Source organism: Elephas maximus, chromosome 12, assembly GCF_024166365.1.
Source record: "Elephas maximus indicus isolate mEleMax1 chromosome 12, mEleMax1 primary haplotype, whole genome shotgun sequence".
Lineage (NCBI taxonomy): Eukaryota > Metazoa > Chordata > Mammalia > Proboscidea > Elephantidae > Elephas > Elephas maximus.
The window spans coordinates 7,269,855-7,414,033 of NC_064830.1; the positions used below are offsets into that span (position 1 = coordinate 7,269,855).

The window sequence follows — 144,179 nt, forward strand, 5'->3', positions numbered from 1 at the left end:
AGCACTTTTTTATTATGTAACTCACAGCCCCCGAAGAGTGGCAGGGTGAGGTGGACACTCCAGGTGGAGAGCAGGCTAACTTCTTCCCAGGAAGCCTTGAAACCATCCAGTGCAACTTGCATTTTTGTCTCAGTTTTTAGTACCAGTTAGCTATTAAGGAGCCCTGCTGGTGTAGTGATTAAGAGGTGTGGCTGCTAACCAAAAGGTTGGCAGTTCGAATCCACCATTTGCTCCCTGGACACCTGATAGGGCAGGTCTGCTCTGTCCTGTAGGGTCCGTATGAATTGGAATTGACGGCAGCGGGTTTTTTTGTTGTGTTTCATTTTGTTTTTTAGTTAGCTACTGAGAGAAGTTGTAAGTTCAGCAAGTTGAATGCAGAGATTTTAAGTTTTAACACGAAGTATTGCTTTGTTACCTAAATGCCTTTTGATTTACACTGTGGAGTAAGAAATCATGTGGAATGAAAAATAACTTCAGCTAACAACCGAAAGGTGATGAACCTAGCTTTTGCCAGTTGGAAAATATAAAATTTCTACTGAAAAAGACTTCTTATTTTGAAAACATTGGAGCTGTGTTATTTAGTAAACAGAACGAAGAGATCCAGCTTGCTAGTGCTCAGAGCATGCGGTCAAACTTGGTAATTAGCGAGCATCCATTGATGGCTCACTGCTTTCCTTCAGCTCAACTTTGCCTTATTGAAGAAATGCCTATGAATATTAATTTCTAATGTCTGTGAGTGCAGTAAGGATAGCAGTGAATTGTGGAAGAGCGCCAGGCCTAGCGCCCCAGCACTGCCAGTTACGTTGTAATCTCTCTGCGCTTTAGTTGTCTTATTTATAAGATGATATATCCTGAGGGTCGTGAGGATGAGATCGGTTAAAGCTGAAGGCTGTCGGTAAAGCTGTAAAACACCGAATACATGCAAGGTGTGGATCCTGTGGCCTTTCCCTCAGCTTAAATTAGTCTTGAATAACTCCAGCTACAAGTCATATGGAAAGAACGCTGCAGTCACTCTTGTATATTTAAAACACTTTAAATAGAGAAAACTAAAACAAGACAGCCGCTGGATTAGGGTGGGCCAAGTGGATTGAGCTGTGTAAAGTTGGCGGGTGTTAACCTTTCATATTAGAATTAAATAGTTTAGTTTTGTTTTAAAGGGATGTAAAAGAAGTTACTGCCATTGCATGCCCCTTTAAGCTGCCAGAGAAGACAGAGCTGTAAGCTTTCCATGGCTGGTATAGTGACTGGTCTCCTTTAGCCGGAAATTGGCTAACATTTTTGACTAGCTTTAGGGAAGGAAACTTATAATGCTATGAATGCAAACTGTACAGTTCTGTCCAAAATGTTCAGTAGTGGTAGCTGGGCACCATCCAGTTCTTCTGGTCTCATTGCAAAGAAGGCAGGAGTTTATAAGCAGCTAGACCTGAGGTCCAGCTCTTTGTCCAATTCCTAGTTCTCCTTTTTCCTCTGCTGCTCCGGGCAGATGGAGACCATAGTTGTACCTTGGATGGCTACTCGCAAGCTTTGAAGACCCCAGGCACTACTCACCAAACCGCGGGGTAGAACAGAAACTCTAAAAACAGTATTAGGCCAGTTGGCTGGATAGTCCCTCAAAGCCATGACCCTGAACCCCTAATCCAAGAGAATTTATCTCATGAGGTGTTTGGTTGTACCTAAGTAATATCAGCAACTGCGTCCTCTTTGTTTTTGATTGATGCTGTTGTTGTGAGATAATACACAACACACAATTTGCCGTTTCGCCCTTTTTCTGGTGTACATCTTAGTGATATCAGTTACACTGGTCAAGTTGTGTAGCTGTTACCCTCATCGATGCCAGTTTTCCCATCACCATCAACGTAAACTCACTACTTCCTAAAGGCTGATTCCCTCCCTCCCTCCCCCCACCCCAGGTAACCATTAATAACCATTGGTGTCTCTAGATTTACCTGTTCCTGTCATTTCGTAGAACCAAGGTCATACGGTATTTGACCTTTTGTGATTGACCTGTTTCACTCAGCGTAATGTCTTCGAGGTTCACCTTTGTTGTAGCATGCATCGATACTTCATTTCTCTCTATGGCGGACTAGTATTCCATTGGATGTATGTACCATATTTTGTTTATCTCTTCGTCTGTTGATGGACACTTAGGTTGTTTCCACTTTTTTGCCGCTGTGAATAATGCAGTGAACATAGGCGTGCATATGTCTGTTTGCACTGCTACTTTCAGGTACTTAGGGTATTTACCTGGGAGTGGAACTGTTGGGTCAGATGGTAGTTCTGGAGCCCTGGTGGAGCAGCGGTTAAGTGTTTGGCCAAAAGGTCGACAGTTCAAATCCATCAGCTGCTCCTTGGAAACCCTGTGGGGCAATTCTGCTCTGTCCTGTAGGGTTAGTATGAGTAGGAATCGACTCAACGGCAGCGGGGGGGGGCTTTTTTTTTTTTTTTTGGCTTTATGATAGATTCCGTTTTTCAATTTTTTGAGGATTCACCGTATTTTTCACAATAGTTGTACCATTTTACATTCCCACTAGCAATGAATAAGAATTCCAATCCCTGACACCCTCACCAACATTTGCTGCTTTCTGTTTTTTGATCATTGTCATTCTAGTAGTGGTGAAGTGGTGTCTCATTGTAGTTTTGATTTGCATCTTTCTAATGGCCAGTGACAGTGAGCATCTTTTTATGTGTTTGTTGGCCACTTGAATTTCATATTCCTTTGGCGAAGTGTCTGATCATGTCCTTTGCCTGTTTTTGATTGGGTTGTCTTTTTGTTGTTAAATTTTAGTTGGAGTACATATATTTTGGATATCCAACTCTTACCGGTTATATGGTTCCCCTCAGTTTTTTTCCAGTCTGTATGTTGCCTCATTACTCTTTAGTTAGAGTCTTTTGATTAACATGAGTAATTTTTATGAGGACCCTATTATCTATTCTCACTTCTTCTGCTCTAGCATTTGTTGTCATATTTGATAATCTCGTTTAAAAAACCTAGGTCCCATAGCTTTGCCCCTATATTTTTTCTTCCGAGAACTTTAGGGATTTAACATTTAGGTCCTTGATCTATTTTGAATTAGTGGTTTATTTTGGGGGGAGGGATAAGTTGTGAGGTTTGGATCTTGCTTTGTTTTTCTGTGTGTGGAATTCCAGTTTTGCCAGCACTATTTGGTGAAGAGACTGTTCCCTCCCATTGAATGGACTTCACTCTTGGAAAAATCAGTTGACTATGTATATATGGATTTATTTCTGAGTTCTCAATTTCCATTGAGTTTGTCTATGTGTCTGTCATTAAAGCAGTCCCAGGCTGTTTGGATTACTGTAGCTGTACAGTATGGTTTGATATTGAGGAGTGTGAGGTCTCCTACTTTGTTCTTCAAAATTGCTTTGGCTATTTGGGGCCTTTTGCCTTTCCATATAAACTTGAGGATTGGTTTTTCCATTTTTATAAAAAAATACTGTTGGAATTTTGGTCGGGATTGTGTTAAATCCATAGATAGCTTTGGATAGTATTGACGTTTTTGCAATATTAAGCCCTCCAAGAACATGAAATATCTTTCCATTTATTTGGGTCCGTTTTAGTCTTTCTCAGGAGTGTTTTATAGATGTCATTGTATAAGTCTTTTACATTGCTGGTTAAGTTTATTCCTAGGTATTTTATTCTTTTAGATGCTATTGCACCTCATTGCTGGTGTAAAGAAGCCAACTAATTTTTGAGTGTTGATCATGTATCCTGTAATTATGCTGAATTCTTTTACTATAGAAGCTTTCTTGTGGGTTGTTTGGGATTTTCTATATATAGGATCATGTCATCTGCATGTAGAGATAGTTTTGCTTCCCCCCCCACCCCCAACATGGACTTTATTTCTTTTTCTTGCCTTATTGCTTTGGCTAGGACCTGTAGTACAATACTGAATAAAAGTGAAAGTGGCCATCCTTGTCTCATTCCCAGTCTCAAGGGGAAAGTTCTCAGCCTGTTCTTCACTGAGTGTGAGATTGGCTGTGGGTTTTCCCTAGTGAACCCTCTAGTCCAGGGTTTTTGTTGTTGTTGAGAGGTTTTTGATTACTGATTCAGTCTCTTCATAACATACAAGTGTTTGTTTACTGTTTCCTCTGCTAGACTAACTGATCCAAGAGGGCAGAGACACTGTATGTCTTATCTACCACTGGACCCCTCGTACCTAGTGAGAACTTCACACGTAGAAGGCACACAGTAAACTTTTGTTGGATGAATGAGTAATGAATGAATGCACTCAAATCAAAGGAGGTCTTGGATTAGTGTCTGTAGAGTGCTTAGAGCATTTGACCCTGGAAAGTGATTATCTCGTGTCTTTCTCATCCTTGCCTGTTGGAGGCAGGATGTCATGGTTTGTGTTCACAGACTGTGGAGCCACACACCTGGATTTGAAGCCCAGTCCTACCACTTGTTCCTGACTTTGTGACCTTTTGCAGTTTCAATTAAGGAGACTCAGTTTCTTCATGCAAAAGGGGAATAATAATACAATTTACAGAGTTGCTGTAAGGAGAACTGAGACAATCATTTAAAAGTGTGTGCAGTGTGTGCCTGGTGCTGGTTGATCATATTGTTGTTATTAATAGGAGTTCTTAACATGTGCGTAGGGCCTGAGTAATCTAAAAACGTTCACTTTTACAAACGGGCGGAAGTCACTTCTGTTTATAACTATTGGTGCCTTTTTAAAAAAATAGCTCATCAGCATTGCTCAGGTACTGAACAAAGAACGTGGTAGCAGAATGAAGTGGGACTCGGCAGCAGGATGCCTGTTTTCCTCATTTAAGAGCATAATAGTTATGATATTTACCTGTAGGGCAGATGTGATTTTAATAAGTTGCTTTTTCTCTTAACTTTTTTCTTCTGATTATATTCTTTATATTGTGAAATAGAGGATAAAGAAGGAAAAGATATTATTTACCTGGTCAGTAATGGAGGCTTACTCTTAATTTTCAGGGCTCAGATATTTTTAAATCTTTATATTTTTAAATGTCAATATTTATGTTCTCCTTGGGCAATAACCCGTTTTCTTTTTGTCCTCCAGCCCAGTTAACCATTGATTTACCCTAGCTGTCTTGGGCCTTTGTCTTCACGAAAACAGCAGATTGTGTTATTGTCCAGTGAGTATTTTTTGTCCTTTATTCATTAAAAGTGAGGAAGGAAGCCAATCGGTAGTGAGCTTTTCCTAGACTAAGTTTGTTCCTGGGCATTTTTGCTTGACTGGGAAAAGATAAGACCAGAAATGTGAATGGTGAAGAGGTGCTTTATGGTGAAAAAGATTGTTTATTTTAAGGTCATAAATCCTGTGTTAGTTGGTGTGAGTTTTTTGTCCCCCCCCCACCCCGTTCCCTGAACTTAACTCTAAAAACTGTTTACTGCAGTGTTTGCTGTTGAGTGGTTTCCTCAGGTTTCACTGAGAGCTTTTTCGGTTTTAATGACAGTGAGATTTATTTATTTATGTTCAGTTACTTCTCAAGTTTATGAGTGCTTTCATGCCCTTTTTCCCGGTACTACAGGAAAGGGGGAAAAAAGACAAGATTACTGTCAGGAGTGATTATGGTGCAAATTTAATAAAACACCCTTTGAATGAGTCTTGATTCTGATATCAAATATACTGTTAAATAGTCATAGTATTTAGGCGACAGTTTTTAACTCTAGCTCAGTTGCGGAAATAATGCATGAGGTACTGGAAAATTCCTCCTAAAGGCTAAAATCTTAAGTCCGTACCCCTCATGCATTATCCAATCATAATAATCGTCTTCGAAGGTTAGGATTTTAATGTGACCTTACGGTATGGGATAGAGGAGCCTCAACAAGGGGGAGAGAAAACAGTGCCCCCAGTGGCCACGGGACTGGGACGACTTGCCATTTGAAGATATTAATAGAACAAGATACAGGCCCTGTGCTTTGTTATATCATGCTTACAAGTGGTTACTGGTTCGCATGAGCGTGCCCAGACGACTCAGGTCCCAGTCACCTCAGGGGGCTTCATGAAAGTTTAGATTAGTGAGGTCTAGATCACCTACCCTGAGTCAGCATCTCTGAGGAAGGGATCTTGGAAATGGGCGTTATCCGTCTGTCTCTTGTTCATCTACTGTACTTTCATTTTCCCATTACGTTGACAGCTCAGAACATAAGATGTATCAGTGTACTTAGGATTAAAAGGCAGATTATTTTCTTGGCAATCTGTAGTTTAAAAAATATAGAGTAATCCCATTCAGCTAATTGACGTACTGATGCTTGGAAACCACTCATTGTATGACCCTTGATTGGGCAAGTTTTGCCTTTTGCTGCAAGGTCATTCATGATAGTGAGTAGTGAGCCCCCAACAAGGGAGACCTCCCCCCAGCAGGGAGGTGGTGGAAGGTGCGTTCCTTCCCGACTTGTCTCTCTGTAATGAATGAAGCACACACAGCCGTATGGTAAAATGGTAATATTTTTTAACTTAAAGGTGGTGTTAAGATGAAGGGACTTTTTACCTCTATTTTTCAATCTCTCTGTAATACATTGAAGAAATAAATTTAGAAAAGGGTACAGACAAGATTAACGGTGTTTATAACTTTGGATTTTCTCTGAATGTGTAATTTATTATGTGGCAGTTCTACATTACAGTCTCATAAGCCAGTGGTTAGCTACAAAGGCTGGAAGGATTCTATGAGTTGTTTCTGATGCTGGTCCTGGAGCCGCGTTGGGACAGGTTAGCACACAGGCTCCACTCTTTACCGCGTCTTCTAGTTTCATGCGTAGGTATCACCTTTGTGTGTCATATTCATGCATTCTTCAGAAGGCATGGCATATTATTTATATCAGTGTTAGCATCGCATCGGAGAAAAACAGTAATTTACCCAAATCATAAAACAAATAGAACCATGCTAAGCCCTTGCCTAAAGTTACAGTCAGCTCAGAAGGATTCAATCATCACGAAATAACTTCTAAGACAAGCATTTTTGATCAGGCATGTCTGGCTTGGCACACAGATTCATTTTCCATATTATCCTTTAACTGCATAGATTTTGGAAAAGATGTGTTGTCATTTCTAAGCCTGTAGGGATCTAAAAAGATGGTGAGTTATGGACTGAAGCCATTTTACTTGTTGGAAAGCCTTACAAAAGATTTGAAATTGGTTTCCTTTGAGTTTCAATTTTAGAATGTGTTTATATAAAACTTGTCCCCTTGCTTACTTCCTCTCATCTTCCAGTGACTGTCCCTCCAGGTTCCTGCGTCCTTCTTCAGGGTTAAGGCCACTTGCCTCTAGAACTTGTTTGCCTGTTTTAAATTTAGACAATGACTTGGCACAGTGAAGTGGTGTTGTGTGTTTTGGGGGTAGGGTGGGGGTAAAGAAACAAAACAGTTTACTTCCCACGAGGAAGTAAACTATTTTTTGATTGAGTTAATATATTTCAGTTCCCCGAAGTGGGAAATTCCAGCCAAAATCGCTGGCTATTTGAGGATTCAACTGGATTTTCTGCAAAAAAAAATCTCAGCCCAACCAAAGACAAAACCAGAAATGAGCGAAACAAAACAAACAAAAACTTCAAGTACTTGTTTTTAAGTTGAGTAAAACCATTAAAAAATGCCTTAATATAGTTAAACAAAATGTCAAATAAAATGGCTGGCTTAAATTTTGGCCCCAGTGTTTTTGGCTGTAACGTGTCTGTGTCGATTGGAAAGAGACTTTTGGAGAAGAAACCTGGAAGGCTAAACAGAGGCTTCTGCAGGCCTGTCCCTGGAGCTGAGTCTGGTCTGTCTTGGGAGGTCAGCTGGGTCCTCCCACTTGCTCTGCTGTCCCCCACACAAGGGGCTTTTATTCGCTCACCTGGTCTTTTGAGTAGCCTTGAAACCCAAGCTTTGAGCTGTATCGGAAAGACCTTTGACAGCCTCACTTAACTGTTTTAGTGAGAGGACAGATGGCAGGAGTTGGAAGCGCAGCAGACGCCTGGCTTCTAGTTCCTGCTGTGCTTGTCCATCCCTGTCGGTCTCTGAAGGAGCCAGTGTGGACTGTCCACCTCCAGGTCCTGCCTGCTGTGCCGTGCACTCTTGTTTGTGCCTTGTTTCCTGTGGACATGGTCATCCTGTCCAGATGATAAGCCTCATGAGGGCAGAGATGACCGTCTTTGTTTTTGTGTCCCCTTAGTTCAGTCCAGCATATCCTCTGGATGGCACTGACAAGCTTCCCTGCCTATGTGACGGCTTCCCGGTGATGAGGGGAGGGAGAGAGGCGAAGGGAAGGATGATGGCGTTGACGGTATTGTCACCCGTCACGTGTCAGCTCCTGGGTGCAGGGAACTTCCACTTCTGGCCTCATGGAACCCCGGCACACTTTTATGCAGTTGGTGTTACTCTTGGCATCGTTGCGTCTTCTCCTTCCTCTGGTCACTGTGGAGGCCTCCAGGTAATGCGCAGAAGCTTGTGAGTCGGTGCCCATCAAGGATACACCAAACCCAACTAGAGGAACACACAAACCCTGAGGCTCCGAGAATTAACTCTGAAAACCTAGAGTGAATCTTCAATTAGAATACATTGCAAGTTGTAATAATACCATAGGGTGATCTGGAAGTTCACGGTGGGTTTAGGTGGGGGGAAAAACAGGTGGTGACTTCTGGCGACTTTTCATTTAGTCACTTGCATTTATGCTGTTTGTTTCCAGCGAATGACATAGTGCATTCCAGGACAGAAAAGGCTGCCCTGGTGGAGTATCTGTAAGACCTTTTATTGTTGATTTGCTTGGATTTTCCAGATACCTTGTCGTGGCCGCTGTTGTGTGCCGTGGAGTCGATCCCGACTCAGCAACCCTCCAGGACAGAGTAGAACTGCCCTATGGGGTTTCCTAGGCTGTAATTGTTACAAGAACAGACAACTAGGTCTTTTCTCCTCCAGAGCCGCTGGTGGGTCTTAGCAGCTGAGCACTTAACCATTGCGCTTGACGCAGGGATGATGATGTTTTATGTTGCGTTTCCAGTGAGGATTAAATGAGGTTATGTAAGCCTTACGCAACGGCAGCGGGTTTGAAGGCTTCCTGGCATAGCTCCTGCCGTCATCAGCCTCGTAACTCAGATTCGGCTTTTCCCTCCAGGAGGCGGTGGCCACGGCGTGCTCCTAGGGACACAGGGCCTGCTGGGGAGCAACGGCCACCTGCAGGGTACCTGCTCCTGGCTTTCAGTGCCGCTGCCCATCAGCTTCCCTTGATTGGGCTCCGGAGGGATTGTATAATATTTGCAGGTATTTTCATAAAACAGAAATACGTACCATTTTGTTCCTTTGCAGGAATGTGGGATTAGACAGAAGAAGGACAAGGAGTTTAACCAGTGGACTTGGGAACAAAATCAGCCGGCTGGGTGGGAAGATTATAGTGAATTAGGAGGTTTTCTGGAGACATTTCTACAGCCACAGTAGTATCCTGAGGAGCTTAGTCTAGGCCTATGTAAAACGTGTGCAAAGTTAAGAAAATGACAGTGGAATGTTAATTAAACAACACCCTCAATTAACCAGCCTTAAAAAAAAAAAAAAAAGCCTTAAGGCAGATGTTTAAAAAATGAGGGGAGGAAGGTCTTGTGCCTGGAATTTAGTTTTTAAAAAGTCTTTAATCTGTCCAGGGCTGTGTATGCATTCATCCAGCTATAATTTTATCCCAAGAGAGCTTTTGGTGAACAAGGACTCCTGAGGTCACGGGATACCTTAGTCCTCTGCTTTGCCTGCATTGCTACAGTGCAGCGCTAACCTAGGCTTTTATAGTTGCAAGGAAGTGAATGATAAGCGCTGCCTTCCAGATTCCTTGGCTTGGCTTTTGTGCCTTTCCTCTCTCTGCCTCTCCCGAAGCTTGGAAAAGCCCTGCAGGCACAGTCTTGGAGCTTCTAGGATTTGATACCAGCTTCTTCTAGGAATGAATGCACCCTGAGCAAAACAGTTACTCTAATTTTAACAATAAACACCTGTGGCCATCAAGTCAATTCCAACTCATAATGATCCTGTAGGACAGAGTAGAACCACCCCGTAGGGTTTCCAGGGAGTGCCTGGTGGATTTGAGCTGCTGACCTTTTCGTTAGCAGCCTTAACGCTTAACCGTTGCACCACCAGGGCCCCAATTTTAACAATAGGAAATGTTAACCTCAGTTGTGAACAAAAACCTTGATCTCCCAACAAAAGCCTATTGTATCTTGTAAACTTGTAAACAGTTTAAATGGCTACTTCTGCCCTCAGTGGCTCTGAGTGAGAAATCCTCTGGAGTCTGTCCTCGGGCGACGCAGGCACAACGCCGTGTGTGTGGGGGCCCGTGGTGGCAGGTCTACACTTCCCCCCAGGTATCCTCCATCCCCGAGGGAAGCAGCAGATGGAGTGACTTGGAAGAGAGGAGCAGTAGCAGTGGGCGTGTTAGCTGCTGAGGGACAAATTGCACTTAAACCTCAAAATGGTGGTTAATTTGCGTAATTAATCGGGCATATCTCAATTTGGCTCATTTTTGGGGGAACGCTATTTTTAAAACATAAAAAAATCAAGTCTGTGCAAGAGTAGAGAGAATAGTGCAATAAAAAGAGATACCCATAAACTCAGCCAACAAATTCAAGTTACGGAGTTTGTTTGCTTTATAATGTGTATGTGTGTGCATATCGATATGTTTGATGTATCAGTTGATGAACCATTTCACTGTGAATTACAGACCTCATGACATGTCACCCCTAAATGCTTTATCATGCATTTCCAAAAAATGAGGACACTCAACCTATGTAACCGTAATACCAATTCGGATTATTCCAATTGTTTGGAACATATCTTTTTAGCTGCTTTTATTTTTTATCCTCAAACCATGGTCCATCGTATGTGGTGGTTGTGTCTCGTAAATCATTTCAGCAATGACAACAGGAGCCCCCTGCCTCCCTCCCTTTCCCTCCCAGCTTTCTACTCCTGTGCCGCCATCTCCTAGAGACCAGGCCAGCCGCTCTCTCACTTCATTCTGTGTCTTTCCGACAAACCAGAGGCTGGGTCTAAAAGCTTTATTAGACTCAAGTTAAATATTTTTGGCATGAATAATTCTTTGGTACTTCTGTGTACTTCGTACTGCCTACCATCAGAATCCACATAACGTCTGATTGTCCGACTGTCAGTGCTGCTAAAAGTAGGCTAAGACGATGACGGTGAGATCATTAATCTGGTTTTTTTAAGTTTTGAGAAGCATCCATCTTCCAGTTGTCCTCTCGACTCTGGTCTTTAGGATTCTGTCCTGGTATTCTCTGGCAGCAGAATTCCCGCTGGAGGCTGCAGAACATCAGAGCCCCAGGCAGGTGCCAGCTGCACACTTTCTAGACAAATCCTTCTAATTAAATTCCAGCGAAGAGGTAGCAGCGATTTAAAATGCAGGTCAGAACAGTTCATTTCTGCTTAAAAGTAACCAGTTTTATGGTGGGCTGTTGCAAATGGTTAAGCGCTCAGCTAGGAACTGAAAGGTTGGCAGTTCAAATTCACCAAGAGGCAGCTTGGAAGAAAGGCCTCAAGATCTACTTCCAAAAAAGGAGCCGTTGAAAAACCTGTGGAACACGGTTTTACTTTGTCCCAATCAAGTCACCTTAAGTCAAAGTTGACTCAGCGCCAACTGGTTTGGTTTTAGTTTTATTGTGTATTAGGCATAAAAAAATCTCAGTGGGAAATGACACACATGATAATCTCCTTGGGACCAGAAGACATAGAAAAGTTGGCTTGCCGCCCGTTCTTTCCTCGTTACGTTTACCTGCTGTAGTGTGTTGTATCGTGTGTGTAACACCGTATGGATTCTGGCATCACACCCTTGCCTTCTTACTCTGACTGTAGCCTGGGTTAAGGAGGAAGGAGAGGAGAACTTGAAATAAGGACGTGTGTATGTAGAAGTCACCCACATGAAAACAGCCGAGTGATCACAGAACCCTCCCTCCTGCATTTCTCTCTACTGAAATTTGATTTTGTGACATTTGATTAGAAATGTAATAAGATACCCAGAGATAAAACCACAGGTTATATAACCTTTATTAAGAGGTAATGGAGCCAGCTCAGGGCGGCAGGGTGCAGGGGCGTGATGACGTTGTCCTGGCTTTGGAAAATCGTCAGATTACTCGTCTGGCATTGGTGCTCACATGTCACGTGGCGGTGGGAACACCCGTAGAGAGATGCCTGTTCTGGATTAAGCCTGGAAAAACTAATTGAATTAAAAAGGTTAGTGTTTCATAATGTGATGTTTTGAGTTTTTATAGGAAGGATATGGTAATTTTGTGGAAATATCACAATACCTTGTGATTCTTTGGTATTTGATATTGTTGGTAAAAACCAAAACCAACTCCCTTGCTGTCAAGTTGATTTCAACTCATAGAGACCCTATAGGGCAGAGTAGAATTGCCCCATAGGGTTTCTGAGGAGTGGCTGGTGGATTCAAACTGCCGACTCTTTGGTTAGCAGCTGAGTTCTTAAGCACTGTGCCAGCAGGGCTCCGTATCTCCAAGGTAAAAAAACCCAAAACGCACTGCTGTGGAGTCTGTTCTGACTCACAGCAACCCTGTAGGGCAGAGCAGAACTGCCCCATAGAGTTTAAAAGGAGCGCCTGGTAGATTGGAGCTGCAGACCTTTTGGTTAGCAGCTGGAGCTCTTAAGCACTACACCACCAGGGTTTCCTGTCTTGGATGAAGGATAGGAAAATAGAGACCAAGCTTACGTTAGACTTTAGCCTCTTTGTGGGTGTGGCATTGCACAGGAGAGATTTTTCTCTCTAGTTACGAGTCCTTTGAGGCTGTTTGGCAGAGATCTTGGGAACGGGTTTGGGGAAGAAGTGGATAACCGAGGTGGTCTGTGAATTGTGCCTGGCCTGTTGTAAGGGCTCAGTAAATACTAAATGAATGTTGACTGTGGAAAGTTGGGGTCAGTGAGTTTGCAGCTTCCTTCTTACACACCCGTAGATGAAGTGCTGAAGGACGGACCGGTGGTGTTAGCGGGTTCTCTTTTTGTGGAGTATGCCTTGAGGAAATACATGCTGCTTCCCTTCTCTCCCTTTCTCATAACTAACGTTGGTGCCGTAACCACCGAGGTGCGGGTCATCTATGCAAGGCACGTCACAAACTTCCACACTTGTTTACCATCCATCACTTTATACAGGGTTCTGGCACGCAAAGACCATTCCCTGGGTGCTGGTTAGTATGTCTCCAAGACCTGCCCTTTCTGGTACATCTCCACTAAGTCTCTGATTCTTTCAGGGCTGTTATAACCATGCTGGTGTCTGTCTTTCTGTTACCACTTTCTCATCACTGCCTATCAGTAATCTAATCTCTTTCAGCTATGTCACTCTCAGCTAGTAATAGTGGCCCTGAAATATAAGGCTGCCCATTTGGATGGTAAATTTATATAGTTAGAAGTTAATGTCCCAGCATGGTTTTTCAGAATTGCAGGGGAGATATTTTCATTTAGTGATAAAGGGGTAGAATTTTAGCTTTCAAAACAAGTGATTATATATTGATCCCTTAGAAATTATTTGTGTTTAACATAAACTAATTTTCTCTTTAAGTCAAAATTCCTGTTGGATTATTAGGGGAATATTTATGTGATTTTCAAATCGCAGCCAAAAGCAGAAAACCAAACCTGTTGCTGCTGAGTCGATTCCAACTCATGGTGACCCTGTAGCACAGAGTAGCACTGCCTCATAGGGTTTATGAAGGAGCAGTTGGTAGATTCGAACTGCTGAACTTTGGTTAGATGTTGAGCCAGTCATGGCCTAGCCAAGTTGACACACATTTTGGGGAGGACACAATTCAAGCACTGTGCCATCAGGGTTCCTAACGTTATGAAGTTTAGGTAATTTAACTGTATTTTCAAAAAAGCTGAACAAACCTGGCAGGGGTGGTGGCAGTGGGAAATGACACTTCGCTTTGGGTTTTCTTTTGAGAAGAGATTTTTTTTTTTTTCCTTTAGAGACTAGGATTTCAAAGTTCTCATCTCCCTGGAGGCTTCTTTAGAACTGGCACGTAAGCCGGTAGGAGGAGATGCCAAGAATTCTTTTCTGTAGGAAATCTTCAAAGCCCAACATGTGGAAGCACACAGAAAATCAGCTTCCCTTGAGAATCAAGGTTCTACCTAGGCTTTGAAAATCAGATCGAGTTGGCTCCTTTCTGGAGTCCCCATTCTTTGGGCGTCACACCCAACTCCAGATTCTTTGGGTCTCTGAGTTGGAGATGAGAGGAAGGCATTGTAACTGTGGTACTTAACTGTTTCTCTCACTTTATACTTGGGAGCATGTTAGAGATCTTCAAGAAGCAACATGAGAAAATATTTGAAGGGCATATCAAAATATGAATAATTTTTTAAAAGAATCGTGGGTACCAAACTAAAAGAATAATAGTATTTCACGACGTGAAAAGTATATGAAATTCACATTTCAGTAAATCGCAGACATGCTATATCATCTTCATGTTATTTAAATAAAAACCGTTTTGGTGTATCTTCTGTCTGACCTCGATCTTACCTTTTCCTGTACTGTATTTTTTCCCGATACCATAAATATATATTAGAACACAGACACACTTACCTACGTGTTACCTGTGGCTGCTTTCGCTCTACAGTGGCAGAGTTTAGTAGTTTTAAGAAAGACACTGTGGTCCACAAAGGTGTAAAAAAAAACAAAACTGTTCCTTTAAAACACCCCCTCGAGTAAACACCTATGTGTACCACCATCCAGCTTCAACAAGTATCAACTGGCCAATCTTGTTTCATCTATATGTGTCCCCCACCCGCACCCCTGCTCCCACCCTAATGGGTTATGTTGAAGTAAATCCCAGATATTCTGTATCATCTTCATGTTATTTAAATAAAAAACTGTTCTGGTATCTCTTCTGTCTGACATAGATCTTATATAAACAGGAGTAGCAGCCCTTGTTTTAAGGAGTCCACTCCCCCAGTGATATCTGATACTTGGTGTCACAGTTATAACAGAAATACCGCAAGTGGATGGTTTTAACAAACGAATTTATTCTCTCATAGTCTAGGAGGCTAGAAGTCTGAATTCAGGGCACCAGCACCTGGGGAAGGCTTTCTCTCTCTGTTGGTTCTGGGAGATCCTTGTCATCAGTCTTCTCCTCGTCTAGGAATGTCTCAGCTCCAGGACCCCGAGTCCAAAGGATGTGCTCCTTTCTTGGTGGTATGAGGTCCCTCTCTCTGCTCGCTTTTTTTTATATCTCAAAAGAGATTCACTCAAGACACAACCTAATCCTGTAGACTGTGTCCTGCCTCATTAACATCATAGGGGTAGATTTATAACACATAGGATAATATCACAAAATGGAGGACAATCACACAATACCAGGAATCAGAGCCTCACCAATTTGACACACATTTGCGGGGGGGTACACAACTCAATCTGTAACACTTGGTTATGGTGTGGGGAGCTAACAAGAGGCAGAGGAGGTGGAATTAAGGATGTGTACCATTAGTGGCATAAGAAAGCCTTTTTCTTTCCTCCTCCCCCGTGGCCGGAGCTCCAGGCATCTCTCGTGTTCTCTGCTCTCCATTACTTTCGCCATGGATTTGAGTCATTGATGGTGGGTAGGCAAGAGGACAGTTGAAAAGACAATTAGAAAGGTGAGAATAGGCATGAAAAGAGATAGCCCGGGCTGTGAGACACAGATCAAGGTGCTCTGTGGGATAACTACATAGTGAGGAACCCCCGTTACATGGACACCGAAGCAGGGGGAGGCAGCAGTACTGCCCTGGAGTTTCAGTGAGAGCTGCAGTGTTGTACCCGTGTTCACTGTGAATGAATCCCAGTTGTCACGACATCAGAGGAGCACTCTTTCCTAACGTGAGCTAGCTCTTCACTTAGGTACCTCTTGGCATCATACCTTACTAGAATCCTGACAGACCCAGGCTACATCCATGAGAGGCTTCCTACCTCCTACATGGTTGTGGCTAAGCCACCTGTCTCTCGGTTTCGGGTTGGGTTCAGTTCAGATGCAGATGGCTCTCTGGTGTTTGTCATGTGGAGCCGGTGCTGCTTTCCAAAAGCTGAGAGTCGGCTTCCTCTACACAGAAGCAATAGAAAGGGACAAGAAGTGGGGCTTGTTTTGAGTGAAGACAGAGGCAGCAGTTATACTCAGGCCAGCAGGTGAGGGAACAGTGTGGGAAGTGGGACTTGCAGCCACAAGAGGGTTAGCAGGTAGAGGTAAGGGAATGTCTGATGCTGGTCAGTCCAGTGTTGGGCTTCTGGGTCCTTTATGCTTTTCCGTCTCACTTTCTCAGATCTCTTGGCTGCCTCACTGGCTAGACAGTGTGGACTGTTCGTTTGATAGGGAATAAAGGGGAGTGGGTGGGTGAAGCATGTACGTGTGCGTATATAGTGAATTAAAGTTACATTTCATATACCATTGTATCCTCTCTTTTAAAATAGTGATTTTCACAGGGCAATGCCCCTTACTTTGAATAATTACGTAAATAAGCAGGTCAAGTTAAGTTTCACAGTCCCTTTATCTGCTCGGCGAGGCCTTCACAATGAAAAAGAAGAGCTTTTAACCAAGACATTCCCAGATGAAATAGCCTTATCCTGTTAAAGGGTGACATTCCCTAGGTGAAACAGCCTTATCCTGTTAGAGATTAACAAGACAAAGGAATTTCCAAAAAGGAAGATTTGACTCAATTGAAAATTGAAACTTCCCTTCAGTGACTTCAGATGTTATGGGGAGTTCTACCAAGTGTTTCAAGAAAAATTAACATCAATCTTTCACAAACTCTTCCAAAAAACAGGAGGGAACATTTCCCAGCTTGCTCCACGAGGCCATTTTTACCTGTCGCTTAAGGCCTAAAATGTCACGTGGGTCTGAGCCTCAACTGGGTCCCAAAAGCCTATCCCTGAGTTTGCCTGCTCTTGCCAGGTATGGCGCCCCACCCAACAGGAGAGGCTTCCCCACCTGGCCTGTTCCCCTGTTAGCCAGATCACCTGCACCTTAACTGGCTTTACTCGCTGTCTTGTTACTGAAAACCTGCTCCCATGGCCTCTGCGGGTTCCTTTGTTCCTGGCGCAACCCCACGTGGTCCTGCGTGGTGTGCAGTGTCCTCCTCCCCGGGATGTGAGTGTATGTGACTAATAAATTGCTGCCAGTCTCATCTGTTCAGTGTCAGGTGTGTGTTTGGCCATCTCCAGAACCCTAGGACAGGACTCTCTCTACTATCAATGCGGTGAAGAGCCAGTGGACAAAATATTACCCTGATACTAGGAACAGAGAGGCATAAGAAAACTACAGACCAGTATCCCTCATGAGTATACGGGCAAAAACCCTCAACAAAATACTAGCAAATAAAGCGCAACAGACTATTAGAGGGATTACCCACCATGGCCAAGTGGGAGTCAGCCTGGGAGTGGAAGAGTTGGTCAGCATACAAAAATCAGTCTACAAACTAATTAAGGACAAAAACCACATGATCGCCTCCGTAGATACAGAAGAAGCATTTGACAAAAGCCTAACACTCTTTCATGATGAAAACATTTATTCAACCAACTTGGAATAGAAGGGAACTTCTTCAACCTGATCAAGGGGCATCCGTAAGAAACCCACAGGTATCATCATAACCCCCCCAAAAAAAAAAAAAAAAAACACTGCCATCCAGTCGATTCCGACTCATAGCGACCCTATAGGACGTAGTAGAACTGCCCCATAGCGTTTCCAAGGGCACCTGGAAGATTTGAACTGCCGACCTCTTGGTTAGCAGCTGTAGTAGTTAACCACAGTATCATCATACTTAATGGTAAAGGGCAGAAAGCTTTCCCCCTAAGCCCAGAAACAAGATAAGGATGCATGTCTGCCCTTGCTGCTGTTCACGTTACTGGAGGACTTATCCGGGGCAATTAGGCAGGAAACAGAAAAGGCAGGCAGGTTGGAAAAGAAGTAAAACTCTTTGCAGATGACATGAGCTTGCCTGTAGAAAACCCTAGGGAGTCCACAAAGTATGAGAGCTAATCAGTGCGTTCAGCCAGCTTGCAGGATACAAGGTCAGTACACAGAAGTCTGATGTGGGTTGTGATTCTACACGCAGCATTGAAGGCAGAAATTGTACATAGTTGAATCCTTTGGAAAATTTCAGAATTGTCCTTCAAGTTTCTGTCTACAACCCTGTACGGTAAGAATGCATACAGTGTAACGTGTGTGCCAATACAGATTATAAAATTGTGTAACTGATTTTATTAAAGAGGTGGCACCTTGATCTGCTACAGAAATAATGCTGCTTTGTTCTTTCTGACTTGTACGTATTCATGGATTAGGTGAGAAATGTCTTTTTATATCTCAGAGCAGTCAAGAGGAAAGTTAACGCTGGATGTCGAGAGGCAGCCAAGCCCTGGCCCCGGCAGTTCGTCCTGGGTGGGCTTTGGGCAGACCTCCCCCGCCTGTGGCCTGCTTCCCAGTCACTGAGTAAGCAGTACTCTGTGGCACGTGGACTATTGAATGACCAGAGAGAGTCCAGTTTCATACATTTTGAGGGTGTCTGACACTGCCTTTGTTAGGGAATAAAGGATGAGTGAAACTGATTGACTGGTCTCTGTCTCTTGGTGTCTTGAAATCTCCATTTCATTGCACATCAGGGTATAGGTTAATGAAAGTGTAATTTAATCCAGGAGGAGTAGATCCCTACTTCTGGCAGGCCCTCCAACAGAACAGAATTAAAATACTCAGATGTGTAAATTTATGATTTCATTTGTCATCTGCTTGGTGTCACCTGATCTTCTGTAAATAATTTATGAGTGCCTAAAAATGCTCTTTATTCTGTATCTGTCTATATCCTCAATTAATTCCACGCCTGCTGACCGGCTGCCCGCTGTTGTCAGAGGCTGGGAAACGCTTACTCACTCCTCAGGCGCACCTTGAATAGGCCTTGCCTGCAGGCACGTAGTGTTTCCAGCAGGACTGCATCCACTGCCTGAGAAATAAGCTAATGCAGTGACATGGCTGGAATCCTCTCCCTACACTTGTAAAACTAATTTTTTTTCTGAGGAAGTATTGCTCAATCGGTACAAGTTAAAAGCACGCAGGTGTGATTCTCCAGCACAGCAGAGTGGTATCATAAACAGAATTAAAATACAAAGGACAGATTGGGAAAGAAGACCTGCAACTTCAAGAGGTTAGTCTCCTTCAAAGCAGAAATATATTAAAAAAAAACAAAACCCAGAAGAAATATTGGCAAAGAACACACAGGAGGCAATTTATAAAAACAAATGGGCCACAAATGTACAGAAGAAGTGTTCGACCTCACGCCCCATTCTTCACTCAGTAAAATAGCACAGACAGAAAACAAATGATAATCTCCAGCGACATTTATGCTTCCAGCGTAAGGGGAGGGCACCTATACTCCCTCACTCAGAAAGATGATGATTTCTCATGAGAAATCTGGAACCATTAAAAAAGCTTTAAAAATGTTTGACTCGTTATCTTGGACTCCGCTTCCAGGAGTTTCCATAAGGAGGTAACCGTATGCACAAAGATGACGTACAGTGATGCTTACCACAGAGTCACTCACTCGGTAACAAAAATCAGCTGTTCCGTGGGGTGAAGCAATACTATGCCTCAATAAAAACTGTTTTCAAAGAGTACTTACGGATATAATCAGTGTTTTCTGAAAAAGCAGGTAGGTTAGAAAACGAAAATGGCATATAGGATGTTTATGATTTTATGAAAAACTCTTACTCCAACGTATATACACAGAGGCACTGGGTATCTATATCACATCTGGAAAAGAAGGAAGCTATAATTGGGCAATTAAGAAGCAGATTCTTGGCCAGTTCAGCACGGAATATGACTCTGAAAACCCCAAATCTTTTATGAACCATATTTGATGAGTGAAACTGTTTGACAAATTGGTAAACATGCAAAATTACAAATTTTAATATGCTTAGAAGAAAAAAGTTGCTTTAAAGAAGGTGGTAAAAATGATTTAGCCTGGGTTCCCCGACCCTATTCAAAGATGAAAATACACACTTCTACCCCAGAGCTGCCAGGGAACAATTTTCACATTCTTTCTAGCAAGTACAGTTAGCTTTGGGTGGCGGGATTATGGGTGATACATTGTCTTTTACACTGTATACTTTTCAAAATATTCCAAAATGGACATGGATTATTTTTTAAAAGAAAACAGTTGTTTAAAAGGTTAATTAAGTACATGGTATAAAATCACTAACACCACTGTTGTCAGTAAGATGCAAAACCAAGTTAACTCAGTAGATAAACGCCATTTATTTGTCTATAAAAGTAGTTCCGTACAAGTGAAGGCGAGGATACGCCTGGGCTGGTCGAGACTGGGGCTTGGCACAGGCTGGGCAGCCGCACTCCCTCGGTGCTGGGCGCGCCCTCTGCACGGTTCAGCTGTAAGCTGGCAGCGCCACCCGCGGAAGCAGCAGTGCCTTGGCTGTCGGTCCTTGAGTGCCCAGGGGCACAGCACAGTCACGCACACCTCTGTCAGGCTAAAAACGCTCCGCACAATTCACAACCCAGTCGATGAACACCAACACAGAATATGGCTCCTGCTTCCCTATGCTCGTGTTGTATTCGGAAAGAACTAATTTGGACACAACCAACGCAGTTGTTAAAATACATTTTAAGAAAAATAAATATTCTGCATGATGTATTTACAAGGATCAATTGTTTTTGTCCTCCACCCCTAATGAGTATAAAATTGGGAAACTGTAATTTGACAATTAAGCATATTCTTGGCCATTGGTGTCAGTTCAGCACAGAAAGTGATTCTGAGAAGTGATCTTTTTTGAACCGTATTGGTAAATATGCAAAACTGAAAATCTGAATATGCTTAGAAGAAAAAGATTTGCATGGATCCCTGACCCTATTCAAAGATTCAAATATCCAACAGTACCTTCCTACCCTATAGTTGCTATTTCTAGCATGCAGGCCTCACAGGATGCCTCCCTGTCACCCATCCAGTCGTTACTTTTAATCACAGAGAACATTTACTACCAGCTATTGCACAAAAAAGCACAGGTACGACCTTTCGTGGAGACAGCGATGAGGGCAGTGAGGGCCGCATTAGAATTTGAAGAGATCGATAAAGTGCTGAGGAGACACAGGCGTGAAGCAGCTGTCCGGGTCCGTAGCTGTGCAGGGGTGTCCTGAGTCCTGCAATGGGGAGAGACGGGGTGAGGTGAGATCCACAGGTCAGGCACCACGGTGCCGTCAACAGCCACTGGCTGTTTAAATGGACGCCGGACCCCATCTCTTAAAGGTATTTGAGAAATAACTTTGATTAGAATTATTAAACCAAATGCAGTGCTGGTTTATCAGTACAGAGAGATTTCCTTCAGGAATTTCTACCCAAGTAGATCAAAAGACTGATGACCTCGGAGTATGTCCTTGAAAATAACATCCTCTAAGTTTAAAGGAACATGACTGCCAGTCATTGCACCATGCTGCACCAGAACCTACAAACGTAGCAAAAAGTGTGAAACCACTGAATCTGTTTGACACGCTAGTCCTGGCCATGCTTTCCCTTGGAAAATACTCTGACATTCTGTGTATTTCTTCCCAACCGTGCGTTTCTTTCTTCCCCCATTCTTATTTTACACTTTTACGCAGATTTCCCTCCCTCCATCATTTATCCCTTAAATTCATGCTTGGCTGCACACTGCCTCTATCCTAGAAGCCGTGCAAAGGCTCCTTAAGCAGGCAGGGAGGAAGGAAGGCCTTGGCCTGGTTTCTTGGGCCAGGAATGGGAAATCCTAGATCTAAGAGAGTTGCCCAGAGGAAGCCTCAGCTGGACCCTGAAGCTCCCAGATTGCACAGTATGCAAGTGTTTTCTGTTACAGATGGGAGGGAGCCAAGCAGAGCAGGGATCCAGGGAGGCTGGGAGGCCTCACTCAACTAAAGATCCTTAACTACACTTAGTAGGAAAAATGACGTAAGAAACAAAATATGTTGTGGAAGAAAACTGATTAAACCTTGAGAAGCCTGAAGAATACAGGCAAATGGGAATTAGCGGCTATGTTGTTGTTTTGTAGTTGGGTGCTGTCGAGTTGACTGTGACTCACAGCTACCCCATATGACAGAGTAGAGCTGGCCTGGAGGGTTTTCTAGGCTGTAATCTTTACAGGGGCAGATTGCCCGTTGTTGTCCAGCCGATTCCGACTCATAGCGACCATACAGGGCAGAGTCTAACTGCCCCATAGGGTTTCCAGGAGTGGCTGGTGGATTTGAGCTGCCGACCTTTTGGCTAACAGCCAAACACTTAACTACTGAGCCACCAGGGCTCCGCAGGAGCAATTACCAGGTCTCTGCTCATGTAGAGCTGCTGGTGGGTTGGAACTGTCAACCTTTTGGTTGCCAGCAGAGTGCTTAACCATTGTACCACCAGGCTCCTTCAGAGGTAGATTAACCCATTGCCGTCCAGTTGATTCGGATTCATAGGAGCCCTGCTGGTGTAGCGGTTAAGTGCTCAGCTGCTAACTGAAAGGTTGGCAGTTGGAACCCATCAGCTGCTCCGTGGGAGAAAGATGTCGCAGTCTGCTTCTGGAAAGACTTACAGGCTTGGAAGCCTTATGGGCCAGTTCTACCCTGTGCTGTGGGTCTGAGTATGAGAGGCTACGGAAGGGAAGTAGAATGGTTTCTCTTTCAAAGTGGTCCCTTCCTGGCAGTGTTCTCAGTCCTAAAGCACTGTCTTGTGGTGTCTCTTACCTGAATAAGAAATTTTTATTAAAAAGTCTACATTTTTCCGGTAAGGCTGTGCTTTGTCACTCAAGCATTGTTCTACAAAATAACTTCATTAAATACTTTGATTCTAGATGAAATAATCAAGAGAGTTGTGATTTTCTTTTACTGGTTTCAGTTTGTCATTAACCTCTGCTCACATACATACAATGTGTATTTAGGTGATAATTCTGGGCATCAGAGCTTAAATCGGTGCTAAGCTGTAATTTAAATTTCACTGGTTTACTACGTAATGGCAAGGATCATGTACGTGAGATGTACCATAATTCATTGTTTTTTAGTTCCAAACACAGCATGTGTGGTAAAATATGGAAGTACCTTGAATAATAAAGCAAGATGGTAGTCCTTTGAGATCATGAAGAAAGAATCAGGAAGGAATGCAGTAAAGGGAGAGAAAAAAAAAAAAAAGAAGAAAAGGAAAAGTTAAGATTAGAAAGAGCCAGACTGTATTTAGACATTCAGGTTTAATGCATATTATTTATGAAAATAAAAACAACAAGTAACTAAATTTGTCAACACAGAATATTATTAAAAGCAAACATACAAGAAAATATCAGACATCTCAAAGACCCCTACAACTTGAAGACACTGTCTTAAGACAATGATAAATATTTCCATTTCCTTTGAAAAATTTCAAATCGATAACTAATGAGGTTTCAGGGCTAAATAATCTTCAAAATTGTTCACTGAAAAATATACAAAGTAATGCTGATATTACCATGGATAGTTTATAATTAAAAAGTTATACTAGTTTTTTTGGATATGTCATTTATTCTTTCCTTAACGTTCTGAGGGCCTTAAAAAAAAACCCCTATGCTAATTTTTTTTTTTTTTTATGCTAAATCATACGCGTTGACTAGATTCCTCGTATGCCAAAAAGTCATGCAGCCAAACTCCATCTTCTTTGATGCTTTTGTTTCTACTTATTGTTTCTCAATACAAGACTAGTGTCAATCTGCTACTTTCATGGCCTGGGCAGCAGACGCCTCCCCACCACCGATCTGTCAGCAGATCCATCAACTGTTCCTTCAACCCAACCACTTCTCACTGCCTCCACTGCTGCACTGCCTGGGCCAGGCCATCACCATTTCTTGCCTGGACCATGACAGTCGCCTGTCTGTCCCTCCTGCTGTCCTAGTTATCACACAGGGAACTGGTCAAGAGTTTTCTACCATTCTCTGCTCACTACACTCCTGACACCCGGCCTTTCGCTGATCCTCAAACATGCCAGTGGGTTCCTTCCTCAGGGACTTTGCACTTGCTATTCCCACCTCTGGGGGACTCAGTCCTCGAGCATCTGCATGGCTCACTCTCGCATCCAGATCTGTGCAGGGTCACTGTGTAAATGTCTCTGTGGTCTGTAAATAACACTCTGTTCGTGCAGCCTTTCCTGACCAAACCACGTGTAACAGCTCTCCTCCTCCTCCTCAGCTCGGGGCTCTCCTCCTCCTCAGCTCGGGGTTTTCCTCCTCCTCAGCTCGGGGCTCTCCTCCTCCTCAGCTCGGGGCTCTCCTCCTCCTCAGCTCGGGGCTCTCCTCCTCCTCAGCTCGGGGTTCTCCTCCTCCTCAGCTCGGGGCTCTCCTCCTCCTCAGCTCGGGGCTCTCCATCTCCCTCGTCCTGCTTTTTTCTTCTGCGGCACTTTTTACTATCCAACATGACGCATTTTTTTAATTTTAATTATAAAATTGTCTTCATTTAAGCTTTGTAAGGGCAGGGATTTTTGACTGTTTCACTCACTTATATATTCCCAGAACCTAGAACACTGTCTGCTTGGCACACAGTTCAAAATCAAACCCACTGGCGTCAGTTCCTACTCAGTGACTTCACAGGGTTCCCAAGGCTGTAAATCTCTATGAAAGCAGACGGCCCCATCTTTCTCCTGCGGAGCCGCTGGTGGTTTAGAACCGGTGACCCTTTGGTTAGCAGTCTAGTGCTTTAACCACTTTGTCACCATGGCTCCCTTGGCACATAGTAGGCACTTAGTAAATACTGGTTGAATGAATGAACACCCCATACAATGTTAGCTCTTTGAGGGCACGACTGTGCACTCTGTTTTGTTCAGGCAAATACTAGGAACCCAGTAGTACTCCGTGAAATAACAGAATAAATGTACAGCCCATGTCTCAGTGGAACAGATCTGAGATTGGTGACTGCAACATAACACACATGGGTCTGATGGGAGAACACCCCAAATTGTCCTCTTTGTAGTTATTTTTTATTTCAGTGAGAAGAAAGCTCACTAGTCCTTTATGTGGCCTTAAAAGACAGAAGACAAATAAGCTGCAATTAAAAAAAAAAAAAAAAAAACTTAGCTTCCTACTAATAGGTGAATTAAATGGCTTTTACTCCCCAGGGAGATCTTAGTTTTAAACAATAAAGAAATGCATGTATGGAAAAGGAGTAACTATTTAGCAGGGTAGAAAGTAATGAGGAATAATTCCTTAAATAATTTATAGTATCATTTATTTACAGCATAAATCTTCTGTAGCGGACCAGACAGCCAAAAAGCAGAGGTCTGTAGAAAGAGTGCTTAAGCTCCACTCTGTTGCTGGTGGCCGCACAGTCAGTTCTAGTTCATGGCGACCCTGTGTGTGCAGAGTAGAACTGCTCCACGGGGCTTTCAAAGCTATGACCTTTCAGGAGCAGACTGTTAGGCCTGTCTTCTGAGGCACCTCTGGGTGGATTCGAACCACCAACCCTTCGGCTGCTAGTCGGGTGTTTAATCATTTGCACCACCCCAGGACTCCTGGTCCCACTCTAGATCCCACCAGGATCCTAAACACAGTGCCATCTATCTGGAAGTTGGCAGAAAAAGTCTCTGTTTGGTGTGTGTCTACCTTAGATGTCTGTTTTCTCAAAGCGTCAGCTAGAAAGTCTAAGCCAGCTCTATTTTCGACATTAAACAACAAAAAAAGATTGCTGTTCAAAGAGTTACACACAAAAAAAGACTACGTTGTCAACAGCATCAGCTCTAGCCTAGCTTTGCTAAAATCGTCTCCATGAGTGCATTTTCTTCTCTTGCCTCTTCTTTCCAGAAGGTGACAGGCGGCTAGCACCTTCAGTGGACTTAGTTATTTAGTGAGGGGTGCAGGGCACGGATGACCTACGCATCCTGTCTCGGGCATGTCTTTGTCCTCACTTTCCTGCCCGCCCACTCTAACCCCAGTTGGAAGCATTCTAGTTCGAACACTGCGTTAGTCCACGTTGATGTTACGGTTGGATCTTATACTGTCTGTATTTTCTTGGGATTTCTTTACAAATTAAAAAAATTGAATTATTCCTTACTTTCGGTAAGGATTGTTGTTGCTGGGTGCCATGGAGTCAATTTTCAACTCACAGCAACTCCACATGACAGAGCAGAACTGCCGCACAGGATTTCCTAGGCAGCTCACCAGGTCTGTCTTCTGTGGAGCGGCTAGGTGTGTTCACTCTGCCAGCCTCTCGGTTAGCAGCCAAGCACTTAACCAGTGCACCACCAAGGGTCATGTCAGTAAGGGTAATTGCTAATTAATACAGACCCTCTGGCAAATTATTTTGTATTTTTATTTTCTAAGTACAAAATGCTATTTCAGATTTTCAGTGTTGTTTACTTAGAGCAAGAGAAGCCGGGGTGAGTTTTAAGTTGCTTAGGTTTAACTGTTTGGGTTGAGGTCTAAGTATCTTCTTTGTAAACTAAAAAAGATTCCTTAACATATTCCTCATTATCTTCTCTTTTAGTTCACATTGGTGCTGGATCAAACATTTAACAATTAATTTCGAAGATATTTCTTTCCATACAACTGGTAGTAGTATCAATCATTAAGCTTCGTTAACCTTTAAGTTTACGGTGTAGTTCTTACATGGGTAAATGGGTAAATAATTGTACTCCAATGAAACATCCATTGAATGAAGGATCTGTCATCATGTGCCTGGTCCTAAGACAGAGGATTCAGTATAGATATGAAATTGTTAGTGTAGATATATGTAGACGAGGGAGATACAGCAGACCATGGTAGTCTTGATTTGCAAACCAGCCATGTGAACTGAATTTAGGGAAGAAACCTTCCATCCAGTAGCAGTTTCCTCTGAAGACTGTATCTCAAGATAATGGGAAACAATAATCCTAGGGCCATCAGATGGGCTGTTTCCCAGTCAGAGAGTTGGTTCTCCAGTCCCCATCAACGGGCCCCACTGTTAAGCGTGGTGATGGCAGGAAGCAGCACTGCTACCTACCTGGTCCACAGCCCACCATCTTGCATATAGTAAGCACACAACTTGTAGTTTTTGAATGAATAACTATATGGTTCATCACTGTATCAATACTGATACTGTTTAATTAACAGCGCAGTGGTTAAGAGCTCGGCTGCTAACCAAAAGATCAGCAGTTTGAATCCACCAGGCACTCCTTGGAAAACCTACGGGGCAGTTCTACTTTGTCCTATCGGGTCACTATGAGCCGGAATCGATTGGAGGGCAGCGGGGGTGTTTTTTTGGTTTTATCCCTTTTGTGTGACTGGACGAATTTCTAAATGCTGATCAACAGCCCCACTTTGCTGATACAGTTATAGAAATTACAGTTAATGAAAAATCAATACAATTATTCGCTAAGTCTCTGTCCATTTAACAACTTATTTAATAGCTGCTTGTAGTACAGTATTAACTTATGTAAACTATTTGTGAACATAGGGTCTAACAGTCTTAAAATAGGACATGTTTTCAACGAGTGTTGGTGTTTTCTTACAGAATGCTGCCTGTGGGCCCTGGGAGGTTGTTGCTAAGGGGTGGCTGCTGTGAAAAGGTCCCTCATGTGTGCATTCTGGAGGCGGAATTAGCTTGTCAATGGGTGCAGAGCGGAAACAGGTAAATGTGTAGCTAGAGGCAGGACCGGCCTCCACAGCAGGATCTTGGGGGGATTTGGGCGGGTTAGGAAAAAGTGAGAAGAGCTGGTTTCAGGGTCTCTGGAGCGTTATGGGACCCTTGCAGGGCTGGGAGCAGTTCTGGACTTGTCCCAGTAAAAGCTGAACATTTTATACTGTTAACTCATTTTGAAGAGGTTAGTACTCGGTGGGTTTTATCAGGTGTGACAACAGAACGGCTCCCGGCTCCCGGCTCCAGGCTCCCGGCTCCCTTTTTACAGGCACTCATATTTGTTTAATAAAGTGATGCAGAAGGAACGGTGCTGAGCATGAAAACCAAACGTGTGTAAATTAATTATAAATATGATACAAATCTGAACACAAACATCAAAGATAATTTTTTTCAAGTTTCATAATAATTTTAATATAGAAATTGTGACTTTTAAAAAAAGTTTTTATTCATCAGAGATCAAATTAGTGGATAGTTTTGAGAGCCTTGTACTTAATGACATTTTAGGAACCTGGTTTGTCTAAGTTTGGGGCTTTAAAAAAATATGATATGTCAAAAATTATGGAAACCATCATTTTAAAAGGATATGATTAAAAAGAAACAATTTTCATTATTTGGTTTAAAATTCTGGATTATCTGTATTTAAAATCCCAGGTGAAGGAGAAGAAAAGTAAGATGTGCTTTTTAAAGTCATTATTATTGATGGGGAGAATCAAAAGATATGAAATCTTAGTTTTGCTCTTAGGTAAACATAGATTAAAATTTTTTTTTTAACCTCTTATAATGGAAATTTTCAAATGTACAATCAAGCAGAGTAGGATAACAAATCCCTATTTACGAATGACCTAGTTTCAACACTTAAAACATTCTGCTGTTCTTGTTTTACCTGTGCTCAGCCTCTTTTGTTGTCGTGGTTTCACCTTTTGACCATGATGAACTATGGGCTAAGAGAGTTATGTATCGTTAACAGCCAAACATCATCATGGTGCACATTCAGAACGCCTAGCTAATGCTGGGAGGTTGGGACGGATACAGGTAAGGCTGAGTTGAGACCAGTCAGAAGTACTGTCGACCACCAAGCAGGCAGTGGATGGTATGGACACGGTAACCTGTGTGAGAGAACGTCAGGCGGATCCTTGAGCCTACCATGCACCCATCCTGTACATTCTGTAAATGGGCTGAAGGAGAAACCACCCATGGAAAAGCACAAGTGAGTGGGTGTACCAGTGGGAACGCAGGCACCTGTTAGAGCCTGGGCATCAGGAGGGGCTGACAGGAGGCATACACGATCTGGAGAGAGCTGCCGGTGTCTAGAGCCAGTCTTAACAAAATACTGCAGAACATACGGCAGACTGAAAAATGGAAGTGCTGAGTGACGACAGGACTTGTGGGGTTTGATGGTGCTGACTGCCAAGGACGGCGAAGGAGTGCCTGAGTCAGCGGGGTGGCCAGAGTCCAGGGTGGAAACTGTCAGGAGGAGCAGGTTGCCCTCCTCAGGCAGGGGGCTGGGGACCGAAGGCCAACCTAGGCAGACCTGGATAAGCTCCACACGGGCTAAGAACCAAAAAAATAGAAACCCAAACCCATTGCCATCAAGTTGATTTTGACTTACAGTAACCTTACGGGACAGAGTAGAACTGCCCCATAGGGCTTCCAAGGGGCAGCTGGTAGATTTGAACTGCTGACCTTTTGGTTAGCAGCCAAGCTCTTAACCACTGTACCACCAGGGCTGCAAACAGCAGGTGCCAAAGGCAACTACAAGGTAGTCTGACATCAAATGAACGTCTGGGGTGGAGTTAAGATAGAGGTTCCTGCCAGACCTGGAAATGGGGCTAGGCCCAGGCCACCATTAATCCAGACCAAATTAAATGCCTGTAATAAATGGCCTCCATTCACGTTGTTTTTTTGTTTACCTTATTTTCTTCATAAAACTAAACCTGTAAACCACTAAGCTGCCTGTGGGCTTACAAAGGGAAGAACTGGTGCTCCTACACCTCTGTCAGAAGGATGACCAAGGGCTGATCGTGGCCCCAGGAGGCCAGGTGTAGTGGAAACAGTCAGACAGAACCGCTCCAAATCCAAGAGCAGGGGCATCAAGATGACGATCCGGAAGGACAGACTTCTACCAGTCAAAAAGACGGGAGCTCTTTTCTACAAGATGTGTGTATTTGAGCATGTAAGTCTGTCACTGTTTATTTAAAGAAATTTATGAAAGAAAGGACTCATTTCAGGGCATGATAAGTAGAAAGAGCAGGCTTGTGTAGCCAAATGGATCTGTGTTATCCTGGGCAAGTTATTCAACTTCCCTGAAAATCATTTGCTTCGTTTGTAAAACAGGAACAATACTTACAGATGTTATGAGAAATATCAATACTGTATGGAGTGCAGGGCACGCAGCAGGCGTTCAGTAAATAATTGTTATCATCTGAACAAATTACGAGAATAGCAAACTAGCAGGACTCACAGGCTACGGGTTCTAGTAAGTTCCTATACTCAGACCATATCCTCATATGTTTGAAAAGGCACCGTTTAAAACTTCAAATTGTTTTTTTGTCTTCTCTCTCTTGGTAGTATGCTGCAGTAAGAAAGTCAACACTGTGCAAAGAAGCTTAAATTGCTACTAATACTTTTTTTGAGGCCAGGAGCAAGGGAAGAGACAGGAGCAGCCACGCAGGGTCTGGGGCTTTTCCTGTTCTGTGTATGCTTCTTTCTTCAGCACTTAGCACAGTGCCTGGGACAAAATAGTTGCTCAATGTTTACTAAATGCATGACTTACTGCTATCTCCCAGTGAGCTCTTCAAGCTACAAAGCTTTGGTTCTGACTTACGCACCTGAAAGGGCCATCCTTGCTGCCCAGTAGTCCTGCCTTTAGCTCTTCCCTGGGACTGGGAGCTACACTCTGACCTCTGCAGATGCCAAAGAGGGACCTGAGATGTCTTTCTGTCTAAGCTTCTCACCATACGGATGAAGAAACCTCGGCTCAGATGAGTTCAACGACTTGCTCCCTAGTCCTAGAAATAAGGTCTCCTGGCCACTGCTCCAATACTCTTTCTGCTATCTCTAGCTGTATGACTTAGAGGGGTCTTCTGTCTTATCCTTGTACAGGAGATCTGTGATCGGCTGGCTAACGCTAGTCAAATGAAAACAGTTCACAGAAAGGCCAAGGCTGCTAGACTTTGGATCTGGCAGGTACTGTTTTATCTTAGAGTCTGGTCCTGAGTCTTGAAGTCTTGAATCCTGGTCCTGGATTCAAGCTTTCTTCTCCAACCCACCCTAGAAGTCTACTGTTTTTAACTAAGGCTTTATTAAATTGAAAAGTAAAGAAATTCAGTTGGAAGAATGAGTAGGAGTAAGGAATAAAACAGTTCTGTATCTAACTCCTTAGTGACTGCACTTTCCCACTCTCCTCCTTCTCAATGACACTCCCTTTAGATTGTCCAAACTCTGTCTGCCCCGCATGGGGGAGTAGTCATCTCAGGGGACCCTTCTGAGGGCCACTTACGTCAGACCCTAGAATTGGGTAGTCTCTGGTTGTACAGATCAGCCCAGAGGAATTACTATAGAGGGAATGCTCTATATTTTAGGAGAGATATTCCCTTCCTTTCACATTAGAGGTTTTCTGATAAAGGCAGGTAGAAAAATTGGAATAATAACTCCAATACAGTTAAGCCAGAACAGATGGAAAATCGGCTTGGAGCAGAAAGCCTGGCAGCTGCTGGCCAGAGGACGCCACATGTGTGCTGTGAAAACTGATAAAATATCTGATATAAAACAGAACAGGATGCACAACCATGGTGCCAGGTCCTTCAAGTCTGAGAGCCCTGGTAACAATTTAGATTCACCCAAATCCCCATAAAAAAACAAATCCCCATAGCCTCCCTTTTTTCTTAATAGGCTGGGTATTTTTCATTTCTCAGCCAACATTATTGGGATGTTAAAGAAAATGAATAGTCATAGTGGGGACCATTGTTGGAGCACCAACTATGTGCTGGGTGCAATATTATTTAATCCTCCTTGGTAGATTTCATCGTCAAATCTGAGGTCTGGAGAGACTGGTGACTTGCACGTGACCACACCATACTAAGTGCTGGAGCTGGAGATCCCCGTTTGCCTGACTTCAGCATCTGTGCTTTTCCCACATTGCTCTGCCACTCAAGCTAAGCTGGGCACGAGTCGACTTGGGAGGCCAGGCAGGAAGCACCTGACTTTTTCAGGAATTAAATTAGGAAATCAGCTCCTCCAGAAATTTTAGAGATTGATTTTTTTTTTTTTTACACTCTTATGTAGAGATTCAGAAATGACAAAGCTGATTGCAATCAATGTCTTTCTGGAATGATGTATGGCAGAAAAAGCTGTAGCATGATGAGGGCTTAATAGGCCCTAAATGGAACGAGACCGATCCTGTTGCTATAGTGACGTGTGATATCATACGGTCCCTCCAAGAACAAGATTCTGAATGTTTCGAATCTGAAAATACAAGGAGACCTTTTTTTTTTTTTGGTAATACGATTAAGTATAATAAAAAGGTTCACTAAATAAAAGAAGTTGCAGGTAAATTCTTTTGGAAAGCCAGAATCATCTCTCAATTGAAAAAAAAATCATAATTTCCACGATTCAGGATACTTATACTGCTTAACTACACCAAAATTAAGGACAGAGTCATTATTTCTTCATTAGTTAGTTGGCAGAAAGGGAGTGCTCCAATAGTCTTAAATATTGTTCTGAGAAAAATACTGCTTCTATCACTTGGAAAACTGGAAGACTTCTATCCCCGGAATAGCACTTTTCCCTAATTTATAGCGCACATAAAGGTATCATTGCTTCCAGTCCTTCTAGAGTATAAAACAGTCTTCTCAGAAGGAAAAATAAAACCAGAGAAGAATTAATTCAAAGTAAAAATTCACAGCATCTCATCTAACTACATCACTGACGACATACCCGCATGTGTTTTCAGTCAGTATTAATGCCTTACAGAGAAGCACAGGGTATTAGTCCCAGGAGGAACTGCAGAGAAAGGTTAGTACAGTTCCTTCTAGGTCAAGTATCAAAGCCGGTGAAAGCCCCAGACTCCACATGCTCGGTCTTATTTTGTCCTACCCGCTGGCCTCTGCGTGTGTTGACATCTTACCCTGTGCTATGTGTTGTGCCCCCCGTTCCGTGTACCTGCAGTCTCACCGCTGGCTGATTTTCCTAACTTACTGGTTCATCCACTCAGCAGACGTTCACTGAACACCTAGCACAGTGCCTGGCACCAGGGTGCGAACACGAGGGAGCTCTTGAAGGACAAGGTCCTGCAGCGCAAGTGGACTACTGGCAAAAACTTACGTCTTCCATCTTTTTAATTTCAAAACAGTGGGGAGTTACACTAAGATATAAAACAAACTGGAAACCCTGTGGCGTAGTGGTTAAGTGCTACGGCTGCTAACCAAAGGGTTGCCAGTTTGAATCCGCCAGGCGCTCCTTGGAAACTGTGGGGCAGTTCTACTCTGTCCTTCAGGGTCGCTGTGAGTCGGAATTGACTCAACGGCACCGCATTTGGTTTCGTTTGGATAAAACAAACTAGAAATAAAAATCTCCTAGGTTATTCATGCATGGTGGCGTCAGTAATCACCCATGATGCTGCTTAACCTTGATACAGTAAATTGAAGTGTTATTAAAATAATACAAGAAAATTGAATCTTTCCCACTCTCTGCTCAATCATGGATTGTAACTTAAAAGCATGTCACAGTTTTTATAAATGTAATTTGAAATGAAAAAAAACTCAAAATAGTTGTCTCTTTTCCATCAATCTAGAGCTTGCTATTGCTATGGTCCACCTAATACATACAAAAAGTCAAGAAGTTACCAGAAGAGCTGACGGTGTTTGTCAAGCAGGAAGGTTATTTCCCTCTGCATCACAGAAAGGGGCAGGTTTGAAGGAAGCGGGGCTGCGCTTGGGCTGGGGCTGTGACCTGTCTGGGAGGCGGTGCTCCCCCTTGAGGAACAGCAAGGAACTGCCAGGCTCAGACAGAGAACCCGCACAGGACAAGAGCCACTCTGGGGGCCAGGCTTCCATAGTTTAGCCTCTTTTTTCTCCAGTGAAATCTCACAACATCAAATATACTCAAAGTCAAGGCAAGCCATGGAGATGCATTCAGGTAAAACACGTTAAGAAAATAAAATTGTACCAAAGAAATGGTATACATAAGTTTACCTCTGTGCATTTTTATCAGAGACATGGTCTGGATAATGAAAAGCAAAGCAAGTGATAGGAAGTAAGAGGATGAAGGGTTCCTAAGTTACTCTGTAGATACTGAAGATGCTTCCAAATCCAAATTTCCCCAAAGGATTAGACCTGCAGGTAGGTAACGACAGTCTTGTTCTGATCAAATTCATGAGAAAATGATGCATATACTCTGAAGTCTGTGACTGAAGACCTTCCTGTCACTGGATTAACTCTTTACTGACCTCCTTGCTTTAAGAATTTAACTCTGAGAACTAGTAAACTTCTGCTTGAAGACACTGGTGGGTGACTGTCTCTGAAAACAACTGAAGGAAATGAAGAATTTAATTATCAGAGTTCTAGGCTGTAGGTCAAGGTTGGAGAAATTTTTTTTTTAGGTGCCATCAAGCCAGATTTTCGACTCCTAGCGACCCAGTGTGACACAGCAGAACCGCCCATAGGGTTTCCCAGACTGTAATCTGTATGGGAGCCGGTCACCAGGTCTCTCTCCTGCAGAGTCACTGGGTGGGCTTGAACTGCCAACCTTTTGATTAGCAGCCGAGAGTTTAACTACTGCACCACCAGACTTCCTTTTTGGGGAAATCAGTGAAGAGAATTCTCCCGTAGGTTACAGAAGAGGGTGGGGAAAATCTTAAATCCCTTTTCCTCAGAGGATTAGCAGAGACATTCCAGAGCCTGCTGTACCTAAAAGCTATCCACCTCAGGAACTGAATTCCTGCCGAGGACTAGAAAACGGGAGAGGGGGCCGGAAAGCAGCTTTCCCACCTCCCCTGCTCCCTGGCATATGCCTATTCTACACTAATGTCTATAAAAGCGAGAAACAGGGTTATCTAAGGGAAAAAAAGGTGACAAAACAATTCGGTTTTCAACATTGCTGATTCAAAACACGAGTTATGCATTTTACTTTTACAAACACCTGCTCCCCTGTCCCAATACTAGATGAAATACGTCTCATTACCCTTCTTATCACACATAGTATTTTCTATTTTTTATTTTACCTTTACGCTTAAAATACAGGTGATTCATTTACCTGACCAAGGGTAAACCCTGACATTCCGAGAGTGTATCTGAAAGGATTACCTTCCAAAAGAGAATGCTGCAGTGCCGGCAGAAATGCAACGTGTCGCCGTATTGTTCTTTCGTTGGGTAGTACTTCAGAAGCGCAAAGTACATCAGCTTCCACTCAATGTGGCCTTTCTCTGAAAGGATCAAATGTCTACAAAACTAGACAGAAACAAAATTCTGTTCAGAATCAGCAGAAGATGATTGTCCAAGCACAGGATTAGGCGCAAAACCAGTTTTAAATGGAGTGCATGAAACATTTAATTATTTGAAATTAAACAACTTAAAACCCACTGCCGTCGAGTCGATTCTGACTTATAGTGACCCTATAGGACAGAGCAGAACTGCCCCAGGAGAGTTTCCAAGGAGCGCCTGGAGGATTCGAACTGCCGACCTTTTGGTTAGTGGCGATAGCACTTAACCACTATGCCACACACACACACAAAAAAAACAAAAAACCACTACGCCACCAGTGTTTCCATTAAACCACTTACTTGGATTAAATCAATGAGGGACTAATCAGATAAATTATGGCATGTCTGTACGATGGAATACCAAGCAGCTGCTAGAAAATTTAAACATCCTCATCTGCAAAGATGCCCACACATGTTAAGTTAAATCACACAAATCATGTATCTGATATGGGGCTTGTATGCAGGATACAGAGAACACTTACAACTCAGTAATGAAAAGACAAATAAACCTGGTTAAAAAAGGGGGAAGGGATCTGGATAGAAATTTCTCCAAAGAAGATATACAAATTACCAATGAGCACTTGAAAGACGCTCAACACCATTGGTTATCAGGGAAATGCAAATCCAAGCCACAGTGAGCTACCTCTTTACCCCACTAACTCATGATGGTTAAAAAACTGTCAGATGATAAGTCTTCACGTGGATTTGGAGAAATCAGAACCTCATACAGTGCTGGTAAGAATGTAAAATGGTGCAGCCACTTTGGAAAAGAGTCTGACAGTTCCTTAAAACATTTAAACATACAACTACCACTTGACCCCGCAGTTCCACTCAAGAGATGTAAACATATACCCACACAAAAACTTGTACACAAATGTTCATAGCTGCATTCTTTAGAATAGTCAAAAGGTGAAATGACCCAGATTTCCATCATCTGATGAGTGTTATAAATAAAATCTGGTCTATTCACACAATGAAATGTTATTTGGCCATAAAAAGGAATGAAGTACTGATATACCCTACAACATGGTTGAATCTTAAAAACATTATGCTAAGTGCAAGAAGCCAATCACAAAAGACCACATATTATGTGATTTCATTTACATGAAATGTCCAGAATATGAACAATGGGCTCAAGTACAGCAATGATTGTGAGGATGGCACAGGACTGGGCAGTGTTTCATTCTCTTGTACACAGGGTGGCTATGAGTTGGAACCAACTTAATGGCACTTAACAACAACGACAAAACAGAAAGTAGAGTAGTAGTTGCTTAGGCCTGGGTGGGCTCGGGGAAATGGAGGGAGGGGGTTTGATAGCTAAAAGGTACAGGGTTTTTTTTTTTTTGAGGTGATGAAATATTCTAAAATTGATTGTGCTTATGGTTATACAACTGTGAATATGCTAAAAACCACCAGACTGTACACTGTAATTGGGTGACTCATACGATACATGAATGATACATCTCGATAAAACTGTTACAAAAAAATAAGTTAGAAACTGATATGATTTCAATTAGGGAAAAAATAAATGTGTAGAGAGATAAATTTTATAAGCATGCCTGATACGTATAAAGCTGAAACACACGTATGACACCCCTCGCAGTGGCCACCCTTGGGAAGTGGTGGGAGCTTTTACTTTTTTAAACACTGTACTTAGTCTTTATGACTTTTTGTTATTGCAATAAGCATATTTTACTTTTTACAATTGAAAAAATCATTTGGGTAAAATACTCATACTTTAATCATGGCTTTGAGTACTTTGTTTTGAAATTATGATGTTGTCCATAAGGAGATTCTTGTTTCTGGTAAAAATTTAAAAGGACAGCTTGAGGAAAAAAAGAAAAGTAATTACAGGCCTGCTTATATTAATTTCTGTATCCTCCAATAACTGCTCACAAAGTTAATTCCTTGAGAGTAAAAACAACTGCTTGGCTCTGACCTTTGCTTCTCACTAACCCGCACCACACCAGCACCCACAGGCAGCTACGCAGAGAGCTCTCCTGGCCCCAGATCACTCCTCTCTGGAGTGACCAGCTGTGGTCTTCCTGAACTCAAACCTAACACCCACAACAAGATGCTCAAGTCAAGAGTGTTTAGGCAACTTCCCTCCCAACATTATTTTAGACTCTTTGTATCTGTCCAACCTTTATACGGACTCAGTTTTCACCTGGAGGATGCGTCCTAACCTACAGCATTTTCATAAAGTTGTTTTGATACACTTCTTTTTTTTTTTTTCAGGGTCTTACAGTTGGTTACTGAGCCCTGATGGAGAAGTAAGGTTTTAATGTTGTGTTTTTAGAGTTCAGACAAGGAAATATGTGCAAACGAGATGCACCTGTAGGTGCTAGTTGCTAATTACAACCTAACTATCCTGGTATGACATTAAATATTGGTGCAGAAGAGACATTTAACTTCTGTATAATGGTTCATTTAACGAAATACAAACAACTCACAAATGGCCAACAGATATCCTTAGACTATATTCAGATCATAGGTTTATAAAAAAAACTGGCATTCTCATTATTTGGCAAACAGTTATTAAGGCCTTGATATGGTGATAGAGGCGAAAGGATGACAAAAACAATCTAAGGAGTACCCCAAAACAGACATGAGTTCTACTGGGGTTCCCTGTCCTCTGTACAGCATGTGTCCAGTGAGAGGGAGGCTTCGAGGTAAGTTGTATAAACAGAGAGGGTCCCCTTTCTCTTCTCCATCCCAGATAACACCTTCATTCACCCTCTTTCCTATTCACCTTTTCCTAGGTGCTAAATTCTCCATTCAGAAAATTCAATCGCCCCTTTCCTATGCCGAATTTTAGGCTTCAATCTAATTTCTTTCCTATTCAAATTAATATCTGAGTTTCTCTGCTCCTTCCAACAAGCCCACCTAGAATGGTTTTTGCTAAGGCCACCAATAACCTCTGTATAACTCAATCAAATAGACATTTCCTAGTCTTCACCGTAATTAATCTCTCAGCAGCTGCTGACACTTCTCCATCTTTGGACACTCTTCCTTGGCTTCTGTGGATTTCAGTATCCTGTTTTTTCTCCTACCTCTCTAGTGCCTTTCCTCTTTAATCCTTTGTAGTTTACGCTCCTTTACTCAGCCTTTAAGGCTGGAGCTCCTCAAGGCTCTTCTTCTCATCTCAATCTATTCCTTCTCTGTAGACAAGTGCATCCAAGTCTATGGCTTCAAATACCACTTATGTGTTGCTCAGTCTCCATTTACAACCCCAGCTTCGATCTTTCCACAGAATATCCAACAGCCTACTTGACTGTTTTCATTTAGATATTTAAAAAGCATCATACTCAAACCTGTCCAAACCTGTAACTTATCCCCAAACCTGATCAGCCCCTCTGGCATTCCCCACTGCAGGGAAATGCTCTGCTGTCCACAACTGCCTGCAAGCCAGAAACCTGGCTTGAGCAACTCCCGCAACTCCTCTTCACCCTCATTTCCAATCAAGCATCAAATCCTACCAATTTTATCTCCTGTCTTTCAAATCTGTCCACTTCTGCATTTCCCTAGCCACCACTCCTTCTTGTGACCGTCTGTTAGTCTTTCTTGGGATAGTCTCTTCATGGGTGTCCTTGCCTTCCACTTCAACCTATTCCTCAAACAAGAGCAAGAAGGATCTTGAGCCTTGTGCCCTTTTAAGACCTATCTATATGGGATCAAACTGACAAAAGTAACTCAGAAGATTAGACAGGAAACTTAGGGAGCAGTGAGTTTATGTTAATGGGGGAGGAAGAACTCAGAAAAGGTGGGTGAGAATGGTTACACAACTCAAAGAACGTAATCGATGTCACTGAATTATACATTCAGACACTTGAATTGGTCTATGCTGCGAATCAACAACAGCAATAAAATAATCATTAATTAAAAAATTGAAATTTGCTCAAAACCCTTCAATGCCTTTTCTAAGGTCTTTGGATGAAGACTACGATCCATAGCATGGCCTCAACGACCTGCATGATCTGGCCCCTGGCTACCGTACCAGCTTCACTTATGTCACGTCCCCTCAGCACCTACCTTCCTATCACAGTGGTTATCTTTCAACTCAAGTATACAATGCTCCTCTCCATTTCAGAGCCTTTACACAAGTTGTTCTCTCTGCCTAGAATCTTCTTGCTTCTGCTTATTGCCTAGATTACCTTAATTTTCTCAAGGACTTTCCCTTACCCCTCCCTGTCCACTTGTGAAATGCTTACGTAATTCTACACTGCTTCTGCATCGCACTTATCATAACCTCCTCTAGACAGTGATCTCCATGAGAGTAAGGACCATACCTGCCTTGTTCCTGACTCTATCACCCCTGCCCTTCACTTTGCCTTGAGCACAGCAGGCACTCACTACGTATTTGTGCAATAAATGAGTGGATGAATGATTTCTGCAGTGATCTAGAAACAGCAACAAGATTAAACTTTGGATAATAAGTAAGCAATTGTATGGGAGAAGACCCCTAGGAAGTATACATAACGCTGTACTTTGTGCTGCTTCCCACACGGGTTCTTGAAGGCAGTAGGAAATACAGAAAGTTGAAGGACTAGTCTTTGGAAATTGAAGAATGATGTGTTAGTAACTGATAACAGAAAACTAAGTCTCAAAGAGTTTAAACAACTTTTTATAAGATATATAATTTGATAAAAGGTAGAACTGGAATTCATCAAATTAAGGAGAAAAGAAAAGAAACCGATGATTTTGATACACTATTGCTTTTAAAAGAGGTTTGGTTTTGTTGTTTTGTTCTGGGCTATTTTTAGCCCATGGTTCTTTTTACATTTGAAAAACTTACCATCTACAGAAAAAAACGATAGGGAATTTTAACGAACTGTGGTTATTCTTGCTTCTTTAAAAATGTACCTTAAGTACAGTGTGTGGGAAAACACCCCCGAGGTATCTACTCAACTCAGGGAATCTGGAGGGCGACGTCTCTGCCATCGTACTTACCTGCTTTTCAGCAAAATGGTACTGACAAAGCTTCTTCCACAACTGTCTGTCTTCACTGAGCATATACAGCGTTGGAGTCACTTGACCTAAAGTTATGATGTCCCATCCATCTGAGAATCTGTATAGTATGTTGTTCAGCATGTGTAAAGGCAGATCACTAAGGGTAAGGCCATTGTTCACTTGCTGAAAGGAAAACATTGACATCGTCTGACTGAGAGCACAATACACAGTAGCACTTACTTACACCTGAATTTAATGCTCAAGCTAGAATAAATACTTCAAAATACGGACTACAATTTAAAATACGACTTTTCTGCACTTCGCAGTTTGTAAAGTGCCTGCACCCGTGGTCTCCTCATCCTCACAGCAACTGCAAGGCAGGCAGGGCAGAGGTTGTTTCTGTCTCACAAATAAAGAAACAGATGCACGAGCAGGTAAGTGACGCGCCCTAAGCCACACTGGTGGAAAACAGAGAAACACGAAATAAAAGCTAGGTGCTCTTTGTCTTAGCCTCCTTTCTTGTGGCTTCTAGTATACCACTATGTGAACCAGATATATTTTGAGCATTAGGAGAAAAGTATTAAACTAATACATTAAAAAAAAAAAAAGCCTGGAAAATGGTAGGTTCTAAGAACGTAGAATTGTTGAAGAAATCAATCTAATGCTTCAGGAGCACAACAAAGACAGGCATTTTATGTGGCCGTATGGTAGAGCAGAAAGACCTAATTTGGCCTGTGAGTCAGGAGACCCCAGGCTGACTCTGCACCTTGGTCACTACCTGGGTGGCCTTGGGAAGTACCTTAGCATGAATTGGTCACAGTTATTTCAACTAGGGGAGGTAGACTAAATTACCTTTAAGGTCCCTTCTAGCGTAACATTTCTGTGACTTCACATTTATAAAACATATCCTCCCTGACATAAGCCTGAGAGTAAATACGATGTATTTATCCCTCAGGCTGATGAAAGTGAAGAACCATATTTATGTACATTTTAGAGCAAAATTAAAAGCTGACTGTGCTATATAAAAGGGAACAGAAAAACAGATATAGTTGTATTCTGTTCTGAGAGATGAGCACTAGCCCCCTACTTGGAGGCTAAATTAGTTCAAGAAATAACTCTACTTTGAAGGCTGATGTAGGGCAGCCCTGGATCTAGTTTGGGTTCTAACCCATTTAGACTTTTCAGTCCTCAAGCTGTCTGAAACTGCATGCCTAAATTCTCATTAGAAGAACTTGTTACTAATAGGCTGGAGTATTTAGCTGATTCAGCAGGAGGGCAGAGAATAAGTGTTTGATGAGACTGCTTGATCCCAGCTCAGCTTTTAACCACAGGGCACTCGGCCGTCATTGTATTCTGAGTTAACATCCATGTACACACCTGCATGCTCCTCACACGTGTTCAATGATTTTTTGGGGGGGGTGTCCCCATGTGGTCTATATATACTCTTAAAGCCATGAGGGCAGTGAGAGTGGTCCCTTTGATTTTTTGTAATGGTTAAGAGCTTGGCTGTGAGCCAAAAGGTCGGCAGTTGGAACCCAACAGCTGCTCGTTGGAATCCCTAAGGGAAAGTTCTATTTTGTTCTATAGGGTCCTATGAGTCGGAATCGACTTGATGGCAACGGATTTGGTTTTCGATTTGGTAACCCTAGTACCACGGCATACAACTGGCTAGAATGAATTAATTCCTTGAGTTTGGTCTTACAGACCTCTGCCCTCTATGAGAACAGACCTAAAATGAGTGGGGAGCAGTGAAAGGTGAATGAACCGGGAGTCACGACATGCCTTGCCATTTACCCATTTTCTTCTTAGTGCTTCCCTGCTGCAGTCCTACCTATGGAATACTTTCTTAGCACTCTGAAAATATTAAGTGCTGAAGGACATTAATTGTGCATCCAAACGGGGCAACAGAAAGGGTAGACTAATACTGATGGCTGTTTCTGAATTATACTTCTTATTTATCAAAGTGCAGAAAGCATGCTGTTAGACACCCAGTAGGGCCTTGATATTTGCTGACAATTTATGAAAGAATCTACCATTATGGACACATTGTGTTGTTTATGTAGGATACATCGGGGCTTTGATGGCCCTTTCATCCCTGTAAGTGCACGTCATTTCACTTTTCACTTCGTTACACTTGTTTATACCTGTCTCCACAACTAGACTGTCAATCACTCTTCAGGCAGCAATGAGGTCTTAACGTGGGCTACTGTGCCGCACAATCCTGGGGCATCCTGTCCTCAGTATCTAGCACAGGGCCTGTGGCACGAGGCACATATTCTTTGAATGAATGAAAAGATGAATGAATGCTCACCATTGACTAGTCTAAGCATGTTTTATTCAAGATTTAGCCAGTGATTTCAATTTTATTGTCTAGCATATGGCAGAGAATACATATAGAAGATAATATGCATGTAAATTTATCCCCCATCTAATAGTCTTAACACTATTATAAGAATTAAGTCTTATTCTGAACAGGTGCTTCATTCTTCTTAATGAGAGAAATTTCTTCCCCAGACAGTTCATAAAAATTCTGCTGCTAAAATCAGAAAGCTGAAGGTAGTATGAAGTGGTAGAAAAAAACCCTGGGTTTTAGTAAGGAATTATAGATGCTGGTATGGCAATTTGGCATCTGGTTCTGGCAGGGCCCAGGCTATGGCCATACCACCCTGAACGCGCCTGATCTCATTTGATCTCTGAAGCTAAGCAGGGTCAGGTCTACTCAGTACTTGGAGGGAAGTCCACCTGGGTATACTGGATACTGTAGGCTTTTTGCGGGGGGGTGCCCTGGGGGTACAGTGGTTAAGAGTTTGGCTGCTAACCAAAAGGTTCTCATTATACTTCTTTTAAAGTATCAACAGTAATTTCACTTTTGTATCATAATTTCTCCCTACCTAATCAAAATGTTAATATGGTAACAACAGTTACTTCTAGCTGAGGCAGTGTACTTGGACCATCAGAGTTGTGGAGATGTATGTCAGGCCAAAAACAGAAGACAGTCTTCCTAGCCATTTTCTTCTAATTGTAGTGTCTGTTGGCCACTCCTTGGAAACCCTATGGGGCAGTTTTATTCTGTCCTGTCCCATATGGTCACTATGATTCGCAATCGATATTGGTTTTGTTTTGGTTAGCCATTTTGAGTGTGGAAAACCATTTGTCAACTTAAGATAATTTATATTTCCCATTATCCTCTGCTTCTCTACCAAGCTAATATAAATGAAGTGAGATCTAAAAAGGTGCTTTCTGAACTACACATTTATACCTCTTTCTTGCTCTGCCACAGTCTACCTAGGCAAAGATGAAAGGCTTTTCCTTGCTTTCTTCTTTCCCTTCCCTTTGTGGTATATTCAGGTCCTGTTCTTGGAGTTTCTTTGCTATCCTCCCTCATCTGAGGTTGTCATTAATCTACATTTCTTTATAAATAATGCACGACAGCTAAGTCTTGCCTGGAACTTCCCAGTCAGACCACAAAGGCTGCTAATCTTGGTCTTTCCCAAACATTCTCTCCCTTAGATGCTGACCACTAAAACCCCATTGCAGACAACCTCATATCTCACTCCCTCCCCAGAGATTCATTAGCTGAGATATTATCAGTTCTACAAATTAGCAACATTAAGGATAAATGGGATTTGTAGCACGTGACTTGGCCTCCTCTATTCATTTCTTTCTGTACTATTTCTGCCCAATCTTAGCTGTCTTTCACAAGTCTTACACACACTTTACATCTGTGAATTACATTCGCCTCCTATTTTTTCTGAAATTTACATCAACGCTTCTCTAGCAAACTATGTTCCATGTTTTAAATGTCTTACAAGTGAACTTTCATAGCACAGCCCACTTGTACATGGGAAACGAAGACAGGTAGGGTAGAGCCAGATTATAGAGATCTCTGAATTACTGGCAGAGTCATTTTTAAGACAATAGAAGAAATAATCCAATGTTTACATCAAATTTGCTTATCTCTTATTGACACTGAATATTTGATTATTGATAAGTTCAGACTGGTAATAGGGCATCACTACTTTTTTTCTAAGCCCCGTATTTAGATGGCTAATAAATGATCAAAAGTTAAGATATTCCCAAATCACTTTTGAAAACAACTGCTTTCATGAGGAAGATCTATATATCTGTATCTACAGTTTATTCTTTCTCCCAGGTAGTACTAGAGATAAACAAAATACAAATCTAAAACACTTACTTTGATCAATAGTCTTAACATTTTTCTCACTGAAACTAGTTACCAGAATAAATAAAAATAGCAAAAACAACTGACATGAATTACACCTTCTTTTTCCCATGTTCTCTGTTGCCAAAGAACTATAAAACAACACACACACACACACACACAAATAGAAAGCAAGAGGAGAAATAATAATAATAATATCCCTGGAGAAACAACAACTAGATAAATGGAGAATTACTGGCAATATAATTTAGCCTTAGCTTACTGAATGTTATTTTAGCAGCCTGAAACACTTCATTTCCTTCGAAGGTAAATTAATTTACCACCTAATCACCCATGGGATCAGCTTTGTTTAATGATTACCATCCCTATTGTCTTTCTAATAACAACTCTAAGCCATTAAAGGTTCTTTTGATCCGAATCCATCTTAAAACAATTTAATCAATACTTGTGAAAGAGGTAAAAAAAAAATCTTTCAAAAAGCTTTAAGAGTCTTTCCTGTGTGCTTAGAAGAGGCAATGACTTTTATAACATAAAATAGAGCATAATACTTTTTAGGCCAAGCAGTTCATACCTTCGTCATCTGAAGATTCTGTAGCTGTTGTTGCCAAGTGAGGATAGTTTCTAATCGGCAAATCCAAATATTGATATTTCCCACCAACACGGACTTTCCTACTCCTCTAATAAGAATACAAAGTGTAGAGCTTAGGTCTTGGAGAAGATCTTTTATTAGGCGAGGATTTTGGTGGTCACTGAGAACTGGAATAAAGAAAAAGCTATGGAGTGAGGGATACATATATATATATATACATGCACACACACATATAGTCCTAAATTCCTATATATGCATAACTTCTTGGTGTGAAATTTAAAGTTCTGCTTATTAATAACTCCTAATTAATACAATTATAACTCATTAAAGAAATTATTGGCTTGTCTGATGCCCAGGTGAATAAATCACAACTTTAGTAATTATGCAAACATTACACGTCTAAAATGAACAGTGACTGGCTAGCCATGAAAAGGTAAAGTATCTTTTTAAAATTCAGGGATTAAATTATCTTTCTTATATATCTCTTTGTAGCAGAAACAAAATTTTAAAAAGGTCCACTATGGTAATATAGAACATTAAGAATTGGAGGGACCAAGTTGTCTGCCTAATACTATCATATTATTTGACATTATTGATTCTGAAAGAATACATACCTGGGTGGCGGGGAGGGACAAAAGAAAAATCTCATACTTTTTCCAAATTTCTAATTAAGAATTAGATTATTTTAAAAAACATCAGTGATCATCTTACCCTTTTGAACGATTTTATCCAAAATGTTGAAGTAATTCTTTTGTGCCACACCACTCAATGAAGTTAATTGGGATTTTGCAATTAGCTGCAGTAGCTTAAAAGAAAAAGGAAAAAAGCTAAGGCAATATATAAATCTATTTAATAAGGTAATAACCTATAGTAATATAAAACCAAATATAGTGTGAAGCTATGCTAGCATGAGGCATTCTAAACTGTCAGTGTATCCATCTGAGTGCACTGTAGGAAAGTCACCACTCTACCTGTTAAGCTGAAAAGGGTTTAATACAAGGAAGTTGAGGGAATCTTCAAGTCATGCAGAATTGTATCCAGTTGACGGAAGCTAATTTATATCCAGGACCCTAGCTAGCAGGGAGTCTGTGAATTGTAGTTTTTAGCCTTCCAACCTTTATAGTACAGAAGCACATTAGGAAGAGACTAAAATAGATGCTGAGGGCCAATCCACCTTGGTTACTAACAAATATTTTTAAAAGACTACACACTCAGGCTCGATGTTGTTTGCTGACCAGATACTCAGAAAATCAAAAAAGATTTTCCACATGTAAACTAAAAAAACTAAAACTCCTTCTTAAACTAAACTTTGGTCAAAGAATATACAAGTTGCAGAATGTCTAGGAAAAAGTATTAAAAACACCGTAACAGAATTTATTAGTTAGTTTTTTTTTTTTTTTTTGCGAGAATGACGAATTAAAGTCTTCCACTACTTAGAATGCTTCTACTTCTGTTTGGATCTCCTGGAACGCTAAGCTATTTGGTGTAGACACCCCTGTTAAGACCCTTTCAAGAACCAACCGTTTTCTGCTTTGAATTTTTTGTTGGTACCAGGTGTTTTTCAGTAATGGAATGTATACAGATTAATGGACTGTGTTTAAATTTTTGTTTGTTAATATGGATTTTGAGAAATACTGTGTAAAAATACATGATTTGTGGGTGCCCGTATGGCCCGCTGATCTTGGGTAGCAGGCTTTATTGCAAGGTGTCTTCCATTTGGTGCATGGGGCACCTCTGGTTTTGCCTAAGACCTCAGCTATTTTGCTTCAATGAATGTTTCTTTCACCTTTCACCATTACATAAATCTCCACTGGAGGGCAGCAAATACTTTCAGTGGGAAAAGTAGAGTCCCCCAAAAACCTGAGAGCCAGAAAAAGTGGGTGGGCAACCATATATTCCACTGGTTTTGAAAGGAATTTATAACTTCACTCTGAAGTGAATCTTTTGGCATTATAAAGTGCTTTCCTTCTTTCCTTCACTGCTTCTTGTCCCATTTCATTTTTGTTTATATTTGCCTGGTATGCTTTTCCCATTTTTTTTTTGTTTGTTTTCCTTTTTTTAATTTTCAATCTTTCTGAATCACTGTATTTTAGGTGTGCTTCTTATACACAGGTTAGAGTTGGGTTTTGCTTTTTGATCCAATCTGAAGATCTCTTAATAGCCTGTTTTACATTTATTGATACAACATGTTTGGTCTCAATTTTGTCTTTTTTATGACAAGTTTTTGTTTATACATATATATTTTTTACATCTTTGCACATGCATTCTGTTTGTCTCACATTTTCCTCAGAGTATACTGATGTTGTGACAGCTACTTTTTTTTTTAATACCCATTGTTTGAACAAGGTAGAACTTCCCAGACCACTTATTTTGCAGAAGACTCCAGGAGGGAAAGGCCATAGTAGCTTTCTAGGCTTATCCGTCCAAATCCTCTCTTTCCTTTGTTCCCATAGGGAAAGGTTGTTTTTCACAAAATATGCCTCATCTGTAACCCCACTACCCACCTCTCAAATAAAAACTGGGTCTAAGAAATCTTTTGATGTCAGCCCTCTTCCCTGTAATTCTATCACTTATGGCAAGGAATATAGCTTATAAAACATTTGCCTTTCTTGCCAGTCCTCTTTACAAGGAGTATGTTTACTGACATCTTCAATATATACCCCTGCTGAGTCTTTTTTGTCTGCCTCTACACTTCTATTCAGTTCTCTCTGTACTATTTCTGCTCAATCTTAGCTGCTTTTGGTAAGTCTTACACATATTTCAGAGTCTGTGAATTACATGTGCCTCCTACAAAAAAAAAAAAAAAATTTTCCTACTTTTCTGAAAATGGGATAGTTCATCCCCTCCTTTCAATTCTCTATGCTGCATTTGTTGATTTCCACAGAAAGAAAAGAGAAAATACTAACTCACATAGCCATGTTGACAGCAGAAGTACCGAAAAACTATAAACATGAAAATCACACAGGAATGTTCAGAAGATTATCATTCTACAACTTCTATTATATCTACATAAAGCATGCCCTCCCTACAGTGAAGTCATTACAGAAACACAACACTTCAGGGCACTGTCCAGAAATTTGATTAGATTATACCAAACATACCTGAGAAACCCACTGCTAAAATTTCAATTCTGTTTGTTCATCTTTCCAAAACATATTAGCTAAATATTACTATTAGTACATTTCTTCCTTATTTTGACCATCATTAGAATATTGCTATTTGAAAGTTAAATAATCCCCTGCCTGAGTTTAGAACTAATTTAAAGACAAAGAATTCGGGCCAGTTGAGATTAAGATATCAGATTTACTGCTAATGAAAGCTGGACTGACGATGTGCCTTAGGTCTGCAGCACAACGGACTTCCTATTACTGATCCCTACCCACCAAACCACAGGCATTGTTTAACAACCAAAACCTTCCCAAAATAGGCTTCTTGTCCCTACAACACTTATGACACAAAGGATGCAGACCAGAACATACAGATATGTTTGTCTTTTATTCCCTAAAAAAAAAAAAAAAAAGGAAAGAAGAGGAGGGTAATGCATGCCCTATTTCTCACCAATATGATAAATGATGGGGCAGAGACAGGCCAGGTTGTTACCCTCATACAATGCTTCTCACTGTTGCCTGTGGGAGGTCCATGAGGTCAAATGAAGTATTGCATTGGGCAAATGTACTCCAGAAAACCTTTTTAAAGAGTTAAAAAGCAGAGATGTCACCTTAAGAACTAAGGTGTGTCTGACCCAAGCCACGGTATTTTCAATTATCTCATATGCATTTAAAAGCTGGATGATGAATAAAGAAGACCAAAGAACTGATGCAGTTGAATTATGGTGTTGCTGAAGAATACTGAATACACTGCCAGAAAAATGAACAAATATATCTTGGAAGAAGTACAGCCAGAATGCTCCTTAGAAGTAAGGACAGCAAGACTTCATCTTACATACTTTGGATATGTTATCAGGAGGGACTAGTCCCTGTAGAATAACATCATGCTTGGTAAAGTTGAGGGTCAGCGAAAAAGAGGAAGACCCTCAACGAGATGGATTGACACAGTAGCTTCAACAATGGCCTCAAACATACCAACAATTATAAGGATGGCGCATGACCGGGCAGTTGAAAATAGGTGTCTAAGAAGTCCCAATAGTGTCGTTTCTTGGTCTGTCTTCTTTAATGAATCTTGTCTTAAAACATTAACATATATTGTTGATGACTTAAATCCAGCCCCTTTTAAGGGGAAAAATCACAGGAAATGCCTGGAGCGAATGAAAGAGCCTACAGTCAATTCTTGAATCAACATTTAATAAAAAAAAGATTAAATAAAATATATCTTTTTCATACAAGAAAAATTTGAGTCAGGTACCTCAGAGAGTAGCCTTTTGTGAAGAATCTCTTTTTATAATATAGCTATAACTTCTATTTCTGAATATTGTTTTCCTGAAAAGAGGAAGTTCCCGCAGATTGCAAAGACAACTGGCAGGAATTCAGTTCTTGTAGGGTCTCCTACCGGTTTGACGGCACGGGGTCTGGGTACCGGTTAGTCCACATTCAGCTGGCATTTATGAATAACTGGAATAACTTACAAAACAATTCATGTGAACAGTGGTTCGCTCCTTCGTATTCACTCGTTCACTCATGTTATGAACAACACGTACCTATTCCCCGTCAGGGACTGTTCCAGGGGGTTGGGATGTAGCAGGGGTTACTGAAGAAATGATTTCATGACAATAATTCAGCATTTGACTCTGTCTCTCAGACAAAGTTCAGCAAACAAAGGCTTCATTAGCAGTATGATCAGAAATTCTAAAAATACTCCTTTTCAAGATTTTCATTTAACTTGACAGAGTATTCTTTTACAATGTCACATGATGCATTTAAGAAAGTAACTTGCTTTCTATCAGAGGAAGAGTTTATAAAGTTGAGAAAAACCAGGTCTTAACACAAGCACTTGTCAGTTGTTGTCGGGGTAGGTTTTCTCATCTCTAATCTTGGACTATAAATGGATTCCCATGCAGATGTTATCCCTCAGCCCGAATCGTTCACAAGAGACAATGAAAACAGTAGCTACAGCTACAGAACACATCGAATGGCCTAAAAAGAGCTTCACATGATTTCACTAATTTTGATCCTCACTACTGTCCTCTGAAGCTGATACTAATGTTTGTCAGATGCTGTGGGTGAAGGGGTTAAGTAATTTGTCTGAGATCCCCTGGTAAATAAATAAGAGATAGAAATCAAACACAGTGCAACTCCAGAGCCAACCTCTTAACCCCTAGTCCCTGCTGCCTCTCCAGTGTGGCACTGATTCCATTTTAAAGACCCCTGGAAACCCTGGTGGCGTAGTGGTTAAGTGCTATGGCTGCTAACCAAAAGGTCAGCAGTTCAAATCCGCCAGGCGCTCCTTGGAAACTCTATGGGACAGTTCTACTCTGCCCTGTGGGGTTGCTATGAGTCGGCATTGACTCGACGGCAGCAGGTTTGGTTTTTGGTTTGGTGTCATTCATGACACCAGTGTTTAACCATTTCCATCTCCTCAGCATGAGCTGCTGTGTAAATTAACTGCTCTCAAGTAGGCCTTAGCAGAAATTATGAAAACATTTAAAAATAACCACTTAACTAGCCCAGAGATGCCTTTTAGCTGGGTTTGTGTCTCTACTATTTAACAGATGCCCGAGGCCCTTGGGAAACAGTGGGGAGCTCATCTCCAGAAGGGAGTAACACCTGGAACATATGACTTCTAGCATTAAAGGGACCAGGGCAGGTGAGTCTATAGAAGAGCAGTTCCCAGGTACATATAAAGTCTGTATAAAGACAAGTGTGAGAGAGAGAAGAAAACACAAAGATAAGTGGTGACAGGAAAGGCTTCAACGCTGTACCAAAAATATATTATCGCTGCGAGTATTAAATACTGGGATATACCATTACTGAAGGTTGTAGAATCTTCTGTTAGCAAGTTTATGAAATGGACACAAGAGAAGCCCGGTGATATTAAAACAAACAAAAACAACAAAATCCTTGTTTCTAATAGAAAGAAAAACTGTCACTGAAATTATAGAATAGATATATTTTTTAACTCCGAAATCATTTTGATATTTTCTTGAAATAACCCAGACAATAAAGGAGTCATCTTACCAGAAGTATTCTGAAGCTACAAACTTTACGGCAGACAATTACTCTGAGCATAACATGCGCCTCAGCCCCTGCTGTGACGTTCGCAGCAAATTCACGCAACCACTGCAAGGTGCTCCTGTCTCTACCTTGGCCAGTAATGACACAACTGTTGTTGTTGTGTGCTGTCGAGAACTGTAGGACCTCAGATTTATGTCATTTGCTAAGCTTATTATACAATCTGCTCTAATATACTCTAGATGCTTTTAATGTTAAAAATAAAAAAAAACCTAACATACACTTCGCCAGCTACCTGAAAAATATGTATGAGTAAAAGGACATGCCTGTACAGAAATTTTTTAGTAACTTTATTTTATGACTGTTTCTGAAATCACCATGTTTTATTTCACCTGCTGGCTTTCAGGTACTGACAGGTGATCTGATGCTATGACAAATGTATTGTCAGCTTCTCTAAAGGAAAGAGAAGATGCTATCTTGACCTTCCAGTATTCTCACTCCTCCATCAGCAAAATATATTATGACACTCACTCTATTGGCATTACAGTGTCTTCATCTAACCTTTGCCCAAAACAAAAGGTTTCCCTGGATTATAACACTTGTAATTTTTTTTCTTTCTTTTTGCTACCTTCCTAGTTTGTAATCATATCATTAAACTTATTATTATCATAGATTCATTTTTCACACATTTCAAAGTCGCATGAGCATGAGAATATTAAAAGACCTCTGTAGGCTAAACATTCATTCATTCAAAAAGTTTTTACTGAATAACTATAATGTGTAAGGAATTATGCTTGATTCTTTAGGGAATACAAAAATATAAATAAAATATGATTGTTACTCTCAAGCATAAAACCCTTTGGTCCAAATGGTATGCCATCATTAAAATAAACCTATTATTTAGAAATATTTCTTAGAAAAATATGATAACTCTTTTAATGAAACTTGATACAGTAATGTGTAATAGTGAAAAGAAGATATTCTACCAGTAAAGGACCTCAGCAAAACTCTGTAACTCTTCATTTGGCATATGGCAACCACAGGCAGGATGGTTAACCACTCAAAGGTTTAGAGCTGATCTGAGACTCAAATGAGAGGAAGCATGTGTAAGTGCTGTACAGCTGTTAAGTAACATAGAAATGGCAGTTTTCATTATTTTCCAGACCAAACTGATGTCCACTTTAAACACTTGGAAATGACAGTGAGCAACAATGGCAAAGACCACGTTCTATCCTAACACGGGACCGTCGCTCATTTCCTCAGCTGGGAATGCTCACTTCTTTGCTCGCTTAATTAAACTCATCTTTCAACTACTAATTCAGATTTCTTTCTCAAGGAAGCCTTCCCTGGCCCTTTAGACTGGTCAGGTCCTTCTATAATAAGTGCTGACAGTACTGTCCGCCTGTCCCTGACAGTCCTCACCATAACCTATACTCTAGCTGTGGGAGCCCCTGGTTCAGCTTTGTTACCACAGTCACACTGTGAACTCCATGAGGGTAGAAGTTGTGTCTCATGTTGTCGCTATTCATTCTCCAGCACATTTATGTCTGACTTACAGGATAAACATTGGAAAAAAGTTATAAAAAGAAGTGCCATTTAGAAGGACAGCTAGAAACTTAAGGCCTATTCATAGTGTTGTTGTTGTTTTGTTGTTAGGTGCTGTCGACTTGGTTCCAACTCATAGCGACCCTATGCACAACAGAACGAAACACGGCCCAGTCCTGCACCATCCTTACAATGATTGTTATGCTTGAGCCCATTGCGGCAGCCACTGTGTCAATCCACCTCATTGAGGGTCTTCCTCTTTTCCGCTGACCTGTACTTTGCCAAACATGATGTCCTTCTCCAGGGACTGATCCCTCCTGACAACATGTCCAAAGTATGTAAGATGCAGTCTCACCATCCTTGCTTCTAAGGAGCATTCTGGTTGTACTTCTTCCAAGACAGATTTGTTCGTTCTTCTGGCAGTCCATGCTATATTCAATATTCTTTGCCAACACCACAATTCAAAGGCGTCAATTCTTCTTCAGTCTTCCTTATTCATTGTCCAGCTTTCACATGCATATGTATGATGCGATTGAAAATACCATGGCTTGGGTCAGGCGCACCTTAGTCTTCAAGCTGACAACTTTGCTCTTCAACACTTTAAAAAGGTCCTTTGCAGAAGATTTACCCAATGCAATGCATGTTTTGATTTCCTGACTGCTGCCTCCATGGCTGTTGATTGTGGATCCAAGTAAAATGAAATCCTTGACAACTTCAATCTTTTCTCCGTTTATCATGATGCTGCTCATTGGTCCAGTTGTGAGAATTAATTTTTGTTTTCTTTATGTTGAGGTGCAATCCATACTGAAGGCTGTGGTCTTTGATCTTCATTAGTAAGTGCTTCAAGTCCTCTTCACTTTCAGCAAGCGAGGTTGTGTCATCTGCATAATGCAGGTTGTTAATGAGTCTTCCTCCAATCCTGATATCCCATTCTTCTTCATACAGTCCAGCTTCTCAGATTATTTGCTCAGCATATAGACTGAATAGGTATGGTGACAGAATACAGCCCGGGCGCACACCTTTCCTGACTTTAAACCATGCAGTATCCCCTTGTTCTGTCCAAACAACTGCCTCTTGATCTATGTAAAGGTTCCTCATGAGCACAACTAAGTGTTCTGGAATTCCCATTCTTCGCAATGTTATCCATAATTTGTTATGATCCACACAGTCCAATGCCTTTGCATAGTCAATAAAACACAGGTAAACATCCTTCTGGTATTCTCTGCTTTCAGCCAGGATCCATCTGACATCAGCAATGATATCCCTGGTTCCACGTCCTCTTCTGAAACCGGCCTGAATTTCTGGCAGTTTCCTGTCGATATAGTGCTGCAGCCGTTTTTGAATGATCTTCAGCAAAATTTTGCTTGTGTGTGATATTAATGATATTGTTCTATAATTTCCACATTTGGTTGGATCACCTTTCTTGGGAATAGGCATAAATATGGATCTCTTCCAGTCAGTTGGTCAGGAAGCTGTCCTCCATATTTCTTGGCATAGACGAGTGAGCACCTCCAGTGCTGCATCACTTTGTTGAAACATCTCAATGGATATTCCATCAATTCCTGGAGCCCTGTTTTTCGCCAGTGCCTTCAGAGTAGCTTGGAATTCTTCCTTCAGTACCACCGGTTCCTGATCATATGGGACCTCTTGAAATGGTGGAACATTGACTAATTCTTTTCAGTATAATGACTCTGTGTATTCCTTCCATCTTCTTTTGATGCTTCCTGCGTCATTTAATATTTTCCCCATGGAATCCTTCACTATTGCAACTCAAGGCTTGAATTTTTTCTTCAGTTCTTTCATCTTGAGAAACACCAAGTGTGTTCTTCCCTTTTGGTTTTCCATTTCCAGCTCTTTGCACGTCATTATAATACTTTACTTTGTCTTCTCGAGCTGCCCTTTGAAATCTTCTGTTCAGTTCTTTTACTTCATCAATTCTTCCTTTTGCTTTAGCTGCTTGACATTCGAGAGCAAGTTTCAGAGTCTTCTCTGACACCCATCTTGGTCTTTCTTTCTTTCCTGTCTTTTCAATGACCTCTTGCTTTCTTCATAGATGACGTCCTTGATGTCATTCCAAAACTTGTCCGGTCTTCGGTCACCAGTGTTCAATGTGTCAAATCTATTCTTCAGATAGTCTCTAAATTCAGGTGGGATATACTCAAGGTCGTATTTTGGCTCTCGTGGACTTGCTCTAATTTTCTTCAGCTTCAGCTTGAACTTGCGTATGACAAATTGATGGTCTGTTCAACAGTCAGCCCCTGGCCTTGTTCTGACTGATGATATTGAGCTTTTCCATCGTCTCTTTCCACAGATATAATCAATTTGATTTCTGTGTGTTCCACCTGGTGAGGTCCATGTGTATAGTCGCCATTTACGTTGGTGAAAGAAGGTATTTGCAATGAAGAAGTCGGTCTTGCAAAATTCTGTCATTCGATTTCCAACATTGTTTCTGTCACCAAGGCCACATTTTCCAACTACTGATCCTTCCTCTTTGTTTCCAACTTTCACATTAAAATCACCAGTAATTATCAATGCATCTTGATTGCATGTTCGATCAATTTCAGACTGCAGCCGCTGATAAAAATCTTCTATTTCCTCATCTTTGGCCCTAGTGGTTGGTGCATATATTTGAATAATAGTCGTATTAACTGGTCTTCCTTTTAGGCATGTGGATATTATCCTATCACTGACAGCATTGTACTTCAGGATAATTTTGAAATGTTGTTTTTGACGATGAATGCAACACCATTCCTCTTCCAGTTGTCATTCCCAGCATAGTAGACTATATGATTGTCCGATTCAAAATGGTCAATGCCAGTCCATTTCAGTTCACTAATGCCTAGGATATCGATGTTTATGCGTTCCACTCATTTCTGATGATTTCTAATTTTCCTAGATCATACTTCGTACATTCCAGGTTCTGATTATTAATGGATGTTTGCAGCTGTTTCTTCTCATTTTGAGCCATGCCACATCAGCAAATGAAGGTCCCGAAAGCTTTACTCCATCCACGTCATTAGGGTTGACTCTACTTTGAGGAGGCAGCTCTTCCCCAGTCATCTTTTGAGTGCCTTCCAGCCTAGGGGGCTCATCTTCCAGCACTATATTAGACAATGTTCCGCTGCTATTCATAAGGTTTTCACTGGCTAATGCTTTTAAGAAGTAGACCGCAGGGTCGTTCTTCCTAGTCTGTCTTAGTCTGGAAGCTCAGCTGAAACCTGTCCTCCACGCGTGACCCTGCTGGTATCTGAATACCGGTGGCATAGCTTCCAGCATCACAGCGACACGCAAGCCCCCACAGTACGACAAGCTGATAGTGAGATAAATAAAAAGTTATATACCTATACTTGTCATTTTTATGCCTTCATGTCAGATTAGCTCAGATGGCTTTTAGAAATCTTATGTTCTTACGTTCACATTTTCAGATTGCTGTGTTTGGGAGCCATGATGCACTTTATGGTAATAGTTTCAAGAGAAAAACAGAGGGATAACACTACAACACCCAAGAGACACGTGATACACGAGATTGGATACTGCTACCTATGAGTTGAAGCATATACTGTTACACAGTAAACTTTTTAAAAAGTATAGTACAGTACATATATAAGCCAGTAACACAGGTGTTCATTATGACTATCAAGACATGTATTATAGGTTATATATGTACTGTACCATTACACACCTGGAGCCCTGGTGGCATAGTGGTTGAGAGCTACGGCTGCTAACCAAAAGGTCAGCAGTTTGAATCCACCAACTGCTCCTTGGAAACCCTATGGGGCAGTTTTACTCTGTCCTATAGGGTCGCTGTGAGTCGGAATCGACTCAGTGACACTGGGTTTATTATATGCCTCACAGTGGAATCGCTTTGTATACAACAGACATGAGATCCACATGTTCCATGTGGGAAGCTGATGAATTCCATTATAACCTTACGGGACCGCAGACGCATACGTGGTCAGACGTTACCCGAACAATGTTATGTAGGGCGTGACTGTACTGTTATTTGAAAGTAGATGTAGATTAGTTTTAAATGAATATTGCAAAGTCTGAGGCAACCACTAGAAAAATGTTAACAGTATAACAGATAGGCAAAGGATGTAGAGAATATGGAATCATATGATATGCTCAATTAAAACCTGAGAAGGCAGGAACAAGAGAGGAAAATAAAAAAAGAAACAACCATTGCAACAAACAGAGAAGTTACAAATACAGCCGGTATTAATCCAATTATATCAATAATCACTTCAAATGTGAGTGCTCTAAATACACCAATTAAAAGACACAGACAGTGGGTTAAAAGATCAAAGTATGTGTTGTCTACAAGAAATTCAGTTTAAATACAAAGGCACAGACAGAATAAAAGTAGAGGGATGGAGAAAGACACATGATGCTAACACTAATCAAAAGAAATTTTCAGTAGCTATATTAATTTTAAGGAGCCCTGGTGGAGCTGTGGTTAAGCACTGAGCAGCTAACAGAAAGGGTGGCAGTTCGAACCCAGTAGCCGCTCTGCGGGAGAAAAGATGCGGCAGTCTGCTTCGGAAAGGTTACAGCCTTGAAAACCCCATGGGGCAGTCCTACTCTGTCCTTTAGGGTCACTATGAGTCAGAATCAACTATTCAGCGGCAATGCGTTTCTTTTAGGCTTACAGTTGCTTAACCTCTCAATTTTTTTAGTCCTTCAGGTAACATTTTTTAAACGTCTAAAGCCGTTAAAATAGAAATTCTTCCAATGTTTCAGAGCACCATTAAAAATACAAAGTTACTAGCTTCATAAACCATGACTTGTACTTTACCTGTAATAGAATGAAGGGAATAAACCACATAGTAATTAATCTTTAGACAAATAAAACAAACCGTAAATGGAAAATATAGCTAAGATTCCTTCTTTGTGAAAGTCACCCAAGATAAAAATCTCTTCTAAAAATAAATTAATGGACTACAGCTTTTGTGAAGTTCTATTTTGTATAAACTTCTGTTTTGTTTTTTTTTTTCCCCCTATTAAACAAGGTTCATTCTTTGTGAAAAACCTGAAATCAAAAACCCATTTCAAACCCTCAGGTAAAAACATCCCTATGGAAAAAACTGTGCCTCTTCTCTTTGTATCGCTGACAGCTATTCCAAATCACACACACAGAGACAGTTCTGCAGCAGAAGTCGAGCTCTCCAAGAAAACACGTGGAAGCACCATCAGTTCACAGGTGATCCTGCAAGAGGCGGATGAGGACTTAACTTCTGCTGACGCCCTTTCAACCTATAACACCAAGATGAAGGAAATTCTCCTGAACTCATTTCTTTTTTTCCTACACAAACAAGTACAATTTTATGCAGCTGCCAAAACCATTTTACACTTACAATCTCCAAAAGACAGTTATTCAAAAGAATCATCAAAATACATCTGGAAATCAAATACCTACTTTGACGACATAATTGAACCTTCGGGTATCCTGGATTGCACTTGAGAAGTCTAAGCGATTGAAAGCTTCTCCCAAGGTACAGTAGCCATGCCTCTGGCAAAAAGAAACACAAAACAGTTAAAATAAGTGAAATTAGTTAACCAGTCAAAACTAACTGACCGTGTCAATTCTGTGCAGTTTTTTTTATTTGACAAAGGCATTTGTTGTTATTCTGCAAATGTATTCCAGATTTAGATGAGAATACGGAAAAATAATAGCAATGTGAAATTTAAGCCACTTATGTAATAATCAAGACATTATGAATTAACTCTCCGTTTTTATATTATTGCCTATGTAATGGCACTGGAAACATATTTATTGAGTATCTTGCCAGATTCTTTTGCTGGAGACAAGCTGGGGGCAGGTATAAAAATTAAGTTAAGATCACATAAAAACTGGATGTATTTTAGGCTATGCAGCAAAAATACACAAATCATCTGTTCAGTTATTATGAAGATACATTTGCTATAAATACATATGTTTAAACATATTAACTGCAAAGGAGTTTTTATTGTTTCAATGTTGAAAGTATGAATGACCACAAAGGATCAAGAAGTTAAAAGGAACCTGGGTACTAAGAAGTAGCATCTCCCGGGCACTGAAAAACAACTTTAGGTGAAGACTGAAGGAAATGGGGAGGTATTGATCCAACAACTGGTAATTTCTAGGCTGGAGAACATGGACTCAACAAACCAAACAAGTGGATAATCAGACCTACAGGTCCAAAAGTCAAAGGAAACAAGCAAACTTGAGTATGTCTTTCTTTAGTATCTCAAACACTACTATTCTATTTTAGGTATTTTTCTTTAATGAGATATCCTACGTTCTACATTGGTTTGCATGGATTTGCATTTTAGCTTTCAGGAGTCCTTTTAAATTCTACACTCTGTATTTGAAACACAGATTTCATTTCAGACTTGTGGAAGCAGATAAACTGGAAAATAATCAGAGAAAACCTGAGGCAACAGATTACTTCTCGAATTTAAACAGAGGACATGAGATGGTCTAGTAAAAGTAGTTGGAGTACTAACACCTTAATTTCAGATGCACTTGTTTTATAAAGGCTAATTTAGTTTTGTGTCTAAGTCCCAATAACAGTCCTAATGTGTTGATGAATCAACGAAATACATTCATTTAAAAAATTCAATATGTATTTTTCTGAAAGTCCGCTGCATGCAAAATTTTTTCCGGGAAGCAAGGATACATATGCAGACTGTGATCTGGTATCCATTTCGGCTGATATTCCTATTTTAAGTTCTTCCTCTTCTCAGCCCACAGAGTTCTAAATAATGTTACACAGACACCTTTTCGAGGTATCCGCACATCTCAGAGTGGCCTCTTCTTTCTTTGGGAATTAACTCTGGTTCACAGAGTGGACCACAGATAACAGGCTTGAAGCACATGTCCTTGTCCACCTTTTCAGGAGGATTGAAACCTTAACAGGTAACCCCAGAAGCTGCAAGCAAACACAGGCTGCCATGCGGATAAGCAGCAGAAATATCGGGTTTGCAGCAAGTGGGAAGAATATATACACGGACAATGAGATGCAGAGACATGGAAGGGGGTGCGCTACCCTTCCAGCTCCAGTTCTGGTCCTTCCTGAGCCCCGGTTATACCCGCTGGCAGGATCCGTGTAATACCCTGCACCGTCAAGAATTCCTCTTTTGCTTCCTATGCTAGGTTAAAGTGGATTCTCTTTTCTGTAATCAGTGTGTTAACACAAAGCCAAAGAAATATTTAATAGTCTTTCATAAGCGGGCAGTGTAACCATATGCCACACATGCACACACACACACACGTACACACAACGATTGGGAGTCACTGTGTCAGAAGATCCTCATATATTAGAATGTGAAGCACAGATTTGATATTGGAAAAGAAATAATTTATTTGATACGGTATTACATATACATTAGAAACAAAACAAAATACACTCTTAGAATACTTACTTCTCTTGTGCTTTCTTTATGGACGTAGATCCATTTTTCACGATAAAAACCTTCAGAATAAAAATTAACTGTGTTTTAAAAGTTGGTAAATCATTCCAAAATGAAAGCTTAAAGGCACTTCAGTAATTGCATATGCTAACAAAATGATCTGACTTACTGTATAGACAGGAGTTGCTTTTACTTAGTTAAATGTAAGCAAAAGTGCTTTGTTTCCTAATATGGGCTTAAAAGGAACTGAAAGACCTTGTAAGAAAATGACTTAAGACAGTCCCAAGCCTTAATACCTTAGAAGAAAATTCATGTTATTAATAACTACAGTAATATCAAAACATACACATTACAAAAATGCAATTAAATTAACAAGCTCTTAGGAACCCTAATAAAATTTCTATTCCTCCCTTATTGATTTCATATGGTATTCCATACGTGTAAATTTTTCATATAACTCAAATCTCAAACTTCAAGGAACACCTTATATAACTATATTCTCCATATGACCCTATCTTCTTCAATAAACCTGTTGCCGTCGAGTCTGTTTTGATTCATAGTGACCCTACAGGACAGGGCAGAACTGCCCCATAGGGTTTCCAAGGCTGAAATCTTTTGGAAGCAGACTGCCACATCCTTCTCCTGCAGAGCCGCTGGTGGGTTCCAGCTGCCAACTTTTCAGTTAGCCGATTTTAGAATCTCCCGGGGATTTTGATATACTTAACCAAGGTAGCTTGAGACACTAAAATACTTTATTAAGACACGGAAAGAATAAACAAAACCAGAAAAACTCTAGAAAAACGTTAGTATGACAGTACTACCACCAATCCTAACTGATGACTTGCCATCTCCCTGATCCAAAGTTGAAGAGGCGCTCAACACTCCTGCTTCTTTACCATCTTTTCCAAGATTTAACAGGAGTTAAAGTATCACAGCACTGTAACATTTTCTTACTTAGCATCGACCAAATATGAAAACTGTTAAGGCACTTTCACTAAAGCCAGATGAAGCCAAACATGCATTTTTACTGTTTAAATACATTTAATTAGAAGCTTTCCCAATTTTTATTCTTATTTTCTTTGATGAAATAAGAAAATAAAACCGTAAGTTTTTGTTTTGGTTAGGAGTGAAACACAGAGGCTTGATGAATGAAATTCATGACTGCTGTTCAAAGAAATACAGCAAGCCCTGGCCGCCATTCGGATCCACCAGCTGCTCTTTGGAAATCCCATGGGGCAGTTTTACTCTGTCCTGTGGGGTTGCTATGAGTCGGAATTGACTCGATGGCAAAGGGTATTCAGTCATTTAGATATGTTGGTTATTTTGTGGTTTTTGCAATCTTTTGCTTTGCCTATTTACTAGCTAAACTAAATGATTTCACTAAAATGACTGAGTTATAAAAAGTCTGATCCTTAAGTCAGTGGTCAGTACTTGATCACCTTTTACTTCACAAGGCAGCATGTCAAAATAATTTAGCATAGCAATATACTCAACAGCTAAAATATAAAATTATTAATGAAAATGATCTTACATTGAGTATCTGTATCATTTCTAAAGTGGTCCTTTTTCCTTTTTTTGGATGTATATTCACACTCTTCATTATTGAATATTTCTTCATCTTCACTATTTAAGATACTGAAATAAAGATACATTTTATTAAAATAACTTTTCAGGGAGATCTACACTTCGCTTCTCTTTTGTAAGATAACACAATAAATACTTGGTTTACAATTCAAGAGACTAAAATAAAAATCATGTTAAATTCTAAAAGCAGCTAGTTAATTTTCAAAGCCAGAGATCATGGGCTTGAAATTATAATATATATATATTTTTTCATTTTGAGAAACGGATTTATCCTGGCTCCTTCGAGAATGCTACACCAGGAATAAATGAACTTCCAAAATCAGTACTGAGCCGATTTTACAATCTCCCGGGGATTTTGATATACTTAACCAAGGTAGCTTGAGACACTAAAATACTTTATTAAGACATGGAAAGGATAAACAAAACCAGAAAAACTCTAGAAAAACGTTAGTATGACAGTACTACCACCAATCCTAACTGATGACTTGCCATCTCCCTGATCCAAAGTTGAAGAGGCGCTCAACACTCCTGCTTCTTTACCATCTTTTCCAAGATTTAACAGGAGTTAAAGTATCACAGCACTGTAACATTTTCTTACTTAGCATCGACCAAATATGAAAACTGTTAAGGCACTTTCACTAAAGCCAGATGAAGCCAAACATGCATTTTTACTGTTTAAATACATTTAATTAGAAGCTTTCCCAATTTTTATTCTTATTTTCTTTGATGAAATAAGAAAATAAAACTGTAAGTCAACAACTAAACAACTTGAATACATTTTTCTTAAAAAAAAAGTTTCTTCCTTCTAATCAAAAAATAATTATGTAAAATAGCAATCCTACACCCACAAAAATAAAGACACATAAAATTTTTATTTTTCAACACATTGATAACTAAGATTGTTTTCAATTTGAAAGCAAGGAAGGGGCTTTGTGTAGGTAAGCTTCAAGTATGTGGAACTGATGCTGACAAACAAGGAAGTAAAATTGCTTTATTTCTCCATCATCATTCTTTGACAGGAAAATTGTTTACAAGCCCCTTCCACTCACCACTATTCACTTTTAATAAAAACAGCTGAGTCTGCCAAATGAATCTATTTATCATTGTCACAATAGACTTAAACAGCACTAGAGTAGTTGTAAATCACCAAGACAAGCCGAAGTGCATTTAGAAAAGCGCACAAACAAATTCAACATTCAACGGCAGGCATTAAATAACACCAGTTCATGGAAATGTGTTGATCCTGGTTGAATCTTATGTTTAATCTCATATTATTTTGTTGTCATTGATTCAAATATTGAATTTAGACGCTTCCAAATTTGAAAAGCTTTTCTAACTAAAATCACAAACATCACAGGAAAAGTAGAAACACACTGTTTTCTAGAAACTGTCACAGAAATGAAACCAGATAAAGGGGGGAGAGGGACAAATGCTGTGTATCTAAAAAACATGGTGGCTGTTGCACTTCAGCTAGAGTCTGTTCAAGCATGGTGCAGAAAGGAGAATAAACCTGAGTAAGTGCCCACTGACACATTCAGCCTGCTTTCAGGACTTGCCCTTGGATGGCTGGGCCAGTTTCAGATTCTTCCACATTTGAAGGGAGGGCAAATGTCTCGTTTCATTTCTGGCTGGAACACATGCAGGGTTGGCTACAGTAATGGCATCTTTCTAGTAAATGTTACAGGCTGCATTGATGTTGGCTTTCTGGGGCTCTCCAAACTAGTGGACACCTGAGGTTGAATCCAACCTACTGGGCCCGTGTGGACAGTGAAACAACTGCACTTCGGAGTTAAGACCCTAAACCCACTGCCATTGAGTCGATTCTGACTCACAGCGATCCTATAGGACAGAGTAGTACTGCACCATAGCGTTTCCCAGGCTGTAATCTTTATGGAAGCAGGCTGCCACATCTTTCTTCTGTGGAGCGGCTGGTAGGCTCAAACCTCTGACCTTTTGGTTAGCAGCTGAGCACTTAACCACTGCACCACCCGGGCTCCTGCTAAGGCCCTAGGGGAGGTCTATGTTAGACTTCAGCCCCTACAAATGATAAGGAAAAATGGCTATTTTAAAGTAACTATGAAGAATTAGATGGTGCCCAGCTACTACGAATGAGCTCCCTGACAAGGAACAAAACAGGAGAAACGTGTGAAGCAGAACTCAAATTCATGTAAAAAGACCAGACTTAATGGTGTGACTGAGACTGGATGAAACCTAGAAGCTATGGCCCCTGGACGCTATGTTAACCCCGAACTAAAACCATTCCTGAAGACCACTCTTCAAAGATTACACTGGACTGTAAAACATAAAATAACACTCGTGAAGAGTGTGCTTCTTATTTCAAGCAGATACAGGAGACCAAATGAGTGGCTCCCGTCTGGAGGCAGGATGAGGGTGCAGGAAGGGATAGGAGCCAATTGGATGAACATGGGAAACCTGGGGTAGAAAGGGGGAGTGTGCTGTCACATTGTAGGGATTGCAGCTAGGGTCACATGACAGTATGTGTATAAAATTTTGTATGAGATTAACTTCAGCTGTAAACTTTCACCTGAATAATAAAGTAACTATGAATAAGGAAGGCTGAAGAAAAATTGAAGCCTTTAAATTATGGTGTTGGTGGCGAGTATTGAATGGATTACCAGAAGAACGAACAAGTCTGTCTTAGAAGAAATACAGCCAGAATGCTCCTTAGAAGTGAGGAGAGCAAGACTTTGTCTCACGTACTTTGGATACATTATCAGGAGGGATCAGTCCCTGGAGAAGGACTCAAGCTCGATAAGGTAGAGGGTCAGTGAAAAAGGGGAAGATCCTCAACAAGATGAATTGACACAGTGGCTACAACAATGGGCTCAAACATACCAACGATTGTGAGAATAGCGCAGGACCGGGCGGTGTTCCGTTCTGTCCTATGCAGTGTTGCTATGAATCAGAACCAGCTTGATGACCCTAACAACAATTAACTTAGTTGCTATTTTCCTCAAGTATTACAAAGACATCTTAAAAAAAAAAAAAAAGAAAAAGCTGTATTTTTTTTTTTAGTGTGGTTGTTATACCGTCAGGTAAAAAACTGTAAAAGTAGGGAAGAAAAATAAATGTTTCTAACATTAAAATTCGACATATCAAAATAGTATTCAATATTGTGTAATCTTTTTCCATTTCACATATATGCAAACTATGAATCAACCACATTTCACAGACAGTGCTTCCTCCTTTAATGACCTTTGGTTTCCGAACAAGATAACTATCAGCTACCCTGATACGCAGGAGGCTTAAAAAACCAGTGGAACCTCACACAGCATGACAGCTTAAAAATACAGACAACGGATGTACTTGCGAGAACTACAGGGTACCTGCAAACTTAAAAGCAGACCTTTTTTAACTCCCCACATCCGAAGCTACGTGTACCATCAGCACTACAGTCACCCTTTTCTAGGCAGAGTGCCTAAAAGGCGGTGAAACTCCAGAGTTTCTTTAGTAAACTCACTGCACAATGCATGCTTTTTCTTCCATATTCATTTCCAATCAAGAAAAAGGAGAGTATAGAGAAAAATTGCTAAAACAACTCTAAATAGAAAATAATCTAAGGCCAAGCACAGAAATTATTTTTTTCTTATAAATCAATGCCAAAAGTTAGAATGCTATTTTAACACTGCCCAAGTGTGAACTGATCATTTTCCTAAATGACAATCCTCTTCCTAAGGATGGCCTATTAAAAATCTACATTTTCCTTTGATGACATTTTTCGTAAAGAGGCAGATAACGTGGTCTTAAAGCTTCATTTCCCAAACCATTTTAGGGTTCTAAGTATAGTCTTTAAAATAATGTGCTGTTTTGGGTTGTTATACTCAAATCATTTTCATACAATTCTAGGAAAATAAGCCTCCAGTTTGTAAAATCACTCAACAAAGGTAGCAGTGCTGTAAAATACGTCACAAAACTTTGGTTACCAGTAATAAAAATTACCAGTTTGCGAGTGACTTCAACAGGTTTTTTTGTTTTTTCAGGTATGTTCTAATAATCATAAAAGTAATAGAAATTCAAACAATAGAAAAGTAAAAAACGAAAAATCTCCCTCTCCCATTCTACCCCTTAATCAGCCATTAAAAAAAATCTTTTCTGTTTTTATTTACTCTGGTTGCTAATTTTATAATTCTAAAAAATATGCAAATACTTCTATTTCTTGAACTGTATATAATGATAAGTAATCAACCTTCTTATTACACTCCTCTCAATTCTGGTTAGCAGTTCATCATTCAACATCTATCAACGCACGCCCAATCTTATTGCAATTCTTTCCTCCCCCTTTTCTTTGCCCCTTGCCAACCCTGATGATTCTGAAGAAAGTCCCAGGTGTGATGGTAAAGACTAAGACACCAGGTATTATGTCATTTCACATGCAAATGTTTCAGAATTTTAAGTCCTGTTGTGATTAGTGTACATACTGTCCTTCATGGACAAGTTCTTCTGCAGCTGAGCTAGGGATCTCCCACGCACGTTGTACGTTCTCTTCAAATGTCTGATGTCTCTTAACGGTGCCCGAGTAGGCAGCTGAGATACCCTGCTAAACTATCCACTGCCTTAGGTTGCTCAGCCTGACTCAGTGTAGGGCAGGACCTGCTGCCTGAGCTTCTGCCTGGCCCTGTCACAGTGTGAGCTAGGGATGGGTGATCTAGGCTGTTAGACTATGTACCTGGATGACTGGACTTCCCAGCATGGGTACTTCTGCTACTGCTAGGCACCACAGCCACCCAGTGGGCTCCCCAGACTCTTCCCTCACATGCCCATATCACTGCTCCATGCCTGGAGTCAGGCACCCCAGTCACTGTTACATGACCTTCAGGGGTTGGGGAACAGGGGGATACAGCAGGATGTACTCCGACTGTGCACCTCAATTACTTGCCCTGCTAGGTGTCCCTGGACACCTTCCCAGCAGTGTTTTCCGCCACTTCTGGGGGTTGATCTCCTCAATACTACCTCAGACTCTTCCTATCAAGTAGGTTTCTTTTTTTTCTTTTTTCAGTCAAATGCTGTATGCTTCAGTATCTTACAGATCCTGTGTCTTTTCAGGTCCACCAAGACGTTTAGAGTTGCTTTCCCCCCATCCCTTTTTTAAAATAAATATAGTATATATTTACAACTACTGTTCTTAGGTCCCATCGGGGCTCCTTATATTTACAGTATTTAATATATATTTTTAGTCATTTCTTGGGTTTTACATGGGAGGAGAAATTGCAGCATCTGCTCTGTCCGACTTGTTGAAATCAGAATCTTGTAAAGCTACATATAACCAGTTATGCTTATGACTGTAGTAGGCTGGACTGCGACCTCCGAAAAGATGCAACCAAGTTGTAATTCCTGGTACGTGTGAACGTGACCTTATTTGGAAGTGTACTAAAGGACAAATCTCAAGATGTGATCATCCTGGGTCATCCAACCAAAAAACCAAACCCAGTGCTGTTGAGTCGATTCCAACTCATAGTGACCTATATGGGTTAACCAGGTGCCACCTTAATCCAGTGGTTTTCTTAGACCAGGAGGCACACATAGACACACAGAGAAGAAGGCAGCCATGTGAAGATGGAGGAAGAGACTGGAGTGATGTGTCCACACGCCAAGGAACACCAAGGGCTGCCAGCAACCACCAGAAGCTAGGAGAGAGGCATGACATGGATTTTTCCCTCCGAGCCTCTAGACAGGACCAACCCTGCTGACAGCTTGACTTCAGAGAGAATACATTCATGTTATTTTAAGCCACAAAAGTTTGTGGTAATTTGTTAGAACAGCCCTAGGAAATTAGTAGTTATTTATCTTTTTAAGTGACTTCAATTTGATATTGATCTTGAAAGTCACGTAAAAAAACAAACCAAACCCACTGGTTCTGACTCATAGTGATTCTATAGGACAGCGTAGAACTGCCCCACGGGGTTTCTAAGGCTACAGTCTTTATGGAAGCAGAATGCCACATTTTTCTCCTGCAGAGAGGCTGGTGGATTTGAACCACCAACCTTTTGGTTAGCAGCCAAGCGCTTAACCACCAGCTGATCTCTTCACCAGTACTGTACCAGAGCTCTCTGGAAAGGCATACCTGTGGTATCAGCTGTACCATTCAAATAGGGAAGACCTTAGGGAGAGAGAAACTCAGCCCAAATGTCTTGTCTGAAAGATTTTATATACCAAAGTAAATATGATATTAAAATAAATAAATAAATAAATAACCTCAAACACAGTGGTTGATGAATATCCCCAGGCTGACGTTCTCTGACATTTCTTCCAGAATCTCTCTGGCTATACATCCTCTTTAAAGCACAAGCTGGCTACACTTTAGCGCCTTCCCCTAATGGTAGCACAATTTCTGCTACTAAAATCCCTGATTGCTGATTTAGGTTATACTTCTATTAATCAGTGGTTGTCCATTAAACAACTTTTTATCCACACGTTTTTGAAAAAAAAATTGGAGTTTTATTATTTTCTCCTGCCAGCCAAATGTTCACATTTATTCATTTTTCTGATATAAAGTTACTTTTGCATCAATATATTTTTAACCTCTATTGAAAAAAGATATTCCAAAAGAAAAAGCCCAGTCATTTTGATATAAGTTAAAAAAAAACGTGAAACCTGTTTTTAGGATTAATAGTTCTTTCTGAAGTATTTCACATACGTGCTTAAGGAATCTAAAACAAATGTACAGACTTACTGTGTGAAGGGGACACCAGAGCAGACGGCGAAACAGGGTCATTACGTCTGAGGTGGAACAGAAGTAGGTTCACGCTCATGAACCGCTCGGCAGGGAAAAGCAACTGGACCATAAACACCTTGCAATTTTGCAGAAGGTAAATACTGTTTATTTAAGAGTTTCAAAATGCAGCTCTCTTAGAGAATGGTTACGTCAAAAACTCCACCAGTCATGGCTGAAAATCTATCAAAGAATATTACAGAACACAAAATGGCACACAGAGTTGCTATCCTTTTATGTTTCTACCAATTTCCTGTGTGCACAATATGGACCCCTCTATTTTTTTTTTTTTTTACCCTCTAACCGGAAACCCTGGTGGCGTAGTGGTTAAGTGTTATGGCTGCTAACCAAAGGGTCGGCAGTTTGTTTGGTGACCCTCTAACCACCTGTCTTATCTAGACAAACTCATGGTGGTGACAGTCACATGCTTACTGACCCCGTACGGTCTTTCTCACTTAATTTACCAATGTAGGTCCAAAACCAATTGAGAACAGTGATAGACGAATTCTCAGCAGCTTTGCAGCAGTGATCACAGGCCAGGGATGGGATAAGTTCAGGGAACATATTTAAGATATTCAAAGAAAATGTGAGCCACAGATTTAACATCTAGATAAACTGACTCTGAAGCGTAAACCAAAAAACCCGTTGCCATCAAGTCGGTTCTGACTCACAGCGACCCTAAAGGACAGAGCAGAACTGCCCAATAGGGTTTCCAAGGTGCAGCTGGTGGATCTGAACTGCCAACTTTTTGGTTAGCAGCCAAACTCTTAGCCACTGTACCACCAGGGCTCCCCTTAAGTGTAAAGGCCATGAAAAATTTCATGATCGTGTACAAACACAGGACATACCAAGGAATCTGCTAAAGAATGGGCTTAGGAAAACCAAAATAACTACAGAGGTGGAGACCAAAAGATTGGTGTGGAGCAGACACAGGTGTCCCCTGCTTTCTGAAAGTAGTGCATTCCTATGAAATCGTCCGTAAGCCAAAACGGCATAAGCGAAGAAGCAAATACCACTAATTCATACGGGGAAATTTTTTTAGCATTCCCAGGCCCCCAAAAATAACCTACCAAACCACATCAAATAACACATAAAACCCTTACCAACTCTCATAGGCTTTTCTGATACTGTAGGACACACCTTGCTACTGGATGCACAAAATAAACAGAGATAAAGCACAAGACGCTCAGGGACACAGTTCAGAGCTATGGAGGCTGGATGCCGAGATGCTGAGAGTAGTTCCTAGGGAAGGAGCTTGGCAATGCCACTCTCGCTGCTCAGAATGCGTGATGCCTCTTTAATGCCTAGCTGCAAAACAAACGCGGAGCACTACTGCTTTTTTTGGTAAAAGTGGAAATTCTCCTCGGATTTCTTTCAGCTGGCGAGAACAGGTACTAACGTAGGTCTTCTGTAAAACCAAAGTGGCGTCAAGTGAACTTGCAAACTTGTGAAAAGTGGGGGATACCTGTAATAGGTATTTATTGGTAGACTACGTGATGACAATAAGGGAGGCGGTTTAACGTAACGGTTACACGCTGCTCTGACAAGGATCAAAAATAAAGTAGAGGGGATGATGAGAGTACACGTAAGGTAGAACAAGGTTATCTACTGCCATGTTAACCGCGGGTAAAAGGATACTACTTCAGTTAGATGTTGGAGGAAAAGGAGGGGAGGGGAAAGAGATGACTAGCTAACTGCTATATTATACATTACGTATTATAAGGAGTTGGCAGTCAGTATTCAGAAAAGAAGAAACTAAGGATACAATATAAAGTTATTATCATAAAGGTAAAAATAAGAGAAAAAATACTTCCTTAATACCAAGAGAGAGAAAAAGCAAATAAAATAGGACACAAGGTAATAGGTTATTGTGCGTATGTGTAAAAGATACACATATAGATAGACAAGTACAGGTATAAATATATTTGTGTACATACATATAAAACATTAACTTAAGAGAACTGGGGCTAAAAAGAACAATAAATGGGCATGGCCTTGGCTCACCTATTAAATGGAGAAGATTTCTGGATTGGCTTACAAAGAAAATTCAAACACCATACTGTATACAAGTAAACCAAAACCAACCAAACCCATTCTGTGGAGTTGATTCTGACTCATAGCAACCCTACTGGACAGAGTAGAACTGCTCCATAGAGTTTCCAAGGAGTGGCTGGTGGATTCAAATGGCCGACCTTCTGGTTAGCAGCCAAACCCTTAACCAGGGCCCCAGTATACAAAATACACACCTATAAAATATACATCTATAAAAAGATGGGCGAATATATTTTTAGAATTTATGGGAGCCAGGGAAAGCAATTGTCACAAGAAACTTTATAGCATTAAATACCTATAATAGTAAAACATAAATAATAATGAATTAAACATATAATTCAAAAGCTACAAAAAAGAATAAGTAAACCAAAACATAGGAATGAATTATTAAAGACAAAAGCAGAAACTAATAAGTATAAAAAGATTATAACTAAAAAGTAAATCCAAAAGCTACTAGCATCTGGGGAGGAAAAAATCAATAAGATAAACAAACCACAACATAGCTTACCAGAAAGAGAGAGAGAAAAAGTACAAATATATAAGGTTAAAAGTGACAAGCAGGAAATTACAAATGCAAACAGGAAATAAAAAAAAAAAACATAGACTACTTTATAAAATTCTGTGCATATAAATTTGAAGTAGATGAAACTGATATTTTAAAAGTACAAATGTAATGCTATTACAATAAAAAGTTTTTTTCCATAAAGCTAGATAAGTTAAAGTTCATTGAAGAACAAGCAGCAATAACAACCAGAAAAAAATGTGAAAAAGAAGAGCAATCTAGCCCTACCTGATATTAAAACACATTATAAAGCCTCTACGTTTAAAACAGTATGCTAGCAGCACATAAAATAGCATTCTAACGTAACAGAGGAAACCCTGGTGGGGCAGAGGTTAAGAGCTACAGCTGCTAACCAAAAGGTCTGCAGTTCAAATCCACCAGGCGCTCCTTGGAAGCTGTATGGGACAGTTCTACTCTGTCCTACAGGGTCCCTGTGAATCGGAATTGACTCGGGGGCAGTGGGGAATGTCACAGAATAGAAAATGCAGAAGTTGTCTTGACTGCATATGGAAATTTAGTAGGCAATAAAGGTGACGTCTCAAAACAGTGGGGAGAAGGACTTTGTACTAAGTGTTATTTCAGTAACTGGACAGCCACTGTAAAAAGACACAGATTTGCTTATCATGTCCTACCCCAGGATGAATTCCAAACCGACTGGAAATTTTCTTTGTTACTGAGGCATAATTCATACACAGTAAAATGTATATGTCTTTAAATACACTTTAATGAATTTTGACAAAAGTTTTCACCATGAACACACACCCCCATCAAGGAATGTTTCCATTCCTCAGGAAGTTGCCTCAGGTTCCTTTCCAGCCAATCCCAGCCCCTCCCCCACCAAGCTGTTAAATCAACCTTCCTGAAGGGACTAAAACTTAATCCCACCAGCAAGCTAACAAGGCAGCCTGCCACCATTTCACATACATATTCTGAGAGAAGACAGCAGATCCCCAAGCCGGAGATACAGATGGGTTACCACCCACAGCGAGACCCAGCAGCCAAAGGAATCCCTAGCAACATGTCCCTATGCTCCAGTTCCCAAAGGGTAATGCAATGAGGCCAGATGTTTACCAGCACTGCAGTAGGCTGTACCACTGGAAAAGAACCCTGAACTCAAGGGACTCTAAGGTGCGCCTGACCCAAGCCGTGATATTTTCAATCGCATCATATGCATGTGAAAGCTGGACAATGAATAAGGAAGACCGAAGAAGAATTGACGCCTTTGAGTTGTGGTGTTGGCGAAGACTATTGAATATACCATGGACCTCCAAAAGAACGAACAAATCTGTCTTGGAGGAAGTACAGTCAGAATGCTCCTGAGAAGCAGGGATGCCTAGACTACATCTCACATACTTTGGACAAGTTGTCAGGCGGGACCGGTCCCTAGAGAAGGACATAATACTTGGTAAAGTAGAAGCTCAGCAAAAAAGAGGAAGACCCGCAATGAGATGGACTGACACAGCGGCTGCGACAATGGGCTCAAACACAGCAATGGTTGTAAGACGGCGCAGGACAAGACAGTGTCTCGTTCTCTTGCACGTCGGGTCACTATGAATCGGAACTGATGTGACAGCACCTAAAAACACCTCAAGCTTTTATGAGGCTGCTGGTACATCTGCAAGTCGTCCTCTCAAGGAGAGATTACTCATTTCCCTGGAATGTAAGCAAATACCCAGCAAAGGGCCAGGGGCAAGAGAGGGGAGGGACACTAGGTTTATTACCATGGAATGTAAGCCAATGTCTCTGGGAAGAGAAAGGAAATGTCTTTATTTTTACAGTTCTAGGCTGTCTCCACAGGGCGCCGGTGGCGGTGGCGCAGTGGTGAAAGCACTTGGCTACTAACCAAAAGGTTGGCGATTCGAGCCTACGAGCTCCTCCGGGGCAGAAAGGTGTGGCAGTCGGCCTCTGTTAACATTCACAACTTTGGGAACTCTGTAGGGCAGTTCTACTCTGTCCTTAGGGCTGCCAGGAGTCAAAACTGACTCCAACACAGCAGGTTCGGTTTAACGAGTTCAGGATGTCTCCGTAAGGGAGGCATCTCTGGATTTCTCTGGGGGGATATACAGTATCTGTAGCTTCCAAGGCATGTTTGTTATTCAAACATGTCCTCTGCACACAAGGCAGGAATTCAAGATACTCATGGAAAGTTGCCTCCAAACCAGAGCAACCAGCTTTGATTTCTATCACCATAGGTAAGTTCTGACTGCTCTTAAACGTCATATAAATGGGATTTTAAAGTATATATTCTTTTGTGGCTGACTTCCTCCACTCAACACAATGTTTTTAAGACTCATTCATTTAGGTTTGTGTATTAGTAGTCGACTCTTTCATTACTGGGTAATTAAATTATAAGGATATATCGATTTTTTTCTATTGAGGACACATATCAGGGCTGTTTCCAATTTTTGATTAGTATGAATAAAGCTGCTGTGAACACTGTTATAAAAGTCTGTTTGTGAACATATGCACTTATTCTCAACACCACTTTTCGCAAGTGGTTACAACGCTCGCTCGCACTCCCAGCAGAAAGGCAGAGAAGCCGCAGTTGCTCCACTCCCTCATTAACACCTGGTCCTCCGTCTTTTCAGTGTAGCCACACTAGTGGGTGAGAAGTAGTATTTCACTGTGGCCTTAATGTGCATTTCTCAGGCGACTAATAATATTAAACTGTTTGTTTGGTTTACTGGCCATTTGCATGTTTTTGAGAAGCGTTTGTTCAAATCTTTTGCACAACTGCTTGTATTATTTAGTGGTAGAAATGCTAGGGAAAAAAATCCTTTGTCAATGTTTATCAGTCTGTGCTTAATCGGGATGCAGAAACAATACCAATTACTTTAACTGAAAGAATTAAAAAGAAAAAATTATAAATACACACAAAAATTGTTAACCACTTAAGTGAAATGTCAAAAAGACAACATTAAATTATTCCAGAGGGAAAGCAACTGCAGAAAGCAGTTATCACCCTCAGGACTGGGAGAGCGAAGGAAAAAGACTTGGATCTGTGGTGCCGAAATCTCAGTTTATGAGGAAGGAGTGTTACTCAGCTGGTGCTGGAGTCAATCTGGGTCTGGGATCCAGACTCCTAGGGCATAAAAAAAAACAAAAACCAAACCAGTTGCCATCAATTCCGACTCACAGCGGCCCTAGAGGGTAGAGAGAGAGAAGTCAACTGCTGCTGAAGGGACACCAGGAGGCTACCTCTGCGTATGTTGGAAAAAACAGCAAAGTAGATTCAGTGGCTGCTATGGGAGGGAGCTGCCGTTTGCTGGAGTGAAGAAATGTCCCTGACAGGATATTTCTGACACTGACAGGAATAAAAAAGCCAACAGGAAGGAGCAACTCCCTTCTTCCTGCGGCCTTGCAGGCTCCCATCAGCACCCCCTACCGGCAGAGCCTAGCAGGGAAGCAGCTGGGAAAGGAGAAGTATGGTTTGTAGAATCCCAGCCCCACCATCACAAAGAATAGTCTATAAGGGTAGGTTTGGAACTAAGAGACAACAGCATAATGACTAGCACAGTCTATATATGCAATGTAGTATTTTCTCAATCTTTGGCATGCCTATTAATTTTCTTCGTGATTAAAAAAAAAAACAACCTTTTACAGATAATTTTAGACTTGCAGAAGAGTTGCAGAAGCAGTTCAGAGTTCCCAAATTCACCCAGTTTCACCTACCATCTTACATAACCGCAGAACAATTATCAAAACTCAGAAATTAACACTGACAGAATACTATTAACTAAATTACAGATTTTATTTGTATTTCACCCGTTTTTCCGCTAATGTTCTTTTTCTGTTCTGGGATCCAATCCACAATCTGAGATTGTATTTAGTTGACACAATTCCATGGTCTTCTCTGATCTGCGAGGGTTCCTTGGGCTTCTCTCATCTTGCATGACCTTGACAATTTTGCAGGGTACTGCTGAGTTATTTTGTACAATGTCCTTCATTCTGGATTTGTCTGGTGTTTTCTCATGGTTAGATTGAGGTTTTACGTTTTCGGGAAGAGTGCCACAGAGACGATGTGCCAACAGGACATGCTAACTATGTCTTATGACCGGTGATGTTAACCGTGAGCGCTTGGTTAAGATGGTGTCTGACAGGTTTCTCACTTGTGAAGTGATTAGTTTTCCTTTGTAATTAATACATATTTTGGAGGAGACTTTGCAAATATCCTGTTTCTCCCTGAACTTTCGCATAATAATTTCAGCAGCCGTCAATGGATCTCAGCTGTAGCGATTATTATTGTGATGTTCTAATGGTGATTTTCTATTTCCCTTGTTGCTTCTACATTTATTAATTGAATTCTTCTATGAGGAAAAAATTGTTCCTTATTCCTCGTTTATTTCCGTATTCAGTTATTTAGTTATATCACTATAGACTCATGGTTATTTATTTTATTTTTGGGGTTATAATACAAAACTTTAGTTATATCATTATAGGCTCATGGTTATTTATCTTATTCTTTGGGTTATAATACAAAACTATTGTTATTTATTTTGTCCCTCAAATCATTGCAACTTTGGCTACTGGAGCTCTTTCAGGTTGCTTCCTTTGCCCTTTCGACATGCCCCATTCTTTTCCTTCTTTCTTCCTTTAAATCATTTCCTATTTTCTGGCACCACAGAATGCTCTGGGCTTATCTTGTATTTTCCCTTCCTGGCTGTGGAATCAACCACTTCAAGGAACCCTGCTTCCTCAGAAACCAAGACCTTGCTGCTAGGTCTGCTCACTGCTTCTGGGGTGTCACTGCTTTTAGGGCTCTCAGTGGACAGAGCAAGGAAATACACGTATATCTGTGTACATATTTATGTATATGTAACTAACCCATGTACACGCATCTACCTACCTACCTACCTGTATATATAATTAAAATAGCAACAACAACATGAATTCATACTGATACCTCTGACATCAATCCAGGACCACAGGGTTCATTCTCGCATTATCCCCTTCCTTATTCGTAACTTCCTTTCCCAACAGTAAGAAAAACCTGCCTCTCATTGTCTGTATTTTACTCACTTATATTTGTTTAACCCTAATATATATATATATATATTTCCCAAATTGCTAACTCGTACCCCTAGGTGAAAAAATTTTTTTTGTTTGTCTTTGTCTTGAGCCTTACAGTATCCAGTCAAAACACTGTTTTCCACAGTTACTTATTAAGTGAGGTCAGCTCTTTTCTTCTATGCCCACTTCAGTGGCTGTGTGATTCATCTGTAAAACAATTAGGTCCATCTGTCACAGCCTGTATTCCATTTTGTGTCAGCTCCCACCACCAACACCCGTGTTGATCTTTAAAAAAAATTTACATACAGTAAAATTCACTCTTTGTGGTGTACACAGTACCGTGGGTTTTCACAAATGCGTAGTGTCATGAATCTAATGCTATGGTTCTGTACAGAACGGATCCATCGCAGCAAAACTGCCGCCTGTGACTGCCTTTAATCAGCTCTTCCTCCCCCAGTCCTGGCAACCATTCATCTGTTTTCCATCCCAACAGTTCTGCCTTTTCCAGAAGGTTGTATAAATGGAATCATACAATATCTAGCCTTCTGCGTTCAGTTTCTTTCATTTAGCAAAATGTATTGAAGAATCACTCGTGCTGTTGTGTGAATCAATAGTTTGTTTCTTCCCATTCACTGGCTGAAGTACATCTGGCTTATATCTAAGTTCTGGCAATTACTGAAGAAAGTTGCTGTTAACATTCACATACAGGCTTTGTGTGTACATAAATTTTCATTTATCTTGGACAATGTGTAGGCGTGGGATTGCTGGGCTATATGGTAGGTGTATGTTTAACTTCATAAAAAACCGCCAAAATATTTTCCAAAGTCTGTGTCCCATTTTGCACTCCTATCAAGAGTATGTGAGAATACCTTCCAGTGGCACCTGGGACTGTCCTCACCAGCACCCGGAAATGTCAGATTGAAAAAAATAAACAAATTAACCATCGTGATAGGTGTGTGGTAGTTCAGTGGTAGGATTCTTCCTCCCGTGCAGGAGATCCAGTTTCCACTCCTGGCTACCACACCTCAGGTGCAGTCACCACCCATCCCTCCGTCAGTGGGGGCTTGCTTGCTGCCGTGATGCTGAAGAGGTTTGAGCGGAGCTTCCAGACTGAAATGGACGAGGAAGAAAGGACCAGTGATCTACTTCTGAAAAAACTTCTGGATCACAATGGTCCAATCTGCAACCCATCATGGAGACGGCCCAGGAACAGGCAGTGTTCCGTTCTGTTTTACACGGGGTCGCTATGAATCCAGCTATTACAATAGATTGTAATGGGTGTAATAGGTATCTTATCTGAACAGGTAACTGAATTGCACTGTTCAAAAGACTCTCCTTTCTACCCTAATCTGCCTTAACACCTTTGTTAAAAATCAACTGACCTTGTACCTATGAATCCTTGTGTAAAATCTCTCTTCTATTCCACTGATTTGTCTATCCTTACCTTAATACCATACTGTCTTGATTATTACCAATGAAAGAAAAGCAACGTAAACCCACAATGAGGTAACACTTTAGGATGTAGAACAATAGGAACCCTTACATCTACTCGTAGAAGAGAAAACTGACACGACCATTTTGGAAAACAGTTTGGCATTACCTATTATGTTGAATCCGCCGGGTGCTCCTTGGAAACTCTACAGGGCAGTTCTACTCTGTCCTCAAGGGTCGCTACGAGTTGGAATCAACTTGACGGCAGTGGGTTTGGTTTTTTTTTTTTTGGTATTATGTTGGATATATAATACTCTATGGCCCAACTATTTCAATCCTAGGCATATATCCAACTAAAGTGGGTACACAGGTCAACAAAGAGATCGATACAAGAATTTTCATAGCAACATTACTGTAAAATTCCCAAACTAAAAACAAGCCACACATCCATTCTCAACAGAATGAACAAATACATTGCAATTATTCAGTAAATGGAATACTCACGGGTGAATCTCCCAAACATGAAGCTGAGCAGAAGTGACCGCATGTAAAAGAATCCATAATGTATGATTCCTTTCATATGAAGCTCAAAAGTCAGACAAAACTAAACTATAGTGTTTAGGAACACATCTTAAAGGTAGTTAAGTATAAAGAAAAACAAGGAACGGGGTGGGCGCAGTGATCTTTTGGGATGCCGGCAGTGCTTTCTTTCTTGACTATGTTTGGTTCCTTGGTAATTCCTTTGTGACACATTAATAAATTCTCTTGTGGACTTTTGCTGTATGTGTCACACTTCACCAAAAAAAGGGGGAAAAAAAAGAAAATACATATACCTAGGAATCTGAGATATTGAGAATTTTAAGACTCATTTTATGACCATCCCACAAATAAGATAGGAGAGAGCTTTAAGCCAAAAAATCAATATATGAAATGGAAAACTAACAAAATAAATAAAAAGAAGACCTTAAAAACAGATGATGGTACAAGGTCAAAGGCAGCTTATGCATATAAATGAGCTAGAAGGATGAACTGAAGATGACCAAAGTACAGGAAGACAGCGCTAACCAATCTCAGAGGAAAGGGATAAAGTTAGGATTCAAGGCTCTAGGAATGTGGTTTAGCACATTTTTTACATAAAGAACTGGTAGAAAATAAGTACACAGCTTTCATCTAAAAAACACTGTACAGCAGACACAGTACCACCCCTAATGAACAGCCTTAATTACCTGGATTGAAAAAGGGTTGATTTGCTCTCAAGGCCTGCATTATGAAAAATGTCTACAGCCAGCATAAAACAAATAGTAATTTAATTTTATCTGAAAAGAGGAATTCAGGCGCTTGCTTCTGGAAGATAAACAAATCAATAATCATAAACCAGGTTTATTTCAATAGATTAATCTTTGGTTTAGAGTTAGAATTTTTCTAACTATATGAATGTGCTTATATATTCGCCTGGACAGCAGATACTTCTGGAGATCATAACTGTGTTCAGACACTATGCAGGAAAACAATGAGACACAAAGATGAATTGGGAAAATTCCTTTCTCTGTAGGAATGTTTAGCTCATGCAAGTTACATTTAGATAAGCAATTAAAACGTGTTAAACCCGATGACAGAAGTGTTCTTAGGGTAATCTGGGAACCAAGAAAGAGAGAGAGGTTAAAGATACAAAAGTTTTTAAGGAGGGTGCATATGTACCTAAATCCATAGGTAAAAAAAAAAAAGGGTAACAAAGAGGAATTTGAAGATCACTGCTAATGAGCTGAATTCTTATTATAAATTTAGACTATTTCTGTTATAACTCTTTTACGTGAGGAAAACTGAATCTAAACTGGTATATAACAAAAGAGAAACCTGCTTACTCACAGAAGCTGAAAAACCTAGGCCCAACTTGACTGAGCGTTCAAACAATGTCAAAAGGGTGAAATCTTTCAGCTCGGCTACCTCTGGGCTGGCCATACTCTCCATAAAAAAAGTGCCCATCAAGTGACTCCTAGCAGTTCAGGTTCTCAGCATCACAGCGCTCAGTAAATGGAAGGAAGAATGTACCTCCCGAACAGTTCAAACAGAAGTCCAAATTGATGCTCACTGGTCCCAACTGGCCTGAACCAACCACTGCACCAGAGAGATGGAATATACTGATTGGTTTAGCTCAAGTTATCTGCTTCAAGCCTGTCAATGGAGACAGCCTCAGAAGAAGCAGGTCCAATGGAAGTGGGGTGGCAGGGGGATGGTCCCCACAAAGAGAAACTGTGGTACTGCAGATACAAAAATGGAGAGAGGAGGCTAAACTGCAACAAGTATCCACTACCCAAAACATCGGCTACTGTTTAATTTTAAATATCCATTCCTTCCCTATCCCTACTAATGACTCAACAGGCATAGGGAAGGAATGCATGAAACAAAGTGAACAGATGCTTAAGGACCAAATATATAATTAAAATTATAGATAATACAACTCAAGAAACCTTAATTAGTATATATTAATCCAAATCAGGACACACAATGCAAACTGTGACCATTCTAGTATTTTGTAAATGAACTACTCTTTATCTTTTCAATGAATAATTTTTCTATGAATGTGAACTGACGGGGAAATACAATTTCTTTAAAAAAGATTCTTTTAAGACCCACTCTTACACTAACAAACAAAGAAATAAAATCACAGTAAGATTTTTTTTCCCTACCAAACTGTTAAAGATCAAAAACAGTTAAAGTAATGATAAAATCAGGGAAGACTGGAGAAGAATTAATGCCTGTGAACTATGACGTTGGCAAAGAATATTAAATATACTATGGACTGCCAGAAGAACAAACAAAACCGTCCTGAAGGAAATACAGCTAGGATGCTCCTTAGAAGCGAGACAGCAAGACTCCGTCTCACATACTTTGGACATGTTATCAGTAGGGACCAGTCCCTGGGGAACGACATCATGCTTGGTAAGGCAGACGGTCAGTGAAAAAGAGGAAGACCCTCAAAAAGATGGACTGACACAGTGCCTGCAACAATGGGCTCGAGCATAGCAACAATTGTGAGGATAGCGCAGGACCGGGCAGTGTTTCGTTCTGTTGTACAGAGGCACCTAACCACAACAGTAGCCCATAAACACCTTGTGCATATTAGAAAAAGAAGTCCCCTCCACACAAGCACATGGCACAGTGAGCAGACGGCATCTTTCTATGGACAAAAACGTACCCCTTCCTCTGTGCAGACGTAGCCTACACCAGGTGTGCACACAGCTGCGTTTCATCAGCCAGCATTCCCTCCTGTAACCAGCTACCCTTGTGCTACAAATCTTGCACACACACACACAGCATCTCGGGTGAAGCGTGACGATTTTGGTACACCACTGCTGAGAGTATAAACTGGTACAAAATCCTGGAGGGCAATTTTTCCAATACTAAAATTTTAAATACACAATTCTACTTCTAGGGATTCAGACTGCATAAATATTCCCACAATTATGCAAAGAGATACACATAGATGATCAGTACAAGGCTGTCTGAAATCGTGAAAACTAGGAAATAACCAAAATGCTATCAGTAGAAGCTTGGGTAACTAAATTATGCTGTATCAATACAATAAAACACTGTCATTATAAAGAATGAGGTAAGTCAACATCTACTAATGTGAAAAGATATTCAAGACATAACAAGTGGGGGAAGAAAAGGATGACCTACATGGTCAGTGAACAAACACTAGTGATAGAAGCATAAATCGGTACAACCTCATTAGAAGGTAATTCTGCATAGTCTAGGGAAGTTAGAGGTATGAACCCCCTGTGACTCCTCGGCAACTCCACGCCCAGCCCAGAGAATTCTGGGCACACCGGTACACGAAGCTACGCATTAAAACATTACTGCAGTGAATGGAACCTCATTCTTTCAGTTGCCAAGGCCGAAAACCTACTGTCGTCCTTGACTCCTCCGTTTCACTGTATCCCAGACATTCAATCTGTCAGCAGGTCCCGTCAGCTCCACCTTCAATACACTGCCAGAATGTGAACACTTTTCGTCATCCCATTATCACCATCATTCTCGAGGCCACAATCACTTCTCACTTGGATTATCATAATAGCCTCTTGAGAACTAGTCTACCAGTCCTGCCCTTGTCTTTCCAAAGTCTGTTTTTAACACAATAGTCAAAATGATCCTAACCCAGATCCTATTAAAACATTAATATGAACATACCATTCCTCTGCTCAAAGCCTCCTACTCCCCAACTCGTTCTGATTGAAAGCCCAGGTCCCTACTAATACCCACAAAGCCCTGCGTGATTCCCCTCTTCCTGCCTTCGCCCTTACTCACTTCCTGCCAGCCATACTGGATTCCTCACTGTGATTTAAATTTGCCAGGCACATTCCTGACTTGAGGGCTTTGCATTTGTTCCTTTAGCCTGGGAGGTTCTTCTCTCAAACGTCTATAGGGTTAGCTCTCTCAGTGCCCAACGTCTGAATTCAACAGAGGTCTTCTCAGTGAGGCTACTTAGATTATCACACACTACCACACTACCCTCTTGTAAACATGTATCCCTCATACCTGCTTCCTTCCTCCACAGCACCTGGATTATCACACACTACTTTTACCACACCACCCTCCTGTAAACATGTATCCCTCATACCTGCTTCTTTCCTCCACAGCACCTGGATTATCACACACTACCACACCACCCTCCTGTAAACATGTATCCCACACCTGCTTCTTTCCTCCACAGCACCTGGATTATCACACACTACTTTTACCACACCAGCCTCCTGTAAACATGTATACCTCATACCTGCTTCCTTCCTCCACAGCACCTGGATTATCACACACTACCACGCCACCCTCCTGTAAACATGTATCCCACACCTGCTTCTTTCCTCCACAGCACTTATTATCCTGAACAATCCACATATGTAACTTGTTTTGCTCCTTGTCTGTCTCTCACTAGAATGCTGTGTCTTAGCATGAAGAATACCTAATAAATGCACAATAAATTCTGTAGAGTGAACAGATAGAACGTTATTTGTAATAGTAACACTGGAAACATATCTACCTCAAAGGGTGTCTTGCTCCTGAAGAGATTTCATCCACATACCAAAGAACTGAAGTTAGGATTCAGGCCTGTAACATTTCCAAGGAAACCCTTCTGGGGGGACAGGAATAAGCTGTCTCCTTCCCTTTTTTTTTTAAACAGAGAAAAAAAAAATTCTTTTTTTCCCTTGCTCTTAACCTGTGGCACGTTTGGCTCCTTGTGTAGGAAAAAATTCCATCAGTTCTCATTCCCAAGGTTAGGCAGGCACTGGGGCAAGGATGGCCAACACACTACTCTCTATTGTGAGGAGATTAAGATAAAAAATCTGTTTCTTATCCAGAATACCTCATGTGTGCACTTAGGATAAAATTAATAAAGATGAATATTTAAAGCCAAACAGTAAGGTTCTGAGAATGTGTCTGATGGCTTCAGATCTCTCGGAGAAGCAGGAAGTAAGGGTGTCTTGTAAGAGACCAGACGTTAGAGGAGAGTGAAGACGAACAGTCCTCACGGAGAAGCTGAGCACGCTGATTGAGGAAACACAGACTCGCTGGACAGTGTTCAGTTTATCTGGCACAGAGCAGATGGTCAATAACACTGGTTTACTGAATGAATGAGTCAAAGAGTAAAAGTAAAAAGGGAACGAGTAACAGAGCAAGCAAGGGTGAGTGCGCAAATGAACGAAGGAGTTAATGACCTGGCAAAGAGGTGACTGACTGCATGAGTTTGTAACAGTCCCACTGTGCTCTCTGCTGGGATTCCTCTGTCCTTGCATCTCCTAGCTGCTCATGTGTGGCTTTATTTGGGTTCAGAATTTGCCATATAAGTGTATTAAAAAAAAAAAGTTGCATATTCATCAACTGACCGAAGTTTAGGTATTCTACTGGAAGGTTAAGGTATTGGCAAGAGCATTATTGAAACAATAAATCATGGAACACAAGCTCAGTCGAAACAGACGCAAAAAAGAGATGATGGATAGAAGGGGGAAAAAAGGGCAACAGGCTAGGTGCCAACCAGATAACTTGCGAGGAGAGGAGATTATTATGTTTAAAGACTGGGGAGCTGAATTCATAATGTGGGAAGAGGAACTACACCATGGGAATGGGTGGCTGAGAGAAGAAGTAAATGACTAGAAATGAAGAGGTCAAGAACAGAGAGGACAGGGTGTTGTGAGTCACACAAACGGACGTTGGAATCATTCCGAACAGCGGCAGGATTTGGACTGCCGAGAAGACTGGGATTCCTTGTAGACTTTGCTATCTGGATGAGACAAAGTGACTAAGCAGTTGGTTATGTGGGCAGAATAGGATCTGAAGTGAGAAAGAACTTCCACTTTTCATGTTTTATACTGCAGAATTACATGATTGTTTTGCTGTTATTGTTGGCTTATAATGAACACATATTACTTCATAAGTGACAAAAAATGCAAATCTGAGGAGAGACGGTATTAAAACAAAGTCAGAGACCCAACCAAAAAAACCAAACCCACTGCTGTCGAGTCAATCCCGACTCATAGCAACCCTATAGGACAGGGTAGAGCTGCCCCATAGAGTTTCCAAGGAGCGCCTGGCGGATTTGAACTGCCGACCTCTTGGTTAGCAGTTGTAGCACTAACCACTACGACACCAGGGTTTCAGTCTACAATCCAAATGAAAGCATTAGTTGAAAAAGCAGTAACAGCAAATACTGCCTGAAACATTTAAGTGCTGAGTCCGACAACGAAACTAACTTTCTAGATCACTTACGTTTTTATTTTTCAATCACTAAAGAAAAAACACAAAGAAGGCCATCTTGGTCTTCACTGCAACCTGTAACAGCACTGTAAGAATCCTAAGGGGAAAACACTAAAACGACAACTGCGTTATTCATTTAACTAAATAAATGGATACAGGACAGTCACCTCAGTTAGGACTGGTTCTAGGAAGCACAGTTCTTACTTCAAGGGCCATATAGATCCTATGAATTATCTGCCCCTCATGTGGATGACAGACCATTTTCATATTCTCATAAAGGAACCAAAAATACAACTTCTTTTATCTTGTCTCCTTGGGGGACACACAGTTTTATAAAAACTCTTTACAGAATTCAACCATCATGGGGTAACTTGAGAATCACTAGATTTGAGGATAATTTTCATGGAGTCTCTAATTTATGACGGCCTCCATTGCTATGACCACTGGGGACTAAACAAAAACAAAGCTTAACATATTAAAATTTTGATAGAAAATAGACTATTTAAAGGGATGTAAATAAAAATAGCGAGACAAAAAGATTTACTAAACTAAATGTAAGGGAAAAAAAAAAACCTAGAAGCATTGCTAAAAAAGTGGTGTAGTGGTTAAGTGCTTAGCTGCTAACTGAAAGGCTGGCAGTTCAAACCCACCAGCTGCTCCACAGGAGAAGGCTGTGGCAGTCTCTTCTGTTAAGATTACAGCCTTGAAACCCTAGGGGGCAATTCTACTCTGTCCTATAGGGTCGCTATGAGTCAGAACTGACTCAATGGCAAGGGGGTTCAAACATGACATAAAAATATTTGACTATAAATTCCTCTATTAAATTTTAGCTTCATAGAAGGTCAACTAGTAAATTCTTCGTACATCATCCAACCTAAAATGGTGACTTTAGGACTCTCCAAATTTAATAGGGGACAGTGGAAGGAAATCTAGATTCCAAACATTTCTAGATATAGTCAACCAATTTTAAATTTAAATGATTTGCTACGAAAAATTATAACAAAAAAATAACCTAGAAAATTCATAACTGTGCAAGATTAATGATCTCGTCTAATACTAAAAGCAATTACAAATAAGTAATTATAGTTCTTAAAGTTACAGTCGTCAATACATAATGCCACAATATACGTTTAACAAATATTGCACGTTATCTTCACTATAATGTGAAACATAAAATTAATTTCTGCTTCAAATATTGCAAAAACCAAGCTCTGGTCTAAAGCTACTAAACTTCGGTCAGTTGATGAATATGCAACTGTCAGATAAAAATATGATAAAACCCATTATTAGATCCATGCCACTCCAGAAGAGGTCTTCAGTACCGTCCTAATCCTCCAAACTCTCGAGCAGCGCTTGGGGCAGAGATGGCTAGTATCACGTGACAGCCACCTACCCTGCCTCTGGGTTAACGCAACCTCTAATTTTTATCTGGACACGTGGCTAAGCGGAAGAAAAACCATCATATCTTCGTGCATATAATGTGAGCCTTCTACTTTCCTTTCCAAGCACTATTGCCAGCCCCCAACCGCCTCCCCCTCACCCAGGTATTTTCATAAGCATGCTATGCTAATTTTTTTTACCACAACATGTAAAAATACTTAGCATAGTGCTTATGAAAATACTGGGGCGGGTGGGGGGAGGAGGAGGTGGGTTGGTAAAAAAACATAGAATGCAAGCTGTTGTTACCTGCATAAAAAATACATTCCCCAGCCTCCACTGCAGCTTGTGCTCCAGGCAATAAGGTGTGAGTAGACGTGATATTTGCAGCTTTTGGATTGTGCCCGTAAGGAGCAAGGGAACTTCTGCCCTACCAACTAAAATGCACATGTGGCAACCAAGCACCTGGACCCTGCACAGGCGGCTACACACTTGGGATGTCAGAGTAACAGGAGAGGCGGTTACTAGGTTCCCTTACATTTTATGGAGCAAAATCACCGTACCAACTCAGGCTTTTGAGAGAGAAAAATACATTTCCTGTCTTGTGTGAACCACGCTTATTGCAAGTTTCTGATATATGCCACCCAACCTGTATCCTTTAATTTCCTCAGGTTCCTCGGCTATAATGTGAGGTTAGCAATAATCATACCCATCTCACAGACTATTGTGAAGATTAAAAATTTTAAATAAAAAGAAAGCTGCATCTGCATAGATATTAGGCAATTTACTAAGCTCATTCTCTAGCTAAATAACTTATTTCCTCACACCAACCTCTGTGCGGGCAGCTCTCAGCAAAATTACAAGTCATGCAGCTTTGCAGTGACTTGAAAAACAGATAAAACCATAAACGTTAGGCTGGTAAATGACGTGGATCTGTTTAGCTGTCACTCACATGTTGTGATTGATGTTATACTGATTCTCTCTTTCGAGTTTCTGACTACAGGATTCGCATCTTTTCCAGCCATCTTCTGTTTTAATCCAACTCCATCCAGGAGATCTCCAGTCCTGGCCCAAAAATGGCATAGTTCTCCTATAAAAAAAAGTTAATTTATGTTAAAAGCATACATATAATTAACCAAAGTTTCTTTTCATTTATTCATTAATCTTAAAGAATAAAGTCCCTAATTAATAGTTAAGTGTCTGCTTAACTTACAATCGGCTACACAGTGATGATAAAATAGTGAAAACAACATAGTACCTCAGTTGTCCTGTAGGAAACCCTGGTGGCATAGTGGTTAAGAGCTACGTCTGCTAACCAAAAAAGCTGGCAGTTTGCATCCACCAGGAAACCTTGGAAACCCTACGGGGCAGGGCTACTCCGTCCTACAGGGTCGCTACGAGTTGGAATCGACTCCACAGCAGTGGGTTTTTTGGTTTAGTTGTACTGAGGCACTAAGACGGGTCAGTCCCTGGGTTAGGAACGCTGGGCTTATGGACAACTCCTGCTGGCCCTTTAATGTTACGTAAATTTGCCCTCACTTTGAAATGAATGAACCAAGCCCTACTTGCAAAAAATTCTTCATCGCAATCACCTTCATCTGCTGCTCATGCAGCTTTTAAATCACGGAAAAGCCCTTGAGCCTTTTCTTGCAAGAAAAAAAAAAACCCCAGTGCCTGACCTATGATAAAGTAAGGCTAAAGAACCCTATATACCTGTTCTGACTCACAGTGAGGAACAGATCCCGTTTGCACTAGGGACTGCCCGTCTAAACCAGCCTAATATTACACCTGTCATGAAAAGTCCACCAGAAGTAACAGCTTATGTCTGAAGAACGAGTAGAAGTCGGGGGGGTAGGGAGGAACAGGGGATACTATTCCCAAAAGAGTAAACCCTCTCCCAGAAGTTAGAAGCAACGTGACATGAAATGTATTCAGCAACTGTAAGCAGTTCAACTTGGCTGAAGCTTAGAATATACGAGAGGGAGTGGGGAGTGGCTGGAAGGAAGAATGGAGAAGTAATTCAGGTCTAGATGAAGTCAAAGACGCTGCTGGACTTCATTCTGCGGGCAATGAGGGGGCGGTAAAGGGGTTTAGGTGAGGAATTTGATTAGATTTGAGATCTACAAAGAATGGATAGGTGGTGGGCGGGTGGGACCTGGAGAAAAGAATAAATAGGACTGAAGGTTACTGAACATTGGCCTTAAAAAGATCAGAAAGTATGGAAGAGCCTAGAAATATTTAGGAAGTAGCATCAAACGGCACTTGAAGACTGACGGGCTGTGTGAGGGAGAAATCAAAGAAGACACCCAGAGTTTGATTTTCGGCACTTGGGACAGAGATAAGAAATATTGATGGACCAGCAAGTTTCTGCCAGGGCGTGGGAAGGTAAGGGAAATGTTCATCTCTGTTTTGGACATGCAGTACATTGATATGCCTGTGGGACGAACTAGAAAAGACAGCCAATTAACTCTGAAGATAGGTACTACACTAAACACCAGTTATAAAAATTATGACTCTGCTTTAATATCATAGTCTGAGAAGCTTTGAAAGAACACTAATGCTTAGCCCCCTCCCAGACCAATTAAATGAATATTTAGGGGTGGGACGTAGGTGTATTTTTGTTTTTTAAACTCTACAGGTAATTCACATCCACAGTTACGGCTAAGACCACCTTAAATGTCCACATCACTGATTCAGAGTGTCAACTCCCAGATAACTTACACTGAATAAACAAATGTGTTTTACTGGTAACAAAAGTCATTACATTTACCAGTTTTCACACATGTGACTACAGAACTTCTGTTCTTTAGTCCTTCCAGATAGATCTGTGAGTTTTATATTCAAACTTTTAATAGAGTTCTTGAGTTTTGTGTGACCCATATTTTTATTCTTCCTCTAAAATATGTAACTTAAATGAACATATTACACGTGTATCTTTTCTTCCATACCAGACTTGATATAAATGTAACATAGGTGTGTAGATAGGGATTCTGAATGGAAATGGCTTCATATTGAGACTATAACTCTGCATAAAGACTTCGTGAATCCAAACCTAGGTCATACCCCTGTGCACACCCAATTATATAGTGAAAATAAAAATTATTTTGGTGAAAAAAAGTCACCTCCCCAGAAAAGCCTTCCCTGATTACCCTGTCCAAAGAGCTCTCTCCCTCTTCTGTACCCCACCCCCAACAGTCTCATCTTGTTTTTTCAGAGTAATAAGAAGTTCTCATTTGTTTACTGTCTGTTTTCCTCCAAGACAATGAAATGTCTTGTTCAGCTCTGTTTTTCAAAAACCTTGAAAAATACCAAGCACACAATAGGGCCTCAATAAATATTTATTGAACAAATGAATGATTTATGTGAATTCATGGCTCAGAAGATAGAGTTGGATGGAGAGAAAGATATTTGGACAGTAATCAAAGTTACAGGAATGATATCACACACATAGAGTTTGTCAAGTTGTAAGAGAAGAGAACACAGGAAAAAACCCTAAGCCTCACCAACATTTAAGAGAAGAGTAGATGAAGACGAGCCAAGAACGACAACTGCAAAGGAAGAGCCAGAGAGGTAGGGGTGTACAGGAAGTTAAGAGGAGAATGCATTTTCAGAAAGAAATGATCCCCAGAGGGGAAAATGTTTTCAAGAAGTATGGCAACAATTGAAAGCATACAGTGAATTTAGGTACAGAAAAGTAGCTGGTGATGCAAAAATAATTTTCAGCATAGTAATGTGTTATAGTAGTCTCATGTTTAAAGTCGACTTGGGTATTTCATTAATGTTGAATATTTACACCATAGAGACTACATGAACAATGAAAAACCCGGGTATTAAAATAGCCAGAATATTAAAAAAAAAAAAAAAAACTACTGATCACCCTAAAATGCAAAAAGCACCACCCACATCCAGTTAATTCACAGGATTGGTAAGACTATCTACAATAGCACACATCCGATTTTCTGATTTTCATTAAGGCTGAGGTTTAGGCCAGAGAAAAGTCCTAGAAGAGAGGGCAAGCAAGGACCATGGTGCTTGCATGGCAACTCTAGTCTCATAAAACATGGGCAACAGAAGACTGGCCATTAGGACCATCTCTGACGATTGCCAAAACATCTCTCAATATCATACTGAAACTGTGGATTCAGAATTCTGTCTTTAAAATAAAATCAAACGGCAACCCTGCAAAATACTGCTGATAGACCAAATACAAGATTACTTCAATGACAAACATTTTAGCACTGACTAAATGTATTATTAAACTATGTGTCCCTGGCCTCAACTCTGTGTATAATCAACCTTAGGAACAGAAATACAAACAAAAACAAACACCAACAAAAAAACACACACAAGAAATACACAACCATGCACACGCACATGAGCACATACACAATCTTGTGATATGTGTATTGAACGAGTGGTCAAGAGAGAATAAAAGAAATTCAAAGAAATTAGGAATGGTGGGTGAAAGTATGAAGGTGGGAAGGCAGGTGATACATCTGAGAAAAATAAGCCAGATAGGTTGGCTGGAATGGACACATATTACGGGAAGTCTGGTAAGTGGGAAAGGTAACTGGGAGCCAGATCATGGAGGACTCTGAATATCAAAGGTGTCTGGACTTTATTCTTTAAGTACTTAAATGTATTTGAGCAATGTAGGCAATGGGAGCCGAGTGTTGTTTTGAGAATAGTAATTTGCCAGGGTCGGTAGAATTGACTGAATGGATAAATGGACGCAGAAAGAACACCTAATTGCGCAAGAGAAACATGTTGCTGACAGACCGCATCGAGATGACTGCCCCATGCACATCCCTGTACCCTCAGCAAGCAAGCTATTTTAGAACTCGATGACACACAAACATCGTACTTATCTGTTTAGACACTACACCTGTTCAGCATTTAGTACACTTATCTTCACGCCTCACAAGCAATCCCTAGAACATGTACCAAAAGTTTCCACTGTACAGTTAGAATCCAGTTTGGTGTTACCACTAAGACAAGCAATTTTTGTCTCAGTCACCAAAACTCTACATACAGTTCATTCCGACTTTAACAATTTTGCTTGTATTTCTACGGGTGGGAAGGAGTGAAGTAGCAGCTAATAGACGGTGTAAATAAAAAACAGTCATTTCCGAGGTTTTCACTTTCGACACAGAGGTAAACATTTGTTTCTCTGTAGATGTGTCTTTCCACAGATCTCTCATGTTATGCTCTTTGGATCACAACAAAGTTTTATTTTAAAGTACACTAAAACCTGTGGAAGCCGGAACCTGTGGAAGGAAGAAACCTCTCAGAGAAGGAAAACGCAAATATTTTCCATTAGAACTAACAGCAGAGAAGTGGTAAGACTGCACCCTGTCAGAGGTGGGAAAACTTTCGAGACCTGGGAAAATAGGGCATGCCTGTCGAGTTCCGGCTCTCACAGGTTTCGCTGTATAATTTATACAGTTCGGGAACTAAAGCACAGACTGTGGAAGCAGGTTTATTTAAAAAAAAAAAAAAGTAATAAAAAATCATCGCGGGGGGGGGGGACTTGCAATTTAAAAGGCCTACATCTCAAATTTTCAAAAATAATCCCAATCTGAGGCACCTAATTTTGTGAATCAGAAAACAATGTTATTAAACTTTTGGAATGATGACAACCCATTACTTTGTATGGGAATTTATTTATCTGTTCTGCTAAGAGATCTGAACTTCTAGGGTTTTATATTTATTTTAATTAAAATTACCTTTGTTTTGAGAATTTCCAAACACAAAAATAAAGCCTAGAAATTACTCCTGAATATTATTAAATGTGTAAGAGCAACTACACAAACGGCAGATGTCTACTCTGTTCTAAAATAATTTGTATAATTTACAGTTTTTAAGGACATCATGCTTGGTAAAGTAGAGGGTCAGCAAAAGAGAGGAAGACCCTCAATGAGATGGACTGACACAGTGGCTGCAACACTGGGCTCAAGCATGACAACGATTGTGAGGATGGCACAGGGCCAGGCAGTGTCTCGTTCTGTTGTACATAGGTTGCTATGAGTCAGAACCGACTCGATAGCACCTGACAACAACAAGCATATTTTATGCCAACTGACATCAGAGAACATACATGAGGCCATATTATCTAAAATCTTCTCTTAATCTCAATTTAATACGGCAGGACATGGTGGTGAGGCACTACAGCAGAACAGGACTTCATGAAGTTAATTTGCCAGTGGGAACTCCTGGCACGAGAGAATCAGAACTAACCAAGAAACTCCTTTCCTTCAACAAGCATAACCTTAACTAACCCATTGCCGTCGAGTTGATTCCAACCTACAGCAACCCTACAGGACAGAGTAGAACTGCCCCATAGGGTTTCTAAGAAGCGGCTTGGTGGATTCAAACTGCTGACCTTTTGGTTAGCAGCCACAGTTCTCAAGCACTGGGCCACCAGGGCTCCCTCCTGATCTGAGGATAATAATGTTGGCAAACATTCATTAGAGATTAGTATGGGCTAGTCATTAGTCTAAATAACTTGCGAATATTATCTCATGTAGTCCTCACACTACTCGACTAGGTAGAAAATGCTAATACCACCATTACAGGTCTAATTCTCTATTTTACAGACGAGGAAAGAGGCAGTGTGATAGAGCTGGGATTCAAACTCAGACAGCCTCACTCTGGGTGGGATACATGCTATTACCCACTCTGTTTTTATAATAGCAATTACTGAATGTCCTGTAAAATAGATGTCATAAGATTTTTTTTTTTTAACAGTTTTTACCTTATAGTACATATGCCACCAGGTAATGTACAATAATGGTCAATCTACATATAAAAGCACTAGGACAAGGAAAACATTACAGGAAACATAAATAAGTTTTTAGAAGCCACATGTGTTTCGCTATTTAAGTTAGATGAAAAGGAAACAGTGAGGGGTACTTCACAGCAGTCATTAAATTGGTTTTCAAAACAATAAAAGCGTGTGCTAGATATACGTAGCAGAAACAAAAAAGAGAAGTTACAATGAAGATAACAGCAAGGCAGTTTCATATGCAGAAGGAAAGGCTGGCAAAGTAGTTTATTTTCCCCTTTGTTTCTTGACTTTCATTATAAATTTTGAGGAAATAATTTTCATGTTTCTGGGATAAGAAAGAATAAGTAGTCCTCAAATTGATAAGCATCTGATTTTTCTTTACGGCTCTCCTTCCTTACACTCTTTCCAAATAATTTAGGGTCAAACAATTTGAGATCAAATGCAAATATAGCTTGTAAGTGTGGAAGAATTTGATTCAAAAAGGATATCCAGAAATGACAAATTTAGGCCTGACATTCAGAAATGGGATTTACTGTAAAAGGCCTGAGACAGAATCACAGATACTTCATGGGAACAGAGACACAGAGGAGAGGGGAACATGGAATATGAAAGAGTAAGTGAAATGTGTCTTTTCTGATCAGGCTGGATGATAAATATTTGGATGAGGCAAGAGGACAGACAGAGAGAGCTTTACAGGGAAACAAACCATTCCCTGAATTCCTGAGATTTCTAAATGAATTTCAATAGGCCCAAGGATAGAGATGGAATCCAACTGGAAAAAAGGTCAAAACCAAGCTTAATGATAGGACCAAACCAAAACCAAACCCGTTGCCATCCAGTTGATCCCGACTCCTAACAACCCTATAGGACAGGGTAGAACTGCCCCCCATAGGGTTTCCAAGGTGTGTCTGGTGGATTCGAACTGCCGACCTCTGGTTAGCAGCGAAGCTCTTAACCACTGCAACACCAGAGGTCCTTATGACAGAACGGTGCAAAAATGCAGAAATGTCCGCTGCAAGGAAATAACCAAGGAAGGCCACTTAAGGGAGCTGATGGCGCAGGAGCGGCAGATGGAGCAGGGAAATGGAGAAAGGTGGAACAGCTAGCAGGGACAATGTGGGCTGGAGGGCGCAGGGGTGGTGGGGGCAGGTGTGCACAGGGAGGCGAGGGACCCAGGGGTGGTGGGGCAGGTGTGCATGGGGAGGCGAGGGACCCAGGGGTGGTGGGGCAGGTGTGCACGGGGAGGCGAGGGACCCAGGGGCAGTGGGGCAGGTGTGCACCGTGAGCCAAAGGACCCAGGGGTGGTGGGGCAGGTGTGCACAGGGAGGCAAGGGACCCAGGGGTGGTGGGGCAGGTGTGCACCGCAAGCCAAGGGACCCAGGGGTGGTGGGGCAGGTGTGCACGGGGAGGCGAGGGACCCAGGGGCGGTGGGGCAGGTGTGCACCGCGAGCCAAAGGACCAAGGGGTGGTGGGGCAGGTGTGCACAGGGAGGCGAGGGACCCAGGGGTGGTGGGGCAGGTGTGCACCGCAAGCCAAGGGACCCAGGGGTGGTGGGGCAGGTGTGCACGGGGAGGCGAGGGACCCAGGGGCGGTGGGGCAGGTGTGCACCGCGAGCCAAAGGACCAAGGGGTGGTGGGGCAGGTGTGCACGGGGAGGCGAGGGACCCAGGGGTGGTGGGGCAGGTGTGCACCGCAAGCCGAGGGACCCAGGGGTGGTGGGGCAGGTGTGCACGGGGAGGCGAGGGACCCAGGGGCGGTGGGGCAGGTGTGCACCGCAAGCCAAGGGACCCGGGGTGGTGGGGCAGGTGTGCATGGGGAGGCGAGGGACCCAGGGGTGGTGGGGCAGGTGTGCACCGCGAGCCAAAGGACCCAGGGGTGGTGGGGCAGGTGTGCATGGGGAGGCGAGGGACCCAGGGGTGGTGGGGCAGGTGTGCATGGGGAGGCGAGGGACCCAGGGGTGGTGGGGCAGGTGTGCACCCCGAGCCGAGGGACCCGGGGTGGTGGGACAGGTGTGCACGGAGAGGCGAGGGACCCGGGGTGGTGGGGCAGGTGTGCACCACAAGCCAAGCTACCCAGGGGTGGTGGGGCAGGTGTGCATGGGGAGGCGATGGACCCAGGGGCGGTGGGGCAGGTGTGCACCGCGAGCCAAAGGACCCAGGGGTGGTGGGGCAGGTGTGCACGGGGAGGCGAGGGACCCGGGGTGGTGGAGCAGGTGTGCACCCCAAGCCGAGGGGAGCAGGGATGGTGGGGAGCCGGCGGGAGGGAAGGCAGGAAAGACCCCGAAGCCTGTCGAGGGGTGAAGGCGAGGCCGACAGCGACCGAGGCGAGCACAAAGATGGAAGCCCCGGCGGGCGGCGGTGGAGGTGCGCAGGGAGGCGGCGCGGCGAGGGGAGGCGGCCCGGCGCGAGCGCCGCAGGGCGGGGAGGCGACAGGCCGGCGGGGACCCGCGGGGGACGCCGACAGGCCGGGGGCCGCGGCGGCGAGGCGACAGCCCCGGGGAGGTCGCGGAGGCCGAGCGCTCCGGGCAGGCGGGCGGGCGGGCGGGCAGCCTCCGAGCCTACCTGACAGGCGGCAGCCGCGTCGCCGGATTATTGCCGGAAGTCCCCGGCTCCCTCCCGGGCAGCGCCGACAGGGAAGTCCCCGCCCCCGCGCCGCGCTGATTGGCCGGCGCGGCGTCCGCGTGGCTGTGTTGCTACCCCGGCCGCCGGACCCCGGGCGGGCTAGCGCTGTCACAGAGGCCGGGCGCGCGGCGCGCATGCCCAGTGGGCCCGCCACGCCTCTGCTCCGCGCGTGCCTGGTCCGCCCGTCGTGGGAGGTGGGAGGAAAGGGGGCGTGCGCAGCGCCGGGGATCAGGCGGAGGGGAGGAGGGGACTGGAATGGGGAGTGACAGTCTGTGACCTGCGGTGGGGTGTCCAGCCAAGCACGGATTCACACCCGGAATAGTGCCTTGACACGCACTGTAGGAGGTCGGGCTCATGACTAATGATGCTGATAACACTTATCGCTGCTTAGAGGTAGACCAGAATAGAAGCCCTCCATTTAACCTTTCTTTTGATAGGGTTTGCCTGAAGGAAGTGGTAAAACATGACCTTTAAAGCTGTATTTCCTCCTTATATTCATTATTGTGGTTGGATCTCATATTCCACAGAATGCTATTTACTATCTTTACAGAAGTGTGTGTATATATACACACACATACATATACACATACGGAGCACTGGAGCCGTGGTGGCCAGTGGTTCAGAGCTCGGTTGCTAACCAAAAGGTCGGCAGCTTGAATCCACCAGCCGCTGCTTGAAAGTCCTATGGGGCAGTTCTACTTTGTCCTATACCGTCTCTAGGAGTGGCGACACCGATGGGTTTGTTTTTTGTTTGTATGGAGCACTGGTGGCACAATGGTTAAGGGAGGGGCTGCTAACCAAAATGTTGGCAGTTGAATCTACCAGCCACTCCTTGGAAACCCTGAGTCAGCTCTACTCTGTCCTATACAGCTGCTGAGTCAGGATCAACGGAATGGCAGTGGGTTTGGTTGAGAGAGAGAGAGAAGCACTTACAGATAAAGATCAAAGTCTATAGCCTTCAGTATGGATTACACCTCAGGATAAAAAAAACCAAAAATCCTCACGACCAGACCAATAAGCAACATCAATGTAAACAGAGGAAAACAAGTTGTCAAGGATTTCGTTTTACTTGGATCCACAATCAAGTCCCATGGAAGCAGAAGCCAAGAAATCAAATGACATATTGCACTGGACAAATCTGCTGTGAAAGACTTCTTTAAAATGTTTTTCAAAAAACGCACAGATTTCACTTTGAGGACTAAGGTACACCTGTCCTAAGCCATAGTATTTTCAGTTACCTCATATACACACAAAAGCTGGACGATGAATAAGAAAGACCGAGGAATTGATACCTTTGAATTATGGTGTTGGAGAAGAATTTTGAATATACCATGGACTTCGAGAAGAACAAAAAAATCTGTCTTGGAAGAAGTACAGCCAGAATGGTCCCTAGAAGAGAGAATGACAAGACTTCGTCTTATGTATTTTGGACATGTTATCAGGAAGGATCAATCCCCAGAGAAGGACACTATGCTTGGTAAAGTAGAGAGTAAGTGAAAAAAAGGAAGCCTCTCAAGGAGATGGATTGACACCGTGGCTGCAACAGTGGGCTCAAACAGAGCAACGATTGTGAGGATGGCACAGGGCCAGGCAGTGTTTCGTTCTGTTGAATGTAGGGTCGCTTTGAGCCAGAACCAACTCAACAGCACCTAACAGCAACATAGAGCTATACTGGGGGAAGGTCCTTAAATATATATTATCTGTTTAAACTCTCTTTACGTATCTGTTTAAATAAATCTTTGAGAAATCAAAGAGATTCTGTGTGATAATGTATCTTGATAGAACTCTTTGAAGAACTTTGCCAGTGTCTGTTTTTCAGTGTTGGAACCCTTGGAAACTAAAATTCCACATTTACGAATTTGTTATTTGAAAATATACCCATGAGTGCACAAAGATAGAGTGCAATGATATCCATAGTAGCATTTTGAAATAGTGAAAAGTTGGAAACAAGTGCTCACCAACAAGACAACAATTAAATATACTCTGTTGCTGGCTGCAAACAACAGTCCCCGACTCATGGCAACCCCATGCACAACTGAAAGAAACTGCCTAGTCCTGCATCATCCCCGTGATTGTTTGCAGACAGGACCATTGTGACATAGAGGGTTTTCATTGGCTGATTTTCAGAAGTAGTCCATCCTAGTCTGGCAGCTCTGCTGAAACCTGGTCAGCATCAGATGGGTGGTGACTCTGCATGAGATGCACTTGCCAGGCATCAACCTGGGCCTCCTGTGTGCAAGACGAGGATTTTACTGAGCCACCAATGCCTCTTAAATACATTCTGTTGTTGTTGTGTGCCATCAAGTCGATTCTGACTTACAGCAAGTCATAGTAGAACTGCCCCTATAGGGTTTCTTTATGAGAACAGATTGCCAGGTCTCTTTTCCCATGGAGTGGCTGGTAGATGTGAACCACCAACCTGTCAGTGAGCAGCTGAGTGCTTAACAACTACATCACACACACGCACAAAAAAACCCAAGCCCATTGCCATCAAGTTGATTCCAACTCATAGTGACCCCATAGTACAGAGTAGTCTACTTTGCAGAAGCAGACTGCCACATCTTTCTCTCATGGGTGCAGCTGGTGGGTTCAAACCACCAATGTTTTGTTTACTTCTAAGCACTTAAGCACTGCACCACCAGGGCTCCTTAAACATATTCTTGTTGTTAAGTGCCGTTGAGTCAGTTACGACTCATAATGACCCTATGAACAACAGAACAAAACACTGCCCAGTCCTGCCCCATCCTCATGATCGTTGTTATGCTTGAGCGCAACGTTGCAGCCACTGTGTCAGTCCATCACATTGAGGGTCTTCCTCTTTTTCCCGACCCTCTATTTGACTAAGCGTGATGTCCTAGGATATGTTAAATAAACGTCTGCTATATTTCACACAGCGGAATACCATATGGTCTTTAAAAGAATGAGATATACATCTATGTACTAACATGGGAGGATGTAAAAGGTACATTGGGAGAGAAATCAAGTCTCAGAACAATGTGCATATAGCAATCTTATTTTTGTAAAATAATAGCAATAATCTATGTGCTTACAAATGCACAGGAAAACTGTGGAATAACGTAACCCAATCTCTTTTAGGAAACCCTGGTGGCGTAGTGGTTAAGTGCTACAGCTGCTAACCAAAGGGTCGGCAGTTCAAATCCACCAGGCACTCCTTGGGAACTCTATGGGGCAGTTCTACTCTGTCCTATAGGGTCGCTATGAGTAGGAATCGACTCGACGGCACTAGGTTTTGGGCTGGGTTAATATCTTTAAGTATTGTTTTTTTCACTCAAGGAATTATGAATCTTTTATTTGTTGAAATATTTCTCTGTTATTTGAATGTTTTAGAGTGACATTGTATTATTTTTGTAATAACCAAGATAAAAATGTTGAAAAAGGATTTCATATTCTCTCTACCTCCCCAAATATGGTTGGATTTAAGTCTAAATCGTGAAATCTGAAGGAAGAGGGAACTGGAAAAGCCATGTTGATTCCATTCATCATTCCTTTCATTCTAGTGCTGAGATTGAAATTGATCAGAACATTGGATTCCTTCTCTGAGAAAGTGACTTCCTTGAAGGCAAGATTGTGTCTTGAGTATGTCTGTCTTCTTAACACCTACCACAGTGCGTGATGCATAAGTTTTTGATAAATGCCTATTGGGCAAATAAATTAATGAATGGATAGAATGTTACATTGTACAAAGTTATTTATCTCATTTTTCTCAGAACAACCAAGCTTTGTATGTATAGTTGTGATGTTCTTCACTGCACTAGGGTGTCAGAATGAAGACGCAGTGGGAATCGAAATCAGGTGAGTGGCCTGTTAGCCAAGCCTTGAGAATGCTCCAATTTAGGGCAGAACTTCTTCTAATTTACACAAAATCACCATATAGTAGTCTACAGGCAGCATGGCAGGTGAGAATACTCTTCCAATGTTACAGACAAAGAAATTAAAGCTCAGAGAGTATCTTAGTCAACTAGTGCTGCTATATTAGAAATATCACAAGTGGATGGCTTTAACAAAAAGAAATTTATTCTCTCACAGTCTAGTGGGCTGGAAGTCCAAATTCAGGGCGCCAGCTCCAGGGGAACCCTTTCTCTCTCTGTCAAATCTGGGGAAACTTTCCTTGTCATCAATCTTCTTTTGGTCTAGGAGCTTCTCCTCACAGGAACCCCAGGTCCAAAGGATGTGCTGTGCTCCCAGCACAGCTTTCTTGGTGGTATGAGGTCCCTCTGTCTCTCTGCTGGCTTCTCTCTTTTATATTTCAAAAGAGATTGGTTTAAGACACAATCAAATATTGTGGAATGAGTCTCATCGACATTAACTGCCAATAATCCTGCCTTATTAACATCAGAGAGGTAGGATTTACAACACATAGGAAAATCACATCAGATGACAAAATGGTGGGCAAGCATACAATACTGGGAATCATGGCCCAGCCAAGCTGATGGATATTTTTGGAAGACACAATTTAATTCATGACAGAGAGTTAGATTAAAACCTTGCATTTCTCACTTTCATTCTGGTTTTCTTTCCATATACCACATTCACTGAATTTCCATTCTAGTCTGAGCTTCACTGTAATCAAGAGCCATGGAAACAGCCAATCCCAGAGAGCTAGTCATTTTAGATAATGAAGACAGCTTCTGAGCAGCATGGAATATTTTACTGATGGCTATTTTAGGGATATATGACCAAGAAATAAACCTACAGGTCTTGAAAGGAGATTAATTCCATTGCATGGGTATTGGCAAAATTTATCAACCATAAATCAGCCAGAAGATCGAACTTTAACTGGCCAGTCTCTGCAGGGATATGGTACCTGGCACATAGTAAATGCTAAGAACTTTTTACATTGCCCAAAACATTTCACATAGATTAATAATCCTATTGTTGTTCCTCTGAAAGTAATCTGCCCCCCTCTCCCCTTGGTGATTTTCTGGGTGCTTCTAAGATATAATCATTGTCTTTGCTTTCTGAATCTGAATTTTCAGCTATTATCTCTTCAAATATTGCTTTTGTCCCATTCTATCTTTTCAGTCTCGGACTCCAATTACACTTGTGTTAGACATTTCCACTTCGTCAGCTATGTCTCATGTTCTCTTCTGTATTTTCCCTCAGTTTGTCTTTCCATACACTAATTCATATATTTTCTTCTGACCTATATTCCAGTTCCATAATTCTACCCTAAAATGAGTATAATCTACTGTTAAAGTCATCCATTGTTTTCTGGGGACAGAGGCAGAATGAGATTATTCAGAGCTGTACTTCAGTTATGCTAAGAACTAATCTATTTCCACTTTACCCTCACTTCAAGTTTTAGCCTTTTGGAACTGAATCCAAAAGTGTGGAGGGTTTACCAGGCCCTTCACTGCTTGGTGGGCTCTGCACATCAATTTTTGCACAACGTCCTTATTCCTTCTTCCCCAGCTGTGTTTTTTCCCAGAATCTCTGTTTAGCTTCTCAGCCTCTCAGCCACCTATTTCAGAATTGGAAGATAATTCTACAAGGAACGTGACCACAAATGCAGGGCCCACCTCACTGGCTTTCCTTCTTTTCCGAAATCTTGGCCCTATACTTCTATCATGCTTAGTTAATGGTTACGATGCCTTCAAAAAATGTTTTTCTTTTAATATTTTGTCCAATATTTCTAGTTTTTCTCATTGGGACAGTTGATACAAATTGCCACATCTGCCAAGAAGGGAAGCAGACAATCCACAGAAGATCTTGTTTGAGATTTAGAAAAATCCTGAGACATAAGTCACATAAGATAGTGTTACATGTACAGACTCTAGAATCCAGTGGTCTTAGTTCAAATACTAGTTCTTTGGCCTGTCAACTCTATGACTTTAGGCAAATATTACTTATCTGTTTTCTTACCTAAAATGATTTACAAAAGTATCAATATCATACTTTTGTGATAAAGACTACAGGAGATGATATTACAAAAATGATCTGAGCAGTGCCTATGCCTGCATATAATCCACGTTTAATAAATGTTGTCATGATTCTTATTTAGAGATAAAGTTCCAAAAATTTAAGTGACTGTCCAAACCTCAAATTCTTCTATTTTTGCCATGCAATGCTATATATATGAACTTTTGTGAACTAATGTGGTCAGGTGCAGTTATTAAAATACTTCATAAAAAATAAATAGCAAGGTTATAATTTCCAGGATACTCAAAATTTCAAAGAAAGCCACATGGAAATAATAACAATGTTAGAATTGAGAGATTTAACTTATGTGGCAATTTGAAAACTAAAAAGCAGTTCAGTAAAGTTTTAATAAATTGTATTGATTCTGCACATCAGATTGCAGCTATCAATGGCCATATTATCATCTTGAAAAAAAATTTACGTTGTACAAATTAGTTCTGGATCCACTTTACAGAATTCACGGTGACACAAGGTGGTCACCTTTTCTTTCTCCCATGTCTTTTTCCTTCCCACCAATAGCCTCTGGAGATACCAGAAAAGCAGTATACTAGGGAACTTGACTAGAAATTGCTATATCCTCATAAAACTTCAGTACAATTTATAGCACCTTACCAAATTTTTACCAAAATGGTAGCCGGTTCTGATGAAGTTATAACTTCCTTACTTTAATGAATGGCATAAAAAGTCTTCATTTATTTCTCAGGATGTCTCCCTCTACCCCCAATGTTAAAACCCCTGGAAGCTTGGATGATGAGAAAATTTTATCATTTGATTCCTAAAATAGGGCAGCCTTGGGATTGGTTAATCCATATGCTCAGCATATCATCAAGGATTTACATTCTATCTGTTTGCGCTGTTACCAAGAGGGATCCCATCATGGGCCAAGATGGCTGCCAGGGGTCTACATAACACTTACAGGCCAACAATATTCAGGAGAAAAGGAAGATGTATCTCTTCCTATGTGATTCTTTTAATCAGAGGAAGTTCTTTACCAGAACTTCCCAGAATTTGTCACATGTTCCAGAAGTGCATTTTATACCCATCCCTAAAGGAAACATCTGTAAAGGGAAATGGGATTACCATGATTGGTGTGGCAGGAAGATAATACAGTGTTTCGTGATTATGCTTCCACTTCCGGGAATTCATACCCTTGTGTAAGTAGTTCCCTCTCCTCGAATGTGGGCTGGTTAGTGATTTACTTCTAACCAAAGCGTGCAGGAAAGGTGAGGGGTGTCATTCCTGTGATTAACCTAGTAAGTTTGGGACCTCCTTCTTGCTAGTCCACTCCCTCGCCAACTCTGATGAAACAAATTGCCGTGTTGGAGAGGCCACATGGCAAGGAAATGAGGGCTGGAAATGAGTTATGTGGAGGGTGGATATCTAAACAAAATTAAGTTTCTCTCAGAAAGAAGGGGTGGGGGTTACTTAATTTGGGGGTATGCAAGTTAGGTTGCCTACCTCAGGCCATGTAATCATTTTTACATTATACATTTTAATTGCATAATCAAGGAACATTGTTACACTAAGAGCATCAGAAGAAATTTACAAACATTTCTCCAAAATATGAATACCTATTTGTTTCCTACAATGTGTTCCAAATATAAAAATACATTATAAAAGAAAATACTGAGTTCAGATATAAATATTTAAAAAAAAAAATTTTTTTTTTTTTTAAATATATTGTTTACTATATACTAGACAGAGTCCTGGTGGCACAGTGGTTAAGAGCTACAGCTGCTAACCAAAAGGTCAGCAGTTGGGATCCACCAGCCGCTGCTTGGAAACCCTATGGGGCAGCCCTACTCTGTCTGTCCTACAGGGTCACTATGAGTCGGAATCTACTCAATGAGAGTTTTAAATACTTCACATATATGTTGACTCATTTAATTACCATTAAAACCTGGAAAACTATGTGCCACTACTGTCTACATTTTACTAAGAGGAAACCGAGGCATAGAGTAGTTACCCATTTACACACCTAGCCATCAGCGGTCCATGGATTCAAACCTCACCACTTGGGTGTGAGCATCTGAACTCTTGCCCTCTGTGCCAAAGCTTGACTGCTGCGTAATCAGTGAACTTGCTCCTCTCCTTTACTCCCTCTGCACTCCACACTCTTTTTCCTAATTAGGAAAAAAGCCCACAATTGTTGAAGCCAGTCCTCCAGGGCATTTCCAATCTTCTAGAAAGATTTGAATACTATTCTAAATTGTTTGTAAATAGTACTTAAGCCTTAAGGCTAAGTATAAAAGATTTCTAATTAAAAAAAAAAAAAAAAGTGCTTTCTAATCTAACCTCACCTGGATCAAACTTTGGGACTTTATACAGCTTGTGGATGGGATAATTAGGTGCACAGGGCAAATCTAAGCTTCGTCCCTGAAATCCAGATTGTTTCTGAAGGAGTTCTTAGGTTGGATAGTACAGCAGGTTGAGTCAGTGGGTTTGAGTACCTGACCACAATCCAGTCATCAGGATCCAGATAGTCTCAAGTAGCCAATAGTCAAAGCCTTTCCCTCCTCCTATCATTTGCACTTCAGTCCTGCCCTCAAACCACGTTAGTGGTTTCATTGTTTTCTGGTTATTCTTCTGTTTTATTTTTTATCATTGCTGTTTGGCAAAAATAAGCAAATTCATGTACCTCAGTAAATATAGCCTTATTTCTCCTCCCTTACGCAGAATTTAACATACTGTATATATTCATTTTCACCTTAACTTTTTACTTATCAATATATCCCAGAAATCATTTCACACATTAGTTCGTATAGCTTTTTGTTGTTGTTGTTTTGCTGAATTTGGCAGTTGCACAGTGTTCCATTAGGTGGATATACCAGAGTTTATTTAGTTAGTTTCCTTTGTACAGGCACTAGGTTTTTTCCAGTAATTTCCCATTACAATTAATGCCCGATGGATGATCTTGTATGTATGGGTTTTTTATTTTTTTGGTTGGTTTGTTTTTTGATTTGTGGTGGTGTATTTGCAATTCCTATAACTGGGATTGTTGGGTCAAGGATAACCGCATATATAGTTTTGATACATATTCCCTCCCTCCTTGTCCCCATCCTCCATAGGGGCCATAAGAAGAATTTTAAATTTACCTAATTCACTGGCATCCACACAGCTCCTTGTGATGAAATTCTAACGGCTGGACTGTTAAGAGGCAAAGTAACAGCAGACATCAAAAAAGCAGCTATAATATGAAAATATGAGGTTCAAGGCAGTTCAGAGTAACAGATATATTGAGTGTGTACTTTGGGTCAGTCACTGAAGTTGACTCTATAAACATGTTTACAACCCTCTGGGAACTTCATCCGTGGAGGAGAAGAAAACATCTGGAGGGTCAGGAAGAACACTCCTCTAAACAGATCGTCTATACAGCTGAGGACTGTGGAGACTTCACCACGGTAGATGGTGGCTCGGCTTGGGACATAGTGATGAGATGCTTTGTTACCACAGGGAGTTTACAGGCATTTAGTTCATTTAACAAGCCTCAGGGAGGACAGTGAAGATTCAGAGGTGGATTTCTTGCCTTCCATGAGGAAAACCTGGATTCAACTCCCAGCCAATCCACCTCGTGCATAGCCACCACCTGCCTGCCTGTGGAGGCTGTTGTGTTGCTATGATGCTGAACAGGTTTCAGCAGAGCTTCCAGGCTAAGATAGAACAGGCAGAAAGGCCTAGCGACCTGCTTCCACAAATCAGCCAATGAAAACACTATGGATTACGGTGATCTAATCTGCAACCAATCATGGGATGGCGCAGGACCGGGCAGCGTTTCCATCCGTTGTGTGTAGGGGCGCTATGAATCTGGGGCTAACTTGATGTCAGCTAACAACAACAACAATATACTCAGGTGAGGAAAAATACTACATTTCTAGGACCAAATCAAACCAAACCCATTGCTGTTGAGTCGATTCTGACTCATAGCAACCCTACGGAACAAAGTAGAACTGCCCCACAAGGTTTCCAAGCAGCAGCTGGTGGATTTGAACTACCAACGTTTTGGTTAGCAGCCCAGCTTTTAACCACTGTGCACATTTCTAGATTTTCTTTAAATTAACTCAATTCTGACAATATCTAAGAAGTACGAGAAATTTAAACTCATTGTTGAAGCTCATTCACAAAGTTGAGGTATTTCATAACGGTAAGCCGGGGGATGACACTAGTCATCAGGCAATCCCATGTTCCCTTGGGGTTTGGGACTATGGCATGCACGGGAATCTCAGGGCTTCCTGGAATACACTATACATCCTTCTCCTCTGCCCTTTCTGAATGCTGCCACAGAACAAGGTGTAGTTCCTTGATAATCTTAGCACAATCTACACTTTGTCCCTCCATTCTCAGGTAATTGCCTCTTTTCCTTACTTCTCCCCCTCTGGAACATTTAGCATAATATGCTTAAAGGAGTCTTTATGAAATACCCAAAGACTACTTCTACTTCCTACACAGTGATAATGCTGAGGTAAGAAATAAAAACAAAACCTAATCGCCACCACACAAACAAAACCCTATCACCTTGACATGGAATTGAGGGGGTAAAATATACAGTAGTGTCTCAAACATCCACTTGTCATTCAGACTCTATGCTCGGTACTTTGGGGATACTATGGATACAAAGATCAAGTGAAAACCCTGACCTGAGAGGCTCACCATCTTCTAGTGTAAGGCTTTCTCTCTTTGCCAGCTCTGGAGGAAGGTCTTGGTCTCTATGAATGAGCTTCTACTCCTGGGTGATCTTCATGTGGCCTTTGTGTTTCTCTTCCCCCAGCTCTACTAGCTCCCTCATTTGTTTAATCTCTTTTATATTTCAAAAGAGATTGACTCAAAACACACCCTAAACCAGTCCTGATTTGTTAACATAACAAAGAAAACCCATTCCCAAATGGGGTTATAACCACAGGCATAGAGGTTAGGAATTAGAACATATATTTTGCGGGAATACAATTCAATCCATAACATAAGAATATTAAATGTATTAATGTTTGTATTAGTTTGTTCAACAAACATATTTCCCTTCTACCTTTCCTCCAGGTCTTAGGCAGGGAACAGATACAAGATACACGTGTAAAATCTTGTAGATATATTTACATTAATACATATGATTCAGCAAATTCTACTCCCAAGAATTTACTCAAGATAAATGAAAACATATGCCAACAAAAAACTTGTACAATAACATCCATAGCAGCTGTAGTCACTGGGAATAACCCAGATGTCTCTCTATAAGAAAATGGACAAACTGTAGTATATCCATACAATGGAATACTACTCACCAATACGAAAGAATGAACTACTGATGCATTCAATGACGTGTGTTGATATAAAGAATATTATACTTAATGAAAGAATGCAAACACAAGAAAGTATAGGCTGTATTCCATTCTTATGAAATTCTGGAATAGGTAAAACTAAAATGGTAATAGAATAGAAATCACCTCAGTGGTTGCTTTGGGGATAACAGGAAGAGACAAAAGGCAACTTCCTGGTTTGACGGAAATGTTCTGTGCTGTTTGGATTACATAAGTGTATGAATGTGTCGGAACTGATTGAACAGTAGAATTAAGATCTTGACATTTCACTGTATATAAATTACCCATAAATAATTTAATACATGTATTTTCCTTTGAGGGGAATACTTTTCTGTTTGATGTTTTCCTAGTTAAATTTTATACTATATATTGAATAAAATATCAAACTTAACCAGCAATTAGGTATTGAGTATTGACTCCACACCCAGAGTCTTATTAGTACTTGTAGAAAATATAGGGAAATACAGAAACCTTCCTTAACATCCAGGGGCCTGTGCTCTGTGATTAAAGAGGCAGGAAATATATAGATAATACTGTTAAAGATCAGCCAAAGATTTAAATAGCAATCCAATAGAACCCAATTAAGTCCTCGGTCAATTGCACAAATGGTAATGATTTTTTTTTTGTAGGAGGTCATAGGTATAAATAGATCACCTTGGGCTGAGGTAATCATAAAAAGATAATAAAACTCATTATAGCAGGTGAGAGAGTAAAGGCATAGTTTCATAACTTATGTCTTCTTACTACGGCAGATTGTTAGAAACATCTCTTAGGGAGTGTACTTTCATCTTATGGTAAATACTGAATAGCAGATACTCCCATCCAAAAGTAATAAGAATGGTAAATCTCTAAAGTGTTTCATAGTCCTGGTGTCCTGAAATTCTAATCTCAACTTCTGGAGAACATCTCCATAGTGTTCCAGATTGTACTTGCTGAAGAATTGTTGTCCTGTCCAAATTGCCCCTGTTCTTCAAGACCCAGATACACTCCCATCTCTTTATATAATTACAACAATAATGTTGGTAATAACAATGATAATATTAGCTACCTAACATTTATCTAGTGTTCACACATGACAGGCACTGTGCTAAATGCTCTGCTTGATGTATACTCAAAAGAAGCCTGTAAGGTGGATACTATTACTATCCATGTTGTGCTAATTAGACCCCTGAAACTTAGGCTAAATAATTTTGCCCAGAACCACAGAGGTAGACAGTGGGGGGTCCAGGGTTGGACTCCTGTTCTGTCTGACCCAGACTTTACCCTCCTAATCTCTATTATTCTTCTGTTCCTGTGGAGCTCTTCATGAACCAAGCCTGTTTTAAGTATTCTCACCTTCTCCTTAGATCGATAAACAACATCATGATGAATGGAGAAAAAACTGAAGTTGTCAACAATTTCATTCTGCTTAGATCAACAATCAGTGTTCATAGAATCAGCAGTCAAGAAATGAAATGATGTATGGCTTGGACAAATCTGTTTTAAAAAGCAAGGATGTCACTTTGATAACTGTGATGTGCCTGACCCAAGCCATGATCTTTTCAATCACCTCATATGCATGCAAAAGCTGAACGTTGAATAAAGAAAGACAGACACATTGATGCATTCAAATTGTGGTGATGGCAAAGAAAATTGAATAGACCATGGACTGCCAGAAGAATAAACAAATTGGTCTCTGAAGAAATACAACCAGAATGCTCCTGGTTGAAAGGATGGTGAGACTTTGACTGACTGACTTTGGACAAGTCATTAGGAAAGACCAATCACTAGAAAAGAATATCATTATTGGTAAAGTAGATGTCATAGTTGGTAAAAGGATACCATGGTTGGTCACTGAAAATGAGGGAAACCCTCAGTGAGATGGATTGGCACAATAGCCACAACAGCGACCTGAGACACACCAACAACCATGAATATGGTGCAGGGCCAGGCAACGTTTCCTTCTGTTATACTAAGGTCGCCATGAGTCGGAGCCAGCTCGATGGCAGCTGAACAAGAACGCCTCCTTCTCCCAATCTTCGGTACGCTTATTATTCTTAGGATTAATTAGACAGTCATAGTAATGTGTGACTTAGTTATTTAACACTCAGCCCCAACCCTGATCTCAATTTCTTCTTCTTTTTTTTTTAAATTTCAGCTCCCCATGAAGACTGAAATCTTGAAGACAGAACTAAATCTTATACTTCTTGGAGGCTTAAAAGTCTAAATCTCTAACTATGGAGAAAACAGGGAGATAGAAGCGTAACAGACTGGCTGCCTATCCTAGCTGGAAATTTAATTTAAATAGCACAACCATTCCTGAAATACTGAGAGTAAGTTCAGTTTCCCAAAGTTACTTCAGCTATAGTAGCAATATATATCCTAGCCTGTAATATTTATGATTTTTTTCCATGGTGAAATGTGCTTGTTTTGTTTCTATATTGCATTGTATGAAATCTGGACAATAAAATAAAACAGCAATAGATAGTTATAGCTGAAAGGGACCTTTGCTCCATAGACTAATTTCCTCATTACAGATACGTCTCATGCCTTAATGACATACACATGGTCAGTACAGGATCAAAGTCAAGCCTCCTGACTTGAAATATATTTTATTTTCCTGACACAACAGATGGCATTTTGTCTCTGTTGTCATCTGAGCCTTGAATTTCTAGATCCTTCTCCCTATGTCCACCAAATGATAGACGACTTGTGTTGGACTTGATGACTGAGATATCCTCAGCCTTTTAATCTAGTGCACTCACTGTGTTGGCCCTTAGGACTGCTTCAGACTTCCAGTTGCCTTAGGTAACACTGTTCTCTTGCCTTTCTACCACTTTGTGGCTCTATCCCACTGTTTCACCAAGGAATGACTGACCATGTCCTTCTGGGAAGAAGCACACACATCCAGGCTCCGGGTGATGAATAAGCAAAGTCTATTAAGAGAATCTTCTCTGAGGGGGAAAGGTCTTGGGAAGTGTAAATAAAGCAGAGGAGGCTCTGGGTGGCACAGACAGAAAGAAGCGAGGAGGAATGTGAGATAAACTGCCATCAGAGAGAAGGAGCTCAGCATCCCTGAGGATGTAAACAGAGCATAGTGACCAGACCATGTAACTGGTTAGAGACGAGGCGTTAGTTGTGTGCCTCATGGAAGGCAGGAGAAAAAACCAATCACGAGGGATAATATCAGTAAAGTGATGACTGGAGCAATGAATGATTTCCACCACCCCTACAGGGTCTTGAGCTCTACAGGCTGACCACAAATGAATCGAGAGAGTAGTAGTTCTTATGAGAGGACAAATGCTGCGAGGCATTATGGAGTTCTGAAAAATCATGACACATGTGTATGTCCAGTGTGCCCTGGTACTTGAGCTCTTTGGAGGAGGGGTGGGGCGAGAAGCCCTAAAATGTAGTGTTTGCTGATTTTCGTGGTGCAAATACTCCCACCATGGCCAATTCCGAGCTACCAGTGTAACATCACTGAGTGAGGAGCTGGAAGAGATGCGCTTAATCAGCTCTCATAAGTCTGTAGGATCCAGCTCCAGCAGACCACTGAGCCTATGACTACTGAAAACTGAGAGCTGTTAATAATTTCCATTTCTTAATAAGACCTCATTCTAACACATTTGATAAAAGTGTTTATAAGAGCCAGATTGTCCAGTAATAGGAATTTTCCAAGTTTCTGGTTAGGATCACTCTCATTGTACAAATGATGACAACATGTCACAGATACACAGTCACCGGGGTTACATTACAGAACTTAATATGTAGGAGATAGCTACATTTCGTGTTAAACGGCATGGGTTTCCTTAAGCAATTTTGTCAACGGAAGTTTACTGCTTTTTGAATTGAATTAAAAAATTCAGTAATATACAATGGCAGTATTTTTAAGGCATCTGTGTTTTAGTAAATTATTCTGACAATGTGTTGCATAATTTTGGTATACTAACTGTGGTTTGGTTATGAACAATAAAAAATGAAATAGTTCATGGCCTGTATTAACCATTCTAGTTGAATCCTGCAAAGTTTCTGAATAATAGAATAGGTATCTAATATCTTTGAACACAAGGTGAATATGTCGCATCTTCAAATAACTTCAGGGAGAAAAAGAAGTTAAAGCAAATCAAACTACCAGGGATCCTTACTAAGTTAGAAAAGATAAGTGGAATTGAATAAATAAAACTGTCAACACAAATGATTCTTATCTTTTGGAGAAAAATGCCTAATGCACACATTTTTTTTTAATAGATGGAAACGATAAAATCAGAACATAGAAATTTAGCTTCTATGTTCAGATGGAAATCTCAACTTCATCTGAAGTGTTGAAGATTGCAAGATGAGAGAAAGAACTGGATTCATGCCATCTAGAGAATAAGTTTGTATAAAGGCATGGATTTATTTCTGTATATACCAGGACCCACACTCCCAGGGACAGCTGAATTCAGTGCACCCTGGTCAGTTGTAAATGAGGGAGGCATTAGTCTAGTAACAGGCCTCATTTCTGATTTATGTGTAAATCCACAGAGCCCACTTTATAGGTGTCTTGGTCTACCTTCACAGGTAGGTGAAGCAAACAGCAGCAAAAATACCAACAATTTTGCCTCCTTCTCTCTACAAATTGTTTGTTTTTACTCCAACATAAAACCTGGGGCAATATAAATGGCATAAGCCAGCCGTGGATGTAGTGTTACTGAAAGCCTGATATTTTAGGACAACATAAAGAATAAAATACAACAGCTTGCAACTTCTATGTTAAAAATATTCTTCTTAGAAGAACTTCTTCACTATGTCACTATGTCTTAGTGGAGAAAAGTAAAGAAAGGCAAATGGCAAAGCCAGGACTATCTTTCAGTGGGGAACCCAACCCTGGCTGCATATTTTTCAGATATCATGGACAACCATCGAGGCATGACCACACTGACAAGGGGGCTTAGGAAACTTACGTATAAGAATATTAGAGAACCTAATTAGGCATAACCCAGTTAAGTAACTACTAAGGGGATGTGATAATTAACTGCAGCTCTATGAAGGGTGTCATACCCCATTGATGGAGATCATTATTCTAGATTTGTACAGAGTAATGATTAGAGGTAATGATCTGAAGTTACTAAAAACTTGATGAATATATAGGAAAATTTTCTTGAAAAACGAGTCAAATTATAGCTTCCTGAGAGATTTTGAAGAGCCATTGCATTCCAATGCTTGCTTAAAACTAGATCGTTTTTCTTATACTGTGGAAATAACCATTTATTTGTCTCTTTGTAATAAACTGTAAGTAACCTATTTTTTTCTATTATCAGAGTCCCTAAAAAAAACCCTAAATATTTGCAACTGGTGGGATCTCACTTATTTGTATGATAACTTCACTATAAAGTATTTTATTGCTTATATATTAGGTAGAAATAGATTTTGATGCTTATTACAGAAAACCCAAAGCAGGAATAGCTTAAGCCATGTATAAATTTATTTATCTCTTACATAAAAGGAGTCTGGAATCTGGAGGTTGGCAATCCAATAGCATGACAGCTCCATAAGCTCATCAGGATCCCAGTTATTTGCCATATATGGTCTCCTATCTTCAAGATCAACACATGTCCAAGGTAGCTGCTGGAGCTCCAGCTATTATATTCACATTCTAGGAAGCAGGAAGGAAGAAGAAGAAAAGAAAGTTAAGTACATATCCTTATTCTTAAGGAGATTTTCTGAAAGTCTTACACTGCACTTGTATTTACATCTCAATCATGTGTCCACACATTGCTGTAAAAATAAGGGGAAAATGGATACAAATTAACAAAGCCTCAGAGACCCATGAGATATCATCACGTGTACCAACATACCTGCTATGGATTGAATTGTGTTCCACCAAGGGATGTGTTGAAGTCCTAACTCTTGGTATCTGTGAACATGACTGTCTTAGTTATCTAGCGCTGCTATAACAGAACTATCACAAATGGATGGCTTTAACAAACAGAAGTTTATTCTCTCACAGTTCAGGAGGCTAAAAGTCCAAATTCAGAGTGCTAGCTCTAGGAGAAGACTTTCTCTCTCTGTTGGCTCTGGGGGAAGGTCCTTGTCATCAATCTTTCCCTGGCCTAGGAATTTCTCAGTGCATGGACCCTGGGTCCAAAGGAAGTGCTCTGCTCCCAGCACTGCTTTCTTGGTGGTAAGAGGTCCCTCTCCTCTTTGCTCACTTCTGTCTTCTATATCTCAAAAGAGATTGACTCAAGGTACAACCTAATCCTGTAGATTGAATCCTGCCTCATTAGCATAACTACCTCTAATCCTGCCTCATTAACGTCATAGAGGTTAGGATTTACAACATATAGGATAATCACATCAGATCACAAAATGGCGGAATGGCGGAAAACCACACAATACTGGGAATTGTGACCTAGCCAAGTTCACACACAATTTGGGGGACATAATTCAATCCAAAACAATGACCTTGTTTGAAAATAAGGTCTTTGAGATATTACCAGTTAGGTTAACATGAGGCCATAATATGAGGAGTAGGGTGGGTCCAAATCCCATCTGAGTTGTATGTGTAAAAGAAGTGAATAGACACAGAAACAGAGGAGAAGACATCATGTGAAGAGCATCTAAAAGTCAAGGAATGCGAAGTTTTCCCAGGAATCACCAGAGGCTAGGAGAGAGGAAGGAAACAATTTGTCTCTAAGAGCTCGCAGAAGCAATCAACATGGCCAGTACCCTGATTTAGATTTCTAGCTTTCAGAACTGTGAGACAATAAACTTCTGTGTTTTACAGGTGCCACTTTGTGGCATTTTGTTACAGTGTCTCACAGAAACTAAGTCAATACCCATAATGGGAGTCCTAGAAGGAGAGAGAGAGAGAGGGAGAGGTAAAGAGTATTTGAAGAAACAATAATCAAAAACTTCACAGTTTTGATAGAAGACATTAGTCTACACATCCCAGAAGCTGAAGATATCCAAGTTTTATCTCCAAGTAGGGTAAACTCAAAGAGATCCACACCTAGACACATCCAAATCAGACTGTCAGAAGCCAAAGACAAGGATATGATCTTGAAGGCAGCAAGAAAGGAGCAACTCATCACGTACAAAGGCTCCTCATAAGATTAACAGCTGATTTCTCATCAGAAACCATGGAGACCAGAAGACAGTGGGATGACATATTCAAAGATCTTTAAGAAAAAGACTGTCAACTAAGAATTCTATGTCCAACTTTTGCTGGGTCCTTCAAAAATGAAGGAGAAAGTAGCACCAAATAAGTGTGTAGTGAGCACAGCTTGACCAAAGTAAACGGTTCTGCTAAGTAGCACACAAGGGAAATAATATAGTTCACAAAGTTCATGTTCTGCATCTTAGTAATGTGAGTAGTGTCTGGGGTCTTAAAAGCTTGTGAGCAGCCATCTAAGATATAACTATTGGTCTGTACTCATCAGGAGCAAAAGAGAAAGAAGGTAACAAAGTCTCAGACAAGAAACTAGCCTACGGTGCTAATGAACTGCATGAGCCACAACCTCATCTACCCTGAGACCATAGAACTAGATGGTACTTAGCTACCACCAGCAACCACCATAGATGGGCCCTGATAAAGTGAGAAAAACACAGAACAGAACTCAGATTCTTGGACCACTTGAGACTAGAGGACTCTCTGAGACTATTGCCCTGAGATATTTTTTAAACCTTGAACGAAAATTATCCCCTGAGGTCACCTTTTAGCAAAATAACAGACTGGCACACAAAATACAGGATCTTACCTCTGTTTACAGTGCTCCATTCTATGTGAGAACAAAAGCCGACCACTACTCTAAGGCAAAGATGAGAAGATAAGGGGGCAGGAAACTAAAGCACTGAAAATGGAACAAGCAGAACGCAATGAAAGAGAATGTTGACACATTAGGAACAATAATAACTAATGTCACTGAACAATTTGTATAGAAATTGTCATAGGGGACCCTAACTTGCTGTGTAAACGTCCACCGATGACACAATAAAATATTTAAAAAATGAAGGCGATATCAAGATATTCCCAGATAAACAAAAACAGAATTCATCACTAGCAAACCCGCCCCACAAGAAATACTAAAGGGAGTCCTTCAGGCTGAGATGAAAGGACACTAGACAGTATCTCAAATCCACATGAAGAAAATATAGAGTCATGTATTAAAAGTAATTACCTAGGTACATGTAAAAGACAGAAGAAACAGTTTTTTTTTTTTTTGCTTATAACTCTTTTTTGTCAAGATATAAAATGACCATAAGAGTCTGTCCATTAATAACAATGAAAGTTACGTTTATTGACTGCTTACTATGTGCTCAATGCTGTCCAAAGCTATTCACGTGCGCTCCGAGTTATTGGGTGGTGGATTCCCTCTGGCCATGTGGAGATGAGGTTAGCTGTCCAGCTATGAGCAGCTTAGCTATGGGATGTTTTCAGTTTGTTGCTTTCACTCCCTCCCTCCTTTTTTTTGGCAAATGAAACCATATTAATTCATGTTTAGGAAAACTTTTGTTTGAGGAAAGCAAGCACACATTCTTCCCAGCAAGCTGATGCTACAGTCCACTATGCTTGAGTTTATCCTCTAATGATCTAGGAGGGACCCGTGCAGAGCAATTATAACATAATTTAAGACCATCTAAAAGCTACCTTAAGGAGCCCTGATGGCATAATGGTTAAGAGCTCAGGCTGCTAACCAAAAGGTCAGTAGTTCAAATCCACCAGCCGTTCCTTGGAAACCTTATGGGGCAGTTCTACTTTGACCCCTAGGGTGCTATGAATTGATATTGACTTATTGGCATACAACAACCAAAAGGCTACCTTAAGGAGCCCTGGTGGCACAGTGGTTGAGTGCTCTACTGCTAAAGACCTGGCAATCTGCTCCTGTAAAGATTACAGCCTAGAAATCTCTATGGGGCAGTTCTACTCTGACCTTACAGTGTAGCTATGAGTCAGAGCCCACTCGGCGGCACTCAGCAACAAGGGCTACCTTAAAAGAGGATGAATTATAGTTAAAACGTGAATGTCTCAACATGAATTTAATGGAATTAACAGTGAATTTACCTGTCATGATTTCAAAAAACTCAGAAATTTGGGACCAAAAGAATTATTTTTCTTGAATTAAACCCCAGGTAGGTATTTTTTAGTATATTGGCAATGGACTTCACCATTTTCTAGTCTCACCCGAATACTGGTAGTGAGGCTTTCTTTCTAAATCACCATTACTCACCAGATTGTCAAATGCCTCGCCTCTCTTGTTTAGAGGGGAACTTCCATGTGTCTTGGGCCAAAGTAAATGGGGTGTTCTACATGTAATTATTTGGTTGGGGCGTGGTGAAGCCTTGGGCACAGGTGGGTGTCTTTCTGCTCCACGACTCAGGGGTAATTTGTAGGTAGCTACTGATGGAAACTCCACAGCTCATAGACAGGAAAGGAAAAACTAACGTGGCTACTCTCCTTGTATGACCCAGTCAGGTTGCTCAAATAGTGTAGCAAAGTCTGAAGACATCAGCTTAGCTTTTGTGTGTTCATTCCACTCCTCATGTTGACTTGTTCCCTGTTTGCGAAGGAAAAGAAATCAAATATTTATCCTCTTTTTATTCCTGCCTTAAAAAGTCTTCTTTCTTTCCAGGCAATGTGGATATTCTTTCCAACTAGTGCAGAGTCATGTACAAGGAAGTAGATAAAAGAAAAGCAAGAAGATTAATATTTCAAGATACTATCTTGCTCTGCCAGGAGAAAAATTGCACTGATAGAAAATATTCTACTAGCATCGTGAACCAGACAGCCTCAGAGATCCAAGTAAAATGGCATGTATTTAAGGAAAAACCCTGAGAAGAAAATAAATAACTTACTTTGTACAGATGTTTCTCCTTTGACTGAAGGACAATTGTGCTGTGTACCGTACTTGTTAGAGCTATCAGGCTTTAAAAGGGCATTTACAAGAAGGAAACACAGATTGACTGTGATTCTTGCTATTACTAGTAAAGTGCCTTCTTGCTTTACCCTCTGTTGTCTTGGAAGGGAAGGAAAATTGTCCAGTCCCCAGTGTCTGTGTAGTCTCTTGCAAAAGCTGTACCTTCTAAAAGGAAAAAATTGTTATGAGAACAGGCACTTCTCAGCTTGCAGGCACCTTAACTCCTGGTACATTTGCGTGTGAATGACTTCCTGTCCTTATCAAGCGTTTTCTCAAAGGTCACATTCTCATTAGAGCTAGCTTTACTAAAAAAAAAAAAAAAAAACTTCAGTTAAAATTGCTCTCTCACACACTAATGGCATAGTGGCTATGAGCTAAGGCTGCTCACAAAAAAGGTCGGTTCAAATCCACCTGGGGCTCCTGGGAAACCCAGTGGGTCAGTTCTGCTCTGTCTTCTAGGGACTCTCATGGCAACGGGTTTGGTTTTTTTTTTTTGGTTCACACACGCCTTGGCACTGGTCTTGTTTTTCACATTTTAACATACTGTGTATTCGACTTATTTATTGCGTCTCTGTCCACCCCTAAGAAATAAGCCCCACCAGGGCAGAAATTTTTGTCTGTTTGATCCACTGATGCATCTCAGGCTCCTAGAACAATGCGAGGTACAGAGTAGACACAGATATTTGTTGAATAAATGAATGAACTAAACCCGTTTCTTGAGTTAGCAATGTTATCTACGCATGTTCTTGTTGCTCCTGGCCAAAAAATTCTATTAATCTCACAATATGACGACTCAAAGAGTGTACGAGGAGGAATGTGAATGGAAATATTTGCAAATCCTGGTGCTTATTTACTTGCTGAAGTTTGACATTTTCATTTTCTCTTTTTATAGCTGTAGAACATTAAGGTACTAATTTGCTACCATGCCTATACTTGGCATAAAGCTAAGCATTAGCTAGAGATGATTCAAGAGGAGAGAGAATGAGCCATAAGAAATATGTAAGCCCGAAGAGTAAGAGGCGGCAGAGAATAAAGTGAAAGGAAAAGGCAAAAGGACGGAGAAAGATTAAGAGGCAGGGGAGGAAGACACAACCCATAGGCAGATAAAATCGTTGGGTCCACTCAAAGAAATCAAATAAATTCATGTCAGCTTTTTGCTGATTAAGTTCAGCTTTAATGATCTCGTGGGAAGCATATACAATATGATTTCTATGAAAAACGAAGCCAAGAACCAGACTAGAATAGAATGAGCAACAATGCCTTTCTAAAATTGTTGCTTAAAAATGAGACGGTTTTCTCAACTGTATTCCTGTCATAATTAGCATGATATTAAATTATTAATGATTACTATTTTATGACTGAAACAATATAGTAGGTGGGGATGCTTAATATTCATTGACTGGATAAATTGATGAAGATAGAAAAATAGAAAATGCAGACAACCATAAGGAAGAAACATTTAAAAATCACTCATGATTCCACCACTCGGAGATATCCACTGTTCTTTTTAAAGAAAGCCTCCGTTTTTAAGCTTCAGATAGTTGTGAAGGAAATGATCTTTTGTGAGAGCAGGAAGCCATCAATTGCAGAACTCCAGACATTTAGGCACATGGGCCATAACCGGACATGTATTTTCAGAGGTCCTCTGATCAGTGTTTCTCGAAGCGTGGTCCCCAGACTGCTTGCTTTAGAGTAACCTGGAGTGCTTTTTTTAATGCAGATTCCCAGGCCCCACCACAGGTCCACTCAATCAGGTTTTCTGGTGGGGAGGTCTGGGTTCCTGCTTATAAAACAAACTGCTTAGGAGATGCCAGTGCGTAATACTGTTCTCAACTGCTGGTCTGGAAAAAAGGTTTCCAAAAGTGTCAGGCTCTATGCATGTTAATTACCTGATGAGCCTGTTAAAAATATAGAATCTCAGATCCCATTTTTAGGAGGCTTTGTCAGTTTGGTTATGGCAAAACCCGTGTGCCTCTATTTTCAAAAATCTTTCTACTTGGTTCTGGTGTGTTGCCGGGTTTGGGAATGCCTGCTTTAAGATTGGTGGTTTTCTAATTTTTTTAAAGCCTTCAAACATTTTGTTCCAATGACTGGGCTCTCAATTAATACGTAAAACAAATGGAAGTGTATTTTCCCTGTGTGAATCATAGACATCTGGGTGAAGATATATGGATGCACACTTCCCTCTGTCCCCATACTAGTTCCAAAGGGGGTGCCACAACATGTCACTTGAAAACCAAAGTTAGGTAAAAAGGTGATCTCTGTGGGTGACCTCACACATGGCCTGATCCCTGGGTCCAACATGGTCCAGATCTACATCTAGGGTCTGAATTGTGGCCTCTTTAAAGGGAAGACCAAGTCGTATTTCTTTTTTCTTTTTTTTTACCTTCCACAGGGGACATAGCAGGGAGGCTGGCCTACAGTAATTATGCCATAAACACTCATGGAACAATTAAGGTAAAAGGGGAGAAAAGCTTCATTCACTCAGATGTTGACCATGTTCTGGAACTTGGCCCAGTGTAGTTGCTGACATTTGTACGCAAGAAAGGCAAAATCAAAATGCTAGTGACTCTACTATATAAACACCCTGTGCAGGGAAAACCTTTGCTTGACATCCTATTAAGAATGATTGTTTCCAAGAGCAAACAAGAGCAATTTTCTAGAAAATGGTATATATAGAACAATGACCATGATTTCTAAGACAAAACCAAATATTATATCTGTATGCTTGACCCAATGTCAATTTTCCAAACAGTACTTTCCATGGTGGCAACAGAAAAATGATAAAAGTATTTCAGACAGTATTTTGATTGATAAAAGTGCAAAAATTAAAAAAAAGAAAAATTCACACGCCCTATGGGAGAGCTAGGCCACAAACCAAACTCGTTGCCATTGAGTGGAACTGCCATGTAGGGTTTCCAAGACGTGCCTGTGGATTTGAACTACTGTCCTTTTTGTTAGCAGCTGAACTCTTAACCACTATGCCACCAGAGCTAGGCCAAGAGTATGGCAAATCATAGTTCTCTGTGTTCTTCCAGCTTCCAGGGGTCCAAATTGTTATAACCTATGCTTTGCCCTTCCCTCTGTCCTCCAGCCTTCTCTCCAAGAGAGATGAAGAAGAGCTCAATGAAATTTTACATAGTTGTATTATCCAGATTAAGGTAAAAAACAAAAAACAACAATAAGGTACAGAACACTAAGTCCTTATTTGAACAATTACTCAGCATATTTATTATACCAAAGGCAATAGAGAGAGGTCTGTGTTACATGTTGTTGTTCTTAGGTGTTGTCAAGTCAGTTCTGACTCATAGTGGCCATTATGAAACACTGCCTGGTTCTGGCGATCCTCAAAATTGTTGATGTGCTTGAGGGCATTGTTGCAGCCACTGTGTCAATCCATCTCATTGAGGGTCTTCCTTTCTTTTGCTGACCTTCTATTTTACCAAGCATGATGTCCTTCTCCAGGGACTGGTTCCTTCTGATAACATGTCCAAAGTATGTGCGACGAAGCCTCTCTGTCCTTGCTTCCAAGGAGCACTCTGGCTGTACTTCCTCCAAGACAGACTTGTTCATTCTTCTGGCAGTCCACAGTATATTCAGTATTCTTTGACAACACCATGAATCAAAGGCGTCAATTCTTCTTTGGTATTCCTTATTCGTTGCCCAGTTTTCACAGGCATATGAGGCGATTGAAAAGACCACGGCTTGGGACAGGTGCACCTTACCCCTTGAGATGACATCTTTGCTTTTGAACACTTTAAAGATGTCTTTTGCGTCCGATTTGCCTAATACAATATGTTGTTTGATTTCTTGACTACTGCTTCCATGGACGTTGATTGTGGATCCAAGTAAAATGAAATCCTTGACAACTTCAACATTTTCTGTCTTTATCATGATGTTGCTCCGTTTATTATGAGTTTTTGGGATTTTTTTTCTTTATGTTGTGGTGTAATCCATACTGAAGACTATAGTCTTTGATCTCCATCAGTAAGTGCTTTAAGTCCTCTTTACTTTCAGGAAGCAAGGTTGTGTCATCTGCATATCACAGGTTGTTAATGTGTCATCTCCGATTTCAATGCTGCATTCTTTTTCATCTCCTTTTTGCTTTAGCTGCTCCACTTTCAAAAGCGAGTTTCAGAGTCTCCTCTGACATCCATCTTGGTCTTTTCTTTCTTTCCTGTCTTTTCAATGACCTCTTGCTTTCTTCATGTATGATGTCCTTGATGTCATCCCACAACTCGTCTGGTCTTCGGTCACTAGTGTTCAATGTGTCAAATCTATTCTTCAGATGGTCTCTAAATTCAGGTGGGATATACTCAAGGTCATGTTTTAGCTCTCGTGGATTTGCTCTGATCATGATAAATGGAGAAGAGATTGAAGTTGTCCAGGATTTCATTTTACTTGGATCCACAATCAATAGCCATGGAAGCAGCAGTCAAGAAATCAAAAGATGCATTGCATTAGGTAAGCCTGCTGCAAAGGACCTCTTTAAAGTGTTGAATAGCAAAGATGTCACCTTGAAGACTAAGGTGCACCTGATGCAAGCCATGGTATTTTCAATCGCATCATATGCATGTGAAAGCTGGACGATGAATAAGGAAGACCGAAGAAGAATTGACGCCTTTGAATTGCGGTGTTGGCGAAGAATGTTGAATATACCATGGACTGCCAAAAGAACGAACAAATCTGTCTTAGAAGTACAACCAGAATGCTCCTTAGAAGGAAGGATGGCAAGACTGCATCTTACATACTTTGGACATGTTGTCAGGAGGGATCAGTCCCTGGAGAAGGACATCATGCTTGGCAGAGTACAGGGTCAGCAGAAAAGAAGAAGACCCTCAATGAGGTGGATTGACACAGTGGCTGCAACAATGAGCTCAAGCATAACAATGACTGTAAGGATGCGGCAGGACCAGGCAATGTTTCCTTCTGTTGTGCATAGGGTCGCTATGAGTCGGAACCGACTCGACAGCACCTAACGCAACAACAACATTCTTTTTCATACAGTTGGATTACTTGCTCAACATACAGATTGAATGAGTACGGTGAAAGGATACAACCCTGACACACATCTTTCTGGATTTTAAACCGCAAAATATCTCCTTGTTCTGTTTGAACGACTGCCTCTTGGTCTACATATGGGTTCTGCCTGAACACAATTAAGTGTTCTGGAATTCCCATTCTTCTCAACATTATCCTTAATTTGTTATGGTCTATACAGCTGAATGTCTTTGCGTAGTCAATAAAACACAGGTAAACATCTTTTTGGTATTCTCTGCTTTCAGCCATCTGACATCAGCAATAATATCCTTCATTCCATGTCCTCTTCTGAATCTGGCTTGGACTTCTGGCAGTTCCCTATGAAGGTACTGGCGTAAGCGCTTTTGAATTTTCAGCAAAGTTTTACTTGTTTGTGATGTTAATCATGTCGTTCAATAATTTCCGCATTCTGTTGGATCCCCTTTCTTTGAAATGGGCACAGATATGGATCTCTTCCAGTCAGTTGGCCAGGTAGCTGTCTTCCAAATTTCTTGGCATAGATGAGTGAGCACTTCCAGTGCTTCATTCGTTTGTTGAAACATCTCAGTTGGTATTCCATCAATTCCTGGAACTTTGTTTTTTGCCAATGCCTTCAGTGCAGCTTGGACTTCTTTCTTCAATACTCTTGGTTCTTGATCATATGCTACCTCCTGAAATGGTTGAATGTTGACCAATTCTTTTTGGTACAGTGACTCTGTATATTCCATCCATCTTCTTTTGATTCTTCCTATATTGTTCAATATTTTGCCTACAGAATCCTTCAATATCGCAACTCGAGGCTTCAATTAAAAAAAAAAATTTTTAATTGTATTTTAGATGAAGGTTTACAGAACAAACTAGTTTCCCATTAAACAGTTAGTACACATATTATTTTATGACATTGGTTAACAACCCCACAACATGTCAACACTCTTCCTTCTCAACCTTGGGTTCCTTATTACCAGCATTCCTGTCCCCTGCTGCCTTCTAGTCCTGCCCCTGGGCTGGTGTGCCCCTTTAGTCTTGTTCTGTTTTATGGGCCTGTCCAGTCTTTGGCTGAAGGGTGAACTTTAGAAGTTACTTTATTACTGAGCTGAAAGGATGCCCGGAGGCCATGCTCTCAGGGTTTCTCCAGTCTCTGTCAGGCCAGCAAGTCTGGTCTTTCTTTCTGAGCTAGAATTTTGTTCTACATTTTTCTCCAGCTCTGTCCGAGACACTCTATTGTGATCCCGGTCAGAGCAGTCAGTGGTGGTAGCTGGGCACCATCTAGTTGTACTGGATCTAGCCTGGTGGAGGCCCTGGTAGATGTGGTCCATTAGTCCTTTGGGCTAACCTTTCCCTTGTGTCTTTAGTTTTCTTCATTCTTCCTTGCTCCCTAAGGGGTGAGGCCAGTGGAGTATCCTCAATGGCCACTTACAGACTTTTAAGACCCTAGATGCTACTAACCAAAGTAGAATGTAGAACATTTTCTTTATAAACTATGTTATGCCAGTTGAGCTAGATGTTCCCCGAGACCATAGTCACCACTCCAGGCTTGAATTTTTGATTCAGTTATTTCAGCTTGAGAAATGTCGAGCACGTTCTTCTCTTCTGGTTTTCTAACTTCAGATCTTTCCACATGTCATTATAATACTTTGTCTTCTTGAGCCACCCTTTGAAACCTTCTGTTCAGCTCTTTTACTTCATCATTTCTTCCATTAGCTTTAGCTTCTCTACATTCAAAAACAAGTTTCCAAGTCTCTTCTGACATCTATTTTGGTCTTTTCTTTCTTTCCTATCTTTTCAATGACTTCCTGCTTTCTTCATGTATGATGTCCTCCCACAACTCATCTGGTTTTCTTTGGTCATTAGTGTTCAATGCGTCAAATCTATTCTTGAGATAGTCTCTGAATTCAGGTAGGATTTACTCAGGGTCATCCTTTGGCTTTTGTGGACTTATTCTAATTTTCTTGAACTTCGACTTGCATATGAACAGTTGATGGTCTGCTCCACAGCAGGCCTCTGGCGTATGTTACATACTTGCTCCTTACCTACATTTTCAGGTGTATCAGTTAGGATCCCAAAAGGAAACCTATGGAATATTTAAATTTGAACAATTTGCTAATTTGTTGTTGTTGTTAGGTGCTGTTGAATTGATCTGGAATCATAGTGACCCCATGTGAACCCATGTGACAGAGCAGTACTGCCTGATAGGGTTTTCTGGACTGTAATTTTTATGGGAGCAAATCACCAGGTGTTTCTCCTGTTGGAGCCACTGAGTGGATTCAAACTGCCAACCTTTCAGTTAGCAGCCAAATGCTTAACTGCTGCACCATCAGAACTTCGTTAAGGAGGCTTTAATAAAGGGACTATTTACAAGGGTGTGTGCAGTGTTTAGGGAACCCACAATGGATGGTGTATTACCCTATGACCGGTGATAGTGAGAACTGAGTTCCGTGTTAGCCCTAGGTAAGCAGGAACCGAGGCAAGGGGATACATACCCATATGTAAGATATGGGAGGGCCTGAGTTACACATATGTTAGTTGTAAAAGGGAACACTTAACTGATAATCCAGCACAACAGATTTATGAATATTATGGAAAGGTAGTCACATTTCATTATTGATGACGAGTAGAGATAAAAAGAGTTTGCTTACAGTTTATTTGCATGCGAACTTTGGTTCCTTTTAATGCTTTCACAAGGGTGATTTGTTAAATGTATATCTAAACAATTTAATTTAGGGTTCAGACACCTCTGAAATCTCTGTAATGCTAACATGCGGAAGGCAGTTCTCTGTGAAGCCTTGGTATATCTTTGTTGCCAAACTGGCTCTCACCATAAAATTTAAGTGTGAAAAGAAGGTTATAAAGGTAAATTTTCTTCTTTTTCCACCCCCACCTGATAGAATGGCCACTGCTCTAAAGGCATAGCTTGTTGTATTAATGCACCCTCTGAGTATAACAACGGAAGAAGATATACCTAGTCAATTTAAGCAGTAGATTGATGTTTGATTTAGATTTTCCTTTTGGGACAATAACAGGATCAGTAAAGGGAAATGGTTTTCCTTTTTTCATTCATCGTAGAAACTCTTCTTGTAGAGAAATTCTTATAACTCTAATGGTAGCCAGTTGAATGTTAAGGCTGACACTTGATGGATACCATTCCTATACTTGTTAGCTTCCTTGGACTTTATTCTTTAGAATTAGTCAACATGAGGGCAGAGTCTGGGTATTTTGTTGTATATTTGCTGAACCTAGGCATCTTTCTATCATTTTACTTACCACACTGAATTGTGATTCTCTATGTTCCTCCAGTCTACTGTGAACTCCTCAAGGGCTAGGACTTTGTTTTGTTCATCCCTCCATCCCCAATGCCTGGTCTGCAGTAAGTGTTCAATAATGACTATTGAATGATTAAGTGGCCGACTGATGGAATGAATGAAGTTTAGTGGCTCACTGGGGAATGTATGGTTGGCCGCCCCTTCCGATTTCACTGGCGTTATATCCTGTCCAGGGGAGGATTAACCAGTAAGGAAGGTATGCATGGGCTTACAGTAAGCAAGGTACCTGAAATGTGGTGAAAACAAGTAAAATTGGGCTCCACAGATTAGTAAATAAGTACAAGTAAGCCCATGCGTACCTTGCTTATTGGGTAATCCGTCCCTGAATTTCTGTCCTGGAAAGATCACTGGGACAAGCTCTGGTCTGGACCGAGGGCAGTTTTGTACAGCTGCTGGAGGACTAGGAGGATAGGGGTGGGAAAGTGACAACCCCTGGATATTCCATTTTCACAGAGATAAAACGTGAGGCAAATTTTGCTGCTGCTATTTTTTCCTGTCTTTATGCATCAGAGGTTTTCAAATCAATTATGACTAAACCAAGCTTACTGGAGAATTTATTCAATTTTGATTACATACACACAGACATTATTTAATATCAGTCCAAGCTTTCTCCTTTAGAAGTTGGGAAAGTAAAGTACTTTTCTCCCAAATGCTAGTACAGTGGCAGTACCGCTTACTAGCCTGACTCAGAAAAAGGCTGTGTATTGGAGGTCTGAAAACTGATCTAAACTTTCCTCTAATTAAATCACCGACTCATTAACTCTTCCAGGCAAGTCATTTTGCCTCTCTGAGTCTCTATTTTCTCATATATAAAATGGTGGTATCGAATTTATACTTTTTTGGGGGGTAATTATGTTCTGCAGGAGACTATAAGCTCCTTGGGCAGGGACTTTGGCTTCAATTAATTCTTGAATTCAACAAATATTTAAGTACCTATCATGTTCTATTTACTGGAGATATACTTCCTGGAGCTTGAAGCAGTGGGGTGGGAAGAGATAAGCCAAAAACAAATTAACAATAAAATATTAGGTGATGACAGGAATTTTGATGAGAACAAGGCTGATTCACATGATGATAGGGTCTGGATGGGGTAGAGAGAACGTTAGTTTGGAAGGTCTGGGGATCCTTGATGAGGAAGTGACATTTTAACTGAGACTTAAATGACAAAGAGGAACAGACATGTGTTGATCTGAAGGGACCATGTTCCAAGGGGGAGATGTACTCAGTGCAAGAAGCTAAGGCAGCTATTAAAAAAAAAAAAAATGTATTAAGGGAACAGGAAGTTAGTGTGACCGAGGAAATGAGTTGGAGAGGTAGGCAGGAGATGGCTCACGTAGGCATTTGTAGGCCAGTGTGTGATGTCTACGTTTTATTCTGAGTGTAATAAAAAACCTGTATCAGTCAGGATTTAGCTGCTGGAAGTAATAAAATTCTGAGTTATTTCAAGCAGTAATATAGGGAATTAGGTGTCCCTGAAGAATGGAACACTGGAGGAGTGGACTCTAGGCTGGGCCTCCAGAAATGACTCCCAGGACAAGCTGCTAAGCTGACTTGGCAGGAAATTTAGTCTCTGCCATAATGAGAGGAGCCCTGTTGGCACAGTGGCTAAGTGCTCGGCTGCTAACTGAAAGGTCAGAAGTTTGAGCCCACCAGCAGCTCCGAGGGAGAGAGATGTGGCAGTCTGCTTCTGTAAAGATTTACAGCCTTGGAAACCATATGGAACAGTTCTACTCTGCCCTGTAGGGTTGCTATGAGTTAGAATGGACTCGATGGCAACATGTTTGTTTTGTTTTTGGTTATAGTCCCTTATCACACTATATATGTATCAGGGCCAGAATGTGTGTCTAATAGAATATAACAGAAGTGATGTTACGTGACTTCTAAAGTTAAAAAACGAAACAAACCAAACCTGTTGCCATCAAGTCCATTCCGACTCATAGAGACCCTATATGTCAGGTCATGAAATATATTGCCACATCTGCCTAGCTCTGTGTTCCCTTGATCTCTGGGGAACCAGCTGCCATGTCATGGGCACACTCAGGCAGCTCTATGGAGAAGTCCATTTGGAAGGAAACGAGGCCTCCAGTCAACATCTAGTACCAACTTGCCAACAAAGTGAGGGAGCCACCTTGGAAGTGGATTCTCCAGCCACAGTCAAGTGTTCAGATGACTGCAGCCTCAGCCAATACGGTGGCTGAGACCTCACAGGATACTGTGAGCCATAACTGCCAAGCGAAACTACTCCTGAATTCCTGACCCACAGAAATCATGACATAGAAAATGATGATTATTACTTTAATCCAAGAACTGTTGGAGTTATTTGTTACACAGTAATAGATAACCAATACTAAAATGGCTGGAGCCCTGCTGGCACAGTAGTTAAAGAGCATGGCTGCTAACCAGAAGGTTGGCAGTTCGAATCCACCAGCTGCTCCTTTGAGATCCTATGGGGCAGTTTTACCCTGTCCTATGGGGTCACTGTAAGTCAGAAAACAACTTGATGGCGACGGGCAATATGATTAATTTATATTTCAACATCATTGTGCCTGCTAAGCAGATTGTAGAGAGACCAGCTAGGTTTTTGCAGTAGTCCAGGTGAAAAATGATGGTAGCCTTGCCTAGTAGGGGAAACTGAAAGAATTCAAGGATTTGTAATATGTATTGGACATAGAGTCAACTAAAAGTACTGGTAGATTGATTGTAGAAGAGTGAGAAAAAGAAAGGAATCAAAGATAAATTCCCCTCCTCCTCCTTCGCATTACCATAGCTAAAATTGATTATGCAATTATTATAGGCAAATAACTACACAAGGTGCTGTTTATATACCATTTAATTCTAAGTGAATCACATTATTATCATCCTCCTATACCACAGATGGAGCCCTGGTAGCAGAGTGGTTGAGGGCTCAGCTGCTAACCAAAATGTCAGTGGTTTGAATCTACCAGCTGCTTCTTGGAAATGTTATGAGGCAGTCCTGTTCTGTCCTACAGGGTCACTATGAGTCAAATCGACTTAACAGCGACAGTCTTTTTTTTTTAATTAATATCATAGATGTGGAGTTTCTGGTTGGTCCAAACGGTTAATGTGCTTGGCTACTAACCAAATAATTGGAAGTTTAAGTCCACCCAGAGGCAACTTGGAAGAAAGACCTGGTGATATGCTTCTGAAAAGTCAGCCATCAAAAACACCTACAGAGCACAGTTCTACTCTGACTCACAGCTCTACTCTGGCCATGACTTGGAATTGACTCAGTAGTAACTGGTATATCACAGATGTAGAAATGAGTCTTTGAGAAGCTAAATGATGTTTCACAGAGAGTAATTGTGTGAATTTCTTGTGGCTGCTGTAACAAATTGCCACAAATTTGGTGGCTTAAAATGATAGAAGTTTATATTCTCACAGTTCTGGAGGTTTAAGTTGGAAATCAGTATCATTAAACCAAAATCAAGATGTTGGTAAGGTCATATTCCTTCCAGGGCTCTAGGGGAGCATCTATTCCTTGCCTCTTTCTGCTTCTGGTGGCTGCCAACATTCCCCGGCTCGTGGCCACATCACTTCAGTCTCTGCCTCTGTCTTCAAATTACCTTCTCCTCTGGTGGCGTGTTATTTCTCTCTGCTTTCTCTCATAGGGATACTTATGATTGCATTTAGGGTCCACCCATATTATCCAGGATAATTTCCACATCTCAAGATCGTTAATCTAACCATATTCACAAAGACCCCTCTCCCTTTGTTCTTTTGTCATACAAATTAACATTCATAGGTTCCAGAGATTAGGACATGGCTATCTTTTGGAGGGCCTTTTTTTCCGCCTACCAGAGTTGTAGGGTGGGAATTTCAACCTCAATTCTCTAACTTCAGAGCCCAAGCTCTTGAAGTAGGAACAGTAAAAGAAGTAAGTATAAATATCTCACGGATATAAAAGTGAGACATGTTTCCCCTTTTTAGGGAAGGAATATGAAAGCAAAAAGATGACATGCATACATGCGTCATGTGCTTTTGGACCTTTAACTCTTGTTTGAAGATTTTAGAAGGGAACTTCTCTTATCCCTTTGGGAGAACAGTTTCCTCCTTTCTCTTTCCAGGAAGATACTCCTTTATGAGTGCGAAACTTTAGAATGGACATACGTGAGGTGAGAGGGATGGGGAGGCCTTCACTGGGGTGACAGGGTCACAACTGACCAACCACCATTTTTTAGCCGACTGCTAATGTCAGAATGAGTGTTTTTTGTTTTGTTTTGTTTCTTGTTTGCTTTTTGCCATGGAGACTGGTGTGGAAGATGTCATTAGAGATGCAAAGGTCAAGCTCTGGTCATTCATGTGGACAATGAAGTCACCCATCTGATGGAGAGGAGTTTTTGAGTCAGGTACCAAAGTATATGATAAAGGAGGACTATAGAGCAGGTCTGTACCTGAGAGTTCTGGGACGTGGGTGGGGTCAGCATACAGCAGAATACAGTCAAAGGCTAACCCAAAGGAACAAGCTGCTTGTTTTTGTCCAAGTACGTGGAAGAGTGAGGGTTTGGAGGTGGCAATGGGAATCTAGGAGGAAGGCAACCCCACCTCCTAAAACTTTGTCGTACAGGAAGATCTCAATGGCGACTCCTTGAAAGTGCTGTGAGGTAAGTGGTGGCCTCAGGGACCACCCAGCTTTCAGTCACATCAAGGCAAGAAGGGCTGAGGGAATCCTCTACAAAGAAGATGTGTGTAGGCAGGTTGATGACCCCGCCCAAACCCATCCCCCTCAAGTCAATTCCGACTGATAGAGGCCTTGTAGGACACAGTAGAACTGCCCCACAGGGTTCCAAGAAGCAGCTGGTAGATTCCAATAGCTGACCTTCTGGTTAGCAGCTGCTGTCTTAACCACTGTGCCACCAGGGCTTCCTACCCAAAGGTGTACACCTTCTGATTCCTGGAATCTGTGACTATGTTACTTTAAGTGGCAAAAGGAATTTTGCAGAGAAGATTAAGTTAAGGATCTTGAGATGGGGACATTTTCTTGGATTATCAAGGTGGGCCCAATGTATTCACAAGGGCTCTTAGAAGAGGGACACAAGAGGATGAGGGTCAGAGAGGGAAACGTGACAACGAAAACAGAAGTCAGAAAGAGAGAGAGCAAGAGATTGATTAGAAGGTGCTGTTCTGCCAGTTTTGAAGACAGAGAAGGTATTGAGTCAAGGAATGCCGACAGCCTCTAGAAGCTGGAAAAAAACAAGGAAACAGATTCTTTCCTAGAGTACCAGAAGGAGTCAGACCTGCCAGCACATTGATTTTAGGACTTCTGACCTCCAGAACTATAAGATCATAAGTATGTGTTGTTTTAAGCTGCTAAATTGTGGTAATTTCTTACAGCAGCAAGCGGAAATGAATACATGATAACATAGAGAACCTTGTTGATTATGAGGTAGCAGTATCAAAGTATGAAGCCTTGGTGGCCAGTGGTTAAGTGCTCAGCTGCTAAACAAAAGGTCAGCAGCTCGAACCCAGCAACTCTGAGGGAGAAAGCTGCAGCAGCCTGCTTCGTAAAGATCACAGCTTAGGAAACCCTGTGAGGCCGTTCTACTCTGTGCTATAAGGGTCTCTATGAGTCAGGATCGACTTGACAGAAATGGGTTTGTTTGTTCGGTTGGTTGGTTTAGTATCGAAGTACACCGTGAAAAAGTTTGGGTGATGGGGCCAAGGAGAAAGGTTGGGTAAGAGGCAAGGAAGCTCAAAGCACTAGGGGGATGATGATGCAGTAGACAACTGTCTGGCTTCAGAGCCCAAGCCCTCGGATGTGCTGTTGTTGTTGGGTGCCATCAAGTCAGTTCCAACTCATAGCGACCGTCCATACAACAAAACGAAACACTGCCCAGTCATGCATCATCCTCACAATCATTGCTGTGTTTGAGCCCATTGCTGCAGCCACTGTGTCAATCAGCCTCATTGAGGGATGTCGAAACAATAAAAGAAGTAGATATAAATGTCTTATGAATGTAAAAAGTGAGACATGTTTCTGGTTTTTTAAGGAAGGAATATGAATGCAAACAGATGACACGCATACGCAGGCCATATGCTTTTGGACCTTTTAAATCTCGTTTGAAGATTTTGGAAGGGAACTTCTCTTATCCCCTTGGAGGAACAGTTTTCTTGGTTCTCCTTCCAGGAAGATAATCCTCACTGAGTGTGAAACTTTAGAATGGACATATATGAGGTGGCAAGATCAGGGCGGCCCTCCCTGGGATGACAGGGGTCACGGCTGCTCAAGCATTACGTTGTGTGTGGGCGGAAGGACACAGTAGAGAACCTCTGACCTATTCACACTGAGTTAAGAGCAAAAATCAAAACAGCCAGTTATTCAGACTCCTGGTGCCCACTGGCCCTCCTGAGTTTTGTGGGTTTCCTGAGCTCTGCATCGAGCTTTTACCTGTACTGATGCCCTCTCTCCAGACTAGCAGACTTGTCAGCAGAGTCCCTTCACTACTCAGGCGAGGCCATCACCTGACCAGAGGCTCAATCCCACGCCACCCACTTGCCACTCCAGCATTACTGTGACAAGCAGCACCTACCAAAAGCAATGTTTTTCCATCCATGTGTGTGATATTACCTTTCCCCTTATCTGGTCATCACTGGAGTGTCCCCTAGGGAAGAAAAACAAATCTAGCAGAAATAAATAAAACAAAAGCAGATTTTTTTTTTTTTTTAAAGAAAAAGGATCACCGTGAAGGGCATTTTCAGCAGCTTCTTAACTTTGTTCATCCTGACTCCAGAGCAGCCTTTTGGGTTTTGATTCTCTCTCTATTGGTCATGAGGTAAGGTAAGTCAGCCTTATAGACAGCACAGAGATGAGGGAAAACATTTCTTGTGGAGCAAACTCTTTCTTACTAATCTTCCTTCCAATCTACAAGAGGGAGTGGAGAGAAAAAGAATGCACTACAGACATTCCACCCTTTAAAATAAGCTGATAATTAAAAATCCAAGATTCACGGAAGATGAATTGAGGGCAATAATCTACCTTGCAAAAGGATTCTGGACAGGAGAACAAGATGGTGCCCGGTTACCGCCACTGACTGTTGTGACTGGGGTTGCAACAGATGGTCCTGGATAGAACGGGACAAAAATGTGGAGCAGAACTCAAATTCTCACTTTAAAAAATCCAGACAAACTGGAACAATAGAGAACAGAGGACTCCCTGAGACTATTGCCCTGAGACTCTTTAAACCTACAACCAAGCCAGCGCCTGGCGAAATAACAGAGTGGCACACAAAATAAAAGATATCACCCATAAGATCAGTGTTCTACTTAAAAACCATCACTATAAGACCAAAAGGTCAACAATGACTCAAAAGCAAAGATGAGAAGATAAGGGGGCAGGGAAACTAGAGTACTGCCAATGGAACAAACAGACCACGATTAGAGGGAATGTTGACACATTGTGATAAATATAACTAATGTCACTGCACAATTTGTAGGGAAACTGTCCAATGGGGTCCAAAGTGGCTGTGTAAATTTTCACCAAAAACTCAATAAAATATTATTTCAAAAAATTATATTATATAAAAAAAGGATTCTTGAGAAATCTATGTAAAATAGAATTAAATCTACTTAGGCACAGTTTTAAATATTATTGGGAGCAAAATCATACATTGGTGACTAGAATAAATGACAATGAAGATTTAAATACCAGATTAAAAAACAATGAAAGTGATCTTTCAAGGCAGCACAATGACAGGTTATTGGGTGTAAATTGAGAGTTGGAATGCTCAAGGAGGACATGGGGTCATTCTACATAAGGTTCATATTTTGGAGGTTGCTATAGAAATTAAGACTTTGCAGACCAGGCTAAAGAATGTAGACTTCATTTTGAAGCTGCAAGGTCCCTAGGGAACATGAGGTATTATAGGGACCCTCATACTAAACATGGTCTGAAAACTGGATGTCTTTCACGTTGTAGGATACACATAATCCGAAAATGATCAAGCCAGCAAAGATCCAGGTGATGACACTAGATCCCCTCATGATAGTCATAATTCTCTACTATTTCTATATTAATATAAACCCATTGCCTTTGAGTCAATTCCGTCTCATACAAACACTCTAGGACAGAATAGAACTGCCCTGTGGGGTTTCTGAGAAGTGGCTGGTGGATTTGAACCGCTGACCTTTTGGTAAGCAGGTGAACTCTTAACCACTGCACCGCCAGGGCTCCCTGTTTTTTTTTTTTTTTTTTGTAGGTGTCAGTATTTCTATTTACTCCATGATTTGAAAGCAGCAAGTGTTGAATACGTCTTAGAGGTTTTGACAATTCTGAGAATATGTCATCTTGAGGAAAAAGGAGAAACATAGATGTTAAATCCTACATATTTTTGCCCAAAATCCAAGAAAAAATTAACATTTTTATATTTCTATCATAATTACCTTTTTTAAAAAACTTGGAGTAAAACGCCATGTTAAGCACTATGCAGAAAGATGTTTAGACATAGAGTCTTAGTCATCTAGTGCCGCTGTAACATTAATACCGCACGTGAGTGGCTGTAACAAACAGAAGTTTGTTCTCTCACAGTCTAGTAGGCTAGAAGTCCGAATTCAGGGAGCCAGCTCCAAGGGAAAACTTCCTCTGTCGACTCTGGGGGAAGGTCATTGTCATCAATCCTCCCTTGGTCAGGGACCCTGGGCAAAAAGGGTGTACTCTGCTCCTGGCTCTTGTTTCTTGGTGGCATGAGGTTCCGCTGTCTCTCTGCCCACTTCTCTCTTTTATAGCTCAAAAGAGATTGACTCAAGATACAACCTAATCTTGTAGATTGAGTTTTTCCTCATTAACATAAGTGCCTCTAATCCTGTCTCATTAACATCATAGAGGCGGGATGAACAAAACATAAGAAAATCACATCAGGTCACAAAATGGTAGCCACTCACACAATCCTGGGAGCCTTGGCCTAGCCAAGTTGATACAATTCAATCCATGACATATAGTTACCCGGAGGACTGGGTAAAATTTAAGCTGCATTTTAATGGTCAAGGCTGTTTCACACACAAGTCACATTTGATAAATGAAATAAATATTCAGGAAGAAAAAACTTTGAGAGGGATACTCATTTCCTACTGCTGCTGTAATAAGTGATCACAAACTTGCTGGCTTAAAGCAACATAAATTTATTCTCTTACAATTCTGGAGGTCAGAAGTCTGCAATGGGTCTTACTGGGCTACCATCAAGGAGCCCTGGTGGAACAGTGGTTAAAACGCTCAGCCGCTAACCGGAAGGTCAGGGGTTCAAGCCCACGAGCCACTCCTTGGGAGAGAGATGTAGCAGTCTGCCTTGATAAAGATTACAGCCTTGGAAACCCCATGGGGCAGTTCTACTCTGTCCTATAGTGTCGCTGAGTCAGGGTCGACTTGACAGCAGCGTGTCTGGTTTTGAGTATGTTTACATTTTTAACAAACGAAGCTAGCTACAAGAAAAATTCAGATGAATCTCAGGAACAAAATATTAAGCTACAAGCAAAAGTTACAGAAAAAACCTTTTGGGTAGCAGCTGAGCCCTTAACCACTGCTCCACCAGGGCTCCTGCCTGTGGTAACCGCTAACGAGCATAGTTCTCTATATACTTGCCTTTTCTTGTCTTTTTATGTAAATAAGGTTATATAATATTTGCCCTATTGTGATTGACTTATTTTACTCAGCATGATGTCTTCCAGCTCTATCCATATTGCAGCATGTATCAAGACTTCATTTCTCCTAACGGCCGAGTAGCATTCCATTGTATGTATATTACATTTTGTATCTCCATTCCTCCGTTGTTGGGCATTTAGGTTGTTTTCACCTTTTGGCTATCGTGGATAGTGCTGCCGTGAAAATTTGTGTACAAGTCTCTGTTTGAGTCTCTGCTTTCAAGTTTTTTGGGTGTATACCTAGGAGTGGAATTGCTGGGTCATAGGGTAGTTCTATTTTTAGTTTTTTGAGGAACTGTCACACAGTTTTCCGCAATGACTACCATTTTGCATTCCCATCAGCAGTGGGTAAGGGTATCAATTTCCCCACAACCTTGATAACAATTGTTGTGTTCTGTTTTTTTTTTTTTATTTTTATCTTAGCCATCCTAGTAGGAGAGAAATGGTATTTCACCGCAGTTTTTATTTGCATCTCTATGATGGTTAATGATGCTGAGCATCTTTTCATGTGTTTGGTGGCCATTTGAATGTCCTCTTTGGTGAAATATCTATTCAAGTCTTTTGCCTATTTTATGATTGGGTTGTCTTTTTGTTGTTGTCAAAGTTTTACATATGTTTTGGTTATTAGGTTCTTGTCAGATATATGTTTTCCAAATATATTCTCCCCATTGGTAGCTTGTCTTTTCACTTTTTTGGTAAAGTCTTTTGGTGAACAAAAGTTTTTAATTTTTACAAGGTCCCATTTATTTATTTTGTCTTTTGCTGTTTGTGCTTATGTTATTACATTAGATAATCCATTGTTAAAAGCTAAGCCTGACAGTGTTGCCCCTGGTTGTTCTTCTAAGAATTTTATTTTAGTTTTGCACACTTAGGTCGTTAATCTATTTTTGAATTTGTTTTTGTGTATGGTGTGATGCATAGATTGTGTTTCATTTTTCTGGATGTGGAAATCCAATTTTCCTAGCATTGAAGAGGCTCTGCTTTCCCCATCAAATGAAATTAGCACCTTGTCAAAAATCAGTTGACCATAGATGTGTGTGTTTATTTCTGGCCTCTCAATTCTATTCCATTGGTCTGTGTGTCTGTTGTTATACCAGTGCTAGGCTGTTTTGATTACTGTAGCTATATAGTATGTTTTAAAATCAGGAAGCTTGAGTCCTCCTATTTTGTTCTTCTCTTTCAACATTGCTTTCACTATTTGGGGCCTCTTGCCATTCCATACACAGTTGAGAATTGGTTTTTCTTTTTCTGTAAAGAAGGCTGTTGGAATTTTGATTGGGATTGCCCTGAATCTATAGATCTCTTTGGATAGTATTGACATTTTAACAATATTACGTCTTCCAGTCCATGAACATGGAACATCTTTCCACTTATTTAAGTCTCCTTTAATCTCTTTCAGCAATGTTTTATAGTTTTCATTGTATAAGTCTTTCATGTCCCTAGGCATTCATTCTCTTAGATTCCATTGTAAATGGAATTGTTTCCCTAATTTCCCTTTCAGGTTGCTAATTGTTGGTGAATAGAAACCCAGCCGAGGGGTTGGCAACCAATGTCACAAAACAATTTGTGTATTAACTGTTTAATGAGAAGCTAATTTTCTCTGTAAACTTTCACCTAAAGCTCAATTTAAAAAAAAAAAGAAAAGAAGAAACCCAAATTATTTTCGTTTGTTGATCTTGTACCCTTCAACTTTGTTAAATTCCTCTCTTGGCTCTAGAAGTTTTCTTGTGGACACTTTTGGATTTTCTATATAGAGAGTCATATAGTCTTCATATAGAAATAATTTTACTTTGTCTTTTTCAATCTGGATACCTTTTATTTCCTTTTCTTGTCTTACTGCTCTGGCTAGCATTTCTAATATGATATTGAACAGAAGTGGTGAGAGCAGGCACACTTGTCTTGCTCCCAGTTTCAAGGGGAGAGCTTTCAGTCTTTCTCCATTAAGTACAGTGTTGGCTGTTGGCTTTTCGTATGTGCCCTGAATCATATTGAGCAATTCCCCTTCTATTCCAACTTTCTTTAGGGTTTTCATCAAGAAAGGGTGTTGGATTTTATCAAATGCTTTTTGTGCATCCATAGAGATGATCATATGGTTCTTTTCCTTTGTTCTATTGATGTGTTGTATTATGTTGATTGACTTTCTAATGTTGAACCATCCCTGCATTCCTGGAATAAATCCCACTTGGTCATGATGTATGACTCTTTTAATATTCTGTTGAATTTTGCTCACTAGTGTTTTGTTGAGGACTTTTGCATCTAAATTTATAAGAGATATTGACTTGTAGTTTTCTTTTTTTGTGGTGTCTTTGTCTGGTTTGGGTATGAGGGTTATTTTTGCTTCATAGACTGAATTAGGGAGTATTCTTTCCTTCTTTATATTTTGGAAGAGTTTAAGAAGTATTGGTGTCAGTTCTTCTCTAAATGTTTGGTAGAATTCTCCAGTGAAGCCCTCTGGTCCAGGATTTTCTTTTCTTGGGAGGTTTTCGATCACTGATTTGATCTCTTCATTTGTTATGGGTCTATTGAGACTTGCTATGTCCTCTTAGTTGTGTGCTTCTAAGAATTTGTCCATTCCATCTAGGTTATTCAGTTTGTTGCTGTACAGTTGTTCGTAATACTCTTTCGTAATTCTCTTTATTTCTTTTGGGTCAGTTTTAATGTCCCCTCTTTTGTCTTTTATTTTGGTGATTTGCTTCATTTTTCTTCTTTTCTTTGTCTAGGTTATTCAGTTTGTTGCTGTACAGTTGTTCGTAATACTCTTTCGTAATTCTCTTTATTTCTTTTGGGTCAGTTTTAATGTCCCCTCTTTTGTCTTTTATTTTGGTGATTTGCTTCATTTTTCTTCTTTTCTTTGTCAGTCTAGCTAAAGGTTTGTCAATTTTATCGATGTTTTCAAAGAACCAACTTCTGGTTTTATTGATTCTCTCTATTGTTTTTCTGTTTTCAATTTTACTTATTTCTGCTCTGATCTTTGTTATTTCCTTTCTTCTGGTAGGTGTAGGCACAACTTGCTCTTCTCTTGCTAGTTCCTGGAGTCATTGAGCTAGGCTGTTGAGCTGAGATGTTTCTTCTTTTTTCACGTAGGTATTTGTTTCTATAAGTTTCCCTCTGAGTACTGCCTTCACTTCATTCCATAAGTTTTAATATGTTGTGCTTTTCTTTTAATTTGACTCTAACGAATTTGTGGTTTGTCTTTTGATTTCTTCCTTGCCTCATTGGTAGTTTGTGTGTTGTTTAATTTCCGTATGTTTGTGTATTTTCCAGTTATTGACTTCTAGCTTCACTTGGTTGTTGTTAGAGAAAATACTTGGTATGATTTCAATCTTTTTAAATGTATCAAGACTTGCTTTGTGACCCAACATGTGGTTTACCCTGGAGAATTATCCATGTGCCCTGGAGTAGAAGGTATATTGTGCTGTTGTTGGGTGGGGTAGTTTATACAGGTCTTTTAAATCTAGCTGGTTTGTAGTGTCATTCAGGCTCTCTGTTTCCTTTTTGAACTTCTTTCCGGCTGTGCCGTCCAACGTTGAGAGTGAGGTATTAACGTCTCCAACTATGACTGTAGTGCTATTGATTTTGCCCTTTAGTCCTATCAGTGTTTATTGTATAAATTTATGTGCTCCAATGTTGGGTGCGTATATATTTATGATTTTTAAATCTTCTTGATTAATTTACTCTTTGATCACTATATAATGTCCATCTTTATCCCTTCTAACAGATTTTGTCTTAAGATATACTACGTCTGATATTAAGATTGCTGCCCAACTCTCTTTTGGTTATTATTTGCATGGGATATTTTTTCCATCCTTTTTATTTCAACCTATTTGTATTCTTGGATCTAAGGTTGTCTCTTATAAACAGCATGTAGTTGGAGCATGCTTTTTTTATCCACTCTGTCACTCTCTGCCTTTTGATTGGAGCAATAAGGTCCATTTCAGTGATAGTAGCAAATTGTTGAGTGACTACTACTTTAAAAGAAGGATTGACAAATTTGCTGAACGGAAGTGAAATCTCCAGGGAAGACTGAACTGACCAGAGATAGAGAGAGCAGCAGCCGCCGTTCTTTTCCACTCCCCGTGGTAGATCACAAGGGTACCTTGAAGGGAGTGGTAAAGAAACTCAGAAAAATGCATTCATTTTATTTGAAAGGCATTAGGAGAAATGATTCTAATTAGAAAGGGACAAAAACTTGAAGGTCAAATAAGATACAAAATACTGTATGTGTGCCTAATTAGGGCTTTAAAATATAAATCAACCACAGAAGCAGTAGGTAGCGATTGCTTAACTTCATAATAATCTCCGATTGTAATTAGAGAGCTACCCTTTAGAAGCAGAGCTTAGAGAAACAATTTGCAAAAAAAATCAAAAGAAAGATTTAATCATATGTCTTCCTATTTGAAAATATTAGCCTGTTGCTGTGTCGACATACAATCATTAATCTACTAGGTGAAAAACAGAAAACTCAGCCCACGCACTATTTCTTCTTCTTTTTAAAACATATTTCCTCTGATTCCTTGTTTTCAAGCTGGGGAATTCACTGTGTATGTTGGCGGCTTAGTTGCCTGATGCTAATTGTCATGGATTGAATTATGTCTCCCCAAAAATGTGTGGATCAACTGGTTAGGCCATGATTCCCAGTATTCCGTGATTGTCCTCCAATTTGTGATTGTCATTTTATGTCAAAGAGGGTTAGGGTGGGATTGTAACACCCTTACCAGGTCACATCCCTGATCCAGTGTAAAAGGAGTTTCCCAGGGGTGTGGCCTGCACCACCTTTTATCTCTCAAGAGTTTACAGGAAAGGGAAGCTAACAGAGAGGGTGGGCCTCATACCACCAAAAAAGCAGTGCTGGGAGCAGAGTGCATCCTTCAGATCCAGGGTCCCTGTGCAGAGAAGCTTCTAGTCCTAGGGAAGATTGATGAGAAGGCCAACAGAGAAAACCTTCCCCTGGAGCTGGATCCCTGAATTTGGACTTTTAGCCTACTTTACTGCGAAGAAATAAATTTCTCTTTGTTAAAGCCATCCACTTGTAGTATTTCTGTTATAGCAGCACTTGATGACTAACATACTAACCTATGAATTATTTAAACGTTCTGAGGTGATAACACAGAAGAGAAGACTAGTAAGAGTTTGTCATGGATTGAATTGTGTCCCCCTAAAATATCTGTCAACTTGTCTAGGCCGTAATATCCATTACTGTGTGATTGTCCACCATTTTGTCATCTGATATGATTTTCCTTTGTGTTGTAAATTCTATCTCTATGATGTTTATGAGATGGGTTTAGGGCCAGTTACGTTTAATGAGGCAGGACTCAATCTACAAGATTGTTTTCTGTCTTAAGCCAATCTCTTTTGAGATATAAAAGAGAGAAGCGAACAGAGAGACATGGGGACCTCATACCAACAAGGAAGCAGTGCCAGAAGAAGAGTGAGTCTGTTGGACCCGGAGTCTGTGCACTGGGAAGCTCCTAGTCCAGGGAAGACTGGTGACAAAGATCCTCCCCCAGAGCCCACAGAGAGAAAGCCGTCCCCTGGAGCTGACACCCTGAATTGGGACTTCTAGCCTCCCACACTGTGAGAGAATAAATTTCTCTTTGTTAAAGTCATTTACCTGTGGTATTTCTGTTGTAGCAGCACTAGATGACTAAGACAGGGTTTCTTAACTTAAATTGCACAAATAACTAGAAAGTAGAACCTACATTTCACTAGCTTGGAAATCAATGGCTTTCTCTCACCAGGAAATACTTAGTAGCAGGCAGAGGGGAAGAGAAAGAGCTAATCCAGTATGCACTGAGTAGGGTTTCCAGTATTCCTCTTTTCTAGTTGCTGCTCTTAGCCAGTCCCCGGCCCCTCTACTCTGAGTTTTCTATCCCTATCACATCTTTACTTCCCATACACACATAGTGATAGAGCAAGGGCAGGGTAAAGAAAGGGGAAGAGATAGGCAGGCAGGAGACCTGAAATAAGCTCATTCAGACTAAGTGTCTTCTCTTGTCCTCTGATCCCTGTGAGGCCTGATGTTTGTGAAGTCTGACAATTCAAACCCACCTAGTGTCTCTGTGGGAGAAAGATCTGGCAATCTGCTCCTGTAAAGATTACCCATTGCTGTAGAATCAATTCTAACTCATAGCTACCTTACAGGACAGAGTAGAACTGTCCCATAGGGTTTACAAGGCTGTAAATCTTTACAGAAGCAGGCTGCCACGTCTTTCTCCCGTGGAGTGGCTGGTGGGTTCGAACTACCAGCCTTTCAGTTAGCAGCTGAGGGCTTAAGCACTGCCCCACCAGGGCTTCCCTGTAAAGATTACTGCCTAGGAAACCCTATGGAGCAGTTCTACTTTGTCACATGGAGTCTCTATGAGTAGGAACCGACTCGATGGCACCTAACAACACAACAATTTGGTCTGTTGGAGTACTAGGAGCCCTGGTGGTGCAGCGATTAAGCGTTTGGCTGCTAACCGCCAAGATCAGCAGTTTGAATCCACCAGCCACTCCTTGGAAACACTATGGGGCATTTCTACCCTTTCCTATAGGGTCACTATGAGTAGAAATAGGCTTAATGGCAACGGTTTTTTTTTTTTTTTTTTTTTTTTGGTTTATTAGAGTACTGATCTTTTGCCCTAAAAGCCAGGTTACATCTCAGTGGCAGGGGTACAGATGCGTATTCCAAGGTCATGGAAGAAGCAGGTAATTGAGGCTCATCCATCATAAATGGCAGGGAAGCAAAAGTGAAGGTGAAGCTACCTGCTGTGTTCAGTGCCTACGATCCAGCTTTTTAGCTAAGAAAGACTGCCCGAGGTGAGGCAGTGCAAGGAAGAAGAGCCAACCATCAGCAGTTTCTGTCGGAAAGGCTCTGACTTAGGGAACCTCAGAACACAGAAGCCTACAGAGAGACACGTCACCAATGTGGGGAGGGGGGAAGAGAAACCAAATGTATCAGAACAGTATTTAAGACCACAAACCCAAATCAATGCTGTGGGCTTTCTGTAGCTCCCTTCCCTGGCCCTTCTTCCACTAATTTTTTTAAAATTGTCTGATTGTGGTAAAAAATATGTATTACGAAATATTTGGTAATTCAACCTCTTCCCACTGATTATAAGAGCATAGCTGGCTCAGCAGAATTGCCTCCCTTCAGAGATAAATTGGATAGGAATCAGCATGGAGCTGTATAGAAAAAATTACACAATTAGGCAGAAAAATCTATCAGGCAGAGGAAGGGCATATATCACCCATGACAATTAGGAACAAAACAATGCTGTCAGTTCTTACTACTCTTATTCAATAACGCATTAGGTTTCCAAGTCATTGCAATGAATTAAAAAACAATAATAAGAGTAACAAGGAAAGAAAAGGTACAGCAAAATTATTATTTTCTTGCAGATGATATGATTGTCTACATATAAGATCCAAGAGAATCTCTAAATGAACTACTGAGATTCATAAAAAGGTTTAGCAAGATTGTAGAGAGCAAGAACAATATACAACATTAACTCAATTTCTTTTCACCAGCAATATCCACATAGGAAATATGATTAAAAAGTATCATTCAGAGTTAGAGCAAAATCTATAACATTCATAGCTGCAGCCAGATCTAACAAAAATGTGCAAGACTTTTCTGGCAAAAATGATAAACATTTATTGAAAGACATAAAAAAAGAATTGAATAAATGGAGAAAACTGCCATGTTCATGGATAGAAAGATTCAACACTGTAAAAAGTGAATTCTCTAAAATCTTTAGATTTAATGAAAATTTAATCGAAATCTTATCAAAATATATAGGGAAAATAACAAAGGGCTCTAAAGTAAATACGAAAGAATATACGTGAGGAAATAACTAAAGAAACGTTCACAGATGAAATGACGTAGTTCCTTGAATTTGCTTCAAAAAAATCTGGGGCAGGTGTGGGGATTAAGGAGCGGGGAGGTAGACGAAACAAGGTTGGACATGAGTTGATAACTGTTGAAACTGAGAGGTGGAAACAAGGAAGTTCTCTCTACTTTTGTATGTTTTACATTTTCCAAAATAAACAGTTAAACAATTTGAGAAAGAAAATAGTAGCCAAAACATTTTTTTTTTGGAGGAGTTTGGGGGGGAGACCCAGTTAGGGAACTTATGAGAAAGCGAATGTATTACAAAGAGATAGTAATTAAAAGAGTGTGACATTAGTATAAAAAAACTGAAAAAACCCATTGCCATTGAGTTGATTCTGACTCATAGCAACCCAGAGTAGAACTGCCCCCTAGGGTTTCCAAGGAGCACCTGGTGCATTCGAACTGCTGACCTTTTGGTTAGCAGCAGCTCTTAACCACTATGCCACCAGGGTTTCCAACATTAGTATAGAAGTAGCAAATTAGCCCAACTGAAAAGGACAGAGCTCAGAAATCGACACATGAGTACTTGTGAATTTGGTGATATCCTAGAGATGGCTTCTCAAGTCCGTAGGGAAACAATGGACATTTAGTATTTAACAAACCAAGATTGGCTCTCCATATGGGGAAAAACTCATTAAATAAGATTCTTACTTTATGCTAGCCTCAGAAGATTACTTTAGATGAATAAATGCCTAAAGACGAACAACAAAAACTAGTAGATTAAAATATAGCTTTATAGTTTTTCTGATAGTTAACATTCTGTGGAAAAAGGAAGGGTCATAATAATACATGTAGTATGGCACTGTTTATGTAAACTAAGACTCTCAAAAAAGAATTTAATATAATGAATAAATGTAACTATACAGAAAAAGTCAAATTTAAAAAAGAAAAACAGGAATAGAAAAACATAAATCAAACTCATCAAACTGGCTGCCACTTGGTGAGTGAGGAGGGGACTATATGTTGATTTTTAAGCATTTATTAATTATGTCTGTAGTGTATTATTTGTTTAAAAAGAAGGATTGGAAACAAATATGGCAAAATATTGACAGTTGTTTTTTTTCTGGGTTGTGAGAATACTGCTTTTTTAAGAAATGAAACTCTACCTTTTCTGTATTTTTTAAAATTTTCATAATTGAAAACTACCAAGCAATAAGAAATCACCCAAAGGAGCAACAAAATCACCTGTCTTAGTTTGCTAGGACTGCTGCGACAAAACACCACAAAGTGGGTGGCTTGTTAAAAAAAAAAAGTCAAACCCATTGCCATTGAGTTAATTCTGACTCATAGCGACATAGAGTAGAACTCCCCATAGGGTTTCCAAGGAGTGGCTGGTGGATTTGAACTGCCAATCTTTTGGGTAGCAGCCGAGCTCTTAACCACTGCACCACCAGGGCTCCAGAATGTCTTATAAGACAGAAATTTATTTTCTCACAGTTTGGAGGCTAGGCATCCGAACTCAGGGTGTCGGCAGGACCATGCTCTCTTTGTTTGTTCTCGGGGCCTATTCTTCCTCCTCTCCCCCAGCTTCTGATAGCCCCAGAGTCTCTTGGCGTTGCTTGACTTGGAGATATATTTTCACATAGCATCTTCCCCTGTGTGACTCAGTCTTCCTGTCTGTTCTCCCGCTTTATAAAACACCACTCAGAATGGATAGAAACCACTCATGCAAAACGGTAAAGTGATCAAAAACAAGAAACACGTGATGGGGATAGAGAAGGTGGATGGAGAGTAAGCGTTATCATTGTTAATAGAGCTCAACACTGAGAGTGAGATTTTAGGTGATTTAAAAACTGTACCTTTTGGTCAGCATGTTATAGTGGTTGACTTTTTGTTTGTTTGTTTGTTTTAGATAATAAGTATGTAATGTTTGGAAACCCTGGTGGTGTAGTGGTTAAGTGCTATGGCTGCTAACCAAAGGGTCGGCAGTAATGTTTATACAAAAAAGCAATTATTCTTTCAAAATAATAAGGACGCTGTTACAACTTCTTGAATTGGAAAAGCAAGCTGTGTATGACTCCCCTCTGCACCACAAGTAAGGAAAGAAGAAAGTTGGTGGTTTGTTAATAACTTAGTTGTATCATATTTGGAGCATTTAAATTAGGAATATTTAATTCATGAATTTAAGCTAAAATCAAATTATAAGAAATGCAGAAAAAACAAATTCAATTCAAACTAACAATCCACTGGAGCACTGAGGTCCCTAGGTGGCACAGATGCTTTGCCCTTGAATACTAATCTAAAGGTTGGAGGTTCTAACCCACCCAGTGGCACCTTGAAGGAGAGTCCTGGTGACCTGTTCCCCTCAACGTTACAGCCAAGAGAACCCCATGGAGCAGTTCTACTCTGTAACACACGGGGTTGCCATGAGTTGGAATCGACTCTGCGGCCACAGTTTGTCGGGCAGGGGGCACTGAACAGACTGATAGAAGAGGACGAGGACTAACCAGCCTGCTCCTCAAGGCTGTTACGACCATTTATGACCTTACTG

General features: G+C 40.9%; 1 protein-coding gene and 1 pseudogene across 2 annotated transcripts; one reads left to right on the plus strand and one right to left on the minus strand.

The window, feature by feature from the left end:
- Positions 1–19,962: 19,962 nt before the first annotated feature.
- Positions 19,963–94,820, minus strand: FBXO25 (F-box protein 25). 2 transcript variants are annotated; one of them, XM_049904661.1, is made up of 10 exons: positions 94,648–94,820; positions 86,253–86,390; positions 61,336–61,439; positions 59,817–59,866; positions 57,829–57,921; positions 45,454–45,547; positions 44,725–44,909; positions 39,971–40,153; positions 34,845–34,988; positions 19,963–21,111 (listed from the first exon to the last, which is right to left on the minus strand). In XM_049904661.1, the coding sequence occupies exons 2-10, from the start codon at positions 86,381–86,383 to the stop codon at positions 21,022–21,024; spliced, it is 1,074 nt and encodes a 357-aa protein (XP_049760618.1). In that variant the 5' UTR covers positions 86,384–86,390; positions 94,648–94,820; the 3' UTR covers positions 19,963–21,021. The 2 variants fall into 2 exon arrangements, with proteins under 2 accessions (XP_049760618.1, XP_049760619.1); XM_049904662.1 differs by lacking the exons at positions 59,817–59,866; positions 86,253–86,390; positions 94,648–94,820 and having other exon boundaries at positions 61,336–61,422.
- On the plus strand, positions 42,619–42,737 carry LOC126087598 (uncharacterized; annotated as a pseudogene).
- Positions 94,821–144,179: the final 49,359 nt, after the last annotated feature.

Bases quoted from the DNA above. Each gene is read 5' to 3' on its own strand.
- FBXO25 (XM_049904661.1), bottom strand. From the start codon at position 86,383: ATGCCATTTTTGGGCCAGGACTGGAGATCTCCTGGATGGAGTTGGATT. The intron at 44,910-45,453 runs GTAAGATGATCA...TCTTTATTCCAG, and splicing joins GGATAAAATCGTTCAAAAGG to TTCTCAGTGACCACCAAAAT. The intron at 34,989-39,970 runs GTAAGTACGATG...GTTTCTGTCTAG, and splicing joins ACCATTTTGCTGAAAAGCAG to TTTTGTAGACATTTGATCCT.